The sequence below is a fragment of the Camellia sinensis genome, chromosome 10 (genome assembly GCF_055761805.1).
Source record: "Camellia sinensis isolate YWXY chromosome 10, ASM5576180v1, whole genome shotgun sequence".
NCBI classification, from domain to species: Eukaryota; Viridiplantae; Streptophyta; class Magnoliopsida; order Ericales; family Theaceae; genus Camellia; species Camellia sinensis.
The window spans coordinates 130,612,652-130,756,830 of record NC_138970.1 but is presented as its reverse complement, the minus strand read 5'-3'; the positions used below and the strand labels follow the sequence as shown (position 1 = coordinate 130,756,830).

Here is a 144,179-nt window from a genome sequence, read left to right as displayed (position 1 = left end):
AGCAAGTGATATAAGCAAAATCCAAACTGAAAAATTCCCTTCCACAACACTGAAGAGGGACCAAAAATATGAATATTTACAGTATATGGCAGCCTCAAAATCAGTATACAAACATGATAGAAATGTGATGCAAAATGAGGCTCAAAAGTGGCTATAACATGAGGTATGCAAAATATTCACCAAACAGCCAAAGACCCTTAATAAAACATGTAGAATGGGCCAAAATAGGACTATTTCCAGAACTGTAAAATGGCCAAAAACAAAAGCATGATAGGCTAACTAAACATGCAAGAATGGGGAATAAAAGAGAGATATAACATGAAGTGGCATATGGAGGTCCCAAACCATGAAAGGACCTAAATGAAACATGAATAATGGACCAAAATAAGCACTTTTTCAGAACTGTAAAATGGCCAAAAACAAAAGCATGGTAGGCTTCCATTGCATGCAAGAATGGGGAATAAAAGAGGAGTATAAAGGTAAGTATAACATGGAAGTCCCAAATGGTGTTGAGCCCTTCTTCAATGTTGAAGAGGGGCTCAAAATAAGCCTAATGTCAGTTTACAACATGCTCAAAAACAGATTACTCATGGGCCAAAAATAGCATGCAAGATTATGACATATAAGAGGATCAATGAAGCAAGTGTATCATGGAGGGCTCAAACAGGGTTGAGCCCTTAACGAAAAGTGAATATGAGCTCAAAAGAGGGCCACTTTCAGTTAGGGCCGGAGCTTGAAACAAAAAGCATATAGGGCTTACAAATGGATCAAGAAAAAGGGTCAAAAGAGGAGAAGTGTTACTTACCCTTGAAGACCAAAGCTTTTGTTGCTTCTTGGACCAATTTGCAGCTTCTTTAGCCTTTGAGAAGCCTTCCTTATTGCTGGAAATGAAGTGATGATGATAGAGCTTGGTGGTGTAGAAGAAATGGTGATTAGGGTCTTGGAAGTTTTCAAGGAAATGGGAGGGATAAAGAGAGATATGGATCTTGAGACTTGAAGACAAAATTTTCCAACCCCTAAAATGCATGCTTCAGCTGGTTATATGGACAAAAAGAGGGTGTAAAGGTGGGGCAAATATGAGGCAAACTTTCCCCCACAAAATATCCCCCGGATTGGGATATTTTCTGGGGGAAAGAGCTGCACAGCTGTAAAGTACCAAGCATGAGGAGCATGGCCGGCCCTTTACTTTTGCTGCAAGTGGCCGGCCAGCTACCCCCCCTAGCCGGCCAGCTAGGGGTCAAAAGGGTCAACTTGAAATAGTGGCCGGCCACCACATGCTGGTGGTCTCCCAGGGCTCCTCTTCACAACCCTGTGGTTCGAATTTAGAAACTCTAAAACAGGAGAGAGAACAAGCCATTTTGAGGAGGGGTTCAAAAGGTTCAAATGGAAATAATGGCCGGCCATAAACTTTTAGGGTCCTCCCATGTGTGTACATCACAAATATGTGGTTCAAAGTTCAAGAAAGTGGCCCAAGGGTGTTCAACATTGGCTCGGAAGGAGGGGTTCAAAAAGGTCAAGAAGCATTAGTGGCCGGCCATGAACTTTTAGGGTCCTCCCATGTGTGTACATCACAAATATGTGGTTCAAAGTTCAAGAAAGTGGCCCCAAGGTGTTCAACATTGGCTCGGAAGGAGGGGTTCAAAAAGGTCAAGAAGCATTAGTGGCCAGCCATGAACTTTTAGGGTCCTCCCATGTGTGTACATCACAAATATGTGGTTCAAAGTTCAAGAAAGTGGCCCCAAGGTGTTCAACATTAGCCCAGAAGTGTGAAAAACGGGCGTCGGAGGGCGCCGGAGGGCGTATAACTTGGTTGCTGCAACAATTGCTGGCCTCCCACCCTTCTACGGCCTTCCTAGTTATAAAACAGAGGTACCTGCCAAAAATGAACGAAAATCGTTGCAAAACGAATGTTCAGGGGCCAAAACGCGCAGTTTGGGGTCCCGAAAATGGGCTGTTAAGCACCGAAAGTGGCATTCGGCCACGAAGTGGGTTTCTCAGACCCCAGTGTCCCTTGAAAGGGAGAAAATAAGATGTATGCCAAAATTTAGAGCAAACGGAGATGGTTAAGCAGTCCCGAACCGAGGCACACAGCCTGACGGTCCCGAAAATCGGAAACCGGGCTCCGAAATGGACAAAATGGCCTGTGGCCACAAAATGTAGCCCACGGCCGCTGAGAGATGGTCTACAGGACCTCTCCCTTCCCTCGGGAAAAGAAATAGAGAAAATCGAGTCTGGTTCGCAAACCGAGGCAAGGCACAGAAGAGGGTTCGGAAGTCCGGAGGCAGGGCTCACGGCCGCGACTCTGAGACTTCTGAACGAGCACATTATGCAATATCACCAAGCGCTCAACTGGTGACGTCTAAGTCTTAAGGTCGGTCAAAAATGGGGTGTCTACAGTTGCCCCTCTTTGACAGAACTCGGAAATCATAAGGATGACGGGAGTGAATGTCAAAGCCCAGAGACGACCCATTTTTGACAAGGCCGAAGACTTAGACAAAGCAGACAAGATAGACAAAGATGTGCCCGCAGGCAGGGGCAAAATGCAAATGATATGCAAGAAGATTTTGAAGATTGGACTTATACGCTACGCGAAGCCGGTTTTGAAAGTTGGACTTATACGCTACGTGAAGCCGGTTTTGAAAGTTGGACTTATACGCTACGCGAAGCCGGTTTCGAAAGTTGGACTTATACGCTACGCGAGGCCGGTTTTGAAAATTGGGGATTCATGCAATGCACTGCAATGTAATAACTTGAAATGCAATGTAATAGCTAGGAAATGAAGGTACCTCACAAGGGCATTGGCAATGACTTACCTCATGCTGCTGGGGGTCTCCCGCTTCTTCTCAGTTGAACCACAGGTACTACTTTTCTCCCTGACTATGGTTGCAGCTTTCCCTATTCTCCAACAGGGTGACAGACTAGGTTGGATCAGTATCCAAAATTGAGGTGCATACAGATGCTATCTCAATCTATGGGGCTACCATACAGATTTCAAGCCGAGGATAAACCCCTGGGTATTTAAACCAGACTTTAGTCTCGGAAATCCCGAACCTTTGCGTTCTAGGCATAAGCCATTCGAACTCTAGTTTCCACCGTCTCAGTTGGTCTCCTAGGAACTCACCGCAAACACAGGCACGTGGCTATACCAGACCACCGGAAGTCGTTCGGGTACGACAAACACCAAAGGAATTGCACCTTTAGAGGATTTAAGGTCTCCTAGACCAGGAGTGCACAAGATAGTGCGAATAAAGATGCAGGATTTAAGGTCTCCTCAGACCGAAGGATTTAAGGTCTCCTAGACCGGGGAGTGCACAAGACAGTGCGATGCAGAGTGAATGCACAAAACAGTGCTAAACAGATGCACAAAATAGTGCGATGCTAAAGGTGAACAAAACAGTACGAGCAAGGTGAATGCACAAAACAGTGCGATACAAATAAGGTGCGCAGGATAGCGCGATACAATGCACTAACAAGTACAGGTGAGATGCGCAAGATAGCGCGATGGAATGCATGCAAAATGTAAGTAAGGCGCACAAAACAGTGCAATGCGCAAGAAAGCGCGAGTGATTTGAAATGCACAGGACAGTGCGATACGCTAAACAGCGCGATTGAAATGCACTAAACAGTGCGATACGCTAAACAGCGCGATTGATTTTGAAATGCACTAAACAGTGCGATACGCTGAACAGCGCGATTGATTTGAAATGCACAAGACAGTGCGATACGCTAAACGGCGCGATTGATTTGAAATGCACAAGACAGTGCAATACGCTAAACAGCGTGATTGATTTTGAAATGCACAAGACAGTGCGATACGCTAAACAGCGTGATTGATTTTGAAATGCACAAGACAGTGCGATACACTAAACAGCGTGATTGATTTTGAAATGCACTAAACAGTGCGATACACTGAACAGCGCGATTGATTTGAAATGCACAAGACAGTGCGATACGCTAAACAGCGCGATTGATTTGAAATGCACAAGACAGTGCAATACACTAAACAGCGTGATTGATTTTGAAATGCACAAGACAGTGCGATACGCTAAACAGCGTGATTGATTTTGAAATGCACAAAACAGTGCGATACGCTAAACAGCGCGAGTGATTTGAAATGCACAAGACAGTGCGATACGCTAAACAGCGCGATTGATTTGAAATGCACAAGACAGTGCAATACGCTAAACAGCGTGATTGATTTTGAAATGCACAAAACAGTGCGATACGCTAAACAGCGCGAGTGATTTTGAAATGCAATGCACAAAATAGTGCGAGTGAGATACAACCACAAGATGCACAAGACAGTGCTAGTGAGATACAAAGTGTAAGTGCACAAGATAGTGCGAGTGAATGCATGTTCTATGCAAATGAGGTGCATTTTCTATGCAAGTATGGAAGAGTGCATTTTCTATGCAATATTGAAAGCAAGCATATCCTATGCATGAAACAAGTAAAGCATATTCTATGCGGAATCGAAAGCAAGCATATTCTATGCATGAATCATTACGATGCGCGGCACGCATGCAACAATAGTGTATATGAAAATTCATATTCTATGTAGTTGAGGAGTATCAAATATGTACTCTGGTGCCTCTGATTTACCTCTTAGAGGACTTTGCAACACACTCAGCTCAAAAGGGCACACCCTGTTCATGTTGGCGAGAGGTAACATCTGCTGCTGCTGCTTTAACGGCCATTCTGACTTGAAGCATGCTTAAGCTTGGAGTAGAGGCACACTCATTCTTCAGGGCACTGGCAAGGCCTGAAGAGGTACATATGGAATGCAATCTCAGAATTTTCTGAAGGTGAAACACACTCAGATGCTCAAAATTTTCCCTCTTTTCTTTTGCTTTGTAATCCGGAACTTATATAGCTTCAGATAGGTCCTTGTTTTGCTGTTCTGACATGACCTGGGCTGGACCCTGCGGTTTTATGAAAGAACGAATCTTGTTTTGCATAGATGTGGAGAACGGCACGGCACTCGGAGCGCAAAACGATTTTATTTTGAAATTGATAAATGAGTTCTCGACCAGGTATTGAGCCTACGACTGAACACAGCAAGACAACTCAACAAGGAAATAAAAGGCACACAACCTAGACACATCGAGTAACACTCGAAACGACTCAAAACAAGGATCGAGATAAAACAAAAAGACACGACACTCGGACGTGCACAGGGAGCCTGTTTCACCGGGTAGTGTTTCCCACCCTTTCTCATTTGTGGTTCTCACATAACTCGGCCCTCAAGCTCTGTTTTTCTGAAAAAAGCCCTCTTCTCACTTTTCCTCTCATCGCACATCTCTCTATTCTTCAATCTCTCATTTTTCATCCCTCCCCTGGGTGGTTGATGGATGAACAGCAAATTGTGGGCTCGCGCCCCTAGCGTTCTGCTAGATTCTCTTTCTTCCACTCACAGCTAATGAATTCTTCCCGCGGAAAGGTTGCGCTACAACTGGGTGTGTAGCAAATCTGTAGCTAACATCAGTTGATGATGCCTTGCTGGGGAGTTTGGACGTGATAAGATCTGTCCAGATGATGGAGTGGAATATCTTGCCCCATTCTAGTTCGTGCTTCGCACTCGGCTTGATATCTCGCTGCTTGGAGGATGAGAGAGCTTTCTGCCCTTTGTTGTGCCCTTTTCTGGCAGGTAGAGTGCCCTTCTTGGCAAGTATGTTGACAATGGGAAAGACAGAAAGCTTGACTCAACTGTGCCCCTAGTTCATCATTTTGACCATTTTTTGTTTTAGTTTTCTCCTAAAAAAAAAATTTTGACCAAAATGAGAGTTAGATTAACGCGCTTGTTCAATTTTCTGATTTAAAATCATGCAAGTTAGGCTGTGAGCACTGAAAATTTTCCTCTTTTGGGTCCAACAAATGGTCCAGTTTTGAAAATTGAATACTTTTCGAAAAGGTTAGTCAACCTCAGTAAAAATTCTCAAAAACTATTTTTGCAAACGACCACTGCTCAACGAGCACGGAATCTACTCTCGAGATGTACAACCTCGGATCCATAGCAATGGAAAATTGCCCCTTGCTTGAGGGGAACTGCATGGCAACGGAAAGTTGCCCCTTGTTTGAAATGACACTGCGGCGTTCTGAATGGCAACGGAAAGTTGCCCCTTGTTTGGATAGCACCGCAGCGCATTGAATGGCAACGGAAAGTTGCCCCTTGTTTGGATGGCACCGCAGCTGTAGACGCGCCCGTGGGCCTCATGCTACAGTTCGGACTCGATTTTGTTTCACGGTTCTTAATCTGAACCAAAGAGTCCAAATCTGGCAAATCGTTTTGAGAAACAGATTTTTGAAAAGTAGTGCCAAACATGGACTGCTTTGCCAGATACAGAGTCGCCACCTAAATATTTTTTATGGGAGAATTTAGGAAACCCTGACTCGATGCCGAAGGCCACATGTCCGTCATCACCGGAGTTGTCTCGGCTCGGGAGCTTGGGTACGATCGGGGAAGGTCAGCTATGAGCACCCCCTTTCGCCCGGTCCGAAGACCGGCCTCTACTAACCGTGATATCCGTTTTTGAAAACTTTATGTGTTCTTAAACCAATTGTTAGCCTAGAATTACTATGTTATGCGCGCAGCAAACAAGTATAGACCAAATCGCCCAAATTGGAACAAAGCATTTCATGTTTGTTTTGAAAATGGTTTGCTACTCGCAAGTAGGCTAAAATGCAGATTTTGCCACCCTCAAGTGGGCTTTTTAGAGAAGATGATTTTGCCACTATCTAGTGGGCTTAAAACTCACAGTTTTAATGCATTATTCCAATTTAGGTAATTCAACCTCCATCCACAGGCATTCAAGCAGTTATATCACATAAGCAGCTAGCCTCATGGTAATCATACTGTCATGGCAACACTCACACGCATGCGATATGCTAAAGCATAAAAGCTTACCTAGTACTCCGAGCCAAAACAGAAACTAGTCAGTAATCATATGCATGATCCTAGTTCATGTTAAAAATGGCTAATGCAACACATGCAAAGATGCAATCTAAACAGGCTCGGCTATCCTAAAGATGGCATGTGAAATGCTGCAACTAACAAGTATTCAATTTGGAATTGAAAAGTACAATGTAGTTTGTATGATGTACCGAGCCCGGTGCATGTCAACAAATGCATGAATGCACGCATGCATAGCATAAGGTATGCTAAAATAAATGTGCCCTAATCTACCATCATAAGCAGGTAAATAAAAGGGAAGAAAGAAGTGGAGGTTGGAAGACATGCACACCACGCACACACACTTATTACAGACACGCCCTCACTCGGAGGGACCAAAATAATAATACAGCCCGAATAATTATTACAAAACTTCTAGTCTAATCAAAAAAAGGTGCCAAAGGAAGATGGCCGCAGCCCCCGCCTTGGGATGCGTGAATAATGCACGTTCGATCCAACTTGCCCGGAAACTCGTTGCCATAGCACTACTGCCTCTGTTTTCACTGCCTTTTCTTCTCTGAAAACTTGTCAAAGTCCCAGAGAACCTTCTATGAGAATTGCAGAACATCATCGGCTGGGAGGAATAGCCACCGGCCGTGTGCAATATCCATCGGCTGGAGATAAAGCTATCGGCACTGAATAAATAGCCGGTCGGCACTGAATGTTGCCGGTCGGCATAAACTTCCTGCAGAAGACAGTTTTGACAGCAACAAAGGACAGGCAGTGTATGGCATGAAATTTCAAGCAAATGTGTGCACCAACACATCCCTTATCATGCTTTTGACTCAAAGGGGTATGTTCCTTGATTCTCGGACCACCAATTGCGCATTTCGATGCGTGATGGTCTAAGAAACCAAGTATGCGCTTTGATTTCAAATGTCATGCAAACCAAACAAACACATAAAGCCTAACCTCTATCACATGATCAAGAGGCAAGGCATGCATGCCAATGCAATGCAACCTAGGTATGCAAACAAGAATACAAGCATGCTATGCAACTACATGGCATGCACAATGCTAACAACATAAGATGCACAACGCTTTGAAACATGGCATACACAATGCAAGATGGGCTTACACCAATACAAGTGGACCTCAGTCACACTCACATAGGAGGCCATAAGATGAAAATGAAGTGCCTCGAAATGCGTGCACACGGGCACGCAAACCGAGGCAATGGCATATGCAATGCAATGGCTAAAATGGCATATAGAATGCAACATGGACTTATACTAACATGAGAGAGCCTCAGCCACACTCACATAAGAGGCCGATGGATGAAAATGAAGTGCCTCGAAATGCGTGCACACGGGCACGCAAACCGAGGCAATGGCATATGCAATGCAATGGCATGGAAAATGATATGCAAACATGCCAATGGGATTTCAGCACTGAAATGTGGGGGAAAATAGCCCCGAAATGAGGCGAAAACACACCCGATGCATGGAATAGTCCCGAAACATGGACTTTTGGCACCCGAAATGGCTTACAGCTATACAAAGCATGCACAATATGGACATGGAGCATGAAGACAGAAGCAAGACAGCTCTAAGACAAGCATTTTTACAGTTTATGACATGGCCAAACAGCAAGCAAAGATAGGGCTAAAATGGCATACAAAAACGGCCCTAAACATGAGATTATGAAGCAACTCACAGCTGCTAACTCCAAACAGGTTAGGGCCCTTCAAAAACATTGAAGAGGGGCCCAAAATAAGCCACTTTACAGAACTGTAAAAACCCAAAAACAGTATACAAACATGCTAGAAATGCAATGCAAAATGAGGCTCAAAAAGAGGCTATAACACAAAGTGTGCAAAATATTCAACAAACAGCCAAAGACCCTTAATAAAACATGTTAATAAGGTCAAAATAAGACCTTTTCTAGGCCTGTAAAAAGATCAAAAACGGAAGCACAATGGGCTGCCAAAGCATGCAAAAATGGGGACCAAAAGAGGGTATAAAGGCAAGTATAGCATGGAGGTCCCAAACAGTGTTGAGCCCTTCTTCAATGTTGAAGAGGGGCTCAAAATAAGCCTATTTTCAGTTTACATCAGGCTCTAAAACAGATCACGCGCAAGCCAAAAATTCTATGCAAGATTATGGCATTCAAGGAGGATATTGAAGCAAGTGCAAGCTACTGTCCTCAAACAGCAAGAGGTCCTCAATCAAACATGAAGAGGACCTCAAAATATGATGAGTTACAGTTTGGGTCGGAGCCCAAAGATGCAAGAAACTATGGCTTAGATATGATGCAAGAATAGGCTAGAAAAGGGAAGAAGAGGACTCACCTTTGTAGACCAATGAACCAGCACCTCTTGGACCAAGTTTAGGTGCTCCTAAGCTCTGGAGAACAGCCTCAAGCTGCTGGAATGGGCGTTGGATGCCTTGTGCTATGAGTTGATGAAGAAATGGCCCAAGAACAAGGGTGTTTGGTAGTTGAATGGGAGAGATATAGTGAGAGATGAAGGGATATATGTATGTATATATCAGATATATCTATATATCTCTGGTTTTTTGTTCCAAAAATCCAACCCCCTTATCAATGGAGGAGGAGAGGCCCCTTATATAGGCAATACTAAGCTTCTAAGGCAAGCTTCAAAGGGTCAAAGGGGTTTAAAGGGGAGTTCAAGGCTTATTGGAGAAGCTTGGACAGCTGGTAGGCTTCTTGAGGAAGCCAAGATAAGGGGTCAAGGCTTCCTCAAGAAGCCTTGAGCAAAGGGTGCAAAAGAGGGGTCCAAAGGTGGTCAAGGGTTCAAAATAGCAACATATATGCACGGGGGAGTGTGCTGGTGTATTCCAACTGGCACAGCTGGGATGCACCAGGCTTGGAGGGTGCAAATGGTGCAAACCGGCCAGAAAATTTGGTCGTCGGCCAAAATAAAGTGCCGGTCGGCATAATATTTTGCCGGTCGGCAAAATAGATTGCCGATAGATGATTCCAATGTCAAAAAATGGCCGGTGGGTGTCCAAATTGAAGCCCCGGAAGTTATCTTTCCAATGGCGCAAACCTTGCATTAAAATTCGTTCTGTGCAAAAAGTTATGCCCTTTTTCGTGAAGCCGCGCAGATTCGATCCAACCGGGATGATGCCCGACTTCAACTGACCATATCTCCCCCACCCGGACTTGGCTCTAGAAGATTCTTGAGTGCAAAATGAAGCCCCAGAAGTAAGCTTTCCGACGGTGGTAGCCCCATAGCTAAACTCCAAGCGTACAAACAGATAAGCCCGATTCAGCGAGGGCTGCTCGACTCGCTTCTACCCGGATTCATGCCGAACTTCTCCCAAATTAGTTTTCTCCTCTCCTTTCCTCTCTTCTTCAACTCCAAACCCCTAAACAAAGTATTTTGAAGGATTTGCCTCTCTCCTTGCCGAAGAAACTGAACATTTGCCCTGCACACCTTTCTCCGCCAAGCAAAACATCAGCAAGGCCCAAGTCTTAAGGGCGGTCAAAAATGGGGTGTCTATAGTTGCCCCTCTTTGACAGAACTCGAAAGTCATAACAATGACGGGAGTGAATGTCAAAGCCCAGAGACGACCCATTTTTGACAAGGCCGAAGACTTGGACAAACAAAACAAAATAGAAATGAATGAATGGTTGTGCCCGCAGGCTGCCTACGTATCCCTTTGCAAGGAATCAAACCAGCGTAGTTCAAGGGCAGGATGCAAATGATATGCAGGAAGACTTTGATAATTGGACTTATACGCCACGCGAAGCCAGTTTGCACTCAAAACAATGCAATGTACTAACAACTACAAGTGAGGTGCGCAAAATAGCGCGAATGTAGCTGTGATGAAGCAATTATGCAAAATAAATGCAACATTTTAAGCGAATGCTATGCCAGCAAGTAGACATGAACCAAACTACATCTCATGCAGAAAGGATGTAAGAGAATTATGCAATTCTCACGAATATGTGCGTTAGATACACAAAAGTAAAGAGAGTGTGATGGATACACTAGGTGGACAAGCATGTGTGATAGATACACATAGTGAAAAGAGTGTGATGGATACTCAAAGTGAACATGCGATAGATACACAAAGTGAGCATAGTGTGATAGATACACAATGCGAGAGTGTGTGGTTGATACGCAAAGCGAACGGGTGTGATTGATACACAAAGCGAGCATGTGATAGATACACTATATGAAGCAAAGTGTGAGCGTGTGATAGATACACTAAGCGAGTGTGGTGAGCATAGTGTGATAGATACACAAAGGGTGAACACAAAGTGTGATAGATGCACTAAGTGAACAAAGTATGATTGATATACTAAAGGTGAACACGAAGTGTGATAGATGCACTAGGTGAACAAGTATGATAGATATACTAAAAGGGAACACAAAGTGTGATAGATGCACTATGTGAACAGAGTGTGATTGATACACTAAAAGTGAACACAAAGTGTGATAGATGCACTATGTGAACAAGTATGATAGATATACCAAAAGGGAACACAAAGTGTGATAGATGCACTATGTGAACAGAGTGTGATTGATACACTAAAAGTGAACACAAAGTGTGATAGATGCACAGTGTGAACGAAGTATGATTGATATACAGAAAATGAACACAAAGTGTGATTGATGCACTATGTGAACAGAGTGTGATTGATACACTAAAAGTGAACACAAAGTGTGATAGATGCACTATGTGAACAAGTATGATTGATATACTAAATCAATGAAGTGTGATACAGAAAATGAGAATGCGTGTGATAGATGCACAAAATGAAAGAAGTGTGATTGATACACTAAGTGAGGAGTGCAATAGACACAAAAGCGAATATGTGCGTGATAGATACACAAAATGAGAATGTGTGTGATAGATACACAAAGCGAGTGAAGTATGATTGAAATTGGAGTGTAATTGATACACTAAGCGAATGAAGTGTGATTGATACACTAAAGTGAGTGTGTGTGATTGATACACGAAAGTGAATGACCTTAGAACAGAACTTCTTTGAATGAACCGTGCATACAATATCGTGCATGACTGAGGAAGAAACATGATAGGTATAATGCATTACAATGCAAGTGAAGTGGGTGCATAACAATGTAAGTGGAAGAGTGTATAACCTTGAAGCAGGATTGATCTTGCGCCTGAGGTAGAGGTACACTCATATTTCGGAGCATTGACAAGGCCCTGAAGAGGTACGTCCGGAGTACAATCACGGAATTTTCTGAAGTTGACACAAACTCAGATACTTTGATTTTCACTCTTTTGTTTTTGCTTTGCAGTCTGGAACCATTATAGCTTCAGATAGGTCCTGGTTTCACTGTTCACACTTATCGGGGGTGGACCCTGCAGTTTTATGGAAAAAAGAATCTTGTTTTGCACAAACGTGAAGGATGGCACAGCACTCTGAGCACAAAACGATTTATTTTTGAAATTGAGAGATGAGTTTTCGACCAGGTATTGAGCCTACGACTGAACACAGCGAGAAAGACTCAACAACGGAAAACAAAAGGTAAACAACCTAAACACGTCGAGACACGCTCGGAACGACTCAAAGCAAGAATCGAGACAAACAAAACAAAAGACACGACACACAGACGTGCACAGGGAGCCTGTTTCACCGGGTATTATTCCCACCCTTTCTTATTTGTGATTCTCACATCACTCGGCTCTCAAGCTCGGTTTTTCTCTCAAAACCCTTTTCTCGCTTTTTCTCTCAGCGCACATCTCTCTATTCTTTAATCTCTCGTTTTTCATCCCTCCCCTGGGTGGTTGATGGATAAGCTGGAAATTGTGGGCTCTTGCCCCTGGTATTTTACCAGACTCTTGTTCACAACAGTAAGTTTCTCCCACAGAGGGGTTGTGCTACAACTGGATGTGTAGCAAATCTGCAGCTAACATCGGTTGATGATGCCCTGCTGGGGAGTTTGGACGTGGTTAGATCTGTCCAAACAAAGGAGTGGAATATCTTGATCCGTTCCCGTCCGTGCTTCGCACTTGGCTTGATACCTCGTTGCGTGGAGGATGTGAGAGCCTTCTGCCCTTTTGCGGTCAGCCTCAGAGGTGCCCTTTTCTGGCAGGTGCCCTTTCTGGCAGATACATTGACAACGGGGGAAAGACAGGAAGCCTGACTCAACTGTGCCCCTAGCTCATCATTTTGACCATTTTTTGTTTTGGTTTTCTACTAAAACAATTTTGACCAATATGAGAGTTAGATTAACATACTTGTTCGATTTTTGATTTGAAAATCATGCAAGTCAGGCTATGAGCACTGAAAATTTTCCTTTTTTGGGTCCAAGAAATGATCCAGTTTTTGGAAAAGATGGAACAATTTTCGAGAAAAGTAGTCAGCTTCAGTAAAAATTCTCAAAAAATATTTTTGCAAACGGCCAATGCTTAACAAGCACGGAACCCACTCTTGAGACGCACAACCTCGGATTTGGAGGAAAATTGCCCCCTTTGCTCGAAGAGAACTACATGGCAACGGAAAGTTGCCCCTTGTTTGAACGGCACCGCAGTGCATTGAATGGCAACGGAAAGTTGCCCCTTGTCTGAATGGCACCGTAGTGTATTGTAATCAGTCCTCAGAGCGATGATTGCAACCGAACTCCCGGATACAGAAAAGACAAAGATGACTAGAACCATCACATGGACACAGTTGAATTTGGAGTGTTTTATGGCTGGACTTCAGAATGAAGTTGCCTATGTATCCCAAAGATGGGAATCAAGCCTTACGTAGTTCGGGGTTAAGGTACACTCGGGTATTAACCTCTCCTTTTTATGCTCTAACTTTTGCCAAGGCGCCTGTCGCGGGTTTTCGACCTTGCGAGCTTTGTTCTTCTTTTCTTTTCAATTCTTTTCATTTCTTTTCTTTTCATTTCTTTTCATTTCATTTCCTTTTTTTTGATTTTCTTTTTTTGTTCTTTTCTTTGCATTTTTTTCTTTTTTGTATTTTTCTTTTGCTCTAACTTTTGCCTGGGTCGCCCTTCCGGGTTTTCGGCCCAGCGAGCCTCTCAAAGGGTAAAAGCGTAGTTTGGTCCATGCCAAATGGTTGTAGGATTTTGAAGCCATCCGTATCCAGGAGAGTGGCTGTCGATTTGCAAGAGGACTCATCTTCGGCTTTTCGAGCACGTCTGACATCTTTGCCCCTAGTTTGAAGGGTACTTCTGTTCTAGCTTTGCAAGCTTCTTCTGATGAGGTCTAATCTGCTTGATCTGACTTTCTTGCCTCTTGTCCGAGGGCTGCTTCGAATCTGGCCACACAGGCCTCATATGGTGGTTGACCATTGAACATTCTGAATTTAAGTCCGAGGTTTGAAAACAAATGGACAGAATCTTGAGGCTGAGAGCGACCCTCGGCTGCACAATCTCAAGGGCGATTCCACACAAGTCTTCACAGGACTGCGCAAAACATTTTTCGAAAGTTTTTAAGAAAGCGACAAATCGCTCGCGCTGAAGACAGTGTGGGACCAATCTGGATCAAGCCAGGATCCTTCTCAGTACTCACATTAACAAACATGATCTCATTCATTAAGGGCTTAGCACGCCTCTCTTTCTCTCAAATGATCAAAGTTTTGCAAATCCCGAGGAATTCCTTCCTCTTCGTTTTCACCGCGGTGTTCAAAAAAAGTTTTGAAAAACTTAGGTCGATACAATGATTTCAAGGCACAGAAAAGGCAGGCGAAGAGCGCTGTCATTCTATTCAATACTTCTGGCACAACTGGCACGCGGCAGAAGCAAACACAAGAGTGTGAAAATCACTGCTGTTCCATTCAAATCTGTTGGCATAACTGGCTCCAAGGTAGAAACAGACTCAAAAGAAGGCAAAAAGACAAACACAAAACAAAATAGTGATGCCCGAGGTAACACCCCCGGAATCACCTGACTCTAACAAAACAGGACTGACTCGATACAACAGACAGACCATATACAAAACAACAAAACTGACCCAATACCCAAGTCAGAAAGTACAAAAACTAGTGTTCGCAAATGCTCACAGCAGTGCGTGCCAAACGCCACATCTGGAGTAAACTGAGTGTTGCCCGCAGGTGGTTCACCCCCTGATCACATATTCGTACTACCCCTCGAGTTCACTGATCCAGTGGTGATAGACTTTACTGAGCTGGCGCGGCAATGACCTTGTTGTCAAACAAATCCTGTACATCATGGCGCAGACGAAAGCAGCTATCGGTCTCATGACCGGTTTGTTGGTGGTACGCACAGTACTTAGTCTGGTCATGCTTTGCAGGGATAGGATCGGGTAGGGGCCGTTGTTCCAACGGTTTCAGATGTCCCTTCCGGAGTAAGACCTCTAGAGCCTTTGACAAAGGCATATGAAGTGGAGTGAAGACCCTCTTGACTCGAGGTGGATATTTGGTTTTTTGTGAGCTACTTCTGGACGCACCGGTGAATGGGGTGGCTGTTTTTGATGCAGTGGTGGTAACCATGTCTACTTCAGAAGATCTTGAACCTGCATCACCACTGGTGGTCGCATTAGAATTGCGGGAAAACGCCCTCCTGGGCTGCTCCTTATCCTGGTCAAACAGACCTTGCCTCATTGCATCTTCGATTTGTACCCCCATATCGTGTAAATCTGAGAAAGTGGGAAAGGGGATTACGATCATTCTCTGCATTAGCTTAGGCTGGAGATTGCACACAATCATCCGTATTTGATCCTTATCTGTTGGCCTAATGGTCATCATTGAGGCCTTGGCCCTCCAGCGGGCCACGAATTCTGAGAAGCTCTCCTTAGGCTCCTGCCTCGTCGTCTCAAGATCACGGGTCGTAATCTCGATTTGTGTATTGTATGAATATTGTGCGACGAAGGCCTCAGCCATCTCATCCCAACTTCTCTTGACGTCATCCTCCAATTTTGCATACCATGCGGCCGCTACACCCGACAGGGTCCGGCCAAACAAAGACAGCTTCTGCAATCTAGTGAGGCCCATTGGTCTTAGGACGTCTGAAAATAGTCGCAGGTGTACCATGGGATCCTCAGATCCGTCAAAACGATCGATTTGCGGCATCTTAAACCGATCTGGCAGCGTCACAGCTGCGTCAATGTATCCGTCTCCAATGTCCGGAATGGACTTCACGCCTTGAGATTTCTTAAACAGCTTTTCAAGCTTGCTCATTTTTAATGCCATGGGGTCCACCTCGGACTCGAAGGGAGAATCCGATTGATTGATAGGAGTGGGTGCTTTGGATAGTTGAGGCGGGATCGGGGGCGGAGCTGGCCCCGTTGGAAGGTCGGTATCCTCCTGGACGTGGGTTGCCTCCCCGAGTATGGGAACTGTTGGTGGGGGAGGAGCCTGGTGTGAAGTAGATACTCCAGTTTGCTGCTCCAATCTGGCAATTGTCTCTGCCTGTTGGGCTATGACCACAGCCTGTTGCTTGGCGAATTCTGCTTGACGGACAGTGTCTTGCTGCATGGCTTTCATACTATCCTGGAGTTGGCGCACCATCTCTTCCAGACTTGACATACTGTTCTAATCTAACTGAGCAACCGGTATATCTGTGTCGGCAATAGGTTCGGAAATCTCAGCCTGACTGCTCAAAGATCACTGATCTGGTAGCTGCTGTACTGGTGGTCTGTGCCTGACTAGCCTTCTCTAGCCCTGATTACCCTTGAACTGAGTCTCTGACCTGACAAAGTCTATCAGTACAAATCCAATGAACCTCGGGGGATATTGGAACCCTCTGAAGCTATAGTTCCACGACCTAGCAAAAGAGAAAACAGCATCTCAGCTCAATTTCACTGGAACGGATATGAGCATAGCGGAACGACTGTACTCAATACTGATCACTGTTCCCCAAATTTCTGTTCCCAAAATACTGAATCTGATACCCGCGGATATAACTGATTCTCGAATTCTGATACCAATGCCCTTAGGCCTGATGCCCCAGACTTGCAAACTGGTATGTACGCTCCTATAGAGATACACTCTAAAAGCACATAGCAAGTAAGAGAGAGCCAAAACACCCCTATATTGGGGTAGGGTTTCCCTGTCCTATTTTGTCAGGAGCTAGGGTTTCACTACGCACGCAGCGGTTTCAAACAACCTAACATCGGGTGAGCAACCTGTCCTAGTTTGGAATGGTCACTATGGATTCTGAATATGCACTAGGTCGAATGGTCAAAAAGGGTGCCCCGGTAAAAACCGGGGTTTGTGTTCCCATACTGTCAGAGCCCATAACCGGTCAGCCTTATGGTCATGCCTTGACAAGACAAGCCTCCGGCAAACCGTTCAAGAATGGCAGATGGCAAACACTGTGTTCCTAGGCGCACCAATGCACATGCAATGCAAAGAAACACATAAATGAGATCAAAACAGGATATCACGAGTTTGAGTCAAGCTCTCTAAAGTCCCCAGCAGAGTCGCCAGAAACTGTAGACGCGCCCGTGGGCCTCATGCTACAGTTCGGACTCGATTTTGTTTCACGGTTCTTAATCTGAACCAAAGAGTCCAAATCTGGCAAATCGTTTTGAGAAACAGATTTTTGAAAAAGTAGTGCCAAACATGGACTGCTTTGCCAGATACAGAGTCGCCACCTAAATATTTTTTATGGGAGAATTTAGGAAACCCTGACTCGATGTCGAAGGCCACATGTCCGTCATCACCGGAGTTGTCTCGGCTCGGGAGCTTGGGTACGATCGGGGAAGGTCAGCTATGAGCACCCCCTTTCGCCCGGTCCGAAGACCGGCCTCTACTAACCGTGATATCCGTTTTTGAAAACTTTATGTGTTCTTAAACCAATTGTTAGCCTAGAATTACTATGTTATGCGCGCAGCAAACAAGTATAGACCAAATCGCCCAAATTGGAACAAAGCATTTCATGTTTGTTTTGAAAATGGTTTGCTACTCGCAAGTAGGCTAAAATGCAGATTTTGCCACCCTCAAGTGGGCTTTTTAGAGAAGATGATTTTGCCACTATCTAGTGGGCTTAAAACTCACAGTTTTAATGCATTATTCCAATTTAGGTAATTCAACCTCCATCCACAGGCATTCAAGCAGTTATATCACATAAGCAGCTAGCCTTATGGTAATCATACTGTCATGGCAACACTCACACGCATACGATATGCTAAAGCATAAAAGCTTACCTAGTACTCCGAGCCAAAACAGAAACTAGTCAGTAATCATATGCATGATCCTAGTTCATGTTAAAAATGGCTAATGCAACACATGCAAAGATGCAATCTAAACAGGCTCGGCTATCCTAAAGATGGCATGTGAAATGCTGCAACTAACAAGTATTCAATTTGGAATTGAAAAGTACAATGTAGTTTGTATGATGTACCGAGCCCGGTGCATGTCAACAAATGCATGAATGCACGCATGCATAGCATAAGGTATGCTAAAATAAATGTGCCCTAATCTACCATCATAAGCAGGTAAATAAAAGGGAAGAAAGAAGTGGAGGTTGGAAGACATGCACACCACGCACACACACTTATTACAGACACGCCCTCACTCGGAGGGACCAAAATAATAATACAGCCCGAATAATTATTACAAAACTTCTAGTCTAATCAAAAAAAGGTGCCAAAGGAAGATGGCCGCAGCCCCCGCCTTGGGATGCGTGAATAATGCACGTTCGATCCAACTTGCCCGGAAACTCGTTGCCATAGCACTACTGCCTCTGTTTTCACTGCCTTTTCTTCTCTGAAAACTTGTCAAAGTCCCAGAGAACCTTCTATGAGAATTGCAGAACATCATCGGCTGGGAGGAATAGCCACCGGCCGTGTACAATATCCATCGGCTGGAGATAAAGCTATCGGCACTGAATAAATAGCCGGTCGGCACTGAATGTTGCCGGTCGGCATAAACTTCCTGCAGAAGACAGTTTTGACAGCAACAAAGGACAGGCAGTGTATGGCATGAAATTTCAAGCAAATGTGTGCACCAACACATCCCTTATCATGCTTTTGACTCAAAGGGGTATGTTCCTTGATTCTCGGACCACCAATTGCGCATTTCGATGCGTGATGGTCTAAGAAACCAAGTATGCGCTTTGATTTCAAATGTCATGCAAACCAAACAAACACATAAAGCCTAACCTCTATCACATGATCAAGAGGCAAGGCATGCATGCCAATGCAATGCAATCTAGGTATGCAAACAAGAATACAAGCATGCTATGCAACTACATGACATGCTCAATGCTAACAACATAAGATGCACAACGCTTTGAAACATGGCATACACAATGCAAGATGGGCTTACACCAATACAAGTGGACCTCAGTCACACTCACATAGGAGGCCATAAGATGAAAATGAAGTGCCTCGAAATGCGTGCACACGGGCACGCAAACCGAGGCAATGGCATATGCAATGCAATGGCTAAAATGGCATATAGAATGCAACATGGACTTATACTAACATGAGAGAGCCTCAGCCACACTCACATAAGAGGCCGATGGATGAAAATGAAGTGCCTCGAAATGCGTGCACACGGGCACGCAAACCGAGGCAATGGCATATGCAATGCAATGGCATGGAAAATGATATGCAAACATGCCAATGGGATTTCAGCACTGAAATGTGGGGGAAAATAGCCCCGAAATGAGGCGAAAACACACCCGATGCATGGAATAGTCCCGAAACATGGACTTTTGGCACCCGAAATGGCTTACAGCTATACAAAGCATGCACAATATGGACATGGAGCATGAAGACAGAAGCAAGACAGCTCTAAGACAAGCATTTTTACAGTTTATGACATGGCCAAACAGCAAGCAAAGATAGGGCTAAAATGGCATACAAAAACGGCCCTAAACATGAGATTATGAAGCAACTCACAGCTGCTAACTCCAAACAGGTTAGGGCCCTTCAACAACATTGAAGAGGGGCCCAAAATAAGCCACTTTACAGAACTGTAAAAACCCAAAAACAGTATACAAACATGCTAGAAATGCAATGCAAAATGAGGCTCAAAAAGAGGCTATAACACAAAGTGTGCAAAATATTCAACAAACAGCCAAAGACCCTTAATAAAATATGTTAATAAGGTCAAAATAAGACCTTTTCTAGGCCTGTAAAAAGATCAAAAACGGAAGCACAATGGGCTGCCAAAGCATGCAAAAATGGGGACCAAAAGAGGGTATAAAGGCAAGTATAGCATGGAGGTCCCAAACAGTGTTGAGCCCTTCTTCAATGTTGAAGAGGGGCTCAAAATAAGCCTATTTTCAGTTTACATCAGGCTCTAAAACAGATCACGCGCAAGCCAAAAATTCTATGCAAGATTATGGCATTCAAGGAGGATATTGAAGCAAGTGCAAGCTACTGTCCTCAAACAGCAAGAGGTCCTCAATCAAACATGAAGAGGACCTCAAAATATGATGAGTTACAGTTTGGGTCGGAGCCCAAAGATGCAAGAAACTATGGCTTAGATATGATGCAAGAATAGGCTAGAAAAGGGAAGAAGAGGACTCACCTTTGTAGACCAATGAACCAGCACCTCTTGGACCAAGTTTAGGTGCTCCTAAGCTCTGGAGAACAGCCTCAAGCTGCTGGAATGGGCGTTGGATGCCTTGTGCTATGAGTTGATGAAGAAATGGCCCAAGAACAAGGGTGTTTGGTGGTTGAATGGGAGAGATATAGTGAGAGATGAAGGGGTATATGTATGTATATATCAGATATATCTATATATCTCTGGTTTTTTGTTCCAAAAATCCAACCCCCTTATCAATGGAGGAGGAGAGGCCCCTTATATAGGCAATACTAAGCTTCTAAGGCAAGCTTCAAAGGGTCAAAGGGGTTTAAAGGGGAGGTCAAGGCTTATTGGAGAAGCTTGGACAGCTGGTAGGCTTCTTGAGGAAGCCAAGATAAGGGGTCAAGGCTTCCTCAAGAAGCCTTGAGCAAAGGGTGCAAAAGAGGGGTCCAAAGGTGGTCAAGGGTTCAAAATAGCAACATATATGCACGGGGGAGTGTGCTGGTGTATTCCAACTGGCACAGCTGGGATGCACCAGGCTTGGAGGGTGCAAATGGTGCAAACCGGCCAGAAAATTTGGTCGTCGGCCAAAATAAAGTGCCGGTCGGCATAATATTTTGCCGGTCGGCAAAATAGATTGCCGATAGATGATTCCAATGTCAAAAAATGGACGGTGGATGTCCAAATTGAAGCCCCTGAAGTTATCTTTCCAATGGCGCAAACCTTGCATTAAAATTCGTTCTGTGCAAAAAGTTATGCCCTTTTTCGTGAAGCCGCGCAGATTCGATCCAACCGGGATGATGCCCGACTTCAACTGACCATATCTCCCCCACCCGGACTTGGCTCTAGAAGATTCTTGAGTGCAAAATGAAGCCCCAGAAGTAAGCTTTCCGACAGTGGTGGCCCCATAGCTAAACTCCAAGCGTACAAACAGATAAGCCCGATTCAGCGAGGGCTGCTCGACTCGCTTCTACCCGGATTCATGCCGAACTTCTCCCAAATTAGTTTTCTCCTCTCCTTTCCTCTCTTCTTCAACTCCAAACCCCTAAACAAAGTATTTTGAAGGATTTGCCTCTCTCCTTGCCGAAGAAACTGAACATTTGCCCTGCACACCTTTCTCCGCCAAGCAAAACATCAGCAACGCCCAAGTCTTAAGGGCGGTCAAAAATGGGGTGTCTACAGCAGCGCTTTGTGGGCTGTCCTCAGAGCGACGACCGTAACCAGACTCTCAGACACAGAGAAGACAAAGATGACCAGAACCATCGCATGGACACAATCGAATTGTTTTACGGCTGGACTTCAGAATGAAGTTGCCTACGTATCCCAAAGATGGGAATCAAGCCTCACGTAGTTCGGGGTTAAGGTACACTCGGGTATCAACCTCTCCTTTTTAGGCTCTAACTTTTGCCAAGGCGCCCATTGCGGGTTTTCGATCTTGCGAGCTTTGTTCTTCTTTTCTTTTCAATTCTTTTCATTTCTTTTTCCTTTTTTTTCTTATTTTCTTTTTTGTTCTTTTCTTTGCATCTTTCTTTTTGTTCTCTCTTTTTTTTTCTTTTTTGCATTTTTTTGTTCTTTTCTTTTTTTTTTTCTCTTGCTCTAACTTTTGCCTGGGTCGCCCTTCCGGGTTTTCGGCCCAGCGAGCCTCTCAAGGGTAAAAGTGTAACGAGTCCATGCCAAATGGTTTTGAGATCCTGAAATTATCTGAATCCAGGAGAATGGCTGCTGTTCTAGCTTCGTAAGCTTCTCCTGATGAGATCTGATCTTCTTGACCCGACTTCCTTGGCCTCTTGCTCGAGGGCTGCTTTGAATCTGGCCACACAGGCCTCACATTGTAGTTGACCGTTGAACGTTCTGAATGGGCCCAAGGTTTGAAAGCAGGGGCTCAAGTCTCGAGGCTGAGAGCGATCCTAAGCTGCACAATCTCAAGAGCGATTCCACACGAGTCTTCGTAGGACCGCGCAAAACATTTTGTTTTTGAAAATTTTTTAAGAAAGCGACAAATCGTTCGTGCTGAAGATAGTGTGAAGCTAGTCTGGATTAAGCCAGGGTCCTTCTCAGTACTCACGCTAACAAGCATGATTCCATTCATTAAGGGCTTAGCATGCCTCTCTTTCTCTCAAATGATCAAAGTTTTGCAAATCCCGAGGAATTTCTTCCTCTTTGTTTTCACCGCAGTGTTCAAAAAGTTTTGAAAAACTTAGGTCAAATGCAATGATTTTGGGGTGCAGAAGAGTAGGCGAAAAGTACTGCTGTTTCAATCAAACTTTCTAGCACAACTGGCATAAAGCAGAAACAAGCACAAAGCATGAAAAACCACTGCTGTTTCATTCAATATCTGTTGGTACAACTGGCTCCCTGGCAGAAACAGACTCAAAACAAAACGAAAAGACAAACATAAAACAAAATGGTGACGCCCGAGGTAACACCCCCCCCCCGGAATCACCCGAGTCCTATACAACAGGACTAACTTGATACAACAAGACAAACCCAAAACAAAAAGAGACTGACTCAAAACAAAAGACAGACTCAAAATAAAACAACAAGACTGACCCAACCCAAGTCAGAAACTGGCATTCGCAAATGCTCAAAACAGTGCATGCCATCCACCATATCTGGAGTAAACTGAGCGCTGCCCGCAGGTGGTTCATCCCTCCAATGACATCATGTTATCCCCTACAAGTTCACTGATCAAGTACCGATAGACTTTGCAGGACCTGGTGCGGGGATGACCCCATTGTCAAATAGATCCTGTACTTCATGGCGAAGACGGAAGCAGGCGTTGGTAGTATGGCCAGTTTGTTGATGGTACGCGCAGTACTGGGTAGTATCATGTGTAGCCGGAAGAGGGTTCGGGAGAGGCCGAGGCTCAAGGGGTTTGAGATGCCCTTTTTCCATCAAGGCTTTCAGTGTGCTAGTCAGGCTCATATAGAGGGGGGTGAAAGTTCTACCCTGAGCTTGGGCTGGGCCAGCTGTTTGTAGGCTTGGTTTGGCAAAAGGGTCGGCTGTGGCGACTGTATTGATTTCGGTGGGTTTGGGAATAGCGCTACTACCAGCGTTGGTACTCCCTGAAATCACCTTCCTTGTCAGCTCCCTTGTCCTGGGAATGATCCCGCTGTTGAACGCATTCTCGACTTGAACCCCCAGTTCATGCAAACTTTTGAAAGTGAATAGTGGAGCAACTATCAACTTTTGCAACATATCATGCTCGAGGTTTCGGACCATCATCTGCACTTGATCCTTCTCAGAAGGGCGACAATCTGTCATTTGTGCTGCCTTTGCTCTCCACCTTGCAACGAATTCCACAAAAGGCTCTGTTGGGTTCTGGCGGGTTGCTTCAAGCTCTTGGATGGTCATTTCAACTTGGGTATTGTAGGAATACTGATCGACAAAGGCCTCAGCCAGTTCTTCCCAGTTTTGCTTCACTGTATCCTCCAATTTGGCATACCAAGTGGCTGCTACACCCGACAAGGTTCTTCCATACAGAGAGAGTTTTTGTGGCTTAGTCAGACCCATCGGCTTTAGGACATCTAAGAAAAGTTGGGTATGTACCATTGGATCTCCAGACCCGTCGAAACGGTCGATATATGGCATTTTGAATCTGTCTGGGAGCCGGATGACAGCCTCGGTGTGCCCATCCTCAATGCCAGGAATGGAGTTAAGGCCCTGTGCCTTTTTGAATTGCTTCTCAAGGTTTGCAATTTTCACTGTAGTCAGATTGAACTCATCAACATGAAAGGGTTGAGTTTTCTCATTAGGCTGCACCAGGGGTCTGAGCACCTGAGCTTGAGCCGACCCTTCTCGAGGATTCAGACACTGCAAATCTTCAACTGGCGGAATTGGGTCAAAGTTCGGCTGGGGTCCCAAAGCTGGATGTGAGGCAGATGCCCCAGATGGGCGCTGCGTTTCAATACTGGTCTCAGCCTGCATGGTAGTTCCCTGATTTAGCGCTGCTGTCACGGCCGCAAATTCTTCCGAACCTTGTGCCATCACGGTCTGCTGAGTCTGAACAAAGGTGATGTGACTGGCGACTGACGGATTAGATGAACAGATGAGCCCTGACCGGCTTTTCTTTACCTTGCCTCAGCGAAAGAACACTGGTTGCCCTTGAATTGAATTTCTGACCTAACAAAGTCTATCAGCACTAGTCCAATGAACCTCGGGGGGATATCGGAGCCTTCTGAAGCTATGGTTCCCAGACTACCTAGCAAAAGAGAAAACAGACAGCATCTCAGCCTGATTCCATCTGAATAGATATGAGCCTATTTGAATGAGTGTGCTCTCTACTGAATTCTTCCCCAAAATTCGGCCTCAAAATCTGAGTCTGATACCCACGGGTAAAGCTGACTCCCAAATACTGATAGTAATGCCCGCAGGCCTGATGCCAAAATTTACAAACTGGTGCCCGCAGGCCTGATGCCCAAACTCATACACTGATACATGCATTCCTGTAGAGACGCACTCTAAAGCACATAACAGATAAGTGAGAGCCAAACCACCCCTATGTTAGGGTAGGGTTTCCCTGTCCTATTTTGTCAGGAGCTAGGGTTTCACTACGCACGTAGCGGCTTCAAACAACCTATAAACGGGTAAGCAACCTGTCCTAGTTTGGAATGGTCACTATGGATCCGAATATGCACTAGGTCGAATGGTCAAAGAGGGTGCCCCGGTAAAATCGGGGTTTGTGTTCCCATACTGGCAGAGCCCACAACCGGTCAGCCTTATGGTCATGCCTTGACAAGACAAGCCTCCGGCAAACCGTTCAGGAATAGCAGATGGCAAACACGGTGTCCTAGGCGCACCAATGCAAATGCAATGCAAAGAAACACACAAGCGTAGTCAAAAAACAAATATCATGAGTTCGAGTCAAGTTCTCTAAATCCCCAGCGGAGTCGCCAGAAACTGTAACAAGCCTGCGGGGGACCTCGCTACAGCTCGGACTCGACTTTCGTAGTCACGGTTCTAAGTCTGAACCAAAGAGTCCAAATCCGGCAAATCGTTTTGAGAAAACAGATTTTTGAAAGAAGTGCCAAACATGGACTACTTTGCCAGATACAGAGTCGCCACCTAAATATTTTATTTTGGGAAATTTAGGAAACCCTGACTCGGTGCCAAAAGGCCACGTGTCCGTCATCACCAAAGTTGCCTCGGCTCGGGAACTTGGGTACGATTGGGGAAGGTCACTTCGTGAGCACCCCCGCTCGCCCGATCAAAGATCGGCCTCTACTAACCATGATATCTATTTTTGAAAACATTGTGAGTTCTTATTCCGGTTATTAGCCTAGGTTACTATGTGATGCGCACAGCATATAAGTATAGACTGGGTCGCCCGAATTGGAACAAAACATTTCATGCTTGTTTATTGAAAGATGGTTTGCTACTCGCAAGTAGGCTTAAAATGCAGATTTTGCCACCCGCAGGTGGGCTTAGGAAAGATGGTTTTGCCACTATCTAGTGGGCTTAAAACACACAGTGAATGAATTGTTCCAATCCAAATAACCCAACCTTCACCCACAGGCACTCAGGCAGTTATATCACATAAGCAATTAGCCTCATGATAAGCATGCTATTCATGGCAGTCACTCACACGCATGCAAGGATGCTAAAGCATAGAACTTACCGAGTACTCCAAGCCGAGATAGAAACTACATTAGAAATCATGCATGATCCTAAGTATACAAAAATGCCTAATGCAACACATGCAAAAATGCAACTATAGCAGGCTCGACTATTCTAAACATGGCATATAAAATGCTACAACTAACATGTATTCAATTTGGAATTGAAAGTACGATGCAGTTAGTATGGTGCGCCGAGCCCGGTGCATGCAAAACAGATGAATGAATGCAAACATGCTTATCATACTGTATGCTAATTGAAATACGCCCTAATCTAGCCATCATACGCGGATAAATAAAAGGGAAGAAAGACGTGGGGTTGGAAGACATACATCACACTCACGCACACTTATTACAATTATGCCCTCGCGCAGAGGGTCCGAATAAATAATACAGTCCGAATATTACAGTCCAAATAATATACAAATTCCTAATTAAGAAAACTGTAAAACTGGCATGCAAGCCAGGGACTGCCTTGCTTCTGATGGATGATGCATGTCCGGGTTGCCTTGCGCGGAAATCCACCAGGATGCCCCAATTAGCCTCTATTTAGCAGTTATTCTTGAAACGCGTGCCAAGTCCCGAAAAATTGCTGATTCTTCATTTTGCTGCAACAGAGAGCAGGAAAGGGGCATGGCAATGTATTTTCACAAATATATGCATGCCTCGATCCTCGTGCCACCAATCACGCATACCGAGGCATGATGGCCGATGAGTCGAATTGCACAACTCAATATAAAATGAATGCACATGAAACTATAGCTAAAACCTAACTCCATCATGGATAATCCGGAGTGTCGGTGACTGGGGAATTGAGACACATTCCGTCACTCGGAGTACGAAATATACCTCGTTTCCCGTGCCCGGGCTAACTCCTATTCTGGACACGATGCAATATGCATGATATGCATGAAATGCAACTAAGATACAATCCTGACATACACAATGCTATGAAAATGAGATGCCTCGAAATACGTGCACACGGGCACGCAAACCGAGAAAATGACAGAATGTGATCTAAGATACAACCTAGTATGCACAATGCTATGAAAATTAGATGCCTCGAAATGCGTGCACACGGGCACGCAAACCGAGAAAATGACAGAATGTGATCTAAGATACAACCTAATATGCACAATGCTATGAAAATGAGATGCCTCGAAATGCGTGCACACGGGCACGCAAACCGAGGCGATGGTATATGCAATGCAAGTGACTAAAATGGCATGGAAAAGGTAGCATGGACTTATACTAATATGAGAGAGCCTCAGCCACACTCACATAAGATGCCGGCGGATAAAAATGAAGTGCCTCGAAATGCGTGCACACGGGCACGCGAACCGAGGCGATGGCATACGCAATGCAAATGACATGAAAATGTGATATGGACTTATACCAACATGAGTGAGCCTCAGCCACACTCACATAAGATGCCGGCGGATGAAAATGAAGTGCCTCGAAATGCGTGCACACGGGCACGCAAACCGAGGCAATGGCATACGCAATGCAAATGACATGAAAATGTGATATGGACTTATACCAACATGAGTGAGCCTCAGCCATACTCACATAAGATGCCGGCGGATGAAAATGAAGTGCCTCGAAATGCGTGCACACGGGCACGCAAACCGAGGCGATGGCAGAATGCGATGTAATGACATGGAATGGATAGCAATCATTCTAATGGAATTTCAGCAGTAAAATATGGGGGAAAACAGTCCCGAAATGAGGCGAAATGACACCAAATGCAAGGAATTGTCCCGAAATGCGAATTTAGGCACCCGAAATGGCCTATAGCTATGCCAAACATGCACAATATGGACATGCAATGCAGAGACAGAAGCTAGAAAGTCCCGAAAAAGGCACTTTCACAGTTATAAACATGGCCAAACAGCAAGCATAGGTATGGCAAAAATGGCATGCAAGAATAGGGGCCAAGAGAGGGGTAATGAAGCAAGTGATATAAGCAAAATCCAAACTGAAAAATTCCCTTCCACAACACTGAAGAGGGACCAAAAATATGAATATTTACAGTATATGGCAGCCTCAAAATCAGTATACAAACATGATAGAAATGTGATGCAAAATGAGGCTCAAAAGTGGCTATAACATGAGGTATGCAAAATATTCACCAAACAGCCAAAGACCCTTAATAAAACATGTAGAATGGGCCAAAATAGGACTATTTACAGAACTGTAAAATGGCCAAAAACAAAAGCATGATAGGCTAACTAAACATGCAAGAATGGGGAATAAAAGAGAGATATAACATGAAGTGGCATATGGAGGTCCCAAACCATGAAAGGACCTAAATGAAACATGAATAATGGACCAAAATAAGCACTTTTTCAGAACTGTAAAATGGCCAAAAACAAAAGCATGGTAGGCTTCCATTGCATGCAAGAATGGGGAATAAAAGAGGAGTATAAAGGTAAGTATAACATGGAAGTCCCAAATGGTGTTGAGCCCTTCTTCAATGTTGAAGAGGGGCTCAAAATAAGCCTAATGTCAGTTTACAACATGCTCAAAAACAGATTACTCATGGGCCAAAAATAGCATGCAAGATTATGACATATAAGAGGATCAATGAAGCAAGTGTATCATGGAGGGCTCAAACAGGGTTGAGCCCTTAACGAAAAGTGAATATGAGCTCAAAAGAGGGCCACTTTCAGTTAGGGCCGGAGCTTGAAACAAAAAGCATATAGGGCTTACAAATGGATCAAGAAAAAGGGTCAAAAGAGGAGAAGTGTTACTTACCCTTGAAGACCAAAGCTTTTGTTGCTTCTTGGACCAATTTGCATCTTCTTTAGCCTTTGAGAAGCCTTCCTTTTTGCTAGAAATGAAGTGATGATGATAGAGCTTGGTGGTGTAGAAGAAATGGTGATTAGGGTCTTGGAAGTTTTCAAGGAAATGGGAGGGATAAAAAGAGATATGGATCTTGAGACTTGAAGACAAAATTTTCCAACCCCTAAAATGCATGCTTGCAGCTGGTTATATAGACAAAAAGAGGGTGTAAAGGTGGGGCAAATAGGAGGCAAGCTTTCCCCCACAAAATATCCCCCGGATTGGGATATTTTCTGGGGGAAAGAGCTGCACAGCTGTAAAGTACCAAGCATGAGGAGCATGGTCGGCCCTTTACTTTTGCTGCAGGTGGCCGGCCAGCTACCCCCCCTAGCCGGCCAGCTAGGGGTCAAAAGGGTCAACTTGAAATAGTGGCCGGCCACCACATGCTGGTGGTCTCCCAGGGCTCCTCTTCACAACCCTGTGGTTCGAATTTAGAAACTCTAAAACAGGAGAGAGAACAAGCCATTTTGAGGAGGGGTTCAAAAGGTTCAAATGGAATTAATGGCCGGCCATAAACTTTTAGGGTCCTCCCATGTGTGTACATCACAAATATGTGGTTCAAAGTTCAAGAAAGTGGCCCAAGGGTGTTCAACATTGGCTCGGAAGGAGGGGTTCAAAAAGGTCAAGAAGCATTAGTGGCTGGCCATGAACTTTTAAGGTCCTCCCATGTGTGTACATCACAAATATGTGGTTCAAAGTTCAAGAAAGTGGCCCCAAGGTGTTCAACATTGGCTCGGAAGGAGGGGTTCAAAAAGGTCAAGAAGCATTAGTGGCCGGCCATGAACTTTTAGGGTCCTCCCATGTGTGTACATCACAAATATGTGGTTCAAAGTTCAAGAAAGTGGCCCCAAGGTGTTCAACATTAGCCCGGAAGTGTGAAAAACGGGCGTCGGAGGGCGCCGGAGGGCGTATAACTTGGTTGCTGCAACAATTGCTGGCCTCCCACCCTTCTACGGCCTTCCTAGTTATAAAACAGAGGTACCTGCCAAAAATGAACGAAAATCGTTGCAAAACGAATGTTCGGGGGCCAAAACGCGCAGTTCGGGGTCCCGAAAATGGGCTGTTAAGCACCGAAAGTGGCATTCGGCCACGAAGTGGGTTTCTCAGACCCCAGTGTCCCTTGAAAGGGAGAAAATAAGATGTATGCCAAAATTTAGAGCAAACGGAGATGGTTAAGCGGTCCCGAACCGAGGCACACGGCCTGACGGTCCCGAAAACTGGAAACCGGGCTCCGAAATGGACAAAATGGCCTGTGGCCACAAAATGTAGCCCACGGCCACTGAGAGATGGTCTACAGGACCTCTCCCTCCCCTCGGGAAAAGAAACAGAGAAAACCGAGTCTGGTTCGCAAACCGAGGCAAGGCACAGAAGAGGGTTCGGAAGTCCGGAGGCAGGGCTCACGGCCGCGACTCTGAGACTTCTGAACGAGCACATTATGCAATATCACCAAGCGCTCAACTGGTGACGTCTAAGTCTTAAGGTCGGTCAAAAATGGGGTGTCTACAGGGCCTAAGCCTACTTTTATCCCATTCCCCTTTTATTCATTCGGAGCCACTGACCTCCTTCTATTCGGCTTTCCTAACGTATTCGGCATCCTAGTCACATAACATGAAGCCGAATAGTATCTAATTTCTGGGGTAAGCATCTTCTGACTGTTCTACTTATTCGACTCCCACAGTTATGATCAACTACAACAATAAAGCTTGTTAAAAAAAATAAAAATAAATAACATAAAAGACATATAGCAATAAAGGCAGACAAAGATACTAAGAATAGAGCATTACTTTAACCAACAATCAATCAAGGAAAAACACTACTTTAAACATTGTATTTTGTTTGCCATACCCAACAACATTGCATTAAAGTAAGCAAAAACATAGCAACAACATTGCATCAAAGTAAAAAAATTAAAAAAAAAAAAGTTTCAAAAAATAAGGCTTAAAAAATGTAATCAATATTGCTACAAAAGGAAAGAAAACTAAAATAAAAGGAAAGAAATGGTACATTGAAATCAAATAATGAGATACTTCCAACATTAATCAAATTTTCAAAAAGTTATGATCAACTATAGTTATAAAGCTTGATAAAAATAAATAAATAACATAACATAACATAAAAGACATATAGCAATAATGGCAGACAAAGACACTAGGAATAGAGCACAACTTTAACCAACAATCAACCAATGAACAACACTACTATAACCATTGTATTTTGTTTGCCATACCCTGCAACATTGCATCAAAGTAAGCAAAAACGTAGCAGCGAAAAAACAAAAAAACAAAGCAAAGAAACGTTACCAAAAAAAAACAATTTATGAATAGAGCAATGTATGAACTCTACCTCAACCAATTTATGTTACTAGGAAAAAAAAACTAAATTAACCACAAAAAAAAAATTACAGAGAGACATATGAAGGACATTAGAGATAGAAATTTAATAAATAAATGAAACATATGAAAAAGGATAGTCTCACAAACAAGAACAAAAAAAATATTTTATCAAGAAGAAGAAAAGTAATCCTAAGATTGAAGAAGAAAAGTAAGGGATAGAAAACTTACCAGAAAGGATTGAAGAGAAGATTTTATCTTCTAGTCCCAAATCTTTACTAGAACAAAGAAACGTTGATATTCAACACAATGCTTCGCTCAATTCGATATTGTAACCCTAGCCCCAAAATTTGTCTATAAAGAGATGAAATGAGACCAAATCTCTTGAAGTAGAAATGAAAAACAAGAAAAACAAGGGAGAAAGAGTAGCATACAAAGGTTGTAGAGCAATCTCTCTTTGTTATTCGAACAAGGAAAAACTTGAGTAAAGATAGCATTTTTTTAGAGTGAGAGAAGACCCCCAGCAGCTTCCAGAGAAAGACGATTTTAGGAGTGAAATCCTAATTTCATAACATATATATATATGCAGGCTCGCGAGCCCAATCGAGCCAAGCCTTGACAAGCTCGAGCTCGGCTTGTTAAGAAAACGAGTCTAAAATTTTGGTTCAAGCTCGTTTATTAAGCAACCAAGCCGAGTTCAAGCCGAATAGAGCTTGAGTTTGTTCGCGAATAGCTCGGTTCGTTTGTAGCCCTAGATGATATAGAGTCTATGAGAAAAAAACATGTTTAAGACTTGGTTGATCTGCCACTCAGGCCCAAAACTACGAGGAACAAGTGGGTACTCATGGTCAAGTGCAAGGCAGATGGTTCCATAGGAAGGTATAAGTTCACCTAGTGGCGAAAGGTTACACCCAATTAGAGGGTGTAGACTATGAGGAAACTTTTCCTCCAGAAGTGAGGTTTGCCTCTTATTCTGGAAATAGTAGCTTGGTTGGACCTTGGGCTATATCAGATGGATGTTAAAACTGCTTTTCTCAATGGAAAACTAGATGAAGAAATCTATATAGATTAGCCATAAGGCTTTAAGTAGCTGGCATGGAGTTTAAAGTTTACAAGCTTGAAAGATCTATTTATGGTTTAAAGCAATCATCTAAACAGTGGTATCTGAGATTTCATTGAGCAATTATCATTGATAGGTTTGCGATGATCAATGAAAAAACTACTGTGTCTACGTTAAATGATCCAAGGACAATTTATTGATTTTTTCATTATATGTTGATGATATATTATTGGCCGGAAATGACAAGGAGATGATTGGCATCACCAAAGGGTGGTTGTTCTCAACCTTTGAGATGAATGACATAGGTGAAACAAGCTATGTGCTCGAGGTTAAGATCCTGAGAGATCGGTCTAAAAGACTTCTCAGTTTGTCTCAAGAGACTTACATTAAGAATATCCTAGAGCGATTCCGAATACAGAGCTACAAACCTGTTGACACTCCTATAGCTAAAGATGAGAGCCTAAGCCTTAATATGAGATCAAAGACCCCAAAAGAAAAAGAAAAGATGGCCCAAGTACCTTACGCTAATGTAGTAAGAAGCTTGATGTATGCTATGATGTGTACTCAACCAGATATCTACTATGCAATGGGATTGGTAAGTCGTTACTAGTCCGATCCAGGACCCGCTTATTAGAATTCAGTCAAAAGGATATTAGGTTACCTCAAAGGAATTGCAGATTATATGTTTTGCTACCAAAGTATGGATTTACACCTAGTTGACTACAGTAATGCTGATTAAGGTGGTGATATAGATGACCAAAAGTCCATAGCTGGATATGGTTTCCTACTCGGTGGTGGAGCCATTACTTGGAGCAGTAAGAAACAATCATGTATTTCCTTATCAACAATGGAGGCAAAGTTTGTGGCATGCTCAGCTACCATACAGGAGGCTGTTTGGTTATGAAGGTTCTTACAGCATTTTGGAGTAGTCATTTTAGCCTCAGACCCTATCACTATTCATTGTGGCAGCATGGCTGTACTCGTTTATGTTAAAGATCCTAAATATCATGGAAGAACCAAACATATAGACATAAAGTTTAACTTCATCAAAGAAATAATGACGCATAAACAAGTTGTCTTAGAACATATTTCCACTAGTCACATGGTTGCGGACCTATTAACCAAACCCATTTCGAGATATGCTCATTATACTCATATTAGGGCTTTAGGTTTATGTAGATGGTGGTGGTGTTTATGTGTTTTTCTTACGTTTCGTGAGAACATTTTGGATATTATTTATGCAATCAGTATTTATGCTTGTTCTTTTTCTTCTTTTTTTTTTGTGTGTTTGAATATGGCTTGGAAGAAAGCACATACATATTTGTTAATGGATGTCAATTGTAGTATTTTGAGTTTTTTTTCATCGCTTGAGCAATGGATTGGTCGCTCAAGCGGTCTTTCGAGTCTTCCAGTACTTTTGTAGGTATATGATTCTGAGAGTTGTTGATCTTCACTCGAGCATAGGTTTGGTCGCTCGAGTAGTCTACCCTATGTGCTCTGAACTTCTAAAGTTTGCATTCTTCACTCGAGCCCAGGTTTCATCGCTCAAGCGGTCTGTTCGAATACAGCAACTATAAAAGTCATTTTTTATCATATCTAGATCACTTTTCTCTCTCTTCTCTCTCCTTCCACCATTGTTAAGCTTTCAAGCTCTTTCTACCTGGTTTTTATTTACTTTTACTCATCTTTGACCCATAGTCCTTTTGACCAAAACATAGAGGGTCACAAGGGCTTCATTTTAATATGAGCATATCATGTTTTCGTCCTTGTTGATTTTTTGGCTTTCTCCTCGTCACTTCAAGAGGTAGGGATTCCTTTGTTCCTCTTTAATACCTCGTCTATAGATAGACCTGTGGTAGATTTTATTCCATAAAAAGCATGTTCATTATGAATTTTCGAAAAGCATATAAAGAGAATCTAGGGTTTGAATGTTTGGAGTTGAAATTGTAAAATTGATGGTTGTTTGGGTTAATTGGGAAGTAATTCAACATGTTTATGTTGTGAGGAAGGGAAAGTCCTAATTTAATAATTTGACCTAATGAATCATAAAGGGGTAAAGTTAAATAATGTTTGAGTTTTGTTAATTTGAGTTGTGTTATGATGTTAGTAGCATTAAGGGAGAATTAATTTTGATATTGGAATTTATTTGGATTAATCATGTTAAGTTGAGTTGGATTATGGCTTAATATCCATGGATGTGGTTTTATTGACATGTAGAAATTGGTTTTTGGAAAGAAAGGATTTGGGCATGTTAACTTGGAAAATAAAAGAGTTGATTTTGAAAAGAGAAAGAAACCATGGTGTATTGTAAATGTACAAATGAACTAGAGGTTGGATTTTGAAACCTTTGAATATTGTTATTATCATTATTGTTAAACTTAAGGTCAAATGAGCATTGGATTATCGTATAACGTGTGTTTAAATAATTATGTTTAGAGGTTTTGTCCTTGGTCATCGGTAGAGGATGACATTGTGATGTTGAATAGATTATGTGTATGTAGTACACTCCGGTTATTTATATTTGTTGAAATGTGCATGCGCTGAGAATGAGGGGTACCATTACCTTCCAACTAGCGCCTAGAGAATTGGTTGCACTGAGAATATGGCGTGCTAGTACCTTTCATCTAGCACCTGGAAAACTTGGCAGAGGTAACATTACTTTTTAGCGGGTGTCTGGTAAATTGGTAGAGGTACCATTATCTTCCAACGGTGTCTAGTAAATTGGTGTGTGTGTATTGGAAAGGTATATCCTTGGCTTACCATGCTTGAGGTAGGTATAGCGTTGTTGGGTTTCTTGTTATTATCTCGGTTCTATTTATGTGTATCATGCATAGTAATGATTATTTTATGGAGGGTGTTAGTTGTCTTATGTAGTTATGAAAAGAACATTTTATATGTATTATTTTGTGTTCATTTGGCATGTCGTTATTTGGGAATGTAAGTGAAATTGGTGTAAGTTCAGTAATCAGAGAAAACGTAATTGGGTTCTATGGATTTGTTCTGAAAGCTGGTTGTTGTCAGGTGAATTTAAAATAAAAAGGTAACAAGAAGAAAGAAAAGCAAATGGTTTGTGTTGTTGAATAAATTGAACATTTTTTATAAAAATATCTATGTAAGTATATCTTTGTGTATAAACCGGCACATATATATGATATGACATAAAGCATTCATGATCATAGTTATTTGTAAGTTGTTATTGTTTAGGATCATGTTAGGATCTTTACTGGACTTTATGTTTATCCCATGTTGTTAATCCTTTTTCAGGTGAATGTCGAGAAGTGGTTCAAGATCAAGAATCTTCATTATCTGTTGTCCACGAGGCCTCTTAACTGTTAGCTAAATGCTGTTGTTGTAAAAGGGTTGAACCATTTCTCTTCTATGTAATGATGTAAGCCTGCGAGCAATTTTATTTAATTATGTCATATGTTGCATTTATTTCATATACGAATGAGAGAATCTTCATTTAATTATATTTATTAAGATATTGGAAATTTTGTCTGTTATCTCTGAAATTGTTTATAATAATGATTTAGTAATGTTATTCGAGTAATAAAAGTGAGGCGTTACAACTAGGCAAGATTGGCTCATACAAGCAATTGCTTTTGGCGCTTGATGAAGCGAGCAAAAATCATATTGGGAGTTGTTTCTAGCTTAGATCACCCACAGTTAGAGTTGCCTTAGTTGTAACCAAGATAAGGTCTTGTCACTTGACCTACCATGGATAGAAATTTCTACTTTCCAGGATGTGCTTATAGATGATGGCCAAATAAAAGATCTTATTTTTAGCACTTAGATAGCAACCAAATGAAGAACTTGAGTTAGGTGCTTAAAAAGGGGCATATGCTCTAGTTAATGACTAAACTAAGATTTGTACTGTGTTTAGAGAATGACATCACTCTTTGAAAGAGTAACTCCACCGTAGCATGTATTCATACTACATGTGCTTAGTGACCAGTTAGTGAGGTGAGAGAGAATTTCTATTTTTCTCATCATGTGAGTCCAAAATAGGTGAAAATATGCTTTAATTTTGACATTTGTTATAACAACCCTCATTTTGCCTTAATCATATTCTTGAGAATTTGCATGGTTTTTAGTTTGTTAGCTCCCAGTATCTCTAGATGCAAGCCTGCAAGTGGAGATGCTACAAGCTTGCATTTTGCGAACTTTGAAAATTTGTCAAAGTATGGGATCATGTCTTGTTTTGTGCCGTTGTGTTTTGTCTAAGATTCATGCTTCGTTCATTACTTTGTGTGTTGAACCTAGGTGTAGACGCGCCCTTGGGCCCCATGCTACAGTTCGGACTCGATTTGTGTCGGTTCTTAATCTAATCTCACAATGTGCAATGTGAGATTGATAAATCACCAAAGAGTCCAAATCCGACAAATCGTTTTGGAAAACAGATTGTTGTAAAGAAGTGCCAAACATGGACTGTTTTGCCAGATACAGAGTCGCCACCTAAATATTTTATTTTGGGGGAATTTAGGAAACCCTGACTCGTTTGCCTTAGGCCACGTGTCCGTCATCACCAAAGTTGCCTTGGCTCGGGAACTTGGGTACGATTGGGGAAGGTCAGCTATGAGCACCCCCTCTCGCCCGATCCGAAGATCGGCCTCTACTAACCATGATATCTAGTTTTGAAAACACATGCGTTCTTATTCCGGTTAATTAGCCTAGAATTACTATGTGATGCGCGCAACAAAACAAGTATAGACTAAATCGCCTAATTTGAAACAAAGCATCGCATATCCGTTTGTTTGAAAATGATTTGAAATTTGCTACTCACGAGTAGGCTAAAACACGGATTTCAATGAGTTGTTCCAACTCAAACAATCCAACCTTCACCCACAGGCATTCATGCAGTAATATCATGTAAGCATATAGCCGCATGGTAGGCATGATGTCATGGCAACACTCACACTCATGCAAGGATGCTAAAACATAAATGCTTATCGAGTACTCCAAGCCAAAACAGAAACTAGTTAGTAATCATATGCATGATCCTAGTTCATGTTTAAAATGGCTAATGCAACACATGCAAAGATACAATCTAGATAGGCTCGGCTATCCTAAACATGGCATATGAAATGCAACAGATAACACGTATTCAATTTGGAATTGAAATACAATGCAGTTAGTATGATGTGCCGAGCCCGATGCATGCAAGACAAATGTATGAATGCACGCATGCATAACATAAGGTATGCTAATTTAAATATGTCATAATACTAACCATCGAAAGCTAGTAAATAAAAGGGAAGAAAGAAGTGGGGGTTGGAAAACATACACACACTCACACACACTTATTACACAATTGCCCTCGCTCGGAGGGTCCGAATAAATATTACACAACCAAAGGAATACTACTAAATTAATTATTACAGAACTTCTAATTATTTAACAAATTAAATACAGAAGGAAGGTGGTCGTAGCCTTGCCTCGGGATGCGTGGATGATGCATGCTTGATCCGCCTTGCCCGAAAACTCGGTACCATGCCACTGTTGCCTTTGTTTACATTGCCTCACCCCTCTGAAAATTATGAAAGTCCCCAGAATTGCCTTGAGCTTCCTTCTGAGTGCTGTGGAGTGCCACCAGCCAGAACAAAAGGTCACCGGCCATGGGAAGAGGGTTATCGACCAAAGATGGTGTCATCGGCTGGACACTGCTGGCCGGTCGGCACTAGAGATGGCCGGTCGGCCATTTATTCCTGTAGAATTCTACAGTTGACAGCAGCAGAGGGCAAGCAGTGTATGGCATGGAATTTTCAAGCAAATGTGTACATGGCCACTCTTCCAATCATGTTATGGATTCAAGGGAGTGTGGCCCTTGGTACTCAAGCCACCAATCACGCATTCCAATGCATGATGGCCTAAGACACCAAGTTTGCCAATCAATGTAAATGCATGCAACAAAACAAATGAGTGCCAATGCCCTATCATGTTGAGATCAAGGGCATTGGCGACCGAGGATTGAAACGTGTTTCGTCACTTCAAGTACGAACACTTCTCAATCCTCATACTTGGTTTGACACCCCCAAACCAAGCAAAATGTAATGCGACGTATGCCATATACAATGCAAAATAATGCACCTAATGCAATGCCATGCTACTTATTCATGCAAGCTAAACATGAACATATCAAGTATGCAACAAGACTATGTGATGCAACTAACTAAACAATATGCAAACATGCAAACAAGACATAATGTAAGCATGCAACTAATGGAATGCAACATATAACATGCTAAGTCTGCAACTATATACAAGGGTGGTCTTAAACTGAAATGGGAGGCCTCGGCCACACCCCAAAACAGTGGCCAAAAGTGCCAAAAATGATGGACAAGTGCTCATGCAAACATGCACACCAATGAGCCAAAAACCCAAGCATGGAAGGCTACTCTCAAGAACACTCAAAGGTGATATACATGGACATTAAACACTCATGTTAAACTCTGAAAGGCATGCGGAGAATGGTGCCAAAACATGCTAGGGGATGGGTGTAAGATAGAAGGCATTCAAGGGCACAAAAGAGGGCATTACTCGACACCTACCCCAAGCAAACATGGCATGAACTTTTCAATACAAAATAAAGTTTTAGCATGCAAAAAGGACCTCCAAAACCCACTGATATGGCAGCTAAGGGACACAAACCAAGAGGCATGCATTTAAGACCTATTTCAAGGCATAAAAGAACAACACTTCAAGGCATGAAAGGGATGATGAATGCAAGCATACAAGCATGGATTAGGGACTGAAATGGCATGAGAAATGATTCCAAATCACTAAAACAACCCAACTCAAGCATGCTCATGACTCACACACTAAAGGCTCACAAGCCAAAATACAAAGAGGTTATACCAAACATGGCAAATATGATCAAATCAGTGCCTAACAGACCTCAAGCATGATGAAATATGACCAAGAACTTCACAAAGTTAGGCAAGAACATGCATGCATGATGGTCTTAAAGGCAAAATGCATTTCTAGGTAAAGAGGAGGAATGCAAAGCAAGTATATTATGCATGCAAAGGGGCATGAATCCGACCAAAAAGAGAGATGTAATATGACCCAATAACACCCAAAAACCTCTAAAATGAAGCCAAAAGCAACTAAGCCTGCATGCTACCCTTATAAGCCAAAAATGCAAACAAAAGAGAGACAAAGGGAGAGGGGTGTCCCTCCCCTATGCAAGACCTCAAACCCTCTTCATCACCACTGAAAATCCATTGGATTTTAGTGGTGAGAAGGCCAAAACACAATAGTATTCAAAGCTTAACAAAGAGAGCACAAAAAGAGCCAAACAAGGCCTAAGAGGGGGAGGTCTACCCCAAACAACAAAATGTCCTTAATGAAAGATCTTAAGCATACAAATACAAGACTTTTTCAAGTTATACACAAAGTCTAAAACAACATACAAAGTGGGTTAAAAACTAGTGCAAGATTGGAGAATATAAAGCAAATAGTGTTACCCTTGAAGAACACTTGAAGAACAGCAACCTCAGCCTCTTCCTTATGATCAAAACCAGCTCAAAACTCCAAGAACAACCTCTCAACACCTCCCAAGTCGAAGTATGGTGTAATAGTAGGTGTTCTAGTGCAAAACTAAGAACAAACTACACTTTTTGGCTCTCTAACACACACAAATGAAGAGAGAGAGGGAGATATAGAGAGATAAGGTGTATATATCAGATATATATGTATTAGGTCTAGTTTTTTGCTCAACCCCTGAAATGGAGAAAAGAGGTCTCCTTATATAGACAAGGCAAAGGCTTGAAGCTTCTTAGAGAAGCTAAATGAAAGGGTCAAAGGGGCCAAGCTTCTAAGAGAAGCTATCCCAAAGGTCCAAGCTTCTTGAGGAAGCTAAGACAAAGGGTCAAGCTTCCTCAAGAAGCTTGAGCAAATGATGCAATCTTCTAAAAGAAGTTTGGATCAAAAAAAAAGGGGCAAAGGGGCCAAAACAGCCACACACGTGTGTGGGGGGAGGGTCTGTGCATCCCAACTGGCACAGCTGGCATGCACCATGCCTTCAAGAGGCAACAATGTGGTACCGGCCAGAAAAGGAGGCCATCGGCCAACTAAATGGTCGGTCGACCACACAAAGTGCCGACCGGCCATCACCAATGACCGGTGGCAAGAAGACACGGCCGGTAGCCTCAAGCCATGGCCGGTGAGGAGTGGGGATGGCCAACAAGCCATTCCCTGCCCTCCAAACAAAAACACAACTGTTTGGTGCAAAACCAAACACAACACAATCGAGTCGAGAGGTCCTAAGGCAAGGCGCATAGCCGAGACCTCCGGGAACTCAAGACGAACACAAACGTGGATAATCACCGAGTGTTCAAACGGTGACGTCCAAGTCTTGAGAACGGTCAAAAGTAGGGTGTCTACACTAGGCTATCTACCTTTGTTACCTCATACGTAGGTCACACCTTTGAACCTCTTACACCGAGGCCGTTTAGCGTCAATACCTAGGATCATCTTAGAACCATCTTGGTTGACCTCTACTTTCACCCTTGCACCTTGGCTAAGGTGTGCATCATCTAGGCCAAGATGTGCATCAACTAGGCCGAGATGAGCATCACCTAGGTTGAGATGTGCATCACCTAGGCATTTAAGATCTTTGATCCTTGAACCTTGTTGTCTTGTTGTGCACTTTAGCCAACACCTAGCAATCTTGTTCCTTGACTTGTACAACCTAGGCCGAGGTGTGTCACACCTAGGCCAAGTGTTACCCCTCCTAGCCAAGATCAGGAAGACCTCACTTATCCTTTACTTGTCTGAAGCCTATGTTTTGATCTAGGATCCATGCCTTGTCAGAGTACCCATGCCACCTTACTTGTTATATGCACTTTGACCTATTATTGTCCTTTCATTCTGGCACATTTTTAGGAGACTTCACCAGATAATTCCACGTGTTCTAGTAGTGGGTTTAAGTCAAATTAGTAGTTGAGAACCTATATCATTTGCCATATCTTTGTCTTGAGAAGAGAGAAGCTCTAGGAAGAAGAAGTTCTTTGAGGAAGCTAGATCTTTCAAGCTTGATTATTAGAGTTTGAACCATTTGATTGTGTTTTGAGGTTGGATTCTTGATCTACTTTTGTTGTTCTCTATGTTAATCTAATCACATTGCATGATCTCGCATGATTCATGAGCCATGCATTGATTTAAAGTTTTGTTTTAGAGAGAGAAAGAGATGTTCTTGTGTTCTTGAAGAAAATCATTGTTTTGATCCAAAAGTTGTATCAAGGTCTATGGTTTTGTGTTTGATTTCATGAAATCTTCAAGTATAAGTACCCCAGGTCCATGTTTTTTTATCTTATATCTTGAAATCTCAAATTTTGAATAAAAAGGTATGATTTTAGCATTCAAGTTTTCCATGTTCATGTTCTTCATGTTCTTCAAGAGAAAGCCAGGTTTTCAGATTTCATTATTCCTTAAGTGTGGTCACTAAGACCCACTCTTGTCCAACTTCCACACCTAGGCCAAGCATTGTATCTCACTTTGGCCTACCTTGCATGATCACTTGCACCTTGGTCTACCTTGCATGCACACCTAGGCTGACCACCATGCACCTAGGCCGACACCTTGTAACATCCTAGGCGAGTAGCCCACATCTCGGCAAAAGAGACCACACATTGGCCAAGACCTCATAAGTTTACCCAGCTAGGCCATTTCGGTCCAGCTCATCTTGATACATCCATTTCGAGACCTAGTTTGTACCTAGCATACTTTTCCAATAAGAAAATTATTGATTTAACTCCCAACACATGTTTTGCTTTGTCTAGACTTGGTTTTGGAAAGAAATGTCGGGATCTATTTCACTCATTTGAAGCTTGTTTTGAGAGTGTATTGCATAACCATCTTGAGCTTCTCTTCTTGTCTTCTTGAAGTGTATTCAATGGGATTTACCATGTATTTGTAAGTCTTGGATCTTTACCTTTATCCCCATGGCCAAAAAGCTATTATGAGTAGTATTTTTAATAAAGTTGTGTTATAATGTTTTGATAAAAGCTTTACTTTATTTTGAAAAAGTATTTGATTAAGCATGAATGATTATCTCTTAGTTTTGTATCAAGTATTATATTTGTTTTGATGACATTCTTGAAAGGTCCTTGTGTGTTAGGGGACTTTAATACAACTAGTACCTTTGTTTGAGATATCTTCTTTGCCATTGACAGGTGAGCTTGTCTAATCGATTTCGGGTCAGTTATTCCTTTGTTTTATCAATGAATGTTCATCCTTGTATTATGTAGATATTAGTAAACATCTCTTGAAGCTTTGAAAGCCTTTTATTGATGAACTCGGTTCATCCTTTGATTTTGTTACAAGTTATGATATGTATTGTTTTGAAAAAAAATCTCGAATATCATTCATTCAAACCTTTTGTTACTTTTATCATTCACTGAGTTTTCAGCTCACCCTTCTCCCTTATATATATGTAGGTGATGAACAAGAATGTGATATCGCCTAAGCTTTGTTTGGAAGATGTTTTGAGTTCATGTTTTGATATCATTTTGAAGATTATGCTTTTTAGCTTTGTAGATCCTTTCTTTTGTGTGTTTGGGCTTAAGAAGCCTTTTGATCAAGATGTAATATAAGGATGTTTATGTACAAGCTTATTGTCTTTTGTATCCAAGTTGTAAAACCATGTTAATAATTATGTATCTCAATGTATGCCATTTTATTTGATTTATGCACAGCTCTTATGAACTAACTAGATTTAAATTTATTACTTTCGCACATGTATGCCCCATATTTATACTCTGTGTGTGTAAATCTTTGTAAGTTGGCCTTTGGTAATCAAAGATTACAGGCCATCACGACATCATTTTGTTAGGGGCCAAATGGAGTCGTGACATTTGTACTATACTTTCAAACTATGTCATAGAGTGAGAAGTTGATATTAGCTACTTTGGTATATTGCCCACGACCATATGTGATTCAGCTTTGAGGAACATGTCCAAGAAAGTGATTGACTTTGAACTAAGTGACATAAAGGCGAAAGAAAGATTGTCTAGAATTACACCTTTGCTCTATATTCACTATTGACAACTCACAACGCTCTATATTGGATTTGGAATGGATGTGAATACATTGCATGATTGAAGGTGTAAAGCTTGCTCATTGAGGGATTAGAGATGCTTAACTCAGTGTCATTAGATAGATCTAGGGCATATGAGAGATACTAACTTTGGGTTGATGCCTCTGTGCTGGCTCATGATGAGTGTGTAGTGTAGAGCTCTTGCATGCAGGTATCCTTAGCGGTCACACGGTCCATTGGCCAAGTATGATTGTGTTTAACTGGCTAGATTGAGATACAAAAAGCATAGTGTCATGCCAACGCATGTTCGAGGTTTGAGTAGGAAATATTGGAAATTGAATAGGGTTTAGAATCTAGACCCACCTAGGTCACCCATGTTGGCATGATCCTGTTAGGAGAGTTCCAAACATATTGTATTTGTTATTCAAACTATGAGATAATCTTGATATGAGATAATTATCAATATATATGATAATTATTAATATCATATATTCTTGATATTGGATAAATATTATCTTGGATAATATACTTATCATATGGGTCTTTTAACTTTTCTATATAAATAGAACTTTTTTTTTTTTTTTTGAATAAAGGAAATCGATACAACGAGAGCTAAGAAGAAAACAAGAACATAACCAAAGGAGAAGAAGGGTTGGACATCCAGTCTAAGGGGAGCTGATCATGAAGGCATGCCTATGCTACCCAATGCGCCACTTTGTTCGAAGCCCTAGACCACCACTAAAAGGAGAACCGACCCTGGGTTGCCAAAAGCTTGACGTCGCTGAGAATTGCTCCACATTCCTATCGCGAAACCGTTTCGGTAACACAAAGATGAATCACAGCTTTTTTATCCCCTTCAACCAGAACATCCAACAGATTGAGCCGATGAGCAAGAAGACAAACCAAATGGCAAGCCAGAGCCTCCCCTTAGAAAGAAGAGGAGATACAAATCTTCTTGGTGAGGCCGTCCACCAGTTTACCATTCGCAGCCCGGAGCACTGCCACAATTGCTGCTTGAGAGGAGCCTATTTGAACTGCCACATCACAATTAACTTTATAAAACCCCTCATAAACCATACTGCTTTTGTACTGTGAATATGTAGGTAAAACTCTGGTAGTTTTACTCTATTGCGTGTGGAGATTATTCAAGAGTTCATGATTCACCTTCCAAGCTAGATTCGTTGTGCAATCTGTTTACCCATAAGTTATGCTCAAATCCGTAAAACTTTTCTGTTGTGTATATATTATTTATATTTCCTTCAATTATCTAGCGGGAAATTGTACTGAGGGATCTTTACTTGCTTCATCATTTTAACAGTGGGAAGTGCTCTTGTGGTGACAATTGGTAGTGAAGCCATTGAAAAGTTTCTTATCTTTATAGATTTTAGAATGATTTGTTTAGGGGCAAGGTTGATAACTGTTGGCACCATAAATCTGCAATTTTTATTATTATTTGTTATTTATATAATTGCAGGACATGTGGCATTCTCCTACTCATTTGGAGGTTATGAGAAGTTATGAAATGTGAAAAGATAATGAAGAATAAAGTGGAGAACATGGAGCATGAAGTGGAGGTTGAAGGAAGTTATGGAAGATCGTGTAGTATAAAATGGAGGAGGTGGAACAGTGGGTAGAGGTAGTTTTTTCTTATAAATGTTTGCCTATAAATAGCCATTCATGGCTACATTGCAAAAGGACCCAGAATTCAAATCAATGACAATTGATTTCAATACTTCTTGTCATTTTCCTTATCTTAAGAGTAGTTTAACATAGATTTATATTTCAAAGCATTTATGTTCAGCATTTCTTTTTCAAAACATTTTATGCACTTCATTTTCGAAGTATAAGAGTAGAGGTAAGTAATATTTACTTTGTTTGTTCACTCAATCGTCTTTCTTCGTCTCCCTCATTCTTCTTTTAATTTTTCTTTTCCCTACACTTGGCAATTTTGAAATCCTCTTTGTTGAGGCAAAAGAACCGTCAACACAATCGCTTGATAATTAACTTGAACATTAACGCAATTGCTTGATAATTGGCTTGAATTTAATCTGTAAGGATTTTTCAATCCTTGCTAATATGCTCGCATTTGTGATTTTTTTTTCGTATGAAAAATAAGCCAACAATGACTTACATTAGTTTTGGGTAATAGAGTAGATAGTTGCAGATTTACAATTTTAATTTGGATAACAAGGTTGGTTTTGTTTTCAATTGTGCCCTTGTAGCCAATTTAATTCGGTGACATTGGTTACCTTTTCTATTAAATCTCTAAGAAATTTATCCTTTCAATTGAAATTTTGTATTGGTTCTTCAAATGCTCTCCCTATTACTTTCCAAAAAAAAAAAAAAAAAAGAGAGAGGGAATTGTTTCAATCACTTTGATTGAAATTTTTAATAAAATTTATATTTTTTTTATATTACTTTGTTTAATGGAATAAGTGAAATTTTTAATGAAATTTATATATATATTTTTTATTACTTTGTTTAATGGAATAATTAAAAGGTGTTTTCCTTCTACCTATGAAAAAGTGATTATGTACATTTTGTGTACGGTTGGAAGTGTTAGTGATTTCGCTATCGAAATTCTCTTAAAACTTACCTTATAAGTTTATTTTATCATGTTATTTTGAGTTTGTATTATATTAACATACTAAGTAAGATATAAGAAAAATCGAAAAAATCGACCACATCGATTGAATCGGACCAAACCGGTTATATTTGGTCTGTTTTTTAACAAGAACTGATCTGTGCGGTTTTTAAATTTGAATTTTTTCGGTTTTCGGTTCGGTATCGGTTTAAGAACCTTGTGCACCGATCTAAACCGAAACCGACCGCTTCAACATATATTGTATTTATAATATATATATATATATATATAATCTAATAATATAATGATATTAATAAGTATAATAAATTATTAACCTTAATTAATTAATCTTATCATATTTATAACCTAAGTTTGTAAACTCTTATTATATATAATCGTAACTCTAACTCATTATTTTTGAAACCTTAGTATTTTTGAACTTTTTTTTTTGTTTTTATTTTTGTTAATTTAGGAATTGAAAAGTATGTATTAAATAGATGGATTGGATATATTTGAAATGGTAGACAAATAACTAATTTAATATTTTTATATAGATTAATGATTATATTTAAAAGTAGTTCAAGTTTAAAAAAATCCGAAACCGATTAAACCGTACCAAACCGAACCGTTTCAATCGGTTCGGTATGGTTTGACGGGAGAAGCGGTCTGTATCGATGTTCAAAATAATAAAACTAACATTATCGGTTCGGTGTAATTTTTTACCTAAATACCGACCGTACCGAACCAATTACATCCCTAATACTAAGTAAAAAATTAAAATAAAAATTCTACCGTGATTAAAATATTGGAAAAATTACTCATAAATCCCATTTTGATAAATGTTGCTCTAGTTAGTCCTGAGTGTTTTTTCTTAAACTATTTAGTCCTTTTTATTTTTGGTATAATATATGTTTTTGATATATTGTATATGGAGTTTACATTTTTACCTATATTGATTTCATTTTGCAGGTCTCCCAATCTCTCCAACAATGGCAGCCCCTCCGGTAGAACATCAACAACATCATCGACATCATTGAACAACATTGCAAAACATCATCAACATCATCACCATCATCAAAACATCATCAGCCTTTTCCCAACAAACATTGCAGACGATTGCGAACCACAAAGGCAGTCCCAAATCTCTGTATACACATGAACAATAACCTTATGATGATGATACGAATTCAACGAAAGAAAGGTCTGCAACAAGTTCTCCAAATCTCTGGCCGAAAAATCTGCTTCTCCACTATCATCTCCACTATGACTGGTACTCTGCTCATCTCTAATCTCTCTCCTCTGATTCCGACTCCCTCCTCTACACCTACACCACCGCCTACCACGGCTTCGCCGCCTCTCTCGACCCACACCAAGCCAATCTACTCCGCCACACCGATTCAGTCCTCGGAGTCTACGAAGACACCGTCTACACCCTCCACACCACTCGAACCCTTGAGTTTCTCGGTCTCGACACCCAGATGGGTTTGTGGAATGGTCACACACCACAAGAGCTGAACCACCCACCATGACTGGTACTCCGCTCATCTCCAATCTCTCTCCTCTGATTCCTACTCCTTCCTCTACACCTACACCACCGCCTACCACGGCTTCGCCGCCTCTCTCGACCTACACCAAGTCGATCTACTCCGCCACTCCGATTTAGTCCTCGAATTGCTGTTGTTAACGATGATGTTCACGATGATGATTTGATGATGTTGCCGATTTTTGATGATGTTTTGATGATGGCAAATTTTTTTAAATGAATCTGATGTTTGAAATACCCACAAACATCAATGAATCTGATGTTAGATTAATGAATCTGATGTTTAAATGATGATTTGATGATGTTGCTGATTTTTTATGATGTTTTGATGGTGCTAAATTTTTTTAAAATGAATCTGATGTTCTGATGTTGCTGTTGTTCACGATGATGTTCATGATGTTCTGATGTTGCTGTTGTTCAGGACGATATTTGATGATGATTTGATGATGTTGCCGATTTTTGATGATGTTTTGATGATGGTAAATTTTTTTTAAATGAATCCGATGTTTGAAACACCCACAAACAGCAAAAACATCGGATGTTTAGAAGAGGAGGAAAATCTAAAAAAGGTCTATAGTAAGCTTTTTGGGCAATTCGGTAAATTACACATAAACACCAACCCAAAATTACCCCCTCAATTACTGACCCAGATGCGTAAAAAAATGGTACTAATGCTTTTACACATAAAATAGGACCTATTAGTCCAACAAAAAAACGTCGGGACTAAATGGATTAACATTCCCAAATTAGAGATTTAATGGTGCTTTCCCCATTTTCCTTTGATCATTATTATACAATCAATCTAGTAAGCAAAAAAATAAATAAATTAAGATTTATTTATTTTTAAATAGTAAAAATATAATCTAGTTGAATTTTAACTTTTTTTTTTTTATTATAAATAATTAATATATTAGAGATTAGTTTTAAGAAATTGAATTTCTAAAAAATATTTTAAAGGAAAATAGATTGGACAGTATTGTTGGGTCATGTTGGACTCGATTTGGAGTCGTCTCGATAATTCAAACCGTTCAATATGTAGAATTTGTCGAGTACATCACATTTACAAAAAATTAAATTAATTACATGTCGATAGTCATTTCATCAATTTGTATTTGTGTTTGCAATTTATTTTAAAAATCATAATTGCCGTTGAAACAAATATAAACTGATCAAATAATTATCGATATCCGATCAATTTAATATTTTGCAGAGATAAAATACTTGGCGAACACTACACACTAGCAGTTTAAACTATTCAGATGAACCCAGAATTGAGCCCAGCATCGGCCAACAAATATTGTCAATCTGATTTCGAAGTATAGAGAAGCTGTCACCCTAATCAAAATAAAATAAAAAATAAAAAATAAAAATCAAACCACCTCAAATGTAAACTAAAACCCTATATATAAACCCCCCATTCAGACTCTCTCTCTTCGCCCTTTACCCAGCCGACCTATCTCTCTCCCTGAATGCGACACCGCTCCACCAACGGCGCACGGCGACACCGCTCCAGAAGAGGCAATCTCTCTCTCTCTCTCTCTCTCTCTCTCTGCATGTATATGTATGATTCATGATTTTTCTCCATCAAATCTGGTTCAATCTGGTTCAGTGCTTTTTATTCTTAAAAACCTTACTATTTTTCTGGATGTATATCAACCTGCCATTTATGTGCCGTCTTGATGTTACTGGTTAAAGAAGGACTTACTTTACTGTGTTCGATTATTTATTTATTCATCATAATTATTGTTATGCAGATAGAAATTGATTTTATAAACATGGTCCGGTAGAACATAACAAATAGTTTGATTCTAATTGATCTAATAATTGAACCACAGACCCATAACTATAACTAGGTTTATTCTCCATTTTTTTTTTAATTTTATTGTTGTAGAGTTGAAGACTTATAAGATGACACATTTTGTATTTCTCAACAAACAAATACCTACATACAAGTCTTTTGAAGTTAATGAAGGCTCCCCTGATAATTTGGCATATTAAATGTTTACTATAATAATGAGTACTGATTATTAAGGGGACTTACGTGCGGGTCCCAATAGATCCTGTGATAATTAACTACATTTTTATATAAAAAAAAAACTGAGGCATTTACATACAAGTTCTAATTTATGAACTTTTACTCTATTAAGTCCTAACTAAGATTTTTTGGACCTTCAAGTTTCATTAAATTTTAATAATCGGAATTGTTTTTTAAACAATGATTGTTCATCATTTATGATTATCTATAAAGGAACATGATGGTTTGACATTTATTTTGATTTTCAAAACTTTAAAATATCAACTTTCAAATTTAAAAAACTAAAAAAAAAAATATGCGCAATTTTGGAAAAAATTGAAAAAGTTGAGTTATTTTTTTGTACAAAACTGAAAATTTTGTGTCTATAAAGGAGTATGGTGATGGAACATTGATGTGCAAAACTGGAAAAAAAAAAAAAAAAAAATTTAAAAATGAAAAAATTGATACTATTCTTAGTTTTAAAACTGGAAATAAACTGTTAATGTTTTTGGTTTTATTGGATAGTTGAATCAAACCAATAACCAAACGGGTAAAAACGTGTAATTTCATGCTCTTTTTTTTTTATCGGTTAGTGAAACAATTATCTGAACATTACTATGCAAAATTGATAATGTTCTTAGTTTTAAAAATTGGCTCAGTTTACTAAATAAGACTTATTGATTCAAAAAATCTTAAATGGGATCTGAGCTACCATAACATTTGTAAATAGGATTTTTAGTTAATTAACTCAAAAAAATCACTAATTATTATTTTTTAGTAACAGCTTGAAAAATTCATCACAAAAAAAAATTGCTAAGAGTGAACATTTTCATTATTTAGAATCAATTATCACAACGGCTGGAGAGATTGGAGCAGATGTAGTCCATAGAATTAAGGCAGGGTATGCGTTTGGGGTACTGTACGATATATGCGTACCCACTAGACTAAAAGGGAAGTTTTATAGAACGGCTATTAGACCAGCGATATTGTATGGGTCGGAATATTGGGCAACTAAGCAGCTCAATGTAGATAATATGAATGTTGTTGAGATGAGGATGTTAAAGTGGATGTATGGTAAGACGAAAAAAGATAGAGTTAGGAATGAATATATTCGAGAATGGGTAAGAGTAGTACCGATAGAAGATAAGTTGAGAGAGAATAGATTGAGATGGTTTGGTCATATACAACAGAGACCAATAGAGGCAGTAGTGAAAAGATATGATACAGTGATAGTAGAAGGAAGTGCTAGGGGAATGGGCGGATCTAGATTGACGTGGGCTAGTGTAATAAATAAATATATGAATCTCCTTAATTTGACTAACGAAATGGCCTTGGATAGAGTCAAGTGGAGAAGAATGATTCATATAGCCGACCCCATTTGATAAGACTTAAGACTTGGTTTGATTTGGTTTGGTTTTCTGTTAGGACCAACTTTCAGTGATGAATTGATAGGATTTAATAGGAATTAAGTCTAACTATTAGGACCTGCTAGTAATTTATCCTAATTATTATTAAGATCATTCATTCTTGATTGGTCGCCAATCTATAGGATATTCTGAGGATGCTGTTGTTATTTTTTACTGTAGTATGTTTATTTTGTTCGGATAATATTTTACTTGTTTGTGAGCATTATAGAATAGTATAAATAAATATTGTTCTAGTATTTGATTTTTATTCTAGATAGGTGTAGATATAGATGTTTTCAATAGTATTTGTGTCAATAATTTAACTTGATTACATTTTTTTTTTCTTCTATTGGTAGATTAATAGTTTAAAATGGAAGAGGACAAAGAAGAAGTCAAGTCATTCAAAGATTTGGGTAAAGAAACAAAAGAAATTTGAAGCACCAATGGTCCAAATCCTCTTCCAAAAAGTCTTTGAAAGTTTGAACAATTAAATGCGATTTTTGTTCACAAAGTTCAATGGTAGCAACAACAAAACATCAACAAAGCAACCAAAGCTGGCTAAATTCTATAAGAAAAATCTATCCTCTCTCACGTTTGGTTCTCTTTCTGAATTCTCCACGACTTCTTCTTCATCGAGATTTTCCCTGCCCACCCACTTCGAACCCCAACTCGAAGAAACTGCAGGCCATGGAATTCATTCCCTGTCCCAGCACCCAAACCCAGAGATCTCGAGTTTTCTCCAGAAGGGTTTCTCAGAAATCACCCATGAGATTGTTGGGAAAGCATTACATGGAGTTTGGTTAAAGGGTTCGACCCATTTAGGCACTTTTTATATGAATACATTGATCAACATGTATTGCAAGTTTGGAAAAATCAAACCTGCCCAGTACTTGTTTGATAGAATGCCCGAGAGGAATGGAACTTCTTGGAGCACCATGGTGTCTGGGTATGTCCGAGTGGGTTTATACCCAGATGCAGTTAGTTTGTTTCCCCAAATGTGCAGTCAAGGAATTGAGCCAAGTGGGTATTTGATTGCCAGTTTGATGGCTGCATGCAGTCGGTCAGTGAATATGGTTTGTGAAGGATTTCAAATTCATGGTTTTGTACTCAAACTTGGCTTGTTGTGGGATGTGTTTGTGGGCACTGCGTTGCTGCATTTTTATGGTGTATATGGGTTTCTTTCTCGTGCTAAGAGGCTTTTCGAGGAGATGCCGGAAAGAAATGTAGTTTCTTGGAGTTCATTGATGGTTGCATATTTGGACATTGGAGATTCCAGGGAGGTTTTAAATATATATCAACAAATGAGGCACGAAGGGGTTGGTTGTAACCAAAATACTTTCACAACGATATTTAGTTCATGTGGATTGCTTGAGGATGAGTTGCTGGGTCGTCAAATGCTTGCACATGTTATAAAGACTGGATATGAGACTAATGTTTCTGTTGCAAACTCTCTCATCTCAATGTTTGGCAGTTTCTGTAGCATACAAGATGCCTGCTATGTCTTTGATCACATGATTGAACGAGACACAATTTCATGGAATTCAATGGTTTCAGCTTATGTACATAATGTGCTTTTCAAGGAATCACTTAGTTGTTTTCATTTGATGCGTCTTGTTCATAATGAAATAAATTCAACCACACTTTCCACTCTGTTATCAGTCTGTGGTACCAAGGATAATTTGAAGTGGGGCAGTGGGATTCATGGAATGGTAGTTAAATTGGGATTGGACTCAAATGTTTGTGTATGTAACACTCTTCTTACTATGTACTCTGAGGCTGGAAGACCTAAAGATGCTGAAGAATTGTTCCAAGAAATGCCAGAGAGGGACTTAATATCATGGAATTCCATAATGGCTGGCTATGTTCTGGATGGGAAGTGCCTAGATGCCTTAAAAGTGTTGGCTGAATTGTATAAGATGGGAAAAGCAATGAACTACGTGACATTTTCTAGTGCGTTGGCTGCATGCTCGAACCCTGAATTCCTTGTTGAAGGAAAAATTGTCCATGCTCTTGTGATCACAGTTGGCCTCCATGACAATTTGATTGTTGGCAATGCACTAGTAACCATGTATGGAAAGTGCAGCATGATGTGTGAAGCTAAACAGGTTTTCCAAAAAATGTCTAAGCAAGACTTGGTTACTTGGAATGCACTTATTGGTGGGTATGCTGAAAATGAAGAACCAGGTGAGGCAGTGAAGTTTTTTAAGTTGATGAGAGGAGGATGCATACCTGTAAACTACATCACCATTGTCAATGTTCTTGGTGCTTTCTCGGCTCCCGCTGCCCTAATGATACATGGAATGCCACTTCACGCAAATATAGTTCTGACCGGTTTTGAGTCAGATGATTATGTGAAGAATTCCCTTATCACAATGTATGCTAAGTGTGGTGATCTCAATTCAAGTAACTATATCTTTAGCAGATTGCTTGACAAGAACCCTGTGACATGGAATGCCATGGTTGCTGCAAATGCTCACCATGGTGATGGGGAAAATGCTTTAAAACTCTTTATTGAGATGCAAAGAGCTGGAGTAGATTTAGATCAGTTCAGCTTTTCTGCAGCACTTGCTGCGTCTGCCAACTTGGCTATTTTGGATGAAGGGCAACAGCTTCATGGTCTGGCCACTAAACTTGGATTTGACTCATATTTGTATGTCACAAACGCTACAATGGATATGTATGGAAAGTGTGGAGAAATGGATGATGCACTGAAAATGCTTCCTGAACCAAACATGAGATCACGATTATCTTGGAACATATTAATTTCCGCTTTTGCCAGACATGGTTCTTTCCATAAAGCTAAAGAAACTTTTCATGATATGCTAAGACTAGGATCGAAGCCTGATCACGTCACCTTTGTCTCTCTTCTATCTGCTTGTAGTCATGGTGGTCTTGTGGATGAGGGCCTTTCATATTTTGCTTTGATGACTAAGGAGTTTGGTGTGCCAGTTGGAATAGAGCATTGTGTATGCATTATTGATCTTCTTGGACGTTCAGGAAGGCTTTCTGAGGCTGAAAATTTCATTACAGAAATGCCCGTGCCACCAAATGACTTTGTCTGGCGAAGTTTGTTGGCAGCGTGTAGGATCCATGGAAATTTGGTGTTGGGAAGGAAAGCCACTGAGCATCTTCTCCATTCCAACCCATCAGACGATTCAGCTTATGTTCTTTATTCAAATGTCTGTGCAAATTCTGGGAAATGGGACCATGTAGAGAATGTCAGGGGACAAATGCAATCATATCACATAAAGAAGCAACCGGCTTGTAGTTGGATCAAGTTGAAAAATGAAGTGAGTTCGTTTGGCATTGGAGACCAGTCCCACCCGCAGACTCGACAGATACATGTGAAATTAGGGGAGCTTAGGAAGATGATTACAGAAGCAGGTTATGTGCCAGACACAACGTTCGCATTGCATGACACTGACGAAGAACAAAAGGAGCACAATCTTTGGAACCACAGCGAGAGACTTGCATTAGCATATGGGTTGATCAATGTGCCAGAAGATTCGAGGCTTAGAATTTTCAAGAACCTTCGCGTTTGTGGTGATTGCCATTCTGTTTTCAAATTTGTCAGTAAAATTATCCAGCGGGAAATTGTATTGAGGGATCCTTACAGGTTTCATCATTTTAATGGTGGGAAGTGCTCTTGTGGCGACTATTGGTAGTGAAGCCATTGATAAGCTTTCTTATCATTTGTAGATTTGAGGATGGTCTATTTTGGGGGGGCAAGGTTGATGACTTACATTAGTTTTGGGTAATAGAGTAGATAGCTGCAGATTCACAATATTAAATTGGATAACAAGGTTCGTTTTGTTTTCAATTGTGCCCTTGTAGCCAATTCAATTTAGTGGCACTGGTTACATTTTCTACAAGATCTCTAAGAAATTTCTCCTTTCATGGAAATTTTGTAATGGTTCTTCAAATGCTCTCTCTGTTGTGAATAATTATCCTATCTTCCAGGAATTTCACGTTGGCTGTGTGCCCAACAAATAGTAAGGGGCGAAATGAATGCATGGCCCTAATAACAAGGAGATGTGGACAAACTATAACATTTCATTGGTCGGGCTCATGAACACGTGGTCTTCCTAACATACCTAGATACTTTCAAGCATTGTCACATTATTTTCATATAATTATAAGCAGATTTGCTATACAAAAGTAGAATTCTTTTGAAGTTAATGAAAGCTGTCATGATAATTTGGCATCTTAAGTATTTAGTGTAATAATGGGTACTAATTATTATTAGGAACATTCATTCTTGATTGGTTGCAATCTGTAGGATATTCTAAGGATGCTGTTGTTGTTCACTGCAGTGTGTATTTTGTTCTAATAATATTTGACATGTTTGTGAGCATTATAGAATAGTATAAATAGATAAATATTGTTACAGAATTTGATTTTTATTGTAGATAGCTGTAGATGTAGATGTTTTCAATAGGATTTGTGTCAATAATTTAACTTGATTACATATTTTTTTTTTTTTTTTTTTTCTCTGTTGGCAGATTAGTAGTTTAAAATGGAAGAGGACAAAGAAGAAGTCAAGTCATTCAAAGATTTGGGAGTATGTGACCAATTGATAGAGGTTTGTGATAATCTAGGCTGGAAACACCCATCCAAGATACAGGCTGAAGCTATTCCTCATGCACTGGAAGGTTTTCTTTGTTTCTTCATTTCACACTGTCCATTCCTTATCAGGATCTTGTTTGTTAAGGGGACCATTTCATTTGCAGCATTTTTCTAAATATAACCTTTTTTTAAGCGATCCATACTTTATGGGCCAATTTGTTTTCTGAGTCTATTCAACTTGCTGATTCTGCTGTATGGATTGTGCATCTAGGAAAGGACTTGATTGGGCTTGCACAAACAGGATCTGGTAAAACTGGAGCTTTTGCACTCCCCATTCTCCAAGCCCTTTTGGAAACTCCTCAAGCATTTTTCGCTTGTGTGCTCTCCCCAACACGGTTTGTTATCTGATTCATTTGTTTGTTTGCAAGAAGAAAGCTTATTCGTGGATAACCTTTAGTACAGTATTTATTCAGTTTTCTTTTCCTTATTTTAGGGAACTTGCAATCCAGATTGCTGAACAGTTTGAAGCTTTAGGATCTGGCATCGGTGTAAAGTGTGCTGTGGTAAGCTTCTCTGTTAAATTATATGTATCACATGTATAAATTTCAGATGTCTTATTTGGACATTGAAAGTTTAAAAAATTAATATGTAATTCTCATCTTTTTTTTATTCTTGAATTTTTTTTAAAATTTATTTTAGACTTTTCAAATATTATAATAGTGGCTTCTAAAACTTTTTATGCAGCTTGTTGGAGGGGTTGACAATGTGCAACAAAGCATTGCCCTTGGGAAGCGACCACACATCGTTGTAAGTGTTCCTATTTATAGCATGGGTATCTTTGCTCTCTATTTTTTTCTCCCTTGACATGTATGCCCTTTATTGTTAAATGCCCATAATTTTGTGTGTCAGTTTGCCATGAACTACAGAACTGTGATTTTTTCCCTAATACAAATCATGTTGGCAAGCATATTTCTTTTTCTCAGATTTGAAGTTCTTACAATTGAATATTGATTAAAGACTTTTGGTATGTTGGTAGAAGTGGACAATTCTATGAGCCTCATGGGAACCCCTTCTGAGGGTAGAAACACAACTAGAAGTCAAACTTCAAAGTAATGGGGCACTAAGTTTGTGTTTTGCTTTCCATGACATAATCATTATTGTGACAAATAATTTATGAAATTCAGTGTTGTCTGATCACTCAATGATTTTTTTAATGCCATTAAGGATCTTGCCCCAACTGTAGATATGTTGATCTATTGGAATTTCTTTTTTTATTTTTCTTTATTATCCCAATTTAATTTTAGTTTGTTTATTTTGTGCATTCATTTAGTTTTGGTCGTCTTTGTAGGTTGCAACTCCTGGTCGTCTTTTGGATCATCTATCCAACACTAAAGGTTTTTCTCTTCGGACATTAAAATACTTGGTAAGATGTTTTATGCCTTGTTTTAAGTTTCTCAGAGGTTATCTCTTTATCTCACTATTTTATGTGCTGTGATTATAAATGTGCCAAGTGCACTATGTTTTTCACTAAGAATTTGTAGCGGACTAGCTCTAATGTGCCAAAGGGACCTATATAATTGTTGCATGCCAAAAGTTCACTCAATTCTCATATGCAAGGTTGTTAATTCTCATTGTATCTCATTATCAATTTTTAGATTCCCACTGTGTACCTCGATATGTGACCCCATAAATGGAAAGCTTATGTTTGTCTATGCGAATGGAGCATGTTAACATTGCAGCCATTTATCCTATATGTTTTATTTGTGATTAGTTGGCAAAGTTACTAAGAAACTTCATTATTTATTATGATTTTTATTCAGAAACTTCATTGTTTATTATAATTTATTCCACTTGATGGGTTACTTGATTTTGGAATTGGTGCCTAACATGGTGACTTAAAGTACGAAATGATGTGTTACATGAATAATATGTGTCTAATAAGTAAGTTCTTAAATGCGTGGCTTGTTTGTACATTTGTCAGGTATTGGATGAAGCAGATAGGTTGCTAAATGAGGATTTTGAGAAAGCAATTGATGAACTTTTGAGTGTTATTCCTCGCGAACGAAATACATATTTATATTCTGCTACTATGACAAAAAAGGCATGTGTTTGAATATTTTTCCTACTACTATGACCAAAAAATACATGTTCGAGTATTTTTTTCCCATGTACTTACAAGTTTTATTTAGTTTTATGAATTCATAAAAAATTATTGTTTTTCGGTTATGAGTTCATGATTGTTTGTATTGGCTACATAAGTTCTACCTGATTGTTGTCTCATTTATTGACTTGGTTTTTTGAACTCATGAAAATTTATCTGTATACAAAACTGCAGTTAAATGTTTTTTGAAATGTTCTTTTATTATCCAATTGACACTTCTTGCCTTCCTCAATAATTATTGTACGCATCAAGCTCCCTGCTGCCAATATTTATCAGAAACTACATAAAACTTTTTGAGAAAAAAAACCTGATTTTGAAATTGCTGTTTCCAAAAAAAACGGAGAGGTGTCTTCAGGTTTTTCAATAATGAATTATTTGGACATAATCTTCCTTTAGTTTTTTTTGTATCCTTGAAACGCATGACACCCATACATGTCTAAAGGTTGTGTTGAGATGATGGAGATTTTCACACATCTCTTGAGCTTTTCCCATGGCTCTATATCATGGAGAAGATGGAGATTTTCATAGAGAACCTCTTTATACCCTTGGATTATTGTTTATTCATTGTTACCAATGATCTGTTGGTTTAGTGGTAAGGAGCTTGTCTACCTCTCTCAATGCCTGGGTTCAAGTCTCCCCACCTACTTCTTAATGCCCAGAGTACGCTGGAACCTTAACTCGGCCCCGACGTAAGTGCAGTGTTGGTTTCAGCAGATGTTTGGGGGTATTAAGGGGCAATGCTCCCCGGCGGATGTGTGGAGTAGCCTATCTGCACATCCATTTTTGTTACCCAGAAAAAAAAAAAATTGTTTATTCATCGTTAGGGTGTTAGTCAAATCTCCATCTCAGTTCTTGTCTGAGTAGTGTCTTTGGTGTCCTTTTATGGATGTTCAGGGGATTTAGACATTTCTCTTGGCTGGGTGTGCTTTGATTTGGCTTGCTAACTTGTTGGTCTTCGGGTTTTGGTTGTCCAATAGGGGTGCAGGACCTGTATACTGGTGGGTCTTTGTTCTCTTATCATTTTTTCCTGGCTATGGTGATGAGAAGCGGTGTGCCATGCGTCGCACCACCTTAGTTCAGTGTGAGGCCATTGGAGGAGTGAGGGCGAAGATTTCGGTGGGGTGTGCCATGCGTCGCACCACCTTAGTTCAGTGCTGGGTTTGCATGTTTGGTTGGAAGTAGCTTCCTCGGAGTTCCGATGTTGAGTGTTGTTAGTCCTGAGCTTTGTGGGTTCTGTTTGTAGTTGTTTAGCCTTAACCTCCTTGGGTATTGGTCATGCTGGCGGCTACTAGTAATGTGCCTTTGATAGTGAATGCTATGGCATCCATTCAACAATGGGCTAGTACTTCTTTTTGGCTGTATGCATCACTTTTTCAGTGAGGAGATAGAGAGGGGGCTTTGGGAAATGCAGTCTGTTGGTTGGTGTTATTTCCAGGGCTATGTTGGTGTTGTCATGAGATTGAAGATGGATGGCAACCATGCATGGCCAAGCACGTTGCTGTTGGGAGAGGTGTTTATCAGCCATCTGGCTCACCTATCCTGTCTGACCATGCTCATCCTGGGCTCTTATACATGTTCTGTCAGAAAATGAAGGGTTTATTTTTTGGGGCAAGAGATCTCCCGCTTTGCCTCTTGTTGTGCTATTCAACTGGAGTCTTTGTGCCCTGTAATAGTTGGTTTTGTTGTGACCAGTGGGGGACTATTTCATTTCTCTAACGAAATGGATATTTACACCAAACTAGTATTTCTACCATGTGGGATGTTTATTGGTTGCCATATGTTGACTTTAAGGTTTTACCCCTCCCCCTAGCCAATCTAGTTGTGATGGGCTTTATTTATTTTGGCTAAGTTTCAGGTTAGGTGTGTTCTCTCTTTGGGGGTGTATGCCCTTATGGGTGGTTGTACCTGGTACGTGTATTTAGTCACATTATGATATCTTTTTTTTGGTAATTAAACACAAAATTACCAACAACAAAAAAAAAAAGAAGCATTAAGGTTATGTTTCTTATTTCCACACATATCCCCTCTACTGTTTAGCCAACCATAAAAAATCGTTAGTGCTACATAAAGTTGATTTGTATCTCAGTCTAATCAAACATGAAGTTTGTTGAGTTGATTCAGTTATAATATTTAAATCTAATGTTAGCGTGGTTTATCAGTTTTAGGGAATGAGATGGCCCACAACGCTTACTGTAAATTGGATGTTGAGCTTGCCAGCCTCGTGTGCAAGATATTATTTTTGTAATATACAAGAGGTTAAGGACTGTTAAAATTCACTTACTACACACCTACCACTACCACCTACTACACACTCACCTACTTCACCTACTCTCCACCTACTCCTCACCTACTCCATACCTACTACACACTCACCTACTCCTCACCTACTCCATACCTACTACACACTCACCTATTCTCTTCCCACATCCTCTCTTCTATATATAGGAATCATTGTAATATATCAATACATCAATCAATAATATATCAAATTTTTGCATGGTATCAGAGCAGGTTTAGAACATAGTATTTTCGCTTCCTCGGCGGGCGGCAACCTCACCTTAGCTGCCCGCCGGACCTCAACCTAGTCCGCTAGAATTTTCTACACATACCTTCACTCCCACGCCCACTATCACTGGCGGTTTGGTCCGCCGCTGTGTCCGCTGGAGCATCCGGCCCCGGCGCCGCTGCCTTAAACAACTCACTGGGTTCCAACACCTTGTCAATCTTATACACCACCACCACCACCAGTTCATGGTGTCTCCGAGCTCCTCGTCGGCGGCGGCGGCGGCGATGCTGAAGTTCGGGTGTGAATTGCTACCCATTTTCGGACTCGAAAGTGATTCTGTTGGATGCACAGAAGGCGTATCAGCCACAGTTTGTGAAGATAGAGGAGCACAATTTTTTCAGTGGGGATGAGGCTTGTAATTTCTTTTCGGCCCTTCCATGGTATTTGCTCCGATCAGTGAAACTAGAAGACTGTAGAACCCAGATCATACAACAATGAAAAATAGGGGAATTCAGAGAGAGAAAGTAGTGGAGAGAGAGAGAGAGATGCTGTGTGCTTTTTGGAATGCTTTGTGCTAAATGTTTGCCCTCCACCTTCTGCTTTCTTGGGGTGATGTTCCAGCTACAATTGCAGACAGTAGCTTGTGGGCATGTGTGGTAGCTGGCTAGTGCAGGTATGACTGTGGTCCATCACGTGCTGCGGGATTTTCTAAGGATTTTGTCGGCTTGGTTTGTTGTAATGGTGGGCAGGCTGTCAATTGACGTCAAAACCATGTGAGTTTTATATATATTATACATAAACATTTTCCTTTTCTTTTTTTATTCCTTTTATTCTTATTTTTGTCCAAACCAATCCACTGATTTTATATTTTATTTTATCACATACCCATCATGTACCCCACTCTCTCTCTCTCATCTTTCCACTTTCAAATCCACAATCCTTTTTTTAATCAACCCACGTTGCTCCACTTTCTTTCTTTTATTTTATTTTTTTTATTTATTTATTTTTATTATTATTATTTTTATTATAAAAAAAAAAAAAAAAAAAACAAATTTCATTATTATTTCTCTCCGTTGGTGAGCATCATCCCTCCATGATATCCATTTTATTATTATTATTCTTATTATTATTATTACTCCGGGTTCCATCATTCTCATCAACTATCTTTTATTTTCTATCTATATCTATATATTTGTACATTCCAACCACTTCTGATTTTTATCAATTTTCTTTTATTTTCATTCCACAAAAAAAAAAAAAAAAAAAAAAAAGAAGCAGAAGCACTGCACACCAAACTCATTTTATTCATGTCGGGGCTCACCCCGATCGCCATTTTCCACCAAAAAAAAAAAAAAAAAAAAATACACAAACAGCCTCATCCACAGGCGGGATTTTTCTTCTCTACTCTGCCGCCGGTCTCTTCTTCTTGCCTCCGTCCTGCGCGGCCCTTGACGGTGTTGCCTCCGTGTTTCCCACGCCACCGAGCACGTTCACTTCCCGCTGCTCCTCCACTGCAGCATATGCCGGATCTCCAAATCGGAACATCACGGTGGCCTTCCGCTTCAGCTCCTTGTTTTCCGCCTTTAGCACACTTATCTCTGCTCGCGCATCCTTATACATGCGCTGGAGCAGAGCCAGTTGGGCATTTAACTGCTGCACCTCATTTGTCCTGCTCTGCAGCCGGTGCGACAAGTTTGTGACCGCAGTCATGGTTTCCACACATGACTTCAAAGTATACTGATTGGCCTCAATATTAGTTTGCACCGCCATTTTTTGCTCCACCGACCGCATCGGAAAGTTCAACGGAGCAAAACCAGAGGTGTTTTGTTGAGGTTCACGGGCCACCGCACCAGTTATCTCTCTTGTTGACTCGTTGAGGTCGGGAAAGAGAGTGAGTAAACCACAGGATGAAGAGGCCATATTCTGGGTAGTTGAACGGGAAGAAGAGGCCATGTTTTTTGGGTTGCTGAGTGTTTCAGCGAAATAGCAATTTCAGACTGATAAGGTTCGGAAGGGTTGGTTACAGAGTGTTTCAAGATTTGCAGCTCTTAGAGGCAATCTCTCAGAAAACGAATATCTCTCTCAGAAAATGAAGAGTTTTTCAGAAGTTTTTTCCCAGGTTTTTTTGTCTTCGCTTCTGCCTCAAGCACAGCCTCCGCCTCAGTTTATAAAGACCCTGACGAAGAGGCAGACACGTGCATCATGCGCCGCTCGGCGCTCGACGACAACATGGGCGCGCCTTTTGATGGCCCGTCTTTTGATGGCACGCCTTTTTATGGATTGGGCACGTCTTTTGATGGCACGCCTTTTGACAAATTGGGCACACCTTTTGAGGATGCGACTTTTTAGGGGTCCGACAAGACTCTGTAAACTGTCCCGACATTGATTCCGGTTAGCTCCTTCATGGGTCCGACAAGACTCTGTAAACTGTCCCGACATTGATTCCGGTTAGCTCCTTTATGGGTCCGACAAGACTCTGTAAACTGTCCCGACATTGATTCCGATTAGCTCCTTCATGGGTCCGACAAGACTCAGTAAACTGTCCCGACATTGATTCCGGTTAGTTTCTACAAGGGTCCAGCAAGACTCCGTAAACTGTCACAACATTGTCTGCTACAACGGTCCGACATGACTCCATAAACTGTCTTCTACAACGGTCCGACATGACCCCATAAACTGTCTTCTACATCGGTCTGACACCGTCATCCAGTGTCCTCTACACCGTTATGACACCACCATACAGTGTCCTCTACACCATTATGACACCACCATACAGTGTCCACTACAACGTTATGACACCCCCATACAGTGTCCTCTACAACGTTATGACACCACCATCCAGTGTCTTCACCAATGGTCTGACACGACCATACAGTGTCTCCTATCCTCTTTTATTTTTATGTATTTTCTTGTTTTGTTACTCTCTCCAAACTCAAGTTGGTTAGTTCCTATCCCCTTTGAGTTTGCGGGGGCTGTTAAAATTCACCTACTACACACCTACCACTACCACCTACTACACACTCACCTACTTCACCTACTTCACCTACTCTCCACCTACTCCTCACCTACTCCATACCTACTACACACTCACCTACTCCTCACCTACTCCATACCTACTACACACTCACCTATTCTCTTCCTTTATTGGATTAATGGGATCTTCCACCCTCCCAAGCTAAAAACCTGAGAGTTTGACTTTGAAATAATAGGTTCCCTACTGCCTCATCTCTCAGCCAGGTGTTTTTGAATGCCATCCTCAGCTGTATCAAGATTGTCAATTGGCCTTGGATAGCAAAAAAAAGTAAACAAAAGCTCAAGCAAGAGGGGTGACTTGTTTTCTTTCTGTTAATTCTTCTTATGTTCTTAATCACAGTGGTTGCTTGACGAAGTAGAAAAAGACAACTAGTAGTGTCCATTCTTGCTGCAGTGTTGCCAACAAACAAAATAATAGTATGTGGGAGTCCAAAAGCAGGATTTTGAAATCTGATTATTTGTAGTCCTGCATTTTTTATTTATTTGGTCTCTATTTTATGCTTTAAATTGATATTTATCTGAATACCCCAAAAAGTTATAATAAATAGAAAAAGGGAAAACCTTTTTTTTGGACATGAAGCCAATGATTCTGCTATCTTCCATGTGATGTATTCTTTTGTTTGATGGGTGATGTGATTGTGTTCTGAATCACATGGCCCCTCATACTCTGTGCAAATAATCTAGGTGCTGAAATTATTTGAACCTTCTTCTGCTCTTACCATGTTCCCTCTATTAGAGCCCACTCAAACTTTAATATACCTGAAACTTTAAATATGACGGACGATAGAAGCAGGAAACAATAAATTATTGTGTGCTTTTGTTAGAACCTTGGTTAAATATATGTCGTGATTTCAAGAAATTGGTGTGTTTCTTACAAGTAAGGAAACTGTTGACCAAGTTACTCCCTGGTTGTTGCAGGTAAGGAAGCTCCAGAGGGCTTGCCTGAGGAATCCTGTGAAGGTATGATAAATAATAATTGTCACTGCATCATTTTTCTGCATGGTTTTCTTCATTAATCTGTATCTAACATCAATTTGTAAATCCTCTCAGATTGAGGCTGCATCTAAATATTCCACTGTTGATTCACTGAAGCAGCAGTATCTCTTTGTCCCTGCGAAGCACAAGGTTTCCTCCTATAGCATTTGGAGTTTCTGTTGTAGTTCATTTTTTGAAAATCTTGAGATAGGAAATGGCAACAGGAGGCAGTGCATTCTGTCTACAGTGTTAATTTTGAACAAGTTGAAGAATGTTACAGTACTATACCAAAAAGAAGATGCAACAGTAGCCAACAATCAGCCAAAAAAAAAAGGAACGATAAAGTACACAACAGAACAAAAAAAAAGTGTGAATCAGTTGGTTTTGATTATATAGTGATTATTTTATTTAGTTTATCCCTGAGGCTGCCGTTCAAAGAGCAGATCATCTTCTTGTCTTAATATATCTGATTATTTGGTTGAAGTTGAAATGTTGAAATTAAAAACTTAAATACCAACCAAAATAAATTGAAGGCTTAAATCAATTTTATGCTTAGTTATTAAAGATGTGTATAAGGTTAGCACCAAGAAGCAGACGTGAAAACTATCCTGTTAGGCTTGCTTTTATAATTGGCAAACTAGATAGTTAGTGGTTCCCAGTGAGGGGAAAGTGTGTGGCCTTGTGTACCTAGCATGGGTCCCAATTGGAATAGTTGATGCAAAAACTGCCTTCATAATGTGCACCACCCTATCATCTTGTGGTATTGTTCTTAAGTTCTGAATTCATCTCTGCTATTGGCTGCAGAATTGCTATCTTGTATATATTCTGACTGAGAAATCTGGAAGTACGTCAATGGTTTTTACTCGAACATGTGATTCGACAGGCCTTTTGGCTCAAATGCTTCGAAACCTTGGTTTAAGGGCCATCCCTATTAGTGGTCATATGACCCAGGTATGTACATGGGCTTTATGATAGATTGACAATATTGTATCATGGGTTTGCTTTAAATACTCAGTGGTCTTCATTTGCATCACTCCTGTTTAGTTCAAATTTACTGTCACCTTGTCTAAGAAATATGTGTGGCAGGCGAAAAGACTTGGAGCCTTAAACAAGTTCAAGGCTGGAGAGTGTAATATCCTTGTCTGCACTGATGTCGCCAGTAGAGGACTTGATATTCCATCTGTGGATATGGTCATCAATTATGATATCCCGTCAAACTCGAAGGTTAGGCATCCTTTCCATTTGGTGTCTAAATGCAGGTTTTGTATCTGGCACTTCAGCCTAGACCTTTGCACCATCTGGTGCTGTTACTTCCCATACTTCCATTGTTTTATGGGTTATGCTTTTTTGCACTATACATTAGTTACCATTTATGATCTAGAATTCCCTTACAAAATTAGGTCTAACCAAGTTAAAGTAGCATTTGATTGGCGTGGCAAATTTTCCTTGTCTTGATTAAGTTCCTATTTGAGTTGGTGCTTAAATGTTTCTCTCAATTATCCATCACAACTTTGATTATGTTTCCACTCATACCTAGATTATATATTGTCACAATCCCTAGGAACAATTGTTTCCACTAACACATACTTATTTCATGTAAAAAAGAAAATTTCTTTTTTTTCTCTCTTTTTTTTTTTTCTGGGTAATATTCTTCGTATTCTTATTGATTTTATCATTTGTTTACTTCTGCCTTAGTTCTTTTAAATGTTTATGTATATAATTTCTTAAAGCTCCTGCAGTTAGTCGCAAGCATGGGAAATCATGCACCTAGACATCCCTGACAATGAATGTGTTATTGATTAGGATTTTACTTAAAACAGCAATATTAGGAAAAGAAAGTTGTTATCCTCGCTTAATCTGATGTGCTTTAACTTTCTAATTTATGAATGGCCTGTAGGATTACATACATCGAGTGGGAAGAACCGCTCGGGCAGGACGATCTGGGGTTGCAATCTCGATAGTTAGTCAGTATGAGTTGGAGTGGTATATACAGATAGAGAAGCTTATTGGTAGGAAATACATTACACTGGTGTGGTAGTCAATCCATGATAAACTGTTCCTCACTAACATTTTATCCATCTTTCAGGTAAGAAGTTACCCATGTTTCCAGCTCAAGAAGAAGAAGTTCTGCTGTTGTTGGAGCGCGTCACAGAGGCCAAAAGAATAGCGGATATGGTATGAAGTCGTTAACTTCTCTATTATTATCTTTTCTAATTTATGAAGGACCAGAACTGAGCTTGCAGTATCAATTGGGACATAGTGAATTGGTGTTTTTGTCGGTTTCCAGGGTTTAATGGATGGAGTTCATTAGGAAGATTTGCCTACCAAATTCATGAATTTCATATTGATTATTTGCTAGCCTTTGCCATGTTGTATTGTCCTCTGATTGGCTTTGTGGTGATGATCAGGATTTCTATAATATCCATCATGTATTTTATAGGAATTGAATGATAAAATAGTAATTCAAGTTGATGCTAGGAACTAGTCAGTACATCAGGTATCAGTGGCTGATAGTCACATTAGTCAAACTAACCATATGATAATGATATTGGTTACAAACTTGCAGCAGGTTGACTGCTGCCCTTGTACTTATCTCTTGTTTGCTGGCTACGCTCCAAAATTTCACTTTTTTTTTTTTTGTTTTTTTTTTGTTTTATATATATTTAAAATTCCCGATTCAATGGAACACTTGTTACAATAGCATGCGTCTCTTTTGCAGACTGCCCTTGAATTTTTTGTTATACTATGGGATTTCACTGAAGTTTGCAGTTGAGAACTTGTCAATTTACAGAGAGAGGAGAATAAGAAAATGGGTGGCCCTCACTCCTGGTCACGACCTGTATCTAAAAATAAGAAATTTAGTCACTTTGTTGGTCTTTTTTTTTTTGTTAATATTATTATTGCCCCTATTTGAATGATTTATATTTCTTAATTCGGAAATTTTTGTAGAAAATTAAAGAAGCTGGTGGCAAGAAGAAAAGAAGAGGGGGAGAAGATGATGAAGTGGAAGGAATTGAAAGATATTCACATGGGAAGTCATCCAAGAAGTCAAAGAAAAGATGATGGAAGAGATTCTCTCTGCAAATTTTGTTTAATTTTGAATATTCTAGTGTTTTATTCATCTATGGATGTACTTTGTGTTAATTTATTGATGTAGGAGATGGAGGCAATTTGTGATACATTGGGTTGGGGAGATGTGGCATTTATGTGGGAATCTTCATTTAAGAAATAGGTTAAATTATATTTTGCACCCCTAAAATACTACATGTTTTCAATATGCTCCTTAAACTATTGAATTTGTGTGAATGTAATCTAGTTAGCAATTATAGTTAATTTCTAAACAATCAACCATGTTGTAATGAACAAGGAGGCAAAGTAGCGCAAGTGTAATATTTAAAGGGCTAACGTCAAAATGTGTAGTTAGCTACTGTTGTCAAATTTTTAAAAATAAAAAAACAAATAAAAATTATTACAAGTTCAAAACATTACATGGTCATGTCATGTGTACATCCATTGTCAATATGAAATTTTTGTAAAAATAATTACTCAAATACCTAGATATAAGGTTGGATAAGTTTTCATACAAACCGCATTGAGAAGTTTGGTTTGATAAGTTTGGTTTGATAACTTTACGAGTTTCGAAATATGTTTAAGTTTAACTTATTTATATAATAAATTAATCTTAAACAAGTTTTAAATATTTATTTTATTTATCATGAGTGATGATATAAAACATAAAATTCTTACCCAAAAAAAAAAAAAGTATACTACATAATTACTTGATGAGTTTTGTAGCCTAAACAAAGAATTTATTGACATTCATTTAATTATCACATTATTTTTAGGGTAAATCACAAATACACTTTTTGAAATTTACTTAAAATATAAATTATTTTTTGTGATTTGAAAAATTACAAATATTTTATTGTCAGACTTTTTTATTTAATAAAATTAATTAAAAAAATAAAATTTTTAATTGCTATCATATATAATAATAAAATTACATAAATTATTAATTGAAATATAATTCTGATATCATTAAATGTTAATAATTGACATGATAATTTATTAATAAAAAGACATATTTGTTATCAAATTATAAACTTCAAGCAATTAAATATAATTTTTTTAAATCACAATTTATATTTCAAGCAAATCTTTATAATTTGCCGTTATTCTTGTATAAAAATATCATTTTCCTCTATTTATTTGTGTAAATTTATTTATAGGAGGAGTGGCAAGTTTTTTCTTCTTCTTCACCGGACCACCATGACTCCCTGTCCTCTTCCGCTCTTTGTGATATCACTTCTCTCTCCCTCTCTTTCTCTACCTAAGTTTGAATTGATGGAAGTATATGTGTGTGTATATTGCTAAATTTATGTTTTATGCTTCATTTTTAAAGTTACAATTCTTGTAAAACCCAAGTTGTGTGTAGGATTATTTTATTGGATAGATTAGTAATTAAATTAATTTATATGGGTCATTTATTAATATCAAAGAATTAGTTATGAGATGGCATTATATTTTCTATTACTTAGATGGGTAATTTTGTAACTTTGAGAAATTATGTTAATAAGCCCACCTATTGTGGCTTTAAGTCTTGGGAAACAAACAAAATAGAGGCTGGGAATTGCTCCATAGGCGGCTAGGGTTTGAGAAGTTAAAAGAAAAATTAAAGAAAACAAAACAAAACCAAAGTGAAGAAGGAGGATTCATAGAGTGGTGATTTTTCTTTATTCATCACTTAAGGTAAGATTTATTTTATTGTATTCTTATCTATGATTTTGGTGTTAATACATCAATAGATGATTTTATGGGCATATATGATTAAATAGATATATTGATGTAGTCTATGTTGGGGGTCTCGATTTCGCTCAATTTTAGAGTGTATTTTGCATCTTGTTTGGGTGGTTCATATTTTGAAATTGATATGTGATGGGTTAAGTTTAATGGTGGTGTATTTGTGGGATACACGATTGACTACAAGCAATTACAAATTTTTACATGTATATAAATAACAATAGAATAATATGGGTTGAGAATTTCTGAAGCCGTGATGGCTTTGTTTTGATGCTAAATTGTGGGAGTTCCTAATAAACTATTGGGATAATTTATTCTATTGTTGTTACAAGAAGAGATGGATGGGTGCACATAATAATTGTTTAAGCGGTGTAATATTTTATTAGGTTTGTGAGATTGAGGTAGATCTTGGTAATTTGAGATTAGCTTGGAAAATATTATTTTAACTGTTTGAAGGTAAGTAAACCCTCTATCACTGTTGGTTCATTTTTTTTTATTCCCATCGAATCGTTTAAAATCATAAATATTTATTTATAGCCTTCATGTTCTCTTAAAATAAAATATGGGTCAAGTATAAAACAACATCGAATATTATTATGAAAATTATTTGAATATTTGGTTAAACTATTTTGAAAATTGTACTAAATGTTTATTCTGAAAATATCGAATGTTTTATTTAAAAGTTGTGTATTATTTGAATTTTGAACATCACTCTAGTCTGACTATGATTTGGACCCTAGACAATGGGGATTATTTATTGGCACAGAAACTAGTTTCTTTTGAGGCTTTACCACCGGCCTATGTGTGGTTCTGGGCCTTGTCACGGGCTAAGTGACCGTAGTCATTAAGACTTGGGTTTTGTGAATCAAATCATTGAACCATCTGAATATCGAACCATCGATTTGAACAACGAATTACTTTGAATTATCTTGTTGGCTTTTCATTTAAAATGTATTGTACATTGTTTATTTTTAGCTATGAAACCACCTTACAAATAATTGTTCATTTATTGAACTGTAGAAAAAATTATATTTATTGGTTATCGATTTATTTATTTATTTTTGTATACTTGATCCAGCTAGCAGTGATGGTTGATTATTTACTGGGCTATCTAGCTTATCCTTATTTTTTTCAGATTCTGAAGAGTAGAGCTGCGCGGGATTTTTTTACATGTGGGAGTGCCGAGAGTAGGATCATGATTAAGTACTTGGATTACTGTTTTGTTAGTGGATTAAATTAGTGGACTTGGTGGACATTTTCATATAAGAACTATTTATTTTATCGATTTTGGCATTATGACAATTAAGGATTTAATTTGAGTATTTTACATTGTGGATTATGTGATTGGATTCTTAACCTTACATGCTCACTTATATGAGTGTGCCATGAAGCTTGGGGCGTGACAATTCTATAGAGGAGGACAGAAATTTAGAGAAAGAAGAGAGTGTTCTTGTAATTTTAGGCTTTAGAACTTCCAGGATGGGAATGAAGTGGCTGAATGAGGAGTCAAGGCTTCTATCCCTCTAACTCAACCCCCAACAACCCTAACCTAAACTAGCCCTAGGTTAACCCTTAACCAAAGTTGTAACTAATGGCTAAGATTGAATCTTAAAAATTCTTCAAGTCCTCACCCTAGATTCAAAAATCAGGTTCATGCATATATATATAACAAGGTGGTCAAATGGCCCATGTCTACATTTCCCAAATGGTGAATGGGAAAGAAGGTGCAAGTGTTTGTATATATATTATTAGAGGTAAAGGTGACAAATGGGAGAAAAAAGAGAGAGAAAGAGGTTCAGCTATTCCTCTAGGACCCCAAAAAAACATTATTTGCTAGTTTCAAGGGTTTTCTGCTTCCCCCATAACCCTACCTAAAAACTATGTAGTTTTGGACATAAAAAATGTGCGATTTATGCACTAGAATTTCACGAAATTGGAAGGATCAACTAATAATAATAAAATACACATAATTAACACATATTTAATAATTTTTGAGCCCGGAGAGTCTGTCTTTCAAATCTCAAATCAAATTAGGTCTACGTGCATGTAAAATAAGGCACACAAATGCACAAAAAATTAAAGGATAGGTTCTAAACTAAAATGATTAGGGAAACTCATGGACATAATTATAATTAATTAAACTTAATTAGTGCTTGATTATGTTGAATAAAAGCTTAAATTTTTCCCAGTCATTATATTCATATGGAGACTTCTGATTTTGTTATGCTTTGAGAGTTGGGTTCTATTTTGTGTGAGAGAGGAAACCAAAAGACGTGAGGGAGATAGGTTTTGGAAATGAGAGAGAGGGGGCTCAAATGGGTGAGGCCAAAAGAGTTGAGGTGGCAATGGCACACAAGAGGTTAGTAAACTAGTTGGTGTTCATGGCTTTGTTGGATGTTAGTTCTACATTTTTTACTATGCCAATGATCAATATATAGCCAGAGTACTGCAATACAGGTCTAATGGAAATTGTGTCGATGACAATAATGAGTTTATTTTTAAATTATTGGCCAAACGCCCAAGCTTATTATTGGCTTATTTAGTTCACTTGAGCGAAACTCTCACATTTATTATTAAACATTGGCCTCTCTCTCTCTCTCTCTCACAACTTGAGTGCATATTTAGTTTACTTGTCCTATCTAATGCGTCTTAGTAACCTTTTATTGTTGAATCCACACCATGTGAAGTTATTTATTTATTTTTTTTGTGTGTGGAAGTTAAGAATGGGGGTTGCAGATTTGCGCTAGAGATTTTGGAGACATTCAGCCGAGCTATCCCCTTGTAGAATGGTTATATTGATAGCTCTCCATTTATTTTGGTGGTTGGTTGTTGGCAAGCAGCTCTCCCGTTTGTGTATAAATGGAAAGAGCTGTGAGCTGAGATTGCAATGAGAGAGATCAAGAGTGAAGAAAAGAGAGAGTTGTGAGAAGTGTATGATCTGTGAGTTGAGTTGAAAGAGTGAAACTCCTCTGTTTTTGTATTTGTTTTGATCATAGTGAAGCTTTCTCTCTTTCTCCCGTGGACGTAGGCACTGGGCCGAACCACATAAATATTTATGTCTCAAAGTGTGTGATTGCTTGCTGATCATTTTTTGGATGTGTTTTAATCCTAACAAGTGGTATCAAAGCCAAGTTGAACGAGTTTCAGGAAAAAAAAAAAAAGGTGTTTTTTTTCGAAACTGAAGTTTTTTGAGTTGCTCGAAATCACGCTTTGAGTACACTAGAAGGACTGTCTCGACGAAAGCATTCCAAACCAGAAAAATCAATCCAAGAAGATTATCCACGCACCCTCACGCACGTCGCTGGAGACTCGTTGGAGGATTGCCAGAAAGTTTAAGCCGACAAGGAAGCTGAAGTTGAAGATGACCCTTCAATCCTTTGTGTAATAAATATTTATTTGTGAAAATATACACAAGTCTTGTGTTGGCAGAGTGGCTAAAGCCCAGGTGTTGGTGCTGGAAGTCAGGAGTTCAAAACTCCTTGGCAACAAATCTTTTTTTTTCTTTTGAAAATCCACTGGAGCTGAGCCAAAACCGAGCCGCCCAAGCCATTGACCAAAGTTGAACCGCATTGACCAAGCTATTAACCGAGCTGCTGACCAAGCCACGCCACCGCTACTGACGTCAACCTGACACTAGCCAGATCAAAGGAATTAGCTGGTGCTTCTCAAGCATATCAGATTTCGCTAATCTGAACCATTTAACCTGTTCTGGCTTGATCCGAGCCATTATGAATCCGTTTTTGACGATCCAATAGCGCTTTCCAACCATTTGGAATATTCCGAACACATCTGTATGGTCAAATTTTGCAAATTAGATTTCAAAAATTTGAATTTTTTTTTTTGCCATTCCGAAGTGCTTTTCCGACTAATTTGACCAGTCCGGACTCAACGGCAAAGTCTGATTTTTCAAACAGAGATCGTTTTCTGTAGAGACAATTATTGATGGAGGAATCAACATCGACTTTGGGATCCATGATCAAGCTGAATGCTTCCAACTATGCAATTTGGAAGCCCAGAATGGAAGATATCTTATACTGTCGAGATTTGTTTGACCCCATTGAGCTTAATGGAGTTAAACCATCTGCAGAGAAGGATGAAGATTGGAAGCGGAAGAACCAAAAGACCATTGGTCAGATCAGACAGTGGATTGATCATAGTGTCTTCCACCATGTCGCCCAAGAGACTAATACCTATGCTCTTTGGACAAAATTGGAAGGCATGTACCAGTCGAAGACTGCTCGAAATAAAGCCCTCCTAATGAGAAGGCTTGTAAATTTGAAGCTGAAAAGCAGCTTCTCTGTTGCAGAATACACCAGTGAGTTCCAAAATCTGGTGAACCAACTAGTAACTGTCAAAATGGAGTTGATGATGAGATGTAGGCCCTATTGCTGCTTAGCTCCTTGCTAGATAGTTGGGAGACGTTAGTGGTGTCCCTTAGCAACTCTGCAACAGGAGGAAGACTGACCACGAACATGGTCACTGATGTTTTATTTAGTGAAGAAACAAGAAAGAAAGACATTGGTGGAGATTAGTTCCATGCCCTAGTCAAAGAAAATAAAAGTTGAGGCAGAGGCAAAGGCAAAGGAAAATGAAAAAGTAGAGGACGCAGCAGAAGAAGATCACAAGACAGAGGGAAGTCCAGAGAAGGTACGAGCTGGTGAAGGTTCAAGTGTTACCATTGTGGCCAAGGTTCTGAAAAGCAGTTGCGGTCGCCGTAACGGTGGCAGTGGCGCGGTTGCGGTTACGGGGTGTAAAGGCCGTAGTGTAACGGTTGCGGTAACCGGAACCGTGAATTTTTTTATTTTTCGCACAATTTGAAAAAAACTTACCGATACACAATTTTTTTTTCCATGATCATATTTATTGGGTTTTAAAATAAATATTGATCAATTTTTATAAATTTTTAAGTTTGATTCAATATAGTTCATATTTTTAAATCACTATAAACTGAGTTTTTTATATTTTATTTTAATAATTAATGACTTTATATTTTACAAAAAATAATCACTAACTATTATATATAAGATAAACAATGACAAAAGTAGGAGAATAAATAAAAACCTAAATATATATATATATATATATATTAATCAAGCCAAATAGATAATGACCACATTTATTATTATTATTATTTTCAAACAATATATAAATAAACACAAACAAACAAAATGTTTGAGTGATAATAGCTGAATAGAATAGCATAGGTCTTACAACTTCAACAAATCAATAACTTGTTCTTCATCTTCCCTATTCTCTCTCTCTATCTCTTGTTCATCCATCTTCCCTCTTCTCTCTCTATCTCTCTTTCCCCATTTTCAACTTTTTTTTTTTTTTGTATTTTTTTGAAAGAAGCAATTCGGAACCGTTACGTAACGGTGCGTAACAGGCCGTTACGACCGTTACGGCACCGTTACAACCGCTATAGCAGCCGCTATGGCCGATACACCTGTGAATCTTAATCACACTGCAAAAGCGGCCGTAACGGGTGGCGGTAACTACCACAACCGTTACGTAACGGCGTTACGTAACGGTTGCGGCCGCTTTTTAAAACCTTGATTGTGGCCAAGAGGGTCACATAAAGAAATATTGCTATGTCTTGAAGGGAGAACAAAAAACAAGGCAATAGACAGCCAAAGACCGAAGATAGGAATACTGCAGTTACTGTCTCAGAGGATATTGCATTATTCTCTGTTGAAGAAAAAGAATGCCTCCATATGTCAAATAACGACACCCAATGGGTGGTAAATACAGCAGCTTCCTACCACGTTACTCTCCGGAAGGAGTTCTTCAGTATGTACCAAGCTAGAGATTTTGGTACAGTGAAGATGGGTAACTCTAGTTTTTCGAAGATTGTGGGAATCGGTAATGTTCGTATCCAAACCAAAGTTGGGTGCACGATGGTGTTGAAAGATGTCAGGCATGTTTCCAATTTACGCCTGAATCTTATTTTAAGGATGGCCTTAGATCGATAAGGCTATAAGAATTACTTCGGCAAAGGCATATGGAAATTGAAGAAGGGATCTTTGGTGGTAGCCAAAGGACAAGCAACTGATACGTTGTACAAGACTCATGTGAATGTGATTTCAGATAGCCTCAACACAGCAGAATATGAAGCATCACCAAATTTGTGGCACAAAAGACTGGGTCACATGAGTGAAAAAGGGTTGCAGATTCTAGCAAAGAAGTGTCTTATTCCCTTTGCTAAAGATACAAAATTGAATCCTTACGACAACTACTTATTTGGGAAGCATGATAGAGTCGCTTTCCACTCATCATCTAGAAGACAATTGGAGTTATTGAGCAGAGTATACTTTGATGTATGTGGTCCCATAGAAGTGGAATCTTTGGGTGGCAGAAAATACTTCCTGACGTTTTGACACAACCCAAACCCGCCCCTATAGGTTTAGCGTCATAACCGGCTAGTAATCCTCCGATTACCGAAGGCCTTTGAACAGAATAACATATAATGTAAGGGGCTGCGAAAGCCAATATATAAAATACATAGTCCATTGAGCTGTGTAGACATACATAGGACAGAAAATTAAAAAAAAAAAAACTTTATATACTTAGGCGTGACATCATAAATACAGTAATTCATGTCACACTCAAACAGATGTAACAAAAGGGGACTTGGCCCAATATATACATAAGCAAAAAGCTTGTTTATAGACCAACAGAAAACAAGCTTCAAACATGTGCGTCACAAAAGGAAACCTCCTCTGGAGGCACAATAACTGGCTGACACAACTGAGACGCCAGGTTATTAACTCTGAGCCTAGTCACATGCCTGGTTACCTACATACATAAATAATAGAGTGAGCTGGAGCCTAGTGAATAATAACAAAGTAAAGATTTTAATGAATGATGTCCGTAACAAATTTAGATTTCAATTCTCTTATCAAAACAGAAACGTAGGTATCTTTGTATCAGAAATGGAGTCATAGTCATTCAAATCTTGCGTAGGATATCCATTAACATTATCATATCTCTTTGGTCAAGCATGTCAAGTTCCATAATGGAACTTCCAGTACCGGGTAACATATCTTATATACGGGCCACGGTATTATTCCCTCGGGCAAGGGCCTGGCCACGGTATTATTCCCTCGGGCGAGGGCCTCATGACCATAAGCCACAGTACTATGTCCTCTGTGCGAGGGCCTCTGCTAAGGATACCACAATTACATATCAAAGAAAGTTAGACAATCATTCATTCATATAAAGCATAGCATCTAGAAAATTGAGAACATTTCATAAAACAGATTTTATTTCATCATACAAAAAATAAATAAGATTGAACATAGTTTTATTAAGTTATTTCTCACAGATAGCTACACATATAGCTTGATTGCAAACCAATGGATCAACAACTCACGGCGTGTGACTTACACAAACATAACAGATACATACACTGAAACACACACTTGGATTGTCTTTAACTTATTTCATTTCATTGTTAGTGTGTTTCTAAGTTTTATCCTCATTATTGTGTCTTAATTATGGCCTAGGAATGCCTAGGATGTAATAAGGATGCCAAAATGCACTTGAAAAAACTGAGTCACAAATGCTGAAAACAAGGCTCTCTCGAGCGCAACTTCCTTCAGTTGAGCGAAGGCTCAAAAATGTGAGTGGTCGCTCGAGTGCAACTTCGGTCGCTCAAGCAGTCTGCATCTTTGCAAAACTACTGGTTGCTTGATTTTTCTACTCGACGGTCGCTCGAGCGTGAGACTGAGGTTTTCGCTCAAGCGCAAATCTTGTCGCTCGAGCGGTCTACAAAACATGAAAACTTCTGAGAGCATGCAATTTACGCTCAAGCCAACTTTTGGCCGCTCGAGCGGAGGTGCAAAAACAAAGGTGGTCGCTCGAGCGCAGGATCCGTCGCTCGAACGGTGAGGTTGAATTCTGAAATTTTCAGATTTACCTCCAAGCTTCAAAACCCAACCTTAACCTTTCAAGCCTAAAGTTGAGAAAACATATATATAACGTATAAAACTTTTTGAAATGAAAGTAATTTTGTAAAATCAAGGCCCAAAAGCATGTGAATTGCTCAAACTCAAACTTGAAATGTTGAAAGCATGACATGCATAGAAGTTCTCGACTTCAAAGCTTCCAAATCATGATCAAATGAGGCAATTTGCTAGAAAACAAGATGAATTCTCAAAACTAAGATAGACTTGGTACATGCATGTGAGAATTACTTGAAATTCAACCCAAAGATGTGATGGAAGTACATGCATGCATGGTATGGCTTCAATTCATCAATTCTAGCTCAATCATTGTTCTACATCTCTAACTTTTCTTGAATTCTTGTATGGAGGAGTCAAACATAAACTTAAGGAATGAAAATCTTACCAAAAGTTCTCAATTCCTTGAATTCTTAGTGAGTTCTAACTTAATTCTCCAATTGCCCTTCAATTCCCTAGCAATTCCTTCATTTCCTTCTTGAATTCAACTCTCTCTCACTTTAACTCTCTCTTTTTCTCTCTCTCATGTTGGAAGCTCGAGGAAGAAAATGAGAATGTAAAGTGTAGTCTTGAAGTCTCATATAGGCCCAATTATGAAGGTTTAATACACTGTGCTTAAACTAAGCAAATGGGTATTATTAATTCTAATTAATTCGTCCCGAATCAAATTTCAATTAAACCCACCATAAATTCTTAAAAATCCCATGTAACAAAAAAATCAAGTCAATTTCATGATCGGATGCTGATAAGGCCATCAATTCGCAAAACAAAATGAAAACACGAACAAATATTTCTATGATAAACACATAAAAACACAAATAATACAACACACATGCAATTAATGTAGAATTTTCTCTTAATTACTTATAGGCATCCTTAATCATGGTTTAACAGTTAATCATAGGTTGGAGTTGTTACACGTTTATTGATGATGCATCACAGAAAGTATGGGTTTATGTCCTAGAGACCAAAGCTGAGGTGTTCCAGCATTTTCAGGCATTCCATGCTATGATGGAAAGGGAGATCGGAAAGAACCTGAAGTGTCTCCGAACAGACAATGGAGGCGAGTACACGTCAAAGGAGTTTGAAGCCTACTGTGCTATTCGCAGCATCTGGCATAAGAAGACTGTTCCTGGAACCCCACAACACAATGGTGTAGCCGAGAGAATGAACCGGACCATTGTGGAGAAGGTCAGATGTATGCTCAAAATAGCAAAGCTGCCAAAGCCATTTTGGAGAGAAGTTGTTCGTGTTGCTTGCTATTTGATCAACAGATCGCCATTAGTTCTACTAAATTTTGAGATTCCAAAAAAGGTATGGTCTGGAAGAGAGATTTCTTACTCTCACTTGAGAGTGTTCGGGTGCAAAGCATTTGCACATATATCGAAGGGGCATAGGCAGAAACTGGATGATAAAGCTACTCCATACATTTTTATTGGCTATGGAGATGAAGAATTTGGATACAGATTGTGGGATCCGCAAAACAAAAAGGTCATTTGAAGTCGAGATGTGGCGTTTCAAGAAGGCCAGACCTTAGAAGACTTTAGGCAACCAGTCAAACCCAAAGTTAATGATGTTTCAGAAATTATTTTGAATCCTGCGCCATCATAGCATGCCACTGCTGAAGAAGAGCTACCGCAGCATGCAACCAATGATATAGAGGTGCATGATGGATTTCCAGAAGAAGAGGGTGTTGAGCAGGGGGAGCCACAAGCCCCTCTGCCAGAGACTGTTGGTCCACAGTTACGAAGATCAACAAGAGAGCCTACGCCATTGTCAAAATACCCTACTTCTGAATATATTTTGCTTCTTGATGAGGGGGAGCTAGAAAGTTTTTAAGAAGTTCAGAATCATACGGAGAAGAGTGGTTGGCAGCAAGCTATGCAAGAAGAGATGTAGTCTTTGCAGAAAAATCAGACTTATGATTTGGTAAAACTTTCCCAAGGTCGAAAAGCACTAAAGAACAAATGGGTGTTCAAGTTGAAGAAAGATGGCAGTGGAAAGCTAGTCAAGTATAAGGCTCGATTGGTTGTCAAAGGTTTTGGGCAAAAGAAAGGTATTGATTTTGATGAAATCTTCTCGCCAGTTGTGAAAATGACATCCATTCGAGTAGTTTTGAGACTAGCGGCCAATTTGAATTTGAAACTTGAACAAATGAATGTGAAGAAGGCATTTTTCCATGGTAATTTGGAGGAAGAAATTTACATGGAGAAACTAGAAGGTTTTAAAGTAAAAAGGAAAGAAAACTTAGTCTACAGATTGAAGAAGAGTCTCTACGGCCTCAAACAAACGCCGAGACAGTGGTACAAGAAGTCTGACTCATTCATGGTGGGTCATGAATATAAGAGAACTGCTGTAGACCAATGTGTATATGTCAGGAAATTTCTCGGTGAAAAATTCATCATACTTCTGCTCTATGTTGATGACATGCTAATTGTTGGACAGGATGCCACAACAATCAGATCACTAAAGGAGGAGTTATCACAGTTCTTTGACATGAAGGACCTAGACGCTACACAACAAATTTTGGGTATGAAAATTATACGTGACAGGAAAGCCAAGAAATTGTGGTTGTCACAGGAGAAGTATGTTGAACGAGTGCTTGAAAAGTTCAACATGAAAAATGCCAAGCCAATCAGTACTCCTCTAGCTAATCATTTCAAGTTGAGCAAGAGTTCTTGTCCCTCTTCTACAAAAGAAAGAGAAGAGATGGAGGCAATTCCCTACTCATTTGCCATAGGGAGTTTAATGTATGCAAGGGTATCTAACCGACCAAATATTGCTCATGCTGTTGGAGTTGTGAGCAAATTCCTTTCCAAGCCAGGGAAAGAGTATTGGAAAGCAGTCAAGTGGATTCTGAGGTACCTTAAGGATATATGTAAAATGTGTCTGTGCTTTGAAGGAGTAAAACCAGTCTTAGAAGGCTATACTGATTCAGATATGGCAGGCGATCTTGATGGTAGGAAATCTACATAAGGATTTATGTTCACTTTCGCAGGGGGAGCTGTGTCTTGGCAATCCAAGCTGCAAAAATGTGTTGCTTTATCCACAACCGAGGTAGAGTATATTGCCGCAGCGGAAGCTGGGAAAAAGATGTTGTGGTTAAAGTGATTTCTCCAAGAACTTGGACCAGAGCAGGAAAAGTTTACAGTACATTGTGATAACCAGAGTGCCATAGACCTGAGCAAGAATTCTATGTACCATTCTTGCACGAAGCACATTGATGTTCGGTATCATTGAATACGTGAAGTGATGGAAAAACAATTGTTGAAACTGGTCAAGATTCACACAGATAATAATCCAGCCGACATGCTTACAAAGGTGGTCTCGAGAGACAAACTCGAAGTGTGTAGGGACATTGCTAGGATGAACTTCTAATAAGGATCCTACTCTTCATAGGTGTGGAGGGGTAGAATTGTTGAATCTACACTATGTGAAGTTATTTATTTATTTATTTATTTGTGTGTGGAAGTCAAGAATGAAAGTTGCAAATTTGGGCTAGAGATTTTGGAAACATTCAGCCGAGCTATCCCCTTGTAGGGTGGCTGTATTGATAGCTCTCCATTTATTTTGGTGGTTGGTTGTTGGCAAGCAACTCTCCCGTTTGTGTATAAATGAGAAGAGCCGTGAGTTGAGATTGCAATGAGAGAGATCAAGAGTGAAGAAAAGAGAGAGAGTTGTGAGAAGTGTATGATCTATGAGTTGAGTTGAGAGAGTGAGACTCCTCCTCCTCTGTTTTTGTATTTGTTTTGATCATAGTGAAGCTTTCTCTCTTTCTCCCATGGACGTTGGCATTGGGCCGAATCACGTAAATATTTGTGTCTCATTTGTGTGTGTATGATTGCTTGTTGATCATTTTCTGGGTGTGTTTTAATCCTAACATTTAGTGTATTTAAATTTTCATATTTTGCCTTCATATTTAAAACCTCTTAAATCCCAGTCTACTTTGAGCTTTTGTAATTATAATTGAGCATCCATTGTAATGTTATTGATGCATCAGATTTCTCAAGTTGATTCCACCTAAACAAATGATTGAGGTTTCAATTGAAATCAAGTTCCTTGGTTGAGTTCCAATGCTCTTATATGTGTTGGTGTTGTATATATGAACTTCCAAAGCATGAAATTTACCTCTTTTTGAACTGCTTTTTCCTAATTGCTGGGAAAAAATCATGCAAAGTTTTTATCTTTTGGACACCCATTTTGAAATTTATTGGATGGGGTTTGAAGAACATGAGCATTCAACTTTACCAATGTTTATCCTTTTGTGGACTGGGCATAGTTTTGGATATAAGAGATGAGAACTGCATTATCTACTGTTATGATCAAAGTACTTACGGATTTTATCTTCTGGATTAAATTTGACACTTCCTCTGGTTACTAGTTGCTTTGACATGAAGAGTACTAATATCTATATATGTTGTCTCTAGTAGTTAGGCCACATTATTCTATACTAGAACAGGTATGACCTGCAAAGTCATGATGGATACCACTGAGTTCAATGTTTTTTTCTTGGTGAGACCAATCTAACATTGTATATCATTATTGTTGTTGGCATGCTCTCTAGTTTTGTTTTATGTGCTAACCGAACTACATTTATTTTTATCTTCTATTGTATGATTTGCAAAACTCAGGGAATTAGTGTTCTTTTTTGTCTTTTTGGTTATCATGCTTGTTTCTCAAAGTAGAAAATATCCTTTTTAATGACTAGTCTATTGTTTTTTACAATGCTTTGATTATATTTGTATGCTTGTTTCCAGTATGTTAATTGTTGGGATTGTTTGTTGCTGACATTTTTCATTAAATTGATGACTTGTAACAGGACAGCTATGGCATCCATTGATGTTTGGATGAAGAATGCTTCTAGAAAGGCTCCCAATGTCGGTGCGATCTTCATGTCAAATAGAACTATAACAGAAGAGTGTTTTAAGACAACTATTTGGCCTTCCACATGCTTTTGTTACTTTGTGAAAGAAGTCAAAGCTAGAATGGTTTTATTTCTTTTCGAATTTGAGCAAAGAAAACTCTATGGTGTATTTCAGGCTGTAACGGATGGTTCAATGAATATTGTACTCCATGCATATCATTCAACAGGAAAATTATTCCCTGCACAAGTATCAATTGATGATTATGTGATTTTTTGTTGTTTCTTCCTAGCTTCATTCTTTCGTAGCTTTCATTAGGCTCAAATTTATTGTTGCTTAATTACATATATATATTTTTTCCCTTTAGCATATGTGAATCACCAGATATTGGCTCTTTGAGATGTAACGTAACCTCTTTCCTTTTTGGACCAATATTATGTCTATCATTCAATTTTGTCGTGTTCAGGTTCGATTTAGTGTGATTGGAATTGTTGTCCTCTTTTTTAACATGATTTATGTGATGCTATTAAAGATAATTACTATGTAGCGACAAAGTTCAACTTTGGTCTGTCTAAAGATCAGGTTTGCTCTTATTCACATTTCTTGTAGAATCTAGGCTCATCATTTGGCAAAGGATTCATATTCTGTCCAATATGCAGTTTAAGTTCAGTTCAGCTCAATCAAAGAATGCCATAGCAGGCTAATAACAAGACCACTTATTTCTTACAGAAGCCAAGCAAACAAACATACTTCTTAATGGGATAGTTGGTGTGACCTGATGAAGCTTGTTGTGGGAAGCTGTGATTGACTTATTGTGAAAGGAAATGAACTAAACATGTATGAGTTGGAATTGAACATTACATGTTGGTTATAACAAGCCATAACCTGTTTTGAACACTCACTTTCTATTGTTTGAGTATGCAGGTTCAAAGGCTGTCATACTTGTTTCATTCTAGTAAGGTCAGAGTACAAAAATCTTTGGAAAAAAAAAAAAAAGAGTCAAATCTTATAATAAATCCCTTGGCTGATTCTGGCAAACTTGAGCTAGAGAGAGATGACTCCATGGTTGAAAGTCAAGCTACGAATTCAGTGGATGTACTCCAATCACTGACTGCAAGGATGTCTTTTTTTCGGGCTCCGTTCATGTCTGGAACAAGCAACGAGATCACCTCATTTCATGAATATGCTACTCACTCTACCGGTATTTCAGCAAGCTCATCTTTCTCTGGAAGTCAATCGGTCCCATTGCAAAAGGAGTCAGAGCACATAGATATCTCTTCTTATAACGCTTCATTGGTCCTTGGCGATTACATACCACTGTCCTCCCCTAAACATCTTGATGCAACAGAGAATGAGAATGCTTTTTCAAAGGCTGGGGTTTTGAAAGATACCAAATAGAATATGCCTCATGTGATGGTTATATAGATCTGTCCTCTAAAGCATGTATATTTCCCATGGAGGGATCAGCTAGCTTTTGTATTCAGTCCAGGGAGGGATCAACGTGACAAAAAATATCCGAGGGTTAAGGGCCTATATATTCTAATACTCAAGGTGAAAGAACAAGTGTGTTTTCTCGTTTGAATTTGGTGTCAAAAGCTGATGTAGAAGATAATGAAGACGACTCTGAAGTGACTGAATCAGTGTATGAAATTATGGAGAAGTTGTAGCGGTCTCATGAAAATTGGAAAAGGGCGACAAGGAAAACTAAAAGTATTTCACGTGAAAAAGGAGGGAACCATCTGAAAAAGAGAGCTAGTGTGTTTTCTCGCTTAAATTTGGCTTCTAACAATGTTGTGGAAGAAAACAATGCTGCAGAAATATTTCAGGGCAAAGAGAGAAAAAGAGAGAAACGCGAAGTAGTTATCAGAAATCATGGTAGTGAGAACTTACAGCCAACTATCCAGGTGCAGCTGAATGAAGATGCATCTCAAGTTGAAGAGGATCCAGTGGATACGTGGAGTGGGAAACAAATAGGAGAATGCATTTCACTTCTGAATGTTAACGAGGAAGGCAAAATGCTGAAGATAGAGTGTGAAACTGAGGGAAGAAATCGTGTAGATGGTGAAGAACAATAGAAGAGAACATTAGTTAGGTCCATGCCAAGAAACAAGTCAGACGCCAAAATCGATGATAATCAAACCGGGTTATCACAAAATGACATAAAACCAGCTCTGATATACCCAACCATCAGTGATGGCAATGGTGAAGAGTAGTGGAAAGGCTTGACCAATATGGATTCAATGTTGAGAAAACAGGATGGTCCAGGAAAGAACTGCTTTGGAGAGATGGGCACAAAGCCATTGAAGGAGACAAGGAAAACTAGAAGTATTTCACGTGAAAAAGGATCTGAAAAGAGAGCTAGTGTGTTTGCTTGCTTAAATGTAGCTTCTAATAATGCTGTGGAAGAAAACATTGCTGTAGAAATATTTTGCGGGAATAAGAGAGAGAGGCGCAAAGTAGTTATCAGAAATCATGATAGTGAGAACTTACAGATGACTATCCAGGTGCAAATGAATGAAGATGCATCTCAAGTTGAAGAGGATCCGGTGGATACATGGAGCGGGAAACAAATAGGAGAATGCATTCCACTTCTGAATGTTAATGAGAAAGGGAAAATGCTGAAGATAGAGTGTGAAACTGAGGGAAGAAACCGTGTAGATGGTGAAGAATAATAGAAGAGAAGAAGATTAGTTAGGTCGATGCCAAGAAACAAGTCAGATCCCAAAAATTCTCTCAAAATGACATAAAATCAGCTCTGATATGCCTAACCATCACTGATGGCAATGGTGAAGAGCAGTGGAAAGGCTTGACCAATATCGATTCAATGTTGAGAAAACAGGATGGTCTAGGAAAGAACTTCTTTGGAGAGGTGGAGACAAAGCCATTGAATGTATACCAACTTCGTTGTCTGTCTGCATCAGCTGGTATCAAAGATCTGGACAAAGAAGTACTCTTTGTAGATGAAGGACAAGCAGAATGTACAAAGACATTTTTTGGCACTGGGCATGAAGAATGTGGTGAGCAAGATGCTGGAGTTATATGTGAAACTGGCGTTGTTTGGTACCTATAGAACTAGTTAATAGCCGCTGACTCGAAATCTTTTTGTGTTATGGTACATAATGGGGGAACTTGGAGAATGTTTGAAGGGTAAATTACAAATATATCTCTTGAGATTTGCTTAAAGTATAGATTGCCCAACGTGGTTTGAAAAATTACAAATACCCCCTTATTAGAATTTTTTATTTAACAGAATTAACTAAAAAAGTGAAATTCATAATTGCTCTCCTATGTAATAATAAAATTACCTAAATTATTAATTAAAACATATTTCTAACATCATTAAAAACTATTAATTGATTTGATGATTTATTAATAAAAGGGGCGATTTGTTATGAAATTAGAAACCTTAGGGGTGGAATGTAATTTCCAAAATCACAAGGGCCAATTCGTATTTTAATCAAACCTTAGGGAGTGTGTTTGTAATTTACCCATGTTTGAAAGAAATTGGTAAATGAATGAATCATTCGGAATCCTGGTGGTATGCAAAATTGTAAATGAAAATAGTTTTGGGAACATAAATGTTAGTTTTTGTTCCAAGAAGAATTAAGTGAAAGTAGAGTTATGATTCCATGTCCATATTCATAATTCTTAGCTGCTCCATGATATTGCAATTATGCTTGCAAATGAGGTGTAGTGGTAGAACATCATAGAAGTGCTCATGTTTAAGGTGGCTCGAAAAGGCCTATGAGCATGCTCATTTGCCAAGTCAAATTCATTAATCAATCAAATGTCACAAAGGCGGCGCAACTTGTACACAAGATGTACACACATAAAAAATATAAAACATAAAAATATAATTAAAAAAAAATTACAAAATCAATCATGGCAAAAAGGAAATCTCTCCCAACCATGAAAATGAGGGAAACATGAAAAGTTCCCTTCACGTTCAAAAATGACTTCTCACAACTATCAAAACATCTTTCTCTCGTTCCAAATACACCACACATGATCCAAAGAGAAGAAACCTTTCATAGCTTCATAAAAGGTCTTTGATGGAATAGTTAACTAGAATATATGGTTGTAGCCATGGTTGTTATAATCTCGCGATTTATGATTCAATTCATGTCGTTGACTTTTAACTTGAGTGAATTTATGATTCAATTATGATTACTACTATTCATTGCGATTTATTATGCTTTAATGTTGTGTTTGGTTGAGAGATTTGAGGAGAGATTTGGAAAGGAAAATGGAAAAGGTATGTGAAATGTGAAAAAAATATACCTACATTTCACATAGTTTCACACACCTTTTCCTTTTCTCTTTCCAAATCCCTCTCCAAATCTCTCAACCAAACACAGCATAAGTAAATCAATTATATTTGTATAATGCATGACACGGTGTCATTTTTTGTGAAAAAAAAAAGAGAAATAAACTAATGGTATTGATATACGTGATTTTGTTTGTATTTAAATATGTAATTTAGTTATATTGATATTTATTTCATTTTAAACACTATATTTTTATATGCATATATAAAATTATGTGTTATGCTAAATAAAGTGAATTTTAAGATTCACAATTCGATTCACGTTTTGACAATAACAGTTGTGGTCACATTTTTTGATATCATATCTGGTGCTTACGTGTCACTTCTGGTATACAGGATGTTTTGACTATTGTTATTGTCTGAATTGTCCCTAATTTAGTTCTGTTCAAATAGTTTTCTAGTGCGACAATGCTACGTAGCTCAAATTTTGTGGCTCAAAAGTGGCTCAAATGGTCAAAACGACGTCGTTTTGAGTACAGAACAATATAAAAATGGCCAAAACGACGTCGTTTTGACCATTTGAGCCACTTTTGAGCCACAAAATTTGAGCTACGAGACATTTTCCTTTCTAGTGCTATTGGGTTTTTGATGATATATATATTAGAGGACGTGATAAATTGGAATCTATGGCTTGAATCTTAATTTTAGTCCCAAACTAGGCAGGAAAAAATATTCATTCCATTTGTTAGTGTGCTTGATATAATATGTTTGTGCATATATGGCATTTTTCACATCTACTGCTTGTCTTAGTTTTGCATTTATGTTACTGAGGGATGTGGACATTAGATGATATTTGTTGTACTCCTTGAAACTGCAGAGAGATCATCTTTGGAGAGAAAGGACAGAAAAATAATACCAGGGAATCTTTGAGAAAAAAGCACCGAAGCGTGAGCCGAAGTGAGAGCCCACAATGCAAATCATATAACAAAGATAGGGATAGGGAGAAGGAAATGGCACGAATAGGGACCAAGAAAGGGATTGTGACAAAGACCGAGGTAGAGCTCATGATGCAAAAAGTGGGAGGCGAAGGGAGAAGATGTTAGGATCAAGCACTTACCATCTCACCAAAATTCGTAGGTAGTAGTAAAGACGTAACTTTATTTCCTTAAAGGTACAATGCGAAGTGCCAGAAGCCAACTATGAAATGGCCTCAATCTGGACCTCCTACTGGCCCAAACCCAAGTCAACAGAAGAGAAAGGAACGACCACGATAGAGAGAGTGTTGAAAATTCCAAACCCAATTCCATCAAGAACTACAAGCTTCATACTCAGCAATGAAGCATCACATGTTAAATGTGTAGAAGAAAGAAGAAGCTTGCAGAATGATGAAGAAGATTGAAGAAGAAAGAAGAACTCAAAAGCATAAAGAAGAAGATGAGGAAGCTTCATGGAAGCTCACCTCCATTAATGGTCAAAAGCTTCACCATGAAGCAAATGAGGAAAATGTGAAGTTATGTGCTGTATACAACTCACACACACGGATTGCAATCCTATAAATAGATTGCATTAGTTATTGTATTAGATCGTGAGATAGATTATGAGAGATGAGATAGATCAATGAGACAAAGAGATACTACAGAAATTAAAGAAATAAAATTGGTGTGTTTGTTCTTCCAAATTCATTCTCAATATATCAGTGGGATTCCATTCTCATATCTAATTAGTGGAATTAATTTTCTATCAGTGGTATCAGAGCATATAAAGAAAATTGCCATAATTCCCCAATAATAGTATCAGAGCCAGGACGATCCAGAGAAACAAAATCAAAACCAGCTCAAACGAACATCCGAGTGAACTACACCTTCCAGTCAAAGTTGCCGAGAGTGGTCAATACTCTCCCACACGCCACACACTTCTTCACAGAGACATGGTTTTTTCCAGCCAAACAAAAGGAAATTATCCAGCAGGCAAAGTTACAATTGAACCACAAAGCCGAGCCATCAAGTCGAGCTGCCAAGACGAGTTGTCAAATCCAATCGCTGACATCACACTGACACAAACTGATCGATGAGAAATTATCCAGTGCTTCGCAAATCACAACTCTTAACAGATTTGAACCATCAGATTGTTTTTGGCTAAATCGAAGCCATCCGGAGTCCAATCACAACAATCCAATAGTCATTTCCAACTATTTGGATCATTCCGGACACATCCGTGTGGTCAAAATTTGCAAATTTAATTCAAAAAATTGTAGATTTTATTTTGGAAGACCAGCAATAAAAAATATAGTATGAAATAAGAGAAAAATTAATGCTCAACAAACCAACAAGACACCAAAAGAAGCCTGGAGCAACAACAAACCAAAGGCCAACCATTTGCGAATTTTTGGATGCATAGCACATACCAAAGTGCCAAACATCAAACAAACAAATACTCAAAAGAAGAGCTTACTTTTAGACAACAATCAAGAAGAAAAGTCACCAGACATGAAGACCACAATGACCCCACACTTACCGCAAGAGGGGACAAGCAGCATTTCAAGTGAAGGATAACCAATTCAAAATATCTGTGATGTGACCAGACACATGGATGAAGACTTTGAATTATTCTGCCTCTTCACAGGCAATGATCCGACAAGAATTGAAGAATCTCAACAAAAGGCAAAGTGGAAAAGTCATCAAGATAAAACAGTCACGAAATGCCTAAGAATGAAGAGGTTCAATGCAATGCTCATACTAGAAAACAACTAAGGAATACAACCCTGAAGGTCTACCACAAGTACAAGAGAAGAATCAAATATGTGGTGTAGAAACACTTGAGGACAAGAGTAAAGATCCTTACAGCAAAAAAGAAAACTTTAATGCTTGCAACTATTGAAAGAATGAAGAAATCCACTGAATTGGGTTTGAGGGGGGGATGTTGAAAAATCCAAACCCAATTCCATCAAGAACTAGATGCTTCATACGTAGCAATGAAGCATCACATGTTAAATGTGTAGAAGAAAGAAGAAGCTTGCAGAATGATGAAGATTGAAGAAGAAAGAAAAACCCAAAAGCATAAAGAAGAAGATGAGGAAGCTTCATGAAAGCTCACCTCCATTAGTGGTCAAAAGCTTCACCATGAAGCAAATGAGGAAAACGTGTAGTTATGTGTTGTATACAACTCACACACACAAATTGTAATCCTATAAATAGATTGCATTAGTTGTTGTATTAGATCGTGAGATAGATTATGAGAGATGAAATAGATCAATAAGATAAAGAGATACTACATGTATCCGTAAAATTAAAAAAATAAAATCAGTGTGTTTGTTCTTCCAATTTCATTCTCAATATATCAGTGGGATATATCTCATCAGTGGAATTAATTTTCTATCAGTGGTATCAGAGCATATAAAGGAAATTGTCATAATTTCCCAATAAATAGAGATAGAGACAGAGAGAGGGACAAAGATAGGAGAAGAATGGTGAAATGAGTTTGTTGATGGCTATGCATTAAAGCTTTTGAGTGTTGTGGAAGCAGATGAGAATTCCAATCATCATTAGTGAAATTATTCATCAAAGTGGGTTTCAAAAACTGGGGCGTTGGAATGGTTTTTGGTGATATCTCAGTTAATCAATAATCTCCTTAAGATGAGACACAGGTTCTGATGTGTAACCGTGGAAGATGGTCAATGTATTATGTGACTGGAATGACATCCATCATTCATATTTACAGTCTGTAGAACAAAACATGGCTACCATAACCCCTGTTGAAAGCCAAAAGTGTAGTTTGTTCTAAAATTTCTGAGATGTTGGCTGTATTTGAATTTTTATAGTTAAAAGTGCACAATTAGGTTGCTAAATTACTTATTTTGTTATTGAGATATTTTTTAGGATTCAACATTGCTACCCTCTAATGCACATCATTTTTTGGGGGGTTTTCTCTTTTAGACATGAAATGATGTTGAGAAAGGTAAGCAGTTTGCAAATCTAAATACATACTTCAAAGAATATATATATATATACATATAAGCAACAAACAAAAAGAAATTGACCCAAAATAAAATAAATAAATTTTTTATGTAAATGTATATATAATCATTATAAATAAATAATAAATAATTTTTTGTATTTAAAAGTTGTTTGGGTACAATTTCAACATTTTGGTGTTGTTGCACTGTATTTATTTGAAAGATTTGGGTTTAAAGTTTCTTTGGACACTAGGTCACTGAACAAATTGAGATTGTTCGGCCTTTAATAGTTGAACAATTTAAGTTTGTTCAGACTTCTATGGTCAAACATGACTAATTAATTAATTTTGGCTCGTTCGATGGACACAACCAAACAAACTTGATTTGTACAACCATGCACCGAACAAACTTCGACTTGGTTCGGGAACAAAACATGAAAGGTAAAGAAAAAAAAAAATTTCAAAATTGTCATTTTTCATTCCAATGGACGAGTTAAAAAAGTGTTGCAAATCAAACATTGTGTAAGGGAGGCAAAGATGATAACGGATGCTATTCGGAGATGATGTTGGATGCAGATTAGGGTTTGGAAAATTAAGCGTAAAGAGAAGAGAAAGATTAGGGATGAGATTATTTTTTGAATTATTTAAGGGTGCAAAGAGAAGAAATAGAAATTTTAAAATTTTTGAATGAGTGAAAAGAAAAAAGGTGCAAGGTGAAAATTAGAAACTCCCCAATTGCCAACCCTGTTACATGGCACAAGTTTTGTAAATGCAATCAAACAAAAACAAGACATTTCTAAACAATTCAACCTTTTTATACAACAGTTGGAAAAGATTCAATCAAACATACTCTCACAATCATGCTCAGAGAACACAAAATATAAAGGTATAACAACTATAAATATAGACACATTTACACAAGATAAATAGAAACAATAACAATACTGTAATTTTTCCACAAATCACTCCAACACACTACAGTTCTCACTCTAGAAAGAATAGGATTTTAATTAAAATAGTTCAAGAAGACCATAACTTGGCTCTGGATATGGTTTGGGATCAAAGGAATGAGCGATGACCCATGTTTTGAACTCTATTTTACTTTACTTAGAGAGAGAGAGAGAGTTGCATCAACACTAGAATAATGGCTCAAGAACAATTTCTTGCAAGCCAAACCTGCTCAAAATTTTGTAGGGAATATTAATATGAACAAGGTAAAAAACCCAAAAGCTATGTTGCCAAACTTGCTAAAACGAACCACTAACCTAAACTATCAAAACTCTTCAAAGTAAATCAACATTTCAGAACATACCACACTTGAACAATGGCATAGGCCACTAGCGGCCAAGCTTCCTAAGTAACCATCTTTTCCGAAGGTTGACATCCAAAGCCAAAAATGTCTTTGCTTTCCTCTCATCCTCCAAAAGGTCACAACCATCCAACAGTAGCTCATCATCAATATCCGATATTGATTGAAGTGCATCAATGGCGTTTGCTATTGAGTCATAGCTCTTTTCCTGCTTTTTAACCAACCTTGTTACTACACTGGTGGTATCGGTACAAGGCTCTTGAATTTCTTCACCAGTTTTCTGCACTTTTCTAGATCGTCCTGAGACCGATGGCATTTTAGTTGGCCGTTTTTTCCCTCGATCAGAAGTGTCAACATCCAATAATGGAATCTGAATGCATCCAGAAACTTGATCCATTTCAATTTCTAGGGCATTATAGTCAATCTCTGTCCCCATATCTTGACAGCTTAATCCTCCATCCGCTATTCCGCTCCCAAAAAGTATACACAAGTCATTGTAATACCCCAAGGTTTTATTTTTGTAAGCAATTGCATCAGGGTGTTCCTGCAAAATATCATATTTCCGCTACAGTAATAAGTAACATCAATAATCAACTCAAAGTCAAAGTGGACATATCTCCGGAACAGACGGATACCAATATGTATAATCCAATAATAGTTGAATGGTAAATATAATTCGTTGCTTTGATTTTTAACTACATTATAGTGAAAAACTTTCATTAGTGGAGAACCAAATAAGATACAAATGGATAGCAGGAATTACGCCTTCAAACAAATTAGAACTGAAATAATCTCTATGCCAGCTTATGTTTTTGACTTTTTTGTGCTTTTTCTTAACTTGTTTTCAACTTAGAGTCAATATTTTTTTTTTAGATCCGTCATGACTAGATGAATATAAAAATGTTAAAAGAAAATTTTGAGTCAATTTTGAAAAAAGTTCACTAAAGATGAATAGCCCATATTATATATATATAAACTTACAGAAATTGGCTTATTTTCTTCTTTTTCTGAGTATTTTTATTTTCATAAAAAAATCACATTTTTTCTTAATTTTTAGGACAGTTTAGTCAAGGACTTAAAAAGTAGAAAAATTTAACATTATCTTAAAGAAAGTGCATTAAAGACAAAAATAAGCCGAACTAGAAAAGCCAAAAAAGCCAAAGAAATGCACCTTTATATAAGCTTCCCATTTATCATCATCAGCCACAACTATTTGCAGCCTTTTATCCCATGCAAATCCGCTTTGATTGAGAAAATTGTTGATGTCCTTGTAATGTTTCATCAAGCACGTGCACTGATTTTCTAATGCATATTTGTCACACTGGACACCAAACTTTTCATTCAATGATGCATTCATGTATGCCCAAGCTTGCTCATCGAATGTGTGATTGATGTTATCCCTTCTATGCACCAGCTCCAACATAACGTCAATAAAGTAACGATCCATTGACGGTGTCCAATCCATCACCGGATGTGCACTAGCAGGGAACTGGTCTTCCTTCCCATCACCTAGAAGTTGAGAAAAACCATTTATAGGAAGATCAAAAATTTAATAAATAAATAAAGGAAACCTTGCTTTAAACGTGCATGTATATCACAAAAAATGCAATTATGATTTGCTTCAAATAGAAATGAAAATGAATCTACACATGGATCAACATCCTTTCATTTGTATACCATTAAAAGTTTAAACGTTCCAGGATAAGTTATACAAGTCATTGGACAAGTATTGTGCTTTTGTGTGCTACAGAATAGTGCAATGGAGTAGATCACACGTAACCTAAGATTAATTTAAAAATATTAGGACACATTTGGATGTGTGTTGGACATAAGTCCAAGAGTTTCCTATAATTTTCTTAAATTTTTTAGACCTGCAAACACTTCATACATTTGGGAGATACATGACACATTAATCACATTATAAGTTTGCATAAAATAACTTGGGAGATTCAATGATAACAAAACAATGCATATTTATGCCTATTAACTACATGTTACATGGGCTTTTATAAATTTGTGAAGTACTCGTATCGGACACTTCACACTTGGGTAACAATAGGTGATACATGTCCAATATGCCTAATTGGTCATGCATCCAACAAGTATGCATGAGCCATCAAGTTTACTATATAACTACGCATAAGACTTGCATTTTCAATATAAACTGTATTTAAGTTTGTAAACATCAATTTATCCTTGAAACATAAAATTAGTGTTTAAGAAATATGAAATATAGTCATGTCCTGTTGTCTTTAACAAGAGAATTAAATGAATCCTACACTTTAAAAACATATCCATACCTAACCCCATATCCGAGTCCATGTAACAGCCTATTAATCTCTTGTGCTTCAAATTTAGATTCAATAAACTTGTTTTGTTAGCCTATTTAATCCAATATGACTTCCTTTTTTTTTTCCCTTTTTTTTTTTCCCCATTTGGGCATTGTCAAAATTGTATATAGGCCACAAACATCAAAAACTAAGCAAAAAGAAGCCACGTAAAATGCAAAACAAGGCTTAAAAATTAGATTAGTGGGATCACACTTGAATTGAGATTCCACAACCTAACAAGATCCAACTATCAGGATCGAAAGATCCTACCTATTAGGGATTTTCTACACAATCGGGATCAATTTTGGCCAAATGAATCATAAAATCGTTGGATCTGGATCAGGATTTTAACAACCATGATTTATATTGGTGATTAATTGATTTAGTAGTCTCATTTTAGTATTGTTAATTTATTATTTGTGATTTTTGGAGTAGTGTGGATGATGCTAGCCTTAGTGGAGTTCTAATAAAGTTGGGCACAAGGGAATCATTTAAAGAGTTTACAAAAGGCGTGGATGGTAGTGCCTATGTGCTTGATGTAGTGTGTTTGGAAATAAAAAAAAAAAAGGAATAGAAGCACTTTTGAAGATATAGGGACGGCCATTTATAGAATATCTTCAATTTCTTGTTTTCATTTTTGGCTTAAAGGGAATTTTCACGAGTCTTCCTTTCGTTTGATTCTTTGGTGTGATCCATTTTGCATAGTGGCTCTAGTTTTGTGTTTGGATTGATTTCTTGGTGTATATGTGTAGTTTCCATGGGTGACTCTTTTCTTGAATCTCTATAAATGTACATCCATACTTTATCTATCAAAAATAAAAAAATAGTTTCATTCATTGAAATTTTACTTTGACAGTCCTTGTTCTAGTAGAATCTAAAGAGAAATATGAATATATACATCTATAGATGAAATTATAGAAGTTTTTAGCTGCATTTTAGGGATTACATGATAGGATCCCAACCTAGTGATTCCTAAATTTCTTTGACAAGATTTAATTGTCTTGATCACAATCTGTCCCTAATTTCTGTACCAAAAAACATCATAATTTGATGAATCTACTGCTTTTCTTAAATATTTCTCTTTTCCAAGCATCAAAAACCGTAGGATAATATCTGTCTGAAATTGTAGCAATAAATGATCTTAATTCCAAGAAAATCACTTCCACTAAAACCAAGAATTTTTCAATCAATTTCATATTATACCTTTTATTACACCCTTAAAGCCCTTTTAACCCTATTTTTCCATTATTATTCTCCTGTCCTACATTAACTGCAGGATGCATTCTCCTTATTTCTTCAGGATTGTCAATGTCATATCAGGCAGTGCCAGTGCATACGAAGAATTTGGAAACAAATCAAGAATGAATTTGAAATATAGTCAATTTATGCAAGTTAGAAAAAATAAAAGTATAGGAAAAACAAGAGAAGGCATATGTTCACAGTCGAGGAATGTTTATAAAATCAAATGAGATTGGAACCATGCACAATATCCAATCGAATAGAAGCAAGGTTCTGAAAAGCGGTTACGGTCGCCGTAACGGTGGCGGTGGCGCGGTTGCGGTTGCGGGGTGTAAAGGCCGTAGTGTAACGGTTGCGGTAACCGGAACCGTGAATTTTTTTATTTTTCGCACAATTTGAAAAAAACTTACCGATACACAATTTTTTTTTCCATGATCATATTTATTGGATTTTAAAATAAATATTGATCAATTTTTATAAATTTTTAAGTTTGATTCAATATATTTCATATTTTTAAATCACTATAAACTGAGTTTTTTATATTTTATTTTAATAATTAATGACTTTATATTTTACAAAAAATAATCACTAACTATTATATATAAGATAAACAATGACAAAAGTAAGAGAATAAATAAAAGTCTAAATATATATATATATATATATTAATCAAGCCAAATAGATAATGACCACATTTATTATTATTATTATTTTCAAACAATATATAAATAAACACAAACAAACAAAATGTTTGAGTGATAATAGCTGAATAGAATAGCATAGGTCTTACAACTTCAACAAATCAATAACATGTTCTTCATCTTCCCTATTCTCTCTCTCTATCTCTTGTTCCTCCATCTTCCCTCTTCTCTCTCTATCTCTCTTTCCCCATTTTCAACTTTTTTTTTTTTGTATTTTTTTGTGTTTTTTTGAAAGACGCAATTCGGAACCGTTATGTAACGGTGCGTAACAGGCCGTTACGACCGTTACGGCACCGTTACAACCGCTATAGCAGCCGCTATGGCCGATACACCTGTGAATCTTAATCACACTGCAAAAGCGGCCGTAACGGGTGGCGGTAACTACCACAACCGTTACGTAACGGCGTTACGTAACGGTTGCGGCCGCTTTTTAAAACCTTGAATAGAAGAGATTGAACAATGACATGCATGAGATCAAGTTATGCATGTTCAAAAATAAATTCCCAGTAGAGAAGGAGTTACGTGAGAGGGGAAAAAATGCAAATCAATGAATTTTTGTACAAGATTCAAGAAGTACTACGGCACCAGCAATTAGACTTGAAAGGCAGGCTGCAAGTCCTAACTAAGATGTGTGTTTTACTAAAAACAATGTTCAAGCAAATTCTAAGTTTCTCATAAAATCACACAAATTGAAATTCATACTTGCTTTTATAGTAAACAGTATTCATCTTTGTCTTATACAAAGTTCATGTCTAAAAGTTGCACCTTTCCAGTTTTACAACAAAAAAAGAAACAAGTGCGCAGACACACAGAGAAAGAGTATTCTTTTCCCTGTCTATTATAGAATATTTGATCAACTTGTCACAACCAACAGATGGAACATACCTATCATCAGAAGAGGAACTTCACCGTCTGGGTCTACATTGCGAGCCAAACGGCTGTATTTTCCATCAGATGTGTCTTGTCCGTATATAATACACAATTTATGGTAACTTGGCACAGTTTTAACTCTGTATGATCGAGTATCAGGATGTGCCTGCATGAAAAACACTTATACATAAAACTTGGATATAAGCAGAATGACATAAATGAGTGAATAGAAAGAAGTTCACTGTGGTATAAGTATCCCAAACATGATCTTCAGCTGTCACCATTTCTCGTGTTTCATCCCAAGAAAACCCATTCTGCTCAAGAAGAACCTTAACATCATTGTACTGCCTCCTCAAATGTTTGTATCGATTCTTCAAGACATCTCTGTCATAATGAGATTTGAATTTGGCATTGAATGATGCAACCATGTCATTCCAAGCCTGGCTAATGAATGTCTGCCCAATTTTATTCCCTTTATGGACCTGGTCTAGCAACAAGTCAATGAGGCAACGGTCCATAGGTGGTGTCCAATATGTTCTTGAACGTTCACTACCTACAAAAACAACATCCTGTTTGTCAGACTAGCCCTTCTTTCATAGAAGATTTTAGGTTTACGAGGAAAAAGTACAGTAGTAAATCAATGATGACCTTTTGACACTGCATAACCATTCTTAGCTTCACAACTAAAATTTTGCAGCATTTATTAGCTCAACTGGGTTCGTATTATGCTTGTCGTGTTGCCAGATAGGTGAATCATGCAATAAGCCTCTCCCGACTCAACTATTTCTAGTTATCAATGTTTAACCCTGTTTAATATGGGCTACCCATGTATTGAGCTTAGTTTCTGACATGTTAACTCAGGGAACTGGAATGACTGCAAATTGTATTTGCAAAAGCAATTAAAAAAACGAATAGGAAAAAGAAGCACCTGAGGAGGGAGAAGGGGATGACTAACCTGCATTGAAAGGGAAACAAAGCACAAAGGGGAAAGCTGAAGAGTCTAGAAACACACAAAAAATGGAAGGAAGAGGGGTGGGTAAAATAGCACTAAAAGGACTCTTGGTCAAATGCCATTAGCTTAAGGAAAAAACCTAGTTCATCATCAACAATCAAAACCTGACAATTTCAAACACAACTCCCATTTACATGACAATTGCCTCAGGCAAGACCATTCCCATTACAATAAAATATCAAACAATAACCAAACCAAACACCCACATCTTCACTTGACCACAACTTCTCATGAACTTTACAAGAGATTGTTAGCCCCCTGATCAGAACCAAATCTGAAATTGTGACCATTCAACATCATGGAGTACTAGATAAATAAAAAGATAACCCGTACTATCACTAGCAGACACAAAATAATTACAACATTGTTTATGATAAATAATAAGTCCCAACTTGGTAATGGAAAATTCAAACACACCAGCCTTTATCCCTGAGGTATCATCTTCAAGCTCTTTATCCTGACGTGAATCACTCTGAATCCCATCGTTGATTGCATCTCCAAATATGAATCCCAAATCTTTATAATTTGGCAACATTCTGATTCTACATGATCGTGCATGTGGGTGTGCCTACATATATGTTAAGTAAGCGACATCAACAATGAAGAAAGGAACAAACAAGCTCTAGTTAAATAAGAAATATACCTTGACATAAGCATCCCAAACATCATCATCAGCTACTACCATTTCTTGCGACTCATCCCAGGAGAACCCATTTTGTTTAAGCAGAACTGTTACATCATTATAGTACTTCCACAGTTTCTTGTATCGATGTCTTAAAACCCTCTTACTATGTTGAGGACCAAATTTTGCATTGAACAAAGTTAGCATATCTGTCCATGCTTGTTTGTTGAATGTATTATCAAGCTTATTGCCACTCTCTTGTTGGTTCAGCATCAACTCAATGAAATATCGGTCCATGTCTGGATTCCAATCTGTCCTCAAACGCTCACTACTTGAAGGGGCCAGGCTACCAATTCCATCAGCTGAAGAATGAAATCATTGATAAATGTTGTAATTTTATCAGTAACATGTACAGTTCACTAACTATAGAACAAAGATATGAAACATCAGAAGAGAAGTCCGATTACATACAACAGCATTTCTTTCAGAAATTTACTGAAGTTCAAATTAGAATAAATTGTGAAGACTTCTCGATCAGTTCATAAATCAAAAGAAACGTAAGGTGATGCAAAGCTTTTAACTTCTTAATTATGCTTACTCCATATGGAAAGTATTGAATTGACAGGACTTAGCCTTTCAGAACAATAACACATTATAAACAATCAACAAGATATTTTTCCAAAGGCAACAACAAAGCCAAGTGTGGCCTACATCCATAACAGGAAAAAAGAAACACACCCAAATTCACTCCTTGGATGTCATCCTCAACATCTACATCATGACTTGAACGGCTGTATCTTCCATCAGCACTTGCATACCCATATATTACACATAAATCATTGAAGTTCAGAACTGCTTTAGTCTTGTAATGCCGTGCATCAGGGTGAACCTGCATGTAATTTAATATTAATTAAGAAGGATATAGAAAAATTTAGGATATGAAAGGAAAAGTGATGCACCTTGAGGTATGCATCCCAAACATAATCATCAGCTACCAACATTTGTCTACTTTCATCCCAAGAAAATCCGCTCTGCCCAAGAAGATTCTTTATGTCGTTGAATTGCTTCCACAAACTTGTATAACGACTTTTCAGGACATCTTTGTCATATTGAGAGGAAAATTTCACATTGAACACGGCAAGCATATCTGTCCATGCTTGCTTGTTGAATGTATGGCCAGTCCTATTCCCCCTATGCATATGATCTAGCATAAGATCAATAAAATAACGTTCCATTGTCGGTGTCCAGTATGTTCTAGAACGATCATTGCTTGTGGGAGTTTGGCTACCCATTATTTCTCTAGAACTTAAGAATATAATTCATTTATATAACTGCACAATAAAAATGTCACACAAGTCATCATTTAGCATGGTCAACAAAAAGTGGAAAAATAATCAGCAGGCAAACAACGTCAATCCAAAGAACTCTATTACTTAGATACAGTTGTGAATAGAAATAAAAATATAAAGATACCAGTTTTCCAATCTTCACACCACTGTAACTATAAGTTACTTGAAATTGATCAAATCCAAAATTGACTGATGAACAAACAATGCATATAAAGGTAAGGAGAGGAGAGGTTGGGGAGACAGAGAGAAAAACTCCTACAAATATTCAACTCTTATTCTTCTTCAAAGGCTACTTTTGTTTTACATCAATAGTCCTCTTTATAAGCTTCATAAGACTCCTAAAAAAAAGATTCATCTAAAACTAATCCTATCTAACATAGTAAACTAACACCTTTGTGAAAGATTCTTGTTCTTTTATTGATGCGCCAACTTGAGGACAAGTTCTTTCTTTTAAGCTAGGGAGTGCTGATGTGGTTCAAATGTTAGTTCAGTTAGTTAGCACCAGTTATGCTGAGTGCTTGTATTCTGTCCCATGCCTATAAATAGGTGTGTAGGCTTCTAATAAATTCAGTTTGGATCAATTTGAGATTGTAGTTACAGAGCTCTAGCTCTTATACCCTATATTTGGGAAATCTCTCTCTAATAAATTCAATTCTCTTGATTTGGTCCGATCAATTTCTTATGGATTCAGACAAAAAAGCATGCAATAGTATTTTGAGATTCTTTTCCTGTTTCTTTTCTTTCCTCTATTGAAAATTCTTCCTCACATTCAACAAACAGTGTAATAGGGAATCCAAGTAAGATGTATGTACAATAATGTTACCAAGGTTCAATGTAGGGGTGAGCATAGTTTGGTTTGATTCAATTTAGGAGTAAACCAAGGACCAAACTGCTACCTAAGATTCCAAGATATTTGGAACCAAATCAAACCATGAAAAACTAGGAACCAAATTAGACCGAACAAGTAAACTGCAATGGTTCAGTTTGGAACCACAAGTTTTTAGAAACCTTGTCATCATCACAACATGATAACAAAATATTGCTCACAACCTACTCAAACATCAAGTAATATGCCATCAATTTACAAACAAGAATGGTTTAGATGATTGTTTAGAACTAGTTGTACTACTATACAGTGAACATGCTTGCAGAGTAGAGAACTGGTAACTTGTGCACAAAAATGGAAATTTAATTAAATACTTGAGTGTCTACAGTAAGTAATATATATATATGTGTGTGTGTGTGTGTATATCTATTCGGTTTGATTACGTTCCACACCGAAAACGTAACAATAAAATCATGGACCGAGCCATGAAGTATAGTTCACTTATTTTAATAAGTGGGACCAAACTGTGCATTGAGAAAACCAAACCAAACCAGTTAAGATCGAACCGGTTTGCGATTTTTTCGATTTTCTTGCTCAACCCTAGTTATCAACAAGAAACGAAATTGTGTCAAAGAATGGGTTGAGGGGGCACAACCCTTATATAGTCCCGAAAAAAACAACCTTCATAGGGTTGAGGGGAGCAAAAAAAAAAAAAAAAAAAAAAAGAAGCAAAGAAAGCAAGAAAAGTAAAAATAACATGACAAATGTCCAACACTCAAAATACCCTCGAAGAAAATAAAAAAATAGGGAAAAATTCATTTTAGCTAGGAATGGCTCGTTAGCACTTTATCCCCCTGTCTTTTGAAAATAGCCATATACACCCCATGTGACTTTGGATTAAAATGCAACCTTAACTCCGTTAACATTAACAATAAAAAGACAATTATACCATTTATGTCTTCTACTTCTATTTTTGGCTTTCTTTATAAATAAATTTACCTCCATGACTAGGAAAAAAAATTAAAAACATAACACAAAAATCATTTGAGAAACTCGAGTTTTCAAAATATATTTTTTTAACAAACTTAATTTTTAATTTTAATTAGATATTATAATATGTATATGTATATATACCCTATATATAGACACTGTAATTAATTTATGATTTAATTTTTAACTATATATATATGTATATATACATGTTTAATTTAAAATATAAATTGGGTTAAAATTTGAAAATTAGATTAAGGTACTTTTATGATTTAATTTGTTATATATATATGTATATGTTTAATTTAAAATGTTATTAAATAATGTAATTTTATGGTGATAAATTAGGGCATTTAGTTTAATTTATGATTTAATTTGTTATATATATATGAATGCTTATGTTTATTTTAAAATTTTATTAAATAAAAAATTGGGTTAAAAATTAAAAATTAGATTAAAGTAGTTTGATAATTATTTTTTTATAAAAATAAATTAAGATAGGTTAATTTATGGTTTAATCATATATATATATATAATACGTATGTTTAATTTTAAATGTTATTGAATAAGAAATTGGGTTAAAATTTAAAAATAAAAATTCAATAAAGGTAATTTCATGATAATAAATTATAGTGTCTATATGATTTTATATATACACTATGTGGTGAGAAGAGGTGGCTTTGGGTTAGGTTTTTAAGGTAGGTAGAAGATAAAAAAGTAAAACAAGGCTAATTTCGTCTTCTTACATTGAAATTTAATTTTGACTAATTTTTTTTCCTTCTCCACTATCAAAATAGGCATGCGAGACACTCTCCGTTAGTTTGGATGGAAAATCTAACTGTACCATTTTAGTCCAAAACCACATGGGAGGTATGTGGCTATTTTCAAAAGGCATGGGGGGTAAAGTGCTATCAAGTCATACCACAAGGGAGTAAAATAAATTTTTTCATAAAAAATAATCACATTAAACCCTTGAAATTCCGCAATGACGTGCAATTCCAAAAAATGTTGCTTTCTCATCATCTGTCATCATCAATTATTATAAATCCCTACCTTTTCCCCCAATAACTACAGCAAAATCATCCATGAAAATATAAAAAAGGGCCAACATTTTTGCGCCAAAACAATTTTGTTTCCTAGTGTAGGGGGTCCAAAATCAATAGTAATAATAGTATCACTTGGAGAGGCAAAGTTATGCTAATGAGTCAACAATCTTAGGTAACTGGAGAGTGAGGGGGTGAGGGTAGAGTAAGTGGTTCAAGAGAAGAATGTGGTAGTGGAGCATCTCCCTAGGTGGCCAAATAGAGTGATGACACGTGTCCAAGAGAATCACACGGAATATTCCCTGTCCTGAACTACCAAGCTTCAGTTGACATGTGTCTTTCTGCATGTACTATCTATTAGGAACGAACCTCAGCATGTAATGTGCCACTGTTTAGTACAAATCTCAGCAGGTGTCGTTTTTGGTATGAACCTCAGAAGGTGCCATTTTTGGTACTAACTGCAGAAGGTGAACCTACTTCGATGGTACCCTCTGCGGTGGTACTTGTTGCAGCACCCTCCTTCTCAATTCAATTTCCCAAGGCACATATTCTCAACACTCATGACCTGCTATCAGTCATACTTGTGTCTACCTCAGTGACTCCTCTACCCTTAGCCACCTAACCACAAACTCCCCATCTTCTCAGGGCAGAGGCCATAGCCAAGCCTATTCTCAGCCATGTTGTGCCTTTGTACCAAGCCCAAGGGGGCTTCCTTGTTCCTGCCAGTGCGACTGAGGCAAGTCTATAACTTGGCTAATGGAAAAGGAGTCTCTTACTTTCAGGCTACCCTACTCCCATCTTCGTGGTGTTGCCACGATATACTAGTACCTTCGGGGCCTGTTATCAGCTCCAACCACTAAGCTTTAGTGCCTACTATCAGTGCCAAACTAGTAAGCTTTGGGGCCTGCTATCCGCGTCAAACTAGTAATATTTTGGGGCCTGCTATTAGCGCCAAGCATTAGTCTCTGTTTGCAGAGAGGAAGCCTCCCCCGAAGGCTACTATCACCTTGGGGAGTCTTGCCTCACCTCGGCGACTTTTCCTCAGCAAGTGCACTTCAAGTACTGTCTCAAAGGCGGCAACGCCGCAATGACCTTCTAATGGGGTAGTGGCACCGCAATGGCTTAACTCAACTACTGGACCGCGGTGATTAGTACCTCAACAAGTTCCCTCGAGTACTTTCACCACAGATAGTCCATTTGGATTCAATGGGTCGAACCTAGTTCAGCCTTCTTGTTGGCCCACTTTCCTTGGGCTTTGGCCCAAGCTCATTTAATCATCATTAATTGTCTAATCGAGGCAACCTCGGAAGTCGGATCAATACTTAGAATTTTTGTCCTTCTACACCTAGAAGACCAAAATGAAACATTAGTGGAATACCAAAACTCTAATGTTTCTACCAAGCTGCATAGAAACGCACCACAATACTACAAAACATACTAAATAATGAGTTATTCTGACACCAGTTAGGAATATCCAACAATAGTCATTTCCATTTGTCTTTTTTGTCAAAAGAACAGATTTGAGAACCCAAAAAAAAACACATCATATATTTATTATAAAATGTGTGAAACTAGAAAGGAAAATAAGAGAGAGAAAGAGAGAGAGAGAAAACAAGTATGATGAAGTCACACATTATATTTATATATTTCCATAAAGTACCTAATTAAAAAAAAAAATGAATGTCACCTCAAAAAATAAATAAATAAATAAAATCATCCATAATAATAAAATTTGCCCTTCTGTATGTTTTTTCTCATAATGGAAAACCCCCATCCCCAACTAGGCCTTTAAAGCTTTTGTGTTTTGTGCCTCTAATATTCATAGATCTCTTTTAGAATTTTTAGAGCAAAAAGCAAAACTGCATCTATGTTTTCAATTATTTTAATTAGCAAGAATGCAATAAAATATAGGTTATAGTTTTTATTTCTAAACATCTCTAGACGTTTCCAAATTCTTTTTTCATTTCCCTTACGTTTCCAAAACATTTCCAAGCTAGCTAAACGACATACTGAAACAAAATTTTAATCCTTGCATTCTTCTTAGGTAACAACTTCCCTCCAGAATTGGACTTAACAGACCCCTTAGAAGGCATCATCTCATTACTAACCTCAACCCCATATCCACTTGCCACCAAACTTAAATCATTTGCTGATTGTAGACTATCAGCAGACAGAATTTGCTTGGGTTTTGCATGTTTGACATTTTAGACTTTTTAACATTGGCAATGATGCAGTCCTTAATGCCATCTTTTTTGTGCAAATGGCATAGGTGATTGGGTTTGGTAAACTTTCACTAACAGAACCTTATTAGGAAACACATGGAAAGAAAATAACTGATATTTGTTCATCATTTTCATCCATTTGATTTGATTGAAAACATGAAGAAAATGATCTCTATCCAAAAGTCGGAGATTTGGTAGTGAAGGGAAATTTTAATGGCAACTTTACCATTCTAATCCTTCTTTTCATCAAAGGATGGAGAAAAAACATTCTATGGGCTATTATTCCTCCATAAATGTCCCTTTATTCCCTTTCCATGAAAATATTAGTACAAAACTTTTTTTCTTTTCCTTTTGGTTTTTTAATTTTCTTTGCACACTTCTAGGATGCTGTGTAGCCATTTAATTTTCCTCCTTCTATCAATATCTCCTCTCATTAGTCTTGTCCAGGTTTGGTACTACTATATACTTCATAAGTAATTAAAATTTTTCCTTTTCAAGTTCAACCACATTTAGTTAAAAGAATCAGCAATTTCCAGATTTTGACAATGTGAAATAGTTTTAGACTACTACATAACACTGGTGTTTGACATAACTGGATTTTCTTAAATTTTCTGCTCATAGGACTGTCACCAAAATACTTTCCCAATTGATTAAAAAAATGTGCGCTTCCTTATCACTTATTTCTGGTCATCAGCATCTCAATTGGGTAGCTTGGCAGCACACTAATAAGATTACAGAATAACTAACCCTGAGCAGTAACTAAATAAACAGAGGAAAGAAAAGCTAATCCTAAGTTCAAATGGAATTGGGTATGTGTTATGGGTGCAGATAAGTATGTACATCTCAAATTGGTCTAACCTCCAAATTTTAGCGTATGACCACTGTCTAATTTTATAAGTTTCTGGTTTTTTTTGTTTACACTCTCTGGATGAGGGAGGAGTCCGTGACGTAACTGGTCTTGCATTGAAATTGGAAAGTAAGACTTTATTGGTAAACCATATTTGAGAAATACTATTCAACCGGCATATGTCTCAAATCCTTCTATGTCAGCCACCAACTTATCAAATGGCAAGCATGTCTGAAATATATACCAATGCCAAAAATTTCAGACATGAGTAGTTCGCTTGCTATGAACTGTCCATTTAGCATATAGCTAATCGTTGGGAATTTCTAAAAGATTATGTTCTGCCTGAAAAAGGAACAGTCTTCCCATTATAGAGGTACAGCTAGCAGTATGAATGTTGATTTAGTTCAAGTTTTTCCATCTTTCATTTCTTACCCGATTACAATAGAACTATCCTTTTGCAATGGTGGGAATTTGACGCTCCGAATCCATCAACTCATCAAACTAATATAATTTTTTCAGTCATGATTTAATAAAACATAAAAATCAAGAATTTCCTAAGATATAAACCCTGTCCTTTTGTGAAGCACGCTCTTTTTTTTTTTTCTTTTTTTTTTTGTGCTTTTTTTTTAACATCCTTATGTGAAACTGAAAATTAAAAATATCGAAAACATTACTGCACAATCAAATTTAGTAAAAATTATAACACGGTCTTGGGTAGAACTCGCCCCAAAAGCTAGCTATTAAGGTAAGGGTGGCCTCACGCTTATATGCTTAATATTACTTTAGTACTCAGGTGATGTGGGACTTCGCTTCACACCCTCCCTCACACCGAGCATGCTTACTCAGCGGGCCAAGGACACGCACCCTACCCATCCTTGAGTACTCGACCCTAATACCATGTTACACAGTCTTAGATAGAACTCACCCCAAAAGCTACCTGTTAAGGTGAGGGTGCCCTCACGTTTATATGTTTAATATTACTTTAGTACTCAGGCGATATGGGACTTCACTTTACAAAAATATCCATTATATATTAGCCAAGTACATTACACTGACACCCCCTTTGTTCTTCCAAAATCACACTAGTACCCCCTCTATTACTTGAAATCACGCTGCCTACCCCTATTAAATGACTCCATTTGCTGCTATGGCGAATTTACCATGATATCCCCCATTAATTTAATGGGTTGTAAAGAGTGAAATGAGTAGAAGGGAAAAGACAAATATGCCCTTGTGAGATAAAGGATCTATTTATAACGATTTACGCTCTCACTCTCTTACATATCTCTCTCTAAAACGTAGAAGGCATCTTTAGAACTAGATCTCTCTCTCTCTCTCTCCCTCCCTCCTGGGCTCTCGTTTTCATCGTTTGTTCATCGTGAGAAGTTGAATGGAGGGAATCAAAGAACTTAACAAGGAAGAAACAAAAGATCAAACGACGAGTTCAACGTAAGAATCAACAAGCAAGGTATGAAAATCAAGGGTTTCTACGATTTGATTGTGACATTTTTGGTTTTCTATGGAGTATGACGTTTTTGATTTTTTGGGATTGTAAAAAATTAGAGTTCTTTACGATTGCAAAGTTCAGGGTTTTTCGATTGTAAAAATTAAGCGGGTTTTTCTATGAATGGAAGGGCATTTTGGTTTTATACAATTCGATTGAGAGAATTTTTGGTTTTCTATGATGCATGAAGCTTTCAATTTTCTGGGATTGTAAAAAATTAGGGTTCTTTAAGATTGCAAGGTTTAGGGTTTTCCGATTGCAAAAATTAAGGGGTTTTTTCAATGAATGGATGGGGTTAATCTGATATTTTAAAATGGGCTTTTGATTTTCTAAAAAATCATTTTGAGTTTCCTCTCTTCCCCTCTCTTTTGGGCTCTGGGAAAGGAGCTAATAGGGAGTTCCCGACCTCCCGTTAAGAGGACAAGAGTGAACCTTTAAACGATTTACATGTTGTATATTATGTCACTATATATGTGAGTATATATACAAATGTATTAACAATGAAAGTAAACGATTTTCCATGTTGTATATATGTCACTATATATGTGAGTATATATATATAAATTATGAAGCACGAACATGGACACCGACACCGGACATGGTAATTTTCAAAAAATGGGGGCACGGACATGGCGAGGGGCACGGCGGTTTTTTTTTTTATATATATATATATTTTTATGTGTTATGTAGATTCATATTACATTCATCCTAAATCAAAATTAACAAACACTAACATAGTAACATTAATTCAATAAATACAACCACTAAATTTAAACAAATTAATAGATTATTCATTCACAAAGTCATAATAAAAGATAACAAGAACTAAGACGAAAAGGGGAAAACATCAACATCCAACAATATTCTTCACAAAAGCATTAAATAAGAGAGACAAAAAAAAAAGAGAGCCCCGCCTTGTCCCATGCCGTGTCCCAATATGGACACGCGTGTCCCGTACATGTCCCCGGCGTGTCCGTTTGTCGGACACCGTCACGGCACCGATTTTGGAGCGTCCATGCTTCATAGTATATAAATGTACTAACAATGAAAGTGCAATGTTGCTAGTCAAGCTAATGGAATAAATTATAAATAAAAAATAAAATAAAAATACAAGTTGAAAAACCAGTTAGTGGATGATTAAATGTATAAAATACATTTTGAGTGGTATGAAATATCTTTTGTGGTATTCTAGGAAGTGATGATTTAAGTGGAAATCACATTGGGTATTAAGGTTGCCTACTTGATGAAATTCTGGGGCATAGAATTGGAGGTGATATAGTTGAGGCTTCTGATTATTTTAGGTTTTTTTTTATCCCTTTTTTTTATTTTGAAGAAATTACAATTTGTTTGGTTAAGTTTTCAGAATTATTATTATTTTTTTTAATTTTTTTTTTTTCAAGAGATGGAAACTGTCAACAGAAATAAACACCCAAAAAATAGTTTAAATTTTTCAAAATCAATTTTTTCCTCAAAAAAAGAAAAAACCATATGAAAATGAGTTTTTTATTTTTTAGCAAACTAGCTTTTAGTTTTTTGGAATAAATAAATAAATAAATAAAAATTGAAAACTCAACCAAACAGAGTGTTAGGCTTTATTGATTCATTTTCTACGATGGATTGTACGAAGAAAACTGTTTTTCCATATTTAAGTTAGGGGTTTTTTTTGTTGATTTCTCAATGTGTCTAATGGAGTTTTCTATGCATATGTATTGCTTGTTTACAGTGACAATGGCAACAGTCTTTGATATATTGCTTCACTATGATAACAAGGTGCACAGAATAGTGTGTGTGGATCCCAACTATTATAGCCACATTATGTTATTGGCTGATATATATGAACTTGAGTTGGGTAGCCTGTCTTCTTCAGTGGCAGCGACAATCAAGGTTTTCCACATTCCCCCAGGATCACTTCATAGAGTAGAAATTGCTACTGATATGGATTTATTGGATTTAAATGCTATACTCCAAGTATGAGTCAAATACCATTAAATATTGAGGTTGATCAGTGCACAGCTACAATATTAAGTGAATCAGGGAATGGTAATGGTGTAGGGAATGGGTTGGGTGTTCGTAAAAGATCTGAGAATGTTCCTGTCTTAAGTGTTGATGATGATGATGATGATGACAATGATGTTTACAGTAGTAGTGAACAAAGTACTGATGATGATAGCCACTGTAATTGTCAATCATTGTGTGATGATAATTGTGGAAGTGATGACATGTTATCAGATTCTGAATCTGATAATAGTGATGGATCTCAATCTAGTGGTAAGGGTAAGGGTAAGTGTAAGAAAAGACAGTTCGAGCTTGGCATGCTATTTCCTAGTATTGACATGTTTAGAGATGCCTTACGGGACTATGTTGCTCAAGAAGGGTTTCAGCTTGTATGGGACAAGAATGAGAGAACAAGGATTTCTGCTCACTGCGGTAGCCAGGGCTGTCCGTGGAGAATTCATGCCTTTCTATTGCCTGATGGCATCACTTTTAAGATCAAAACATATATAGGTAAGCATGTCAGGCATGGAAGCAATTACAATGTTCCTTCAGCTTGGATAGCCAAGGCACTTGAAGAAAGATTGAGGGAGAATCCTGAGACTAATCTTAGTGACATGAGAGCCACATCAAAGCATATATTTGACATTGAGGCTAGAATGAAATTGTACAGGGCAAGAAAAAAGGCCCTCAAGGAGATTCAGGGTAATCATGGAGCTTCTTATGGGAAGCTTCCCGTGTATGCTACTGAGCTTAGAAGGAGCAATCCTGGTACCTTGATAAAAATTGAGAGAGACATTGAACAACCCCAACCAAATCCCTGTTTTAAGAGATTGTTTGTTTGCCATCAAGCAATGAAAGTTGGCCTTCTTAGGGGGCGTAGACCCTTTATTGGTGTTGATGGGTGTCATCTCACAGGCCCATATGGTGGAGTATTACTCTGTGCAATTGGTTTAGATGGCAATGACAAGTTGTTTCTAATTGCAGGATCGTGGAAAGTGAAACAAGAGCCAATTGGTCGTTCTTCTTCAACTACTTGCATGATTGTATAGGAACCACTCCAGAAAATAGACCATTGACATTTGTGTCAGATGGCCAAGAGGTATGCTTGTAATTGAGGACACTTCTGTTTATGCTTGTTCTATTATAATTCTCCTCGCATGTTTGCTAATTGTTTTCATTTATGTATTTTCGTAGGGTATTCCTCATGCTATAGCTGAATTTTTTTTCCTGGTTCTAAGCATCGTCAATGTTGCTACCATCTTTTCAATAACTTCAAGGTTGTCCATCCTGGTATTCCATTGACCACCTATTTTTGGAGAGCTGTAAGAGCTCCAAATGAAGCTGCATTTAGAAAGGTGATGGATGATCTGAAAAATGAATCTGCTACTGCACATAAATGGCTAATGGATATGCCATTAACAAGCTGGGCCTGCCACAATTTTGATCATGAATCCAAAACTGACAATTTCACAAACAAGCTCACTGAGTCCTTCAATGATTGGATTATTGATCTAATGCAAAAACCCATATTGACAATAGTGGACTCTTTGCAAAGGAAGCTAATGAAATGGGTTCACAAGAGATTAAAGCAAGGTTGTACATGGTATTCACTGGTCACCCAAGACACCAAGAGGAAGCTAGATATGCTGCAGCAAGAAGCAAGGCAACGTGACATTTTATTTTCCGAGGGTGATGAATTTGAGGTAAATGAGGGCACTTCTACGTATGTGGTGCTTCTTAGTAGGAGATCTTGCTCGTGTAGGGTTTGGGATCTTTGTGGAATTCCTTGTAAACATGCAACATCAGCAATCAATTACAAGAAAATGAACATAGAAGAATTCTGCCATGACTACTTCACCAAACAAAGGTATTTACAAACATATGATATGATTGTTCATCCTATGCTTGATGAGTCCATGTGGCCAGCAGCTATGGGTGATCCCTTAGGACCTCCACCACTTCGTCGTCAACCTGGCCGACCCAAGAAGAAAAGGAGAGAGGCAAATGAAGGGATACCTTCAACACAAGAGGAATTAGCAGCTGGAAGTGGGAGGTCTGCTGAAATAGGGAAGGAGAGGTCTGCTGGAATTCGGATGTCTATGCTTGGAAATTCTGCACCTGGAGTGTCTGCAGTTGGTGGTTCTACACTTGGAAGTTCCAACACAATCTAGAGTGATTGGAAGTTCTGAACCTGAAGTGTCTGCAGTTGGTGGGTCTACACATGAAGTTCCAACACAATCTAGTGTCATTGGAAGTTCTGAACCTGAAGTGTCTGCAGTTGGTGGGGCTACACTTGAAGTTCCAACACAATCTAGTGTGATTGGAAGTTCTGAACCTGAAGTGTCTGCAGTTGGTGGTTCTACACTTGAAGTTCCAACACAATCTAGTGTGATTGGGAGGCCCCCACATGGAGAAGGCACATCAGCTAGGAGATCATCTTCACCTTCAGAATGGTCACTATTCTGATGGCATTGCAGTTTTTTTTTTAACTGAGATGGTATTGCAGTTTGAAGACCTTAATTTAGCATATCTTTTTTGTTTGGCTATACATGAAGGATAATCATGCTCAGATAATATTGGAATATTGTGGGCATTGTATTGCACTAACTCAAACATCTTTGTCCACTTCTTTGGACCCTTTCTAAGTGTGGGCTTTATTTTTTATTATTTTTTTCTTTTTTTATTGCCAACAACACAATATTTTATTAAAAAAGAAATGAAGTACAAAAGAGGACAAGGAGTCCTCAAAAAAAAAAAAAATACAACTCAACGCAAAAGAAAACAAGAAACTAGACATCGTACACTGACACCCAATCCCTAAAGATCAAAAAGAGCAGAAACTCTTTTAAGGGGAGAAGCCACCAAAACCCAAAAAGATGTCAAAAGACAGACTGTATCCCGCAAGTGATTAAAATCCCAAATTTGTCTTCAAAGATACTTGTACTTTTTTCCAACCAAATGACCAAAAAAATTGCAACAACCACACAACGCAATTGCACTTTTGCCCTGCTTTTGCCGCCCAAGCCTCTCAAATCAATCAAAATCTTGTGGGCATTCACTTCCGGGGCCACCCACAGTGAATTTCCCACAAGAAACAGTCTATGCCATAAACTCAAAGCCACGGGGCAAGACAAAAATAAATGATTCAGAGACTCCCCATCTCTTTTGCACATAATGCACCATTGAGGATGTAGATAGTGATTAGGCCCCCTTTTTTGCAAGGTATCATTGGTCAAAATGTTTCCCAGAACCATCGACCACATAAAAATCTTCATCTTGAGAGGAACAAAATGCTTCTAGATAGAAAGGAAAAAAAAGAACACTCAAATTGTCAGAAGAGAAAACCCCTCAAGAATGAAGTAGCCAAACCCTCTTATCACACACATTTGGAGTCAAAGAAAATTGATCAATCTGGGACAGCAAAAAAATCAACTCCCCTGTTTCCCCTATCATTCAGATTTTTGAAGAAATTAAAATGCCAAGAAAGCAAACCCATACTGGAGTATGCCAAAGTGGCAACGGAAAGATTATGAGAACGGGCATTCAAAGGAAGAATCAACCACCCAAACATCCTCCCAAAACCGAAATTTTTCCCCATTTCCACCCTCAAGGAAAGAAACATAGACCAAAATGGGAAGATACAAGAGATTGATTTCTAAGGAGATCAACTATTACCCCTACTGACCACCTGAGCGTCTCTACCATTAACTTGAAACACCATACCTACTTTTAATAACAGAATGACACAGAGAATCACACTCATTTGGAAATCTCCATAACCACTTACCAAGTAAAGCAATGTTCCTGGCCCCAATATTACCAATGGTTAAACCCCCTTTCTCCTTAGCAAGTGAAACCGTTTCCCAGTCAACCAAATGATCCTTTTTGCCTTCATCCTTCCCTCCCCAAAGAAAATCTCTCATCAATTTTTCCATCTTCATCACAATAGTGTATGGGAATACCACTCAAAACTTCCTTTACCAGAGTATATCCCCACCCTTTTGAAAGCGAAGATCTCCTCCATCCATCCAACCTATTGCCAATCTTTTCTACATCTAGGTTCCGAAAAGACTTATTCCTCAAATTAACCCCCAACAGCAGACCCAAATATTTGAACAGAAGTTTCTCGATACTACACCCTAAAATACTCGCTATTCTCTAAACTTGATCTTGTTGTATGTTAATGCCCACAATGCAGCTCTTTTTTTTTCTTTTTTCTTTTTTCAGATTACACTCGAGACCCAAAATAACCTCAAAAATTCTCAATAAAGATAAATAAATAACAAACTAACCCACCTTATTCTCCTCCCCTGAAAAAAAGAATATTGTATAGTCCACATACTGCAAATGGGACACAAATCCCATCCCTCCCAACCTTAAAACCGTCGACTAAACCTATCTCTCAAGCCCTATCTATCATTCTTCCCGACACATCTACCACCAAGATAGAAAGAGGGAGTGGATACCCCTACCTTAAACCTCTAGAACCCTCAAGAGATTTTCCTGGTTTCCCATTAACAATAATTGACATGCTGCATGATGAAAAACACCCCCAAATCCACCTCCTCCACCTTTTCCGTACAATTTTCTTTGCATCACATATTCCAGAAGATGCCAATTAACTTGATCATATGCTTTCTCAAAATTAACATTAAAAATGATCCATTCCTTCCTTAGACCTCTATATTCTTCCACCGCTTCATTTTCAACTGAAGCTAAAATCTGTGGACCCTTCACTAAAGCTCCCTGAACTAAAGATGTTGTATCCCTCAATGATGTCCTTAATCTCTTTGACAAAACCTTTCCCAAAATCTTATAAAGGGATGTAACCAAACTAACAGGTCTATAACCACTAATTTTAATTGAGTTCTATTTTTTGTAATCAAACATATGTTCTCTTTTCATAAAACTCTGCAAAGACACTCACCGAATCCCCTTTCATCACCTCCAAAATTTTTAAATACTACTATAGACAACCTATCTAGTCATGTAGAGCTTCATCTGTTTCACACTCAAAGATTGCTACCCTAAATTCCATCTCCTCAGAAGGTCTTTCCAAACATCTTGCACTTTCAACCATTACAGGCATCCACTGCTCAAGGCCCTTGATCCCCAACCTCACCATAATAGGCATCCATCACTAACAATTTGTTCCTCTCTATCCACCATAGCACCTCAATTCACCTCAGGTCTTTTAATGAACTTCTTTTTCCTTTTCCCATCCACAATCTTATGAAAGAAATTGGGAGTGCCTTTTGCCTCAAATCTGGGAATGACCCTTCCCACCCCAAAGAGAACAAAAACCGATCCAATTTGCTACACACCAAATTCTCCTGAAGATTAGACCACGTAAACCTAACATTAAAAAAAGGAGGATCAACCAGATCACACTCCCTTATGAATGAGTCAAAATCCCTTATACTTCTGTTAGTTGATGTCCCATTGAGTTTCTCCAACACCAATTGAACCACATAAAGTATCCTCCCACACACCCACATGGAAAACATAACCCATACAATCCAACTAACTCCTCCTACCATTCCCCTCTCCCAGAAGGTCTATTAGGTCTATAAACCCCAGTCAACCACCGTTGATTATTGCCATGATTTCTAAACCTAAATGATAAAGAAAACTCCCCCAAAACAATCTCACAATCTTAAAAAACTCTCTCATCCTATATAATCAAAATTCCCCCAAACATGCCACAAGATGGCAAAGAAGCCCATTTCCTACACCTAAACCCCCAAATACTCTTAATAAATTTCCTATCACACTCCTCCACTTTAGATTCTTGGAACATTACTAAATCTGGTTGATACATTTTTAAAATTTTCTAATGACCCCTCTCTTTTTCCTAGATTTCAAATCTTGCACATTCCAATTGAGAATCTTCATTAAGAACCATCATCACTCCTAACCTCCTTTGGACAACCCTTATAATTGATGCTGCTCACCAAACTTCTCAACTCTTTTGACTCTTCTCCTACTACTACTACCTCCTTGATTCCGAAAGCCCACCCCTCTACTGACCACTCTCTCTCTTTGCTAATCGGATTCTTACTCCCCCAAACTCTTACCAAAGATAAATCCATTGTTTGGAGCAATTGCTTAAATTAGGGCACCTTTTCCTCCCCCAATGGACAAGACACATATTTACTCATCTCTCTCTACCATCTTTCAGTTTCCTTCCTCTCTCTTGTGATTAGAAGAGATCCCGCAATGATCATCATTCTCCTAACCCTTTGTATTAACAGCATTTATCAGTTGAAAATTAGTAATAGAAATTCCCTTGGTGGTCATTCGGGGTCCTAAATCCACCCCTTGGTTATCATTCCACCTAGTAAAGAATTAAAGAGGAATAACTGGCAAATAGACTAAAGAATCATAAACCCACCCCCCATCCCTTTGATTAAGACAACTTGGAAGAATTTGAGCACGCCTCACAAGAGACGAAGAAAATGTGATTTTGTGAAGAAATTGTGTTGTGATCCAAAGAAAACACCTTTTCAAAAGAGTCTTGAACCCTTTCGCCTTTCTCCCTCTAGTGCACCCCTTGAATAGTGTTAAGACTTCATCCTCGTTGAATCTCTTATTAAGTTGGAGATCAAAATCTTTGTAGTCCACAACCTAGTGAACATTGACGCAATTAGAATCTAACTCTATGATCAATCTCTTGGAAGATTTGTGATCTTCCAGAGCTTGCAAGACCTTGTGAGAGTTAAAACAACCCGATTCTAGGTCTGAAATCACCTTTTCAGCGTCATTTTTTGCTTCAATATCAAACAATTCCAAATCAATCTCCTGGTTACCTTTTTTCTTGTGCCAGATTTCCATTTGATCTATCGACCACATCTGCAAGCCCTAGTTGCATCTCGTTATTGCTTAAATTGCCCTTCATTGATCGATTATATGAATTCAACCAAACTAAACCAAACCAAGCCTTATGTCCCATCCAAGGTTATGAAAAGCGGTAGCGGTCGCCGTAATGGTGGCGGTGGCGCGATTGCGGTTGCGGGGTGTAAAGGTCGTAGCGTAACGGTTGCAGTAACTGGAACTGTGAATTTTTTATTTTTCGCACAATTTGAAAAAAATTTACTGATACGCACATTTTTTTTCCATGATCATATTTATTGGGTTCTAAAATAAATATTGATTAATTTTTATAAATTTTTAAGTTTGATCCAATATATTTCATATTTTTAAATCACTATAAACTGAGTTTTTTACATTTTATTTTAATAATTAATGACTTTATATTATACAAAAAATCAATCACTAACTATTATATATAAGATAAACAATGACAAAAGTAAGAGAATAAATAAAAGCCTAAATATATATATATATTAATCAAGCCAAATAGATAATGACCACACTTATTATTATTATTATTATTATTATTATTATTATCAAACAATATATAGATAGACACACACAAACAAAATGGTTGAGTGATAGCAGCTGAATAGAATAGCATAGGTCTTACAACTTCAACAAATCAATAACATGATGTTCATCTTCCCTATTCTCTCTCTCTATCTCTTGTTCTTTCATCTTCCCTCTTCTCTCTCTATCTCTCTTTCCCCATTTTCAACTTTTTTTTTTTTTTTTGTGTTTTCAAAATAAGCAATTCGAAACCGTTACGTAACGGTGCGTAATAGGCTGTTACGGCACTGTTACGACCGCTATAGCAGCCACTACGGCCGATACACCTATGAATCTCAATCACACTGCAAAAGCAGCCGTAACGGGTGACAGTAACTACCACAACCGTTACCTAACGGTTGCGGCCGCTTTTTAAAACCTTGGTCCCATCAAATGACGTTGGCTACATGAATCCTTCTTCTCCACTCGACTCTATCATAGGCCATTTGGTTAGTCAAAATAAAGAGATTCATATCTCTATTTACTACACAAGCCCACGTCAATCTAGGTCTGCTCCTTCCCCTAACACTTCCATTTGCCGTCACTATATCGCATCTCTTCACTACTGCCTCTACTAGTCTCCGTTGTATATGACCAAACCATTCTCTTTCAGCTTATCTTCTATCGGTGTTACTCCTACTCATTCATGAATAGACTCATTTCAAACTCTGTTTTTTCTAGTCTTACCACACATCCACCTTAGCATCCTCATCTCAGCAACACTAATCTTATTTACGTGTTGTTTCTAAGTTGCCAACATTCCGTCCCACACAATATCGCTGGTTTAAAAGCCGTTCTATATAACTTTCATTTTAGTGTAGTGGGTATTCATTTATCGCAAGTGCCCTAGATGCACTCCTCCACTTAAGCCACTCCGCCTTAATTCTATAGACCACATCTGCTCCAATCTCCCTAACCGTTGTGATAGTCGATCCTAGATAACGAAAATGTTCACTCTTAGGTAGTTCTTGATTCTCAATTTTCACTTCCCCTCTATTTCCATTGTTACTGTTACTAAAATTACACCACATAACAAATTTCTTCTCTCCATCCTTTCAATCCTCACTCCAACACCAAAAGGATCTCGTATCTGTGAAGCTGTTAGAAAAATCAACCTGGAATGATCCAAATGTTGATTGTTTCTGAATCACTCTCCCTTTTTTCAGCCCCAACTCGATTTTCTAAAAATAACGAAGTAACCTTTGCATCTAGGTTAGGCTCACTATGGCTTCACCTTACCACTAGGTCTAATAAAGATACAATTTTGAGCCTAACTTAAAGGTCTAACCTCCAATGCCCTCTTCTCATTAAGGTCTATCTACTTCTCAGTGACCCTGTGCTTCTCCAACCTTTGAGACCTAACATGCATCTTGGAATCATGATACTCTAAGTGATTTCTAACATCTCTCTTACTACGCGTCCTTTGTGTCCCCCTGTTGTCTTCCCCAATCGTTTTCCTACCTCCTTGACTTTCTGGTGAGAAAGGCGAACACCTCCATTATCCGTGATGTACAATGTCTCAGACCGGTGATGACAAGGCCTTTAATCTAATTGTGACAACTTTATCATGCTCCTTCACCGTTATCTCCACTGGGATAAAACCATTCTCGCATCCCTTCACCTTCAATCTACCTTCAAACAACAAGTTTTTGGTTCTTCAATCAATCCTTGTCCCCCAAGAAACTCAACCCTCTCCTTGTTATCACACAAAAATAGAGCTTTGTTGATTTGAAATGGCCGTAAAGTGGAAAATCCTTCGAATTCCGTGTTTAAAATTTGTCGACTGTGTGTCCATCTAGTACATAAGTTTTGTTCTAGTACATAACACCATTCTCTCCCAGTCTGAATTTCAAAATTTGCCATAATTTTTTAAATGTGAACCCTTGAGCACTTCAGCGTAAGACCCTACTTTGTTATTCTATGAGTTAAGTGAACTCCTCTGCTTCTCTGACAAGCTGGTTCCTCTCCCAGAGCTTTCCTTACAAAATTTAGACTATCTCTCCATACAGTAACTTATCCAACATAGATCCCATTTCCTTCCATCCTTGATCATTGATCCCAGTCGAAATGATAACATTTAATCTTCTTATCCTTGATGCCCATTTGGAAATCTCCAAAAAGTCTCCTCTTTTGCTTGAGAATTTTTGAAAGAAAAAAAAAAAATTTATAGAACTATTTATGTACTTTATGGATAATTAACCATCTTCGATCCTTTTACTAACCTCTATAAATGCTTTTAACGCCCCCAGATCTATTTCCATTGTATAGCTTTGATACCTATTCCTTCCGATGATTTTTGCTAGCTCCCCATTCTATTCATCGTTAATCATGACAATGATGATTTTGTGTTCGATCTTCATCTCAAGGATCACTCCTTGTACCTTCTTTCCATCTTTCTACTATGCAAGAATGTTTCTCCACTTCTTTATTTTTGTTTAAGTGGGCAATTTTCACAACAATACATACATGTGCATTTAGTTTTGGATGTTACTTTTTTAATGTAACTCAATGAACAACCTAATGGATGTTACTTTTTAAACATGGATGAAAATTAATAGATTTAATTCAATGTTGGCTCAGCTTTTATGTTTTGATTCTCAAAATTTTGATGTTTGATGATTTGAGAAAATGTTGATTGAACTTATATTTATAAATATAAAGGTTGTGAACTTGTGATGTTGTTTGATTCTCAATGCGTGTTATATTTGTTTGACCTTCTCACTTTCAACATATATATATATATATATTTAGTTTGGCTATTTTTATTATGTTTCAATCACGTTTTGCGCCCCTTATTGAGAACTCAAGTTTCGCGTAAGTTTGGTTAGTTTGATCGACCAACCTGGTCAAAATCACCGTCACATTAAAAATCATCCCGGGGCAAGGGATTCATTTGGCTCTCACGCTCAATTATTTATTTATGGTAAATTCTCATATCTTTTTTTTTTTCTTTTTTAATGTAATGAGCCTATCCTCTCGAACCCACCCACCTACCATGTTAGCAAACTTACCGTTGGGCCAAATCACACTTTTATTACAAAAATTCAAAATTTTAAATAAAATAAAAAAAAGTACTAGAGTGATTGATTGCAAAAAAGTTGACACTAAAAAATCAATACCGAGCTACCCAAAAGAAAAACTGCATTAAAATTAAAAATAAAAATACCAATGAAACAAAAGAAGAAAAGAAATTTCAAAATAAGGTGGGTTTCAGATTGTGAATCAAAAAAGAGTCATTTCAACCAATTCAGATATAAATTCAATTGGTTCAGTAATTCAGATAAGCCCAACATCCCAAAAGACTCAAATATATTGTGTAGTTCAAAATAGCGCATAGTCAGGATCAGATTCAAAAGCAAAGCAAGAAAATTATGCAGAAACGAGGCAAGGGAATAAGAAATAGAGAGATTGAAAAAAGAGTGTGCAATTGAGAGAAGACGAGGTTTGAGTCGTTACCCCCTTTTTGTTTGGAGACGCAGAGTTTGGAGTTTGGCGCCTTAAGAAGATATCTCTCTCTCTCTCTCGGGCTGGTAGGGACGATTGGCGACGAAGAGAGTAACCCTACTCCGGAATAAGGGCAAATCGTCAGAGTTGTTTGGTTACAGATTGAAACAAATGTTTTATACAGGGAACTTCTATTTGCGGGAGGCTCTATTTACAGACCATCTCTCCTCTTAAAGCATATCGTTAATTAATTTATTTTTTATTACAATTTTAATTTTAACTAAAATAATTACAAAAGACAAATTATGATACACATCATTTGTATAATTACTACTCTCTCCGTCCCAAAATATTAGTCTCTTATTCCATTTTTCATTGTCCTAAAATATTAGTCCCTCTTCTAAAATCAAGTACAAAAATAATATAAATTTCCTATTTTGCCCTTCTTTTAAATTAATAAACAATATAAAAAGTACAATTATGACATTGATATTCTCAAAAAATGTACTATCAAAAGGGTCATTTTGGAAAATCAAATCTTTTCAAATGCAATAATTGTACTATCAAAAAAAGTTGGATTCCCCAAAAGGGACCATTATTTTGGGACGGAGGGAGTATAAAAGATAAGAATGAATATAATACATATCAACAATCTCAAACTTGTTACTTACGTATCTTGTCTGCTAAGAATTCAAAAACCTTAAACCAAAAACCAAAAATCCTTAAATAAATAACCAAAAATATAGTATTATCGAAAATTTTGATTGGATTCAATGAAGGATACATCTAGCAATACTGATCTGGAACAATGGAGCAAGGAAAATGTTGGTTCCGTTTGGCACAACTCTCAAATTATAGTTTCACCCATTGATTTGAGTGTGTTGTTTGTTTTGAGCTTTTAAATCATAATTCTACACCCATTTCTCAAAATTCAATTCAAAACATAATCATTACTTTTTAAAACTCATAACCAAGCACATAATTCAAAATTCTTTTCAAAACTCAATTCAAATCAATAGTTTAATTTTTTAAATGTTTTAAAAATATTTTAATTTTGTTAAGATTTTAAATATTTTAATATTTAAATATGTTACGATTTTTTTAATTTTTTGAATATTTTTAAATATTTTAATTTCAAAATATTACGATTTCAGTTTTTTAAATTTTAAAATATTTTATAAAAATAAATTCAAACTCTATTTTATAAAAATATTTTTAAATATTTTAATTTTTTTTGTTATGTATTTGGTTACGATTTGAGTGTAGAGTTGTGAAAGTAATATGGAGTTTCGAGTTATATGTTTGGTTATGAGTTTTAAAAATAATTTCTTAATTGAGTTTTGTTTTATGTATTTGGTTACGATTTGAGTGTAGAGTTGTTTTTAAATTTAAAATATTAAGATTTTAAATTATTTAAATTTTTTGAATATTTATTTTAATTTTTTACTTATTAAATTTTTTAGATTCTTTAAATTATTTAAATATTTATGATTTAAATTTTTTGAATATTTATTTTAACTTTTTACTTACTAAATTTTTTAGATTCATTAAATTATTTAAATATTTATGATTTAAAATTTTAGAATATTTATTTTGAAAAAAAATTATTTCCTTTGTAGTATTTTTAATTAAAAAATTGATTAATGTTATTTTCTGTTAATAATAAATTTTTTTAATTGAATTTTAAACAGAGTTTAGTTATGAATGTTGATCAGAATTTTCAATAATATAAAAGTAATGTGTTTTGTTTTGAGTTATAACAATTTGAATTAAGTTTTGAAAATTCTTTTCAAAACTCATAACCAAACAAATTTTCTTACTTCACATGTCAAATCAAACTTTCAAAACTCAATTCAACACTCTATTCAAAAACCATAACCAAACAAATTTTCTGCACTCAAGTCATAATTCCACAACTCACAAACTCAAAATACAACTCATACTCTCAAATCATATTTACAAAACTTTACCAAACGCAACCGTTATTTTTTGTTGTTTTTTTTTCGTTTTTGTTCACTTGCTGAGTGGTAAATCGTTGGTATTTGTTCGATTAACCAAAGGCGAATAATATATCAATGTTCGACTAACTAAAACCGAACAAATTGTATTTGTTCGGATTTATAGCGTCGAACATAATCCAATTAATTGGTTTGTAAGTATCGAACAAAAACCATATGTTCGGTTAAAAACAATCGAACAGTTTCATTTAATTTGACTTTGTACTACCGAACACTTACAATTTTTGTTTTTTGGTTTTTCCATAACTCACCTACTGAATCGAAGTTGTTTCCAACTGTGTTGAGCACCACCGACGACGTCTTTGATGAGAAAAACAGTGTTTTGAACAATGGGTGTTCACTAGTTTGAACAGAGAATGGAAGGGGAGAAGGAATATCGTAGGTGGGTGGGTAGGTGGGGTGTGTAAGTGAGTGAGGGTAAAGATGGAAGTGTGTGGGTATATTGTGGTAGGTGGGGTGTGTGAGTAAGGGTAAATATGTAAATTTGTGGTGTGTATTGAGCAAAATATTTATTTACCAAATTATTAAGAGTGTCCCTTTAAAAGTGGTTTGTCTTGAGATAAATTATGGTGTGTAAATAGAGGCTCCCTCTATTTGCACAATGATATTTACTTTTATTACGATTTTATCCTTAATGTTGTGTTTGGTTGGAGGATTAGGGGAGGGATTTGGAAAGGGAAACGGAAAAGGTAGGTGAAGTGTGAATAAAACATGCTTATATTTCACTTAGTTTCACACACTTTTTCCCTTTCCCTATCCAAATCCCCCAACCAAACACAGCATAAGTGAAATTACTATTATGGATATCACACAAAATTCAAATAAACATAACTTCTCATTGTACATCCACATCCACTTCCACATTGAAGCTGCTGAAGCTCACAAGTCCATGATAGTTACTACATTCTTCCATACTCAGTTTGCTAAACCACCACATTTCATCCTCATCCTTTCAAACCCTTCATTGTTAACTTCCATTCATTAATTTACACACACTAAACACTCGCATTCTTGATTCTTAGCTTTTAATTGAAAGATTTCCCTTATGAAAATTTAGATTTTCAAAAGCAGATAAATGTTTATGAGAAATATAGCCAAGGAAAGGTAAGTTTTGCTATGTGAAAGTCCTTCCTCTTTTTCTTTTTTTTTTTTCCAGCGTATTTCGGATAACCATGGTCAAAATATATCAATTTATTCAGTAGTCTACTACCGAAATAATTATGTAATTTCAGAAGTTATCGTCCGAAATAATTTAAATTTTTTGACATTAAACTTCCGAACTAGTAAAAATAATTCGGACACCTACATTCAAATGGTATCATTTTGTTCGACACTGTACTTCCGAATGAAGTAAAAAAAAAATTTTCATTTTATATTCCAAATTCATAAATTGCATACTAAATTTGCAGTTTCAAATTGCAAATTTGTCTTTATAATACCATTTCAAATTTGTAATGTTATACAAAACATGCAAGAATATGTCTCAACTCAAAGAAGTTAGGTTTGCACGGATAGTGTGTTGAATTACACTACTCAATTCACAACTAAATAGGTTCACTCTACGAAATTATAATGATTGCTTTTTGAATTTCTCAACAAATGTAAATATTTTATAATATTTATTTGACTTTGTAGGTATTCAAAAGTAAGGATGGATTTCTCAACAAATGTAAATATTTTATAATATTTATTTGACTTTGTAGGTATTCAAAAGTAAGGATGAATTGCTCAACTGGATATATGAAGTTGGAAAGAGAAATGGTTTAGTCATTGTAATCAAAACAACAGACTATGGTGGAGGGAAAAAAAGACCCAAGATGTATCTTGCTTATGAGATGAGTGGCCAATATAGAGCGACAAAGAAGTTAAAACATGATAACAACAATACATCAAGAGTAATCGGTACGAAGAAGTGTGGTTGTCCTTTTGATATAAGGGCTCACAGGTTTACCACAAATGATGAATGGACATTGACCGTAGTATGCAGATTGCATAACCATCCACCTGCGAAGCACCTTGTGGGACATTCATATACGAGAAGGCTGTCAAAGGATGAGAAAGCATTATTAATGGATATGTCAAAGAGCATGGTTTGGCCAAAAGAGATCCTAGTAACCTTGAAACAGCGAGATGCCCTCAATGTAAGCACACGTAAAACCATTTACAATGTACGCCATCAAAACAGGGTGGTAGAGATAGCTGGAAGATCACAAATGCAACACTTATTGGGTGAATTGGCTAAGAATAATTACATTGAGCGCCATCGATGTGAAAAGTCCACGATGACTGTGACAGACTTATTTTGGGCACATCCTACCAGTTTGGACTTATTTCGGTCTTTCCCACGTATATTGATTATGGATTGTACATATAAAACTAACAGATATCATCGTTCTCTTCTTGAAATTATGGGAGTAACATCAACTGAAATGACTTTCTCGGTAGCTTTCGCATACTTACAGTCTGAGAGGGCCTATAACTATGCGTGGGTGTTAGCTACATTGCATGATGTCATGGATGGTTTTGTTTTGCCAGCGATTATGGTCACTGATAGAGAGCTAGCCTTGATGAATGCCATACAGAAGATATTCCTGAGTGGCAGACATTTATTATGTCGTTGGCATATCAGTAAGAATGTATTGACCAAATGCAAGAAAATGTTTGAGACAAAGCAAAAATGGGAGAAGTTCAACCATGAGTGGAACTCTTTAGTGTATTTATCTTCTAAAATTCAATACGATGAGCATCTTAGATCATTACTTAAGGTATTCAATAGTTATCCCCGATGCAGTGAACTACATCGTGGATACTTGGTTGGTTCCTTACAAGGAGAAATTTGTGGCGGCATGGACAGACACGTATATGCATTATGGCAATGTTACAAACCGGTAGGATTACTTTTGTTCAATAAGTTATTAATAAGTGCCATGTACTTGATTTTTATTTGACTTACATTGAATTGAACAGGGCAGAGAGTGCACATGCAAAACTTAAAAAACAGTTGGGTTCATGTCATGTCTCATTTGAGGCATCATTTGAGAAAATACATAGTCTGCTTGAATTGTAACACACTAATATCAAGGCTTTGTTTGAGAAAAGGTCTAACTGTTGTGCAACATCAATTCAAGCCTTCTCAGTTTAGGGAGCTACGGGGTAATATGTCTATTTCTGCATTAGAGTATTTGCTTGTAGAGAGTAAGAGAGCCAATTCCATTAGTATCGATGCTAAAGCTTGTGGATGCGTCCTTCGCCACACTCATGGTTTACTTTGTGCCCATGAGATTGCTGACTACATCAGACAAGATCGTCCTATACCACTTGCTACCATACACTCACAGTAGAGGCAACTTCATATCTCCATATGCAACAAAGAAGAGGAAACGGAGGTGACTTGTCATGCAGAAGTAGAGTTGTTTATGAAAAAGTTCAATGAAAGTGATAAAACCATGCGGTTGGAGCTTTTGAAGAAATTGAAAGAGATTGTATGTCCAGAAAGCACTTTTCTTGTTAAGCTAGAGGTGAAGCCCAAAACACGTCCTCAGGGTCATAAGAAGATCAATATTTCTACCCGTCGTGACCCGTGTGCGTTTGAGTTGGTGCAATTTGGACATGATTCCTTCTCACGTAGGGACACTCAAATCACTACATTAGCTTTTACTCCGGAAACTAAGAAGAAGCGGCCTGTTAAGGGAAATGAGAAGGTGAATGCGAAGGGGAAAGTGTACATTACCAGAACATAAATCCACGCCTCCACAAAAGTTATATAACCACCCATTTGCTTAACACCGGATCGGCTAGCATACCCCAACCGTCTATATAAAAATGCTAATGCAGCAGCACCCCAGGCGTAAGTATGAATGGATCCCAAATCCATCAATAAGCCAAGGTAAACAACAGGAACCCTGCCGCCACTCTTGTAACTGAAAAACGTACATCTTAACACTGTATAGCCTCCTCTGGGCCTGAATCTGTGACACCAGCAAACTGACTTCATAACCACTCAAGCCTGACTTTTTTCACCAGCAATAGAAACCTCGTCATGTGCTATACGTTCAGTAATCCCCAAGCTAGAAACTAGTAGTGTAACTCCATGAAGATCTGTCACATCTGGTACACTGACTGATCTGCCTACAATGGGAAGGCTAAGATAGTGCCAACATCATCCAAGGTCAAGGTCATCTCACCAACTATCATATGAAATATGTTTGTCTCAGGTTGCCATCTCTCAACAAAACTGGAGATTAGAAACTTGTTGACAAACCGATAAGTGCAACGAGCTAACTGTGACAGCCCACGCCGCTCAATAATGGCTTTGAATCTGGTGTTGTTGTCTACTGACCACCATGGCCATGCAAAGATCTTCGAAGAGTGATTATGACACTTTAGGGGCCCTCGTTCCTATAAAACAAATGAATATCTCATTAGAAACTACCATATAACACAAAAAAAATCATATACAAATGAATTTCACTTCTACTCAGGAATGTTTACCTCTCCGTGCCAAACAGCTGCAGCGACATGACTATTGAAACTTCGTAGTACTGATGGATTAGTCGGTCTACCTGGAAAAGCATAAGTAAGGTCCTCTTCTTGAACAGAAGAAGAATCGGGTAGAGGGGCATCCTGCACGGCAATGTCAGGTATATCATCACCTTCAACTCATCTTTGGCTTCGGCTCCGACTTTGATTGGCACTAGAGATATCATATTCTACCAAAACTGGATCACGACCTCGACCATGACCCCGACCATGACCCCGGCCATGTCCTCGTCCTCTTTCATGGTCAACATCCAATTCACGACGACATCTATTTAAAGCAGTAGGTGGGACACGTTGTTGACATTCAAAATCCATATTGTCTGCAAAAATTAATATATTTAATGAGTATACAATTGTAAAAAGAATATACAAAAATAGGGGAAAAAAACAAAAAACAAAACCGTTTAGAAGTTGAAAATCGCAAATATCTATTCTGTTCGGAAGTTGAAAACCGAAAAACCAAATTCATTTCAGAAGTTGAATGTTGTCTGAATTAAACATATTCGGAAGTTGAATGTCGAAAGAATGAAAAAATTTTAAAATTCTACTATTGAAATAAATGATAATTTTTGGAATTCTACTTCCGAACAAGTTGTTTATTTTCGGAAAACCAGTTCTGAATGAGGAACAAATTGCTCATTTCGGTGGGCTATGCGTTCGTTTGTTTAAAAAATGGTAAAAACAAACCCTACATTACAAATGAAATAGGAATGAGGATTGAAATAAGTAAACTAACCTAAGTTCTCCAAATGTGAAGAATTCTTTCAATGGTTCAATAAGATGTCGTCAATAGATGGATGTAGCTTTTAGGGACGAAAGGTAGACTGTGAGAGATGGACGTGTGTGAGAGACGGGGCTGATAATGGAATGTGTGTGTTTTTGCACCGTTCGGGGAGATGGATTTGGGGGTCTGGGTGTGTATAGCGATCACGGGTTTACCCTTGATATACAGTGATCTGGACATGTGTCCGTGGATGTTGGTAGTTGTTTATTATCTTGTTTACATCCTTTTTACTTAGTATTTGAGTTATGGGATGTGTTGGGCAGGTTTGTTATAGGTTGGTTGAGTTTAGAAACCAAAACTAGTTGCCCAGATTTTGACCTGTCCGCTCGAGCGGGGGTTTTGGCGCTCGAGCGGGAATTGCACCCATCCAGTATTTTCTGTGCAGTGTTGGACGCTCGAGCGTGGTATTGGCCGCTCGAGCGGGGTTGTGTGAGTGCCGCTCGAGCGGGGAGTTGGAAGCTCGAGCGATGGCCTGGTTCTGTAAAAGTTCTGGGAGTGTGTATTCGCCGCTCGAGCGGGAGTCTGTGAGTGACGCTTGAGCGGGGTGTTTGACGCTCGAGCGGGTCGACTGGGTTTAAGTTCCGTGTTTTGACTTTTCAAATCGCTTTTTCACTTTCTCTTCTCTCTCCTACTTTTCCAAAAACACCATTGTTGAGCCTCTCACTCTAGAACTCTACATTCTCTCTAGGTTTTGATCTAGTAGGAGTGATTTGCTCACCTTTGGCCTTTACAAAAAAGTTGTTGATCGTCGAGGGCTACTTTTTAATCTGAAAATTTCGAGATTTGGAGCACGTTGGGTTTTGTCTTCTTCTCCCTTGGAGCTCCGAATTTGAGGTAGGGATATCCTACTCCTCTCTATGGATTTTGTCTTTAAATTTTAGTATTTTGAGATGTTGGGGGTTGGTTTGGTAATTTTGTGAAAATTTGGGGCTTTTGTGTTATTTTACAAAAGTTGGGGTTTTATTCATAATAAACCTAGATGCATGTTTGGCACAGAGAAATGGAATGAATGTTGAATCATTGATGAAAATGGGACCTAAGGGTTGAAATGTTAATTAAGGAAAATGACCTAATTACATTGTTGATTAATTAAGATAATTAATTGTGAGAAATGAGGAAATGAAATGTTGATTGAATATCCATTTGTGCATTTATTTTCTGTTTAGAAATAATTGCTTTGGGCTATCGGTGGAGGATAGTCGTGATTGTTGTAGACAATGCATGATGATTAGGCAAACGGAAACTAATCAATGGAATGTGTCATGGAATTTGACGATTGATTGAATACATTAACTGTATGTATTGAGTGATTGTATATAGAACCAATGTGTTTGTATACATTATGTGTAGAGGAGGAGATGGGGGATATACTCCGCGGTTTAGGGGAAGATGGGGGGATGCACCTCTAAACCGGATAGCGTTGGAAGGAGATAGGGGATGAACTCCGTAGATACAACTCATATGCTTGTCTAGAGAAGTGAAGATAGAGCTCATATGCTTATCTTTGTGAAATGTGGATACAGCTTATATGCTTATCTGTGAATGTGGGATATAGTTTGTATACATATCTGTTGAAATAATGATAGAGCTAACATGCTTATCTGTTGAAAAATGGAAAATGAAAGGTAACTTGGACTCATAAGTCGTATGACATAAATATGTGATTTATGTGAATGTATCAGTGTTGGCCATCTATCAATTGCTAATCTTTTAGTCATTGTTCATGGTTGGTTTAGTGTATTTCTACTGGGCTGTGGCTCACCCTATATGGGAATATCATTTTCAGGTACAGGTAGCATGCCACCTCCAAGGACATAGCTTGGGAGGCTAGAGGCGGACATACTTTTGTCGTTTTCTTTTTGATGTATTACATGTAATTTCAAGCCAAGGGCTTAATGTGTAAATGAGGTAGTCCTCTTTTGTTGTAACCAAGTGTTAACTTGGAAAGCTGTAAGCCCATAGGGCATTTGCTTTTGTTGTTGAAAAAATGTTGGCTTATTTTTCCTACGAAGGAAAATATCATAAATGCGAGTGTGCCAGCAAGGATTGAAAAATCTTTACAGATTAAACTCATGCCAATTATCAAGCGATTGTGTTGACGGTTCTTTTGCCTCAACGAAGAGGACTTCAAATTTGCCAAGTGTAGCGAAAAGAAAAAGTAAAAGAAGAAAAAGGGACGGAGAAAGATGATTGAGTGAACAATCAAAGTAATAAATACTTACCTCTACTCCTATGCTTCGAAAAGAAAGTACATAAAATGCTTCGAAATGGAAATACTGAAAATAAATGCTTCGAAATATAAATCTATGTTAAACTACTCCTAAGATAAGGAAAATGACAAGAAATATTGAAATCGATTGTCTTTGATTTAAGTTCTGGATGTTTTACAATGTAGCCATTAATGGCTATTTATAGAAGAAAAAATACAACAATAACTACTTAGTAACTACCCATTTCTTCCATCTTCATTCTTGTCTTGCCATGTGTCCTTCCACTCATCCACTTTGTCCTCCCACTCATCCACTTTGTCCTTCATATTCTCCATTATCTCTATAACTTCTTTTAACTTCCAAATGAATAAGAGGATGCCACGTGTCCTGCAATTATATAAATAATAAATAATAATAAAAATTACAGATTATGGTGCTAACAATTTTCTTACCATTTCACTATCCCATTTCAATCCTACAACTAAGTAAGAAAACCCTCTTAACCCTCTCATTTTTTTTTTAATTGTTGAAATTTTCAAATTATATTCATATGATAAAATGACTAAACTTGTAGATATAATTTTATTTATAGTTGTATATAAATTTTGTGATTTGTATATCAAATATTTGAAGATATTGGTGGTTTTAAAGTTATGGTATTATTGTGGAAATAAGCTTGCATGTGTAGTTTATACCATTAAAGACAGGATTTGAAGATTTTATTTGGCCCTTAAATCTGCTAGAAGATTTGTACTAATTTTTAGACAATTTTACACTCAAAATTTAAAGATAATTTCTTCTACAAAGTTGTTGAGAATGATGTCTAGTTCATCCAAGAATTTTGGTAACAATTATTGAGCTTTGTACAAATTTATACGAATTTTTAATTAAATTTGAAACTATAAGACAGATTTTACTATATGTTTAAAAAATCATTAAATATTTTATATTAAACCAAATCTGGTAATTTCTAAATAAAAAATGAAATTTGATAATTCTAGTTTCATAATAAATTTTTACATTATGGATTTGATTTATAAATCTAAGTATGGAATTAATTTAAGAAAATGTGATAAATTTGCGTCATGAAATTTTTGGGAATTTTACAGAATTATTTATAAATTATTTTTGAGAAATTCTTTATGAAAAATGACCTAAACGTGTTTATTGAATATTCTGTATATTTTCACGAATTTTAGAATTATATAAATAATTTATTTATAATTTGAATTACCAAAGGTATATCCTGAAAATTTCTAGGCGGGTTTAAGATCATTACTTCAATTAATTATTTGGATAAAAAATTAATTATTGTGTTGGTCTAATTCATTAAATATTGTAAATTAGTAATCCATGTATGGGGATATTGTGGTTTATTTAATATTGTGCTAGTCTAACCTTATAAATTAAAAATCCATGCATATGTGTAATTATGGTTTATTTTCTTTGTATCTAAATTATTATTCCATATCATGGTTTAAATAAATTATTTATTTAAATTTTGTACATTTATTTATTATTGTGTGGCATGTGTAATATTTTATGTTGGGAATTTTAATGAGTTGGTATAACATTATTTGTGATTAAAAATTAGAATTATTTGTGATTAATATCAAAACTAACTGAAATGATTAACGGCATATACAAAGTTAGCAATTGACGGTAAATACCAGTTGTTCAGGGTGAGTCTTGGTTTTAAAGAGTGTACAAAATTAAGGGTTGACGGTTAATACCGATTTTTCAGGGTGAGCCCTGGTTTTGAGAATTTTCATGTAAATTGTGTTGCGAAACCCTAAGATGGCACGGGACTTATTTGAACCATTTTTGGTATTCGGTTTTGGAATAAGGGTGGATGTGCAGGTGGCACACAGGGAGGTTACGTACCCTTGGCAGACCGCTTCCTTGGGGTAGACCACTGATGCCATTGCTTGGATATATAACTCTAGACGTGGGCATCCCTGGTAGTTACGGTTGATAACACTTGAATATTTGACCAAGGGGGGATTTCAAATTAACCGTTGTTATGCTTAGTGGTTGGTAAGTCAAATCTCTTTGGTGAGATTTTGAGTGTCACCTAATTTATTAGAATTATTGAAATTATTTTAATGGTTGTAATTTATGTTTACAATTATATTGTTATCTCATGTTTATAATCTCATTATTTTTCTCTTAAAAAGAATGGTAGGTTGGTTATGTTTTCTTACTGTGTTACAAAACTCATGACATATATTTTTGTTGCCCTAGTGTTTTATGCGAGGTTTTGGCAAGGAAATAATTGAAGCTGAAATGGAGTTAACACTAACGTAGAGCCATGGCTAACTTGAAATCCTGATTAGAGTTGAATAAATTTTATTATTTTATATAATAGCTATTAAGGACTTTATAATTTCATTTGATGTTGTATTTGGATAATTTTAAGTTTTTATTTATTGTTGATTGAACCTCTAGTTATGTACGAGAGTTGGAATGTCCAATTAAGATGTCAATTTTTTGATTTATTAAGTCATTTTGTTTATTTAATTTCCCTTGATGTTCCAAAAATTTGGGGCGTCACAATTTGGTATCAGAGCTCTAGGTTAGAATACCTAGGGACGGTGGGAAGAGGTTTACCTCAATTGAGGAGTAGTGTCATGTATTAGAAGGAATAGAATTATGTGACTAATAGTTTATGCGAGCTTTATGCTAATCATAGTAACTATCTTTGTTTGATCCTAACTATACCTCTAGCTTGACGCCAAATTTGTCGAATGTAAAATCATCACTTCTGTATCTTGATTGAACCTTTCCAATTCGGAAAAGTATTGCCTTAAGATGATCGATTGGCAATTTTTGAGCCATGATTATTGTATCTTGTATGTTGTTCTCTTGAAAACCAGTTGGACTCTTTTAATCCTTACAGGGTGAAGAATCTTAGGTATTTGGTTTGAAATGTGTATGGCCAAACACAATTTCAATTCAAATATCTAGTTTGGTCCCTAGCTCCATAATCTTGACCCTATTAAAAGTTCAAAACCATCATGTCATCTGACTGTACCGTCAAATTCCATTTAAATTCTTATGCTAATTATGCTATTGTCATAGCCACATCATACTCGTTCTTCTCCACTACAATTGTGTGAATCTTGGGATTAGAGCTTGAACGATTAGAAACACCTATGAATGTAGCTTCACCGCTAGGAGGTCAAACTCGAGTATAACTCGTATGCAAATCATGTGAACTAGGCGTCTCCAGTTTGCGTTTAATTTGCCACCTACGAGTCATGGAAATGTTAGACTTTGACGTTATCCTAAGAATGGACTGGTTATCAGCCCATAGAGCCACTATTGATTGCTATCGAAAGACGGTGACTGCTTACTCTCAGGACGGAACCCGATAGACAAGATTCCCTATCACTAACATTTGGACAGTCAAAGTGGCATAATCACCTAGCTGGGTGGCTAGCCAGCTTAGTTCTAGAAGACAAAGAATGTATGAAACTAGGGCTATCTCGTGTGGTGTGCGAGTATGTTGATGTGTTTCCAGAGGAATTACCAGGACTACCCCCAAAGCGAGAAGTAGACTTTACCATTAAACTACAACATGGTGTTCTTCGCTTGACCGGCGGGTGATAGCCTTGCCTTGGCCGCCCGTTGGACCTCAACCTATTCCGCTGTCATATTTTCTTATTAGTATCGTTTCGCTTCCTTTTGTTCGTTGGTTTATTTGTACTCTAAATATCTCTATCATATATATTTTAGTCAGTGATAGGCTCAATATTTAGTTTAGACTTCATTAAACTGCAGTCATTTTCAAGTTCAACATTCAAAACAACAACCACAACACACACACACACACACAAAAACAACAACAACAGGGATTTTTTTTTGTCTGATGGCCATGCGTCGACCTCACTTACTCGACTCTCCTGTCGATCTCTTCCTCTTGTCTTGGGAGACCCTTGAAGGCCCTGCCTCAGTGCTTACAGGACCACCGAGAGGGTTGAATCCCTATTGGCCGTCAAAAGCAGAGTACGGTGGAACTCCAAATCGGACCATGACGGTGGCCTTCCGTTTCAGCTCTTTGTTCTCCGCCTTTAACGTGCAAATCTCTGCTCGCACAGCCTTGTACATGCACTGGAGCAGAGAGAGTTGAGTGTTTAACTATTGTACCTCACTTGTTTTACTCTGCAACCGGTGAGACAACTTGGAGACCGCAGTCACTGTCTCCATGCAAGACTTCAGCGTATAGCGTTTGGCCTCAATGTCAAATTGAGCTGTCATTATTTGTTCGACTGATAGCATAGGAAAATTAAGAAAAGTAAGAGTAGGAGTAGCGGCACTCGGTCCAGTAGAGCTTATGGGATCATTTAGGTTCGAAAAGAGAGTGAGGGGACGAGACGAGGCAATGTGTTAGAGGAGAGAGATGTAAAAGAAATGAGGGGTAGAGTAATAGCAGAGATAGCAGAGAGTAGACTGAGTTTTGGGTAGCTTTTCTCCTCCGCTCAGTCTCTCTGTTTTGTCTCTCGATGAAGAAGAAGAAGAAGGAAGAGGAGAAGAAGAAGGAGATAGAAGAGAATGATAAAGAAGAAGGAGAAGTGAGTGCGTAAGAAGAAGACGGAAGAGAAGAAGACAAAGAAGGAGAGAGAGCCAAGGCAATCATTACAAATCGAGAAAGGTTTAGCTTTGTCAGCCCACTGACGCAAAAGTCAAAGCCGCGTGTCCGGCATGGCATTCGACGAAAAAGGGAAAAGGAGACGAGGCAATTTGTCAGCCGGCTAGCGCAAAAGGTGAAGCCGCGTGTTAGGCGCGGTATTCGAAAGAAGAAAGACAAGGGAGGCAGGAAAGATATATATATACACACGATGTCTTCTACAATGGTCCGACACGACCATACAGTTTCTTCTACGATGGTCCGATACAATGTGTATTGTGATGCTTTCAAAGAAGATCTAGGGTGTGTATTGATACAAAATAGCAAGGTGGTGGCATATGAATCAAGGCAATTAAAGAACCGTAAGAAGAATTATCTCACCCATGACTTGGAGATAGCAACTATAGTTCACGCACTAAAAAATTGGAGACACTACCTGTATGGTGAAAAGTTTGAGTTATTCACCAATCACAAAAGCTTGAAGTATCTATTCACCCAAAGGGATCTGAACATGCGTCAGAAACGTTGGATAGAGTATCTCGAGAATTACCAATTTACCCTTTCCTATCATCCCAGCAAGGCTAACGTGGTAGCAGATGTGCTAAGTCGCACGAATAGAGGGATTGTTGCTAGTTTAGCACTTGGAGAATGGAATATGGTTGGAACACTCAATGAATTTGGGGTACAAATGGGGGTTCAAGATGAAAATGCTTACCTTGGTGCTCAGATTGTTACGCCTAAAATTTTGAGTGAGATATTGGAATCACAAAAGTACGATCAGGAGGTAGCATTCATCAAGGCACAAATGAAATCTAGTGAAACGATGCCTAGTTAGGAAATTCACACTGATGGGAGTTTGAAATATCAAGGTCGAATGTTCATGCCAAGTGACAACTCACTAAGGGAAAAGGTACTCAAGGAATTCCAACATTCAGTATTCGCAGTACATCCGGGAGATACTAAGATGTACCAAGACTTAAAATGCCAATATTGGTGGGGCAGAATGAAAAATGATGTAGCGAAGTTTGTGTCTCAAAACCTGACATGTCAACACGTAAAGACTGAACATCAAAGACCTGCAGGAGCACTTCAATCCTTACCTATCCCGGGGTGGAAATGGGAACACATAACCATGGATTTCGTGACGGGTTTGCCTCGGTCACTACAGGGACATGACGGCATGTACGTAGTGGTAGATTGACTAACTAAGACAGCCCGATTCTTACCTGTCAGGTTATAAGATACGTTGGATTCACTTAGTAGATTGTTTATCAAAGAAGTGATTAAGTTACACGGAGTACCAATTAGCATCGTGTCTGATCGTGATACTCGATTCATTTCTCAATTTTGGCAGGGCTTGCAAAAGGCAATGGGAACGAACCTATGCTTTAGCACGGCATTTCACCCACAAACCGATGGGCAGTCTGAAAGGACGATACAAACCTTGGAGGATATGTTTCGAGCTTGCGTTGTGGATTTTAATGGAAGTTGGGAGAAACACTTACCTCTCGTTGAGTTTGCTTACAACAATAGTTTCCAAGCCAATATTGGAATGGCACCATATGAAGCACTTTATGGGCGACCTTGTCAATCACCAGTCTGTTGGACTGAAGTAGGAGAAACAACCTTGTTAGGACCAGACATGGTTCAAGAGACCATTGAGAAGATAAGACTGATCAGACAACGATTAATCACAGCCCAAAGTCGACAAAAGAGCTATGCAGATCAAAGGAGACAACCCATAACGTTTGGGGTAGGAGATCATGTTTTTCTCAAAGTTCGACCTCGTCGAGGTGCTACATGATTTGGGAAGAAAGGAAAGCTTGAACCTCGATATGTGGGACCCTTTGAAAGTCTGAGTAAAGTAGCAGAAGTGGCATACCGTTTAGCACTACCGCCACAGCTCGCAGCAGTGCACAATGTTTTCACATCTCAATGTTACGGAAATATGAGCCACACCCCTCCCATGTTATTAATTGGAGAGAGATTAATCTCAATGAAGATGCAGGTTTTGAGGAAAGACATAAAAAGATTATGGATCGACGAGAAAAGAGCCTGCGAGGCAAGGCCATTCACTTGGTGCGAGTGTTGTGGCAGCATCGTGGGATGGAAGAGTCAACGTTGGAATGAGAAGATATAGTACGTGCGAATTACCTTCAGCTTTTCAAGTCTAAAGGTACGAATTAATTTTGAGGACAAAATTTTTTTTTTTTAGGGAGGTAGATTATGAGAACCTGCATTTAAATATTCTAATATATATATAAATAAATAAATTAATTAATTAATTAATTTTATCCAAAGTCTACTTGAAATATATTAGTGTAAAAGTTAGTTTTAAAATTAACCCAATTCAATCACAAACAAAGATATTATTAAGAATAATAATTTTGTAGATGTTCAATATTTGTTGTTTATAAATTATTTTAATAAGGATTCAACATGATAATTATTTTTACCAAATACCTTAGTTAAAAATCTTAGTGTATCAATTTTAAGAAACCCACACAAATACACAAATATACAAAAAAAAAAAACTTTGGGAAAGTTTTTTGGTGGTAACATTGCTGCTTGTTTGTTTGCATATTAACATAGAAACCATAACATCATCGTACTTCTTGGAATTGGAAGATACGAAGTGACTAAAGAGAATGATGAGGAGAGAGAGAGAGAGAGAGAGAGAGAGAAAGAGAGAGAAAATGGGGGCTCAGCAATGCATTGTATATATATACATGCATGCTCGCATTCGGTGAAGGAGGGAAGAAAAGAAAATCTGTGAAGTGGAGTAAGAGAATAAGAGGAGAAGGTTAAGAAGGTTGCATTATTTCCCACCATTTCACTCTCCTATTTCAATCCTACGACTAAGTAAGAAAACCCTCTCAATCCTCTCATTTTGTTTTTTTTTAATTGTTAAGATTTTCAGATTATATTCATATGATAAAATGACTAAACCTGTAGATAGAATTTTATTTATAGCTATATACAAATTTTGTGATTTGTATATCAAATATTTGAAGATATTGATAGTCTTAAAGTCATGGTATTATTGTGGAAATAGACTTGCATGTGTAGTTTATACCATTAAAGACAGGATTTGAAGATTTTATTTGGCCCTTAAATCTGCTAGAAGATTTGTACGAATTTTTAGAAAATATTATACCCAAAATTTGAAGATAATTTCTTCTACAAAGTTGTTGAGAATGATGTCTAGTTCATCCAGGAATTTATGCAACAATTATTGAGCTTTGTAAAAATTTATAAAAAAATTTAATTAAATCTAAAACTGTAAGACAGATTTTACTATATGTTTGAAAAATCATTAAAATTTTTATATTAAACCAAATCTGGTAATTTCTAAATAAAAAATGAAATTTGATAAGTCTAGTTTCATAAATTTCTACATTATGGATTTGATTTATAAATTTAAGTATGAAATTAATTTAAGAAAATGTGATAAATTTGTGTCATGAAATTTCTGGGAATTTTACAGAATTACTTATAACATATTTTTGAGAAATTCTTTCTGAAAAATGACCTAAACATGTATATTTAATATTCTGTAGATTTTCACGAATTTTAGAATTGCATAAATAATTTATTTATAATTTGAATTACCAAAGGTATATCCTGAAAATTTCTGGGCGGGTTTAAGATCATTACTTCAATTAATTATTTGGATAAAAAATTAATTATTGTGTTGGTCTAATTCATTAAATATTGTAAATTAGTAATCCATGTATGGGGGTATTGTGGTTTATTTAATATTGTGCGTGTCTAATCTTGTAAATTAAAAATCTATGCATGTGTGTGATTATGGTTTATTTTCTTTGTATCTAAATTATTATTTCATATCATGGTTTAAATAAATTATTTATTTAAATTTTGTACATTTATTTATTATTGTGTGACAAGTGTAATATTTTATGTTGGGAATTTTAATGAGTTGGTATAACATTATTTGTGATTAAAAATTAGAATTATTTATGATTAATATCAAAACTAACTGAAATGATTAACGGCATATACAAAGTTAACAATTGACGGTTAATACCAGTTGTTCAGGGTGAGTCTTGGTTTTAAAGAGTCTACGAAATTAAGGGTTGACGGTTAATACCGATTGTTCAGGGTGAGCCTTGGTTTTGAGAATTCTCATGTGAATTGTGTCGCAAAACCTAAGATGGCACGGGACTTATTTGAACCCTTTTCAGTATTCGGTTTTAGAATAAGGGTGGATGTGCAGGTGGCACACAAGGAGGTTACGTACCCCTGGCAGACCGTTTCCTTGGGGCAGACCACAGATGCCACTACTTGGATATATAACTCCGGACGTGGGCATCCCTGGTAGTTACGGTTGGTAACACTTGAATATTTGACCAGGAGGGGGGGTTTCAAATTAATCGTATCCATGCTTAGTGATTGGTAAGTTAAATCTCTTTGGTGAGATTTTGAGTGTCACCTAATTTATTAGAATTATTGAAATTATTTCAATGGTTGTAATTTATATTTACAATTATATTGTTATCTCATGTTTGTAATCTCATTATTTTTCTCTTAAAAAGAATGGTAGGTTGGTTATATTTTCTTACTATGTTTCAAAACTCATGACATATATTTTTGTTGCCCTGGCGTTTTATTCCAGGTTTTGGCGAGGAAATAATTGAAGCTAAAATGGAGTTGACGCTAACGTAGAGCCTTGGCTAACTTGAAACCCTGATTAGAGCTGAATAAATTTTATTATTTTATATAATAGCTATTAAGAACTTTATAATTTCATTTGATGTTGTATTTGGATAATTTTAAGTTTTTATTTATTGTTGATTGAACCTTTGGTTATGTACGAGAGTTGGAATGTCCAATTAAGATGTCAACTTTTTGATTTATTAAGTCATTTTATTTATTTAATTTCCCTTGATGTTCCAAAAATTTGCAGTGTCACACGGTCCTAAAGTAAAACAAAACTCCAATCTAACATGACACCTATTCAATTTGTATGCTTGACCTAAACAAAAGGGTTGATCCACTTCTACTTCATTGGGGTGGTTACGGCTCACCAATTCTTGAAATTTTGTTAGATAGAAATGAGTGATTGCTTAGTAGAGAATAAAATTAACTAAGTATATAAACATTTGAGTTATATTACGCATAACGCATGATCCCTTACTCATGAACACAAATCCACAATCTCATATTCCAATACACGTTCTATTTAATTTCACATTTTTCAGTCATCACACGGAAAGCCAGTGGGCACCTCAAACCTTCCACATTCATTGTCCTCACATGATCGGGTACGTGGACACCTCAAATATTCCCACATTTATCGTCCTAGCACGATTGAGCAAGTGGGAACCTCAATTTCCCTGTACGGGTAATACCACATTACACATCAAACAACTATTAAAAATTCCAAGTTTATCTTAACACAAAATGGCTCAACACATTCCCAATTCACCCATTAATTTCCATCTATTTATCAACCAAGACCCATGAACAAAGATTATAGTTTCACAAGAAGTTGGGGCTTTTCTTTTTATTCTTCATTTTTCCAAGATTTATTGTTTTTCATTAAGAGATAACCATTTATTTCAAATATTTTAAGGCAAGAACTCTCAATCACCATGAATACCCATATACCAATCACCCACTCCACATCATACACATATCATGTACTTAACACATAATCAAACCAAAACATAGATATGCAAGGTTAAAGATATCTTACCTCAAGATTGTGTGGAAAGAGACGAAGACCCAACTAATGCACTTCCAAGATATCACGATCCAATCGGTTCAAAATGTAGCTCTCAACAAGATCAACACTTTTGATGAAGGAACAATGTTAGGTTTTTGTTTTAAATAGATGAAATCTAATGTTTTGGTGTTAGGGTTTTCGGAATGAAGGAGTGAGAAGAAGAAAAGAAAGAAAAAAATGAGAAAAATGAGTCAAAAAGTGGGTTTTAAAATATTTGATCCTGAACAGATCGCTCTAACGAACGTTCCATCGCTCGAGCGATGAAGAGATTTTGAACAGACCGCTCAAGCAAACTATCCACCACTTGAGTGGTAAACGCATGGTCTCAGAAGTTTTACAGGTCTATAGTGAAAATATTGAAAACCTCTCATATTCGCTTGAGTGACCACTTTACCGCTAGAACAGTCTCGACTTATTTCTAGTTTTGCAGGCAAGATACTAGAAGTCCCAAATCACCGCTCGAGCGACCATTTTACCACTCGAGTGGTCCCTCAAAACAGCATGTTACAATCTACCTCCCTTAAAGAATTTCGCCCTCGAAATTTCGATATTCCTACCAACAATAACTTTGACAAACCCAATGAAGACAACACCTTATTAACATCAATCCACAACAATCAAAACATCGTCAATCGAGGACGAAATCAAATCACAATCTGAATGGAGATGTAAAAGTCTAGATTGTTAAGAAAACATCGCTTTGACATTACTTCTTTGTACATGCCAAGATACACATTGTTAAAGAGAGTAACAAAATAATAAAATTACACATCATTAAACAAATCTGGGTATTTCTCATAGACTTCAGTTTCTCGTTTCCAAGTAGTTTCTTTTACCCCGTGGTGATGCCACGACATTTTCACTAAAGGAATGGGTTTTTGCTCCTCAAGATTTGCTCTCAAAAGTCTGAGATCTTCATGGGTCTCTCCTCATATGACGTATTCTCGTCTACCTCTAAGCTCGTCCAATCTAGAACATGAGGAGGATCGGGTTCATACTTACAGAGTATAAAAACATGGAATACATCATGTACTCTGGAAAATTGTGGTGGCAGTGTAAGGTGATAGGCCACTTCTCTCACTCGTTCTAGAATATCAAAAGGTCCAATGAATCTAGATGACAATTTCCTATTTCGAGCAAATCTCATCAAACCCTTCGTAGATGATATTTTCATAAATACATGATTACCAACTTCAAAGGATAAAGGTCTTCTCCTTCGGTTGGCATAACTCTTCTATCGATTTTGAGACGTAATCAATCTTTTTTGTATGAGAGCCACTTTCTCAGTGGTCTCACGAACTAACTCTGGTCCAAGCATGAGGCAATCCCCCACCTTGGTCCAACACACGAGTGATCTACTTGGTTGCCCATATAAGGCTCCGAAAGGTGCCATCCCGATGCTAGCTTGATAACTATTATTGTAGGCAAACTCCACTAGAGGCAAGTGTCTCTCCCAAGAACCTTTAAAGTCTAATACACAAGCTCTTAACATATCTTCTAGGATTCGGATGGTGCGTTCAAACTGTCTATCAGTTTAAGGGCGATAGACGGACCTAAAGTCAATTAAAAGTACCCATAACGCTTTGTAAACTTTGCCACCACCGTGTAGTAAAACAAGGGTCTCTATCTAAGATGATGCTCACCAGAACCGTGTTTAGTCAATTGAATCCCTCATACGCATAACAAGAAAATTGACCAAATTAGTTAGTTGGTCCATGACAACCCAAACCGTATCATTATCCCTCTGTGTTTTAGGAAGGCTCGAAACAAAATTCATAGTGATGTGCTCTCACTTTCACTCGGCTATAGGTAAGAGATGTAACAACCCGACTAGCTTTTGGTGTTTAGCTTTGACTTGTTGGCAAGTTAGACACTTGGACACAAACAAGGCTACATCTCGCTTCATACCACTCCACCAAAATTAACTGCTAAGACCATGACACATTTTTTTCCTCCCGAATGCACCACAAGACGTGAGTGATGGAACTCCCGAAGTATTTCGTCTTTACAGGATTTTGGTACGAAAAGGAGATCTAAATACCAAAAAATGCACCCTCAACCCCGTCTCCCCCTTCCACTAGGAGATCTTCCCTCGAATTTTCTCCACTTCCGGATCACCCCATTGAGCTTCTATAACTCGTGTGACGAGTGTGGAGTGTGCAAGGACTAGGGGTGTATAGGTGCGGTTCGGGTGGTTTGAGAGTAAAATTACAAACCGAATAGCGAATTTGAGGATTAGCGGATTGACAAATTATGATTTGGGCGGTTTTTGGCAGATTGAAGAATATTCTAACTAATTATCATACATTTTCATAATATATAAAACTAAATTGTATAATATTTTATATATATATATATAACACAAAATAATTTTACATAATATGTTTTATATATATAACTACTAATTTGTAATAAATTTCATATCTTAAATCTCTCTCACACTCATTTTTATTTTCATATTTCATTGGAGATTAAAAAATATATATGTATTAACTATAACGGAGCTGAGCGGTTTGGAAGGCGGATCATAAATTTTAAAATTTAAACTGCGGTTAGAGCAGTGAGGATTGATACGGATAGGTGTGGTTTTAACGGATTGGGCTGTATTTTGCATATCCCTAGCAAGGACTGTAAACAAGGTAGCATGTTCAGGAGACTCGCCAAGGTGCAAGTCAAATTCACCCAAGTCATCCAACATTTCCCACTCCCTCATGGCAAGACAGGCAACGGTACCTATAGATGGCCTTTCTTAGATGATAGTGCAATACAAAGTCGTAGGCCTTGTTTGGTTTAACTCTTAAAACGTAATTTTTGGAAAGAAATTCCAAAATTTTGTTTGGTTAAATTTTTTTTTAAAAAAATTTCCAAAATTACTTTCTCTCTCCTACATATCAATCAATCACTTTTTCTCTCTCATCTCTCCTCTCTCCTTTTCAATCACTTTTTCTCTCCCACACACATCTATTCAATTACAACAAAATATCAAATCATTCCAAACTACTATACTCCAAAACTATTTCCAAAATATACAACCAAACAAACCAAAAAAATTTCTAAACTCTTTCCCTAAGATTTTTTTTGAAAATTTATGTCCCAAAACCAAACCAAACACACCCGTAATCTTTCATGAATTCCATCTACCTCCTCTGACGTAGATTTAAATCTTTTTGAGAGAATAAATACGTAAGGCTTTTATGGTCTAAGAATACGTGAAATTTCTCCCCGTACAAATAGTGCCTCTAAAGTTTTAGGGCAAAGATTACTACAGCTAACTCTAAGTCATGAGTTGGATAATTCCTCTCATGAGTCTTCAATTAAAGCAAACCATATGCTAGAACCTTACCATCTTGCATTAAAACACTCCCCAAACCTTCCCTAGACGCATTACAATAGACGATTTAACCCAATCTTGTAATAACCCTCACACTGTCCTAACCATACTCATATACATTCATATGATTCTGTCTTGTTAAGCTTGCATTTCAAGTCTTGTCCTTGTTCGCTTAAGTGTTACAGCATGCTTTGTACCTTACTCGGTGTGGGTTTAGCCGAGGTCACCCTGAGCCTAGGTCAGTTTTGAACCTCTTGCATCTAAGACCATCTTGGAATTTACTTTGGTTGACTCCACCTTCGCTCTGACATGTTGGCCGAGATGTCACTATCTAGGCCGAGGTGTTCATCGCCGAGGCCGAGATGTGTATTATCTAGGCCGAGATGTTACCCTTGAACCCAAGTGACCTTACTCCTGGATTGGTACGACCTAGACCGAGGTGTGGCACATCTAGGCCAAGGTGTGGCACAGCTAGGCCAAGTGTTGTCCTTTCTAGCCGATGTCTTTGCCCCTTGCTTGCCGAAGTCTTGTTGTTAGCCGATGTCGTTACTTGTCGAAGTGCTCTTGCCGCCTAGCTTGTTGAGTACACTTTGTCATAGTCTTGTCTTTTCACTTAGTCACCTTTTTTAGTAGAACCAACCAGCCGTTGCCACGTACCCCTGCAGAGGGTTAAGTCAGCCGACAGACCCAGAAAATATACATTTTTGTATTATATCTTTGCCTCGTAGAGAGAGAGAAGCTTTAGGAAGAAGAAGAAGTTTTAGAGTGAGAGAGTGGGCATTCGAGCTTGATTCCTAGAGATCAAACCGATAAATTCGTGTATTGAGGTTAGATTCTTGATTTGCTCTTATTGTTCTTTATGTTTATCTAGCTGCATTGCACGATCGAACCTGTTCTGCATGACATGCATTGATTTAAAGTTGGTTTTAGAAAGAAAAAATAGTGTTCATATGTTCTTGAAGAAAAAGTCTTGTTTGATCCGAAAGTTTACATTAAGATTCATGTTTTTGTGTTTGTTCTCACAAGATCCTTGAATATGGGTACCCAGGTCCATGTTTTTGAATTCATAGCATGAAATCTCAGACTTTGTAATAGCAAATCATGATCCTTGCATTCATCTTCCCCATGTTCATGTTCTTCATGTTCGTCATGTTCTTCAAGAGAAGGAAACTCAGATTTTCCCGACTTCATTTCCTTGAATGTGGCCATCGAGGCCACACCTCGACAAGGAGGTGTGGGACCTCGGCCTAGACCTGGTAGTTGCCCAGCATGTTTTCCCGAGATAAGAAACTGTGTTTTGTTTTGATTTGACTTAGTTTTGAAGAATGCCGAG

General features: G+C 38.0%; 2 protein-coding genes across 7 annotated transcripts; one reads left to right on the top strand and one right to left on the bottom strand.

Moving 5' to 3' along the window:
• Nucleotides 1–48,734: 48,734 nt before the first annotated feature.
• On the top strand, nt 48,735–67,275 carry LOC114273103 (DEAD-box ATP-dependent RNA helicase 10). 5 transcript variants are annotated; one of them, XM_082892350.1, is made up of 15 exons: nt 48,742–48,873; nt 51,132–54,578; nt 55,278–55,427; nt 55,613–55,736; nt 55,835–55,904; nt 56,086–56,148; nt 56,690–56,764; nt 57,323–57,442; nt 63,960–64,001; nt 64,092–64,166; nt 64,821–64,967; nt 65,103–65,240; nt 65,914–66,025; nt 66,103–66,191; nt 66,966–67,275. In XM_082892350.1, the coding sequence occupies exons 3-15, from the start codon at nt 55,292–55,294 to the stop codon at nt 67,077–67,079; spliced, it is 1,305 nt and encodes a 434-aa protein (XP_082748476.1). In that variant the 5' UTR covers nt 48,742–48,873; nt 51,132–54,578; nt 55,278–55,291; the 3' UTR covers nt 67,080–67,275. The 5 variants fall into 5 exon arrangements, 4 of the variants coding, with proteins under 4 accessions (XP_028070666.2, XP_028070669.2, XP_082748476.1 ...); XM_028214865.2 differs by lacking the exon at nt 51,132–54,578 and having other exon boundaries at nt 48,735–48,873; XM_082892351.1 differs by lacking the exon at nt 57,323–57,442.
• A 23,463-nt stretch (nt 67,276–90,738) lies between these two features.
• Nucleotides 90,739–119,798, bottom strand: LOC114273104 (uncharacterized). Of its 2 annotated transcripts, none has more exons than XM_082892348.1 (9): nt 119,598–119,798; nt 98,900–99,271; nt 98,679–98,829; nt 97,962–98,302; nt 97,736–97,886; nt 96,549–96,859; nt 96,322–96,472; nt 92,338–92,675; nt 90,739–91,710 (listed from the first exon to the last, which is right to left on the bottom strand). In XM_082892348.1, exons 2-9 carry the CDS (start codon nt 99,230–99,232, stop codon nt 91,195–91,197), a joined length of 2,292 nt encoding a protein of 763 aa, XP_082748474.1. In that variant the 5' UTR covers nt 99,233–99,271; nt 119,598–119,798; the 3' UTR covers nt 90,739–91,194. The 2 variants fall into 2 exon arrangements, with proteins under 2 accessions (XP_082748474.1, XP_082748475.1); XM_082892349.1 differs by having other exon boundaries at nt 96,570–96,859; nt 119,598–119,793.
• Between the last annotated feature and the right edge of the window lie 24,381 nt (nt 119,799–144,179).

Coding starts and splice junctions, on each gene's coding strand:
- LOC114273103 (XM_028214865.2), top strand. CDS start 55,292: ATGGAAGAGGACAAAGAAGAAGTCAAGTCATTCAAAGATTTGGGAGTA. Junction 66,026..66,102: donor ACAGATAGAGAAGCTTATTG/GTAGGAAATACA, acceptor TCCATCTTTCAG/GTAAGAAGTTACCCATGTTT. Junction 66,192..66,965: donor CCAAAAGAATAGCGGATATG/GTATGAAGTCGT, acceptor AAATTTTTGTAG/AAAATTAAAGAAGCTGGTGG.
- LOC114273104 (XM_082892348.1), bottom strand. CDS start 99,232: ATGGGTAGCCAAACTCCCACAAGCAATGATCGTTCTAGAACATACTGG. Junction 98,303..98,678: donor CATCCAAGGAGTGAATTTGG/GTGTGTTTCTTT, acceptor TTCATTCTTCAG/CTGATGGAATTGGTAGCCTG. Junction 97,887..97,961: donor TTTGGGATGCTTATGTCAAG/GTATATTTCTTA, acceptor ACATATATGTAG/GCACACCCACATGCACGATC.